The 144179-nt window shown below is 36.3% G+C and overlaps 1 protein-coding gene and 2 non-coding genes across 6 annotated transcripts; 2 read left to right on the top strand and 1 right to left on the bottom strand.

The window, feature by feature from the left end:
- Positions 1-31157: 31157 nt before the first annotated feature.
- On the top strand, positions 31158-116927 carry PTBP2 (polypyrimidine tract binding protein 2). Of its 4 annotated transcripts, none has more exons than XM_061411123.1 (14): positions 31158-31345; positions 33015-33045; positions 58149-58224; positions 74492-74664; positions 75610-75753; positions 81502-81666; positions 81758-81868; positions 90417-90612; positions 107723-107862; positions 109322-109355; positions 109774-109866; positions 114608-114824; positions 114931-115008; positions 115174-116927. In XM_061411123.1, the coding sequence occupies exons 1-14, from the start codon at positions 31338-31340 to the stop codon at positions 115301-115303; spliced, it is 1596 nt and encodes a 531-aa protein (XP_061267107.1). In that variant the 5' UTR covers positions 31158-31337; the 3' UTR covers positions 115304-116927. The 4 variants fall into 4 exon arrangements, with proteins under 4 accessions (XP_061267107.1, XP_061267105.1, XP_061267103.1 ...); XM_061411121.1 differs by having other exon boundaries at positions 31205-31345; positions 107708-107862; XM_061411119.1 differs by having other exon boundaries at positions 31205-31345; positions 107708-107862; positions 115171-116927.
- On the bottom strand, positions 80312-80414 carry LOC133245432 (U6 spliceosomal RNA). Its single transcript, XR_009735692.1, has one exon. It is a non-coding gene; the product is annotated as a U6 spliceosomal RNA (small nuclear RNA).
- Positions 85864-86078, top strand: LOC133245496 (small nucleolar RNA U3). The gene has a single exon (XR_009735743.1). It is a non-coding gene; the product is annotated as a small nucleolar RNA U3 (small nucleolar RNA).
- Positions 116928-144179: the final 27252 nt, after the last annotated feature.

The following is a 144179-nucleotide window of genomic DNA, read 5'->3' as shown; positions in this document are numbered from 1 at the left end:
CCACCCTTATGGCAGAAAGTGAAGAGGACCTAAAGAGCCTCTTGATGAAAGTGAGAGAGGAGAGTGAAAAAGCTGGTTTAACACTAAACATTCAAAAAATGAAGATCATGGCATCTGGTCCCATTACTTCATGGCAAATAGAAGGGGAAACATTGGAAACAGTGATAGACTTGATTTTCTTGGGCTCCAAAATCACTGCAGACAGTGACTGAAGCCATGAAATTAAAAGATGCTTGCTCTTTGGAAGAAAAGCTATGACCAACTTAAACAGCATATTAAAAAGCAGAGACATTATTTTACCCACAAAGGTCCTTATAGTCAAAGCCATGGTGTTTCCAGTAGTCATGTATAGATGTGACAGTTGGACCATAAGGAAAGCTGAGCATTAAATAATTGATGCTTTTGAACTGTAGTGTTGGAGAAGACTCTTGCAAGTCTTGGACTGCAAGGAGATCCAACCAGTCCATCCTAAAGGAAATCAGTCCTGAATATTCATTGGAAGGACTGATATCGAACCTGAAGTTCCAATACCTAATGTGAAGAACTGACTCATTTGAAAAGACCCTGATGCTGGGAAAGATTGAAGGCAGGAGGAGAAGGGGATGACAGAGTGTGAATTGATATCAGAGGATGAGTTCACAGTATGGATGACATCACCGACTTCATGGACATGAGTTTAAGGAAGCTCTGGGAGTTGGTGATGGACAGGGAAGCCTGGTGCTCTGCAGTCCATGGGGTCACAAAGAGTTGGACATGACTGTTTGACTGAACTGAACTGAATTTTCCTATGCTTAGCATGTAGAACTACAGGATTCCCAATGAAATTTGAATTTCATATAAAGAATGATATTTTTGGTATAAATATGCTCCATTTCAGAAAACAAATACTTTTCTTACTATAAGTAAGTCCCAAATATTCAAGTTACACATTTACACTAAAAAAAATTTGTTTTTCTGACATTCAAATTTCAGTCTCATATTTTTATTGGCTGACTCTAATATTCATTAATATTAAATTAAAAAATGAATGCTTATATTTTTTTTTTTTTTTACCGTGGCAAAATAGACATAATATAAAACGTATCATTTTAACCACTTTAAGCGCACAATTCAGGGGCATTTAGTACATTCATGTTGTTGTGCTACCATCACCATGATCAGCCTCCAGATTTTTCACCATCCCAGACTGAAACTCTGTACCCATGCACACACTATTCTACCTTTTGTCTCTATGAATTTGTCTATTTAAAGTCTCTCACATAACAGGAGTGGGCTTCCCGGGTGGCTCAGTGTATAGAATCCGCCTACAATATAGGAGACACGGATTCAATCCCTGGGTCAGGAAGATCCCCTAGAGAACGAAATGGCAACCCACAGCATTATTCTTGCCTGGGAAATTCCCTGGACAGAGGAGCCTAGAGGGCTACAGTCCATGGGGTCGCAAAGGAGTTCAACATTACTTAGTGACTTAACAACAGCAACAGCATAACTGGAACCCTGAACCCCTGACACATTGTCTGACCATGGATCCCTAACAAAGCCTTCTTCCCAACTGCTACTCTGTACTGGCACAATAACCTGTAACAATATGTTCAGTTAGCAACCATAACAAATATTTGTTAGTGTAAGTTGTATTCTTTGTTATTATTTTGAAAAATTTGCAATCACTAATACATCACTGGCCATTTTGAAATGATGTGTGGTGACTATAAATTTAATTTTTAAAAATCTTTGAGATATGTTTATATACTAATATTTTGATATAGCTGAGATTTGTTTAATTTTCAGCTCTATTAAAGCAGTTTTGTACCGTTCTCCATATATATGAGATGGTTGCTAAGGAGCTATTCAATGTAAATATCAAATAATTCATGTTTGAGCTTTAAAGGGCAAAGGGCTAAATTTTAGAGATCATTGGAAGATAATAGTGGTTTTCTTTTTTTTTTTTTGTCCCCACCTTGAAAATGCAGAGAGATATTCTGAAGTCTCCTTTTGTTTCTGTGCTAGGTGGATCAACCACGACGCCGGTGCTTGTCTATCATGACCCTCATCCCGTCTTAAGGTGATTAACACCCTCCTTTGAACTAAGAATTATGCTGTGTGGAAACTGTCTTGGGTACCCTCCTCAGTTCCCTGGGTCTAATAAATTGCATTTATTTTTGCTTTAAGAAATCAATTATGTAAAATGAAAAAAAAAAAAACTTCAAATATACCACATATTCACCTTTTCCAGCATTTTCATTCCTTCATTAGGATTCAATTCCCTCTCTAGTATAATTTTCCTTTTATCTGAGGAAACTATAGTACCAATATGCTGATAATTTTCTCAACTTTGTCTGTCTAGAATAGGATTTCATTTTCCTTAACTTCAGAAAGATATTTCCTCTGAACATAGAATTCTAGTTTGAAAGGAAAATTTTTCAACACTTTAAAGATGTCATTGCACATCATCTGTATTGCAATTTTTTCTGGAAAGAGATCTGCAATCATATTTTATTTCTTCTGTCTGGTTTTAAGACTTTCTCTTCGTCACTGATTTTCAACAATTTGATTATGATGTGGCATATTTAGGAGTTTTTTGTGTGCTTATCATGCTTGGTTTTTCTTGAATTCTTGAATCTGTGAGTTAATAGTTTTATCAAATTTGGAAATTTTTCATTCATTAATTTGTCAAGTATTTCCAGTCTTCCCTTCCCTATCCAGAACTTCAATTATCCATGTTTTAGGCTATTTACTATTGTACCATGGGACATTGAAATTCTGTTCATTTTTTTCAGTCTTTTCTTCCTTCTTATATATCAGTTTGGATATATATAGATATTGATTTTTGTGTCTTCAAGTTCATTGATCTTTTCTTCAGCAGTGTTTAAGAGCTCCATTAAACCTATTCACAAAATATTTTATTTCAACTGTTATCTTTTTCAGCTGTAGAAGTTCCATGTGATTTTTTAATTTCTTAGTTATATATGTTATATAAAAATGATTTTATATAAAATAATCTTTTTATATCTTTTATTTCTGTCATATTTATATTTGTCATTATATTTATAAGCATATGTATAATCACTTTTAAAACTCCTGCTAAAACCCATCATCCCTATAATTTCAAGGTATATTTCTATTAATTGACATTTATCTTGCATGAGTCTCTTTTTCTGCTGGCACCCCACTCCAGTACTCCTGCCTGGGAAATCCCATGGACGGAGGAGCCTGGAAGGCTGCAGTCCATGGAGTCGCTAAGAGTTGGACACGACTGAGCAACTTCACTTTCACTTATATGTCTTTTAAACTTGTATTGAGTTCTGGACATAGCAAAGTTTACTTTGTTCTGTGTCGTGTTTCGCTGTCTTTTAAAGAGAGTTGAATTATTTTGGTAGACATTTAAGTTAGTTTTGGGCTTCCCTGACAACTCGGATGGTGATAGAGAATCTGACCGCAATGCAGGAGACCCTGGTTCGAGCCCTGGATCAGGAAAATCCCCTGGACAAAGAAATGACAACCCACTTCAGTTCTTGCCTGGAGAATTCCATGGACAGAGGAGCCCAGTGGGGTACAATCCATGGGGTTGCAAAGAGCTGGACAAGACTGAGTGACTAATACTGACTTTCAGATCAATTTAGCTACTTTCAGATCAATTTAACTCAATTTTTTTTGAGGGGGAGGTGCTTGGTCAGGGAAGGTGGAGAGTAATCTTAACACTGCTAAGGGTTGTTTAGCTCCACTATTAAAGGATGACATTTCTGGGGTCGCCATTGAATACACGGACATTCAGTGAAGACTCTCTACCATGGTTTGTGTGTGTGTTTAGTCGCTCAGTTGTGTCTGATTCTGTGTGACTCCATGGATGGTAGCTCTCCAGGCTACTCTGTCCATGGGATTCTCCAGGCAAAAATACCAGAATGGGGTGCCATTTCCTTCGCTGGGGAATTTTCCCAACCCAGGGATCGAACCTGGTTCTCTTGCATTGCAGGCAGATTCTTTACCATCTGAGCCACCAAGGCTATACCCAGACAAAGATACTGGAGCTCAAGTATCTCCCGGCCCTGTGAGAACAATGATCATTACTCAGCTTACAGATCATCAGTCATTCTTTGACCAGCTTTACAGAGGGTTTATTCTATGCATGTGTAGCTCAGTATTCGCCAATAGACTCTAGGGTAACTCTTACAGATTTCTGGAGCAATTCCTCTGCTTTCCTTCTGTTTCAGTTTCTCATCAGTTCAGATTTCAAGTGATTTAGCCTCTTCTAAATCTGATATCTGTCACCTCAACTTAGTGAGACTGTCATATTGTGCTTTGTTTAATTCTCTCCTCACCGTATTTCAGAAAGTGCCTTCAGGGACAAGTTGGAGAGATCATAGGGCTCACTTCATTTTTTTCCTTTTCTCAGTTTTGCACTGTTTGTTGTCCAGTGTATGAAAACATTTGTTTACATTTTTCAAGTTTTATAGTGTTTCTTATCATTTTAATGGTAGGAGGGCATGTCAGGTCCCAATTACTTTTTATGGCCAAGGATACTAATGAGCCTAGCCCAGATTCTTATCTGTGATTGACTTGTCTTGGCTATTTACAAGCGAAGTTTCCATTTTTCCCTGCTGTAATAGCCAAGAACTCTGATCTCACTATATAGAAATATGTTCAGGTTGATTACTCCTGAGAGCTAGAGATAGAACATAGCAATCTTAGAAGAAAAAGTATATAGAGTGGCCTACTCCCTGTGGACATAATTTCTGCTTTAGGGCAAGGACCTTTTCCACATAGCAGCTGGGCCAGATGCCCAGATTGGTGAACTTTATTACTACCAGGGATTCACTCAAGTCTTGGCCACTATTTCTTAACCCAGGTGGTATCAATTCCATTAGTATTCTTTGTTTATGAGCACTTGTGTCTGGTATGGATGAAATATTTCACAGTAAAAATTCAGAGTTTCACATTGCAATACAATAAAGGATTTGGTAGATCAAGGTTGAAAAATAATCTAGTTTCTACCCTCAAGAACCTATAAGGTATGTGTGGCTCAGACTTAAAGAGGGAATTAGAAAACAACAGATAAAAATAGGTGATGGAGAGCCACGGGATATTATCAGAGCAAAAAAAGAAAAAGTTTTAGTGTGACATATTAAATGACTTCAGTAAAGTAAGCAGAAATTAATTAGGCAGAGGAAATGTGTTATTCAGTGTAGCGTACTGTGCGAAAGTTGGCAAGGTCATAAACAGGTGTAAACAAGGGCATTGAGACAAAAATGACATGCTAGGTGCAGGAACTATTGGTGTCCTATTTGTCTGGGGCATAAAGTGGGAGACTGGGAGTGTCCAAAAGTGAGATTCAACACCATGAAGAGTTTGCATACCATGTAAATAAGCTTGGACTTTATCTACAGTGAAAGGGAGTCATTAAACATTTTTGAGAAGGATGATTCCATATTCAGATCTGGTTTTACAGAGATCCTGTGGAGTGTAGAGTTAATATGAATAAGAATAGTGGTTAGAAGAGTCAGAAGTTATTATAGTAATTGAGTTAAGAGAAGATGCTTGTCCCGAACAAAATTAAGTGATGGTGGGAGTCATTGAAAGATTAAAGACCTGGATGGTATAATATCCAGGAACTACAAGAGGTACCCTTCATCCTCAAAATTAGAGAAAAAGAGCAAGTGTGAATGGTTTATCTAAATTACCTCCTAGATGAGAGATGGACGTCCAGTTAAGAGAAATTATATATCATGGCCTCAGTTTTCTTAGTGGAAGTGGCCTGAAACTGAATGGAGAGTTTGATAAGATTTGTGCCGATTTGGATTCATAGTTGAGGGAGAGGAGGCTGAGTACAACTCAAGGGATTAATAGGAGAAGCTGAGGATCCAATTGAGTTTTGAAAATGTGATTTTATGGAGGCAACATCTGTAAGATTGGGAGATGTTTCACAAGTGGCACTTAACTGTTCAGGTGGAGGAAAGAGAAGGTGATAAATTAGAGGCTTGATTGGAATGCTATTAGGAGGAGTTGGGAGTATAGCACTTGGGAGTTTTGTTTTTGTTTTTTGAGCAGTAGTTAAAAGCTTTCTCTAAATAATCAAATCTAAATTTTAAATCCTTTTAAAATTTCTAAATTTTAAATCCTTTTAAGATTTCTCTCTCATACTCCTATAATGGAGGGGAGAGAAATGTAGTCATCAGAATTCCTCTAGGGAAGAACAGTATTACAAGGAAGAATTATTTCCTGATGTTTTGAATGAGACTCTCAAAGACAAGTTGAAGCAATAGATGATGGTCACTAAAACTGTACCCATGAGAGAGGAAGGACATTTTGTTTTGCTTCAACGGAGAGGAGAGAACAAAATCAGGAAGAGAGAAGAAAAAGAAAGTTGTTGTAGAAGTCTAACCTCAGCACAATATAACTTTCATTTTCACCTCCAAATATTCAGGATGAATCTCATGGACACTTGGTGGAAGCTGATTTATTATGTAAACTAAACAAGGGATTGAATTTCACATATATGTTAGTGCAAGGTGTAAGGATGCTGGAGCTGGAGGCAAAGTAGATCATGAGAATCAAAGCTCCCAGGAGTGGACAATGGTGATTCACACCAACTTTATCTTTAGTGGCAGGAAAGCCTCCACAATAGCTTCTCAGGGGGCTGAATTCAAACCAGTCCCTCCATATCTCCTGACTGCCTGGCATATGCCTTACATATGGGGAGCATTCAATTGATAAACTCCATTCTGAGTCATCTGTCTCAAGGATGCATGCTACCTTTAATAAGAGGAACAGGAAAGGAAAGAGTGACTGGATCTGTAACCTTTCACTGCCTTCAAATAAACAACTCAAAGCACAGTTCAGCACTGTCATTTTCATATAACAAGGGCACAACATGTTCAAACACTGAAGTACTAGGAAAGCACAGGTAAGTTTTCTAAGAGAGACTGGATTAACAGAAACACGCTTGCATTCAGTATCTACTGTAAATTTATGTGGCTGGGCTGTAGGTAAAGCCACCCTTATAGCAATCTATACCCAAAGCCATAGGTATCTGTTTCTAAAGTTTAAATGCTGGCTCTCTCTTCTCCTCTGGCTGGTTCAGGACATTATCTGCCAAAAACTTATCATGTTGGCCACTAAAGTGCCTAATACCAGTTTAACCGATAATCAAGCTAAATTCATGCTTAGGCTTCTAGCAAGATAGGAGCACCACGTGTTTTGTTTTGTTTTGTTTTCAGTGAAAAGCTTCCAAATAGTCACTAGAGGAAAATGTATTGGGCAAGGTTTAGGGATTTTTCTCTGCCCTAAATTTTGGATTAAATTGTGAGCTGGAGAGATTTGGGGGAAGGGGGAGTGTTCTTAGGCCTCTTTAGAGTCCCTGGATGGGTCTGATAGTCATATGGACAAAGATTAACAAGAGAAAAGCATACAAATTTTATTGAATTTTTACATGTACGGGGAGCCTTCACAAGAGAACAAAGACCTGAAGAAGTGACTAGAACAGGAAGCTGTTATTTTACTCCTCTTAGAAAAAGAAGTAGTAAGTTTGTGAAGAATTGACCAAAGCAGTTTGAGGTATGGGTGGTGAAGAAATAACTAGGAAGGTAAGGGTGTGTTTAACAAGGTTTGTTTGTGCAGATTTCCCCAGCTCTGGTAATAAGAATGTTGTCTTTCGTTCTGGTACAGGGAGTGAATCTTTTACATATTTTTCTTCTTCTTCAGAGAAGAAGGGTGTGGGGGGTGATGGGAGGTCAGAGTGACCTTCCTGCTTCTGCCCTTTTCGAAAAATAAGATATTAACTGTACTAAGGTTACCTATTTTAGTGAGTCCAGACCCCATATGATGGAAACTTTAATTTTGTACCTAATTATGTCTTCAAAAAACCACTCTGGCTGATAAAATATCTGGTGGATATTTTCAGCAGACATATCCAACTTGGTGGCTCAGATGGTAAAGAATCCACCTGGAATACAGGAGACCCAGTTTTGATTCCTAAGTCAGGAAGATCCCCTGTAGAAGGGAGTGGATACCCACTCCAGTATTCTTGCCTGGAGAATTCTGTGAACAGAGGAGCCTGGAGGGCTACAGTCCTTGGGGTTGCAAGAGTCAGTCACGACTGAGTGACAAACACTTTCACATTTCAACAGACATAAAGGCGTTGGGTCCTAAGCAAAAAAGTACCAAACAAGATGAGATAGTCACTGAGGAAAGGGGAAATAAATGTCCAAGTTCACTTGACAAAGATGAAAGGCAGCAACTATTTCACCATTTCATCTTATTCATTTGCTGTCAAGTCTGAAGTAACAAAAACTCTTCCAGCTAACAATGTGCTGACTAATAAAAATCCTAGGGGACTGATTGAACAAATAGATAAGAATTATTCATAAATTAACCAAAGTTATCATATCAATTGTATGTAAATTAATTAGTTCTGAAGTACTTGAGGGTGTTGAAGGTGCTTAGAAATAGTTTATAGTTAATGTTATTTTAACATTCATTCTGCTTACATTCAGACAATTAAGTCGTGTTGTTTGTAAGTAAGGAATTCTTTTGGGGAAGATGAACTTTATATAAATCTGATTCAATCTTTGAAGTTATAAAAGCCACAAAAATCTGAATATTGTGGAGTTTTCTTTTAAAGGTTTTATTGTAGCGTCTAAATCTTCTCTTTTTTCTTTTTTTTAAAGAGATTTTGGGAAGGAGATCCAGAAGATATGCCTACACTTGACAAGTACTAAAAAAGGTCCAAAGATATATTTCATAAATTATTAAAACCTTGGCTTAAAATATACCCTAATTGGTCACTTTGCATTCCAAAGCACATATAACATCAGAGTAGCCAGGCTGCCATCTTCTATTCTACTATATTCATGTGTCCGATGGAATGTAGGGAGGGAATAATCTCTTCCTCTGCTTATTTTATGTTCTCCAACTTGGGCCTGTAAATTAGACTGACAAAAGACAGATTAACAAGAGAAAAGCAAACAGAAGTTTATTAACATGTATATCCAATGTATGAAAGGAGAGACTCAGGGATTAGTAACTCAAAGGGATGGCTAGACCTTCTGTTCATACAGTATTTAAACAAAGGAATAAAAAATTTTTAAAGAAGTAGCAAGACAAAGGAAGAGGAGCCTCTAGGTCTCAAATTGTTAGAAGATAAATATCTGCATATCCAATGGTTAGTAAAGGCTAGTTAGTAAACTTTATTATGCTGATTCCTCTGGTGCTGTCTCCAAGCTGATAAGGATCTAAATTTCTAAATTTGTCTCCAATGGGGGACATCTTTGTAAATGTTTGTCCTCCTTTTAAACAAATTAGGAGGAGAACAGAGGACTTTTCTTTCATCTGCTTCTTCTCAATTGCCTTCAGCTCGAAATCATTCTTATGCCACAGCGGCATATTTGGGGTGGCAAATTCTACTCTCAGGGACAAGATTTGTTTGCTGCTGTTAAAACTCAGAAAACCCCTATATTGGTAGACAATATGAAAAAGGGATAGCTTTTGATGAGATATAAATAAGCTACGCTGCATGTTAATAACAAAAGAAAATATTTGTCCGCTGCATTCAGTTCAGTTTAGTTCAGTCGCTCAGTCATGTCCCAGTCTTTGCGACCCCATGAATTGTAGCATGCAAGGACTCCATGTCCATCACCAACTCCCAGAGGTCACTCAAACTTATGTCCATCGAGTCGGTGATGCCATCCAGCCATCTCATCTTCTGTTGTCCCCTTCTCCTTCTGCCCCCAATCCCTCCCAGCAACAGGATCTTTTCTAAGGACTCAATTCTTCGCATGAGGTGGCCAAAGTATTTGAGTTTCAGCTTTAGCATCAGGCCTTCCAATGAACACCCAGGACTGATCTCCTTTAGGATGGACTGGTTAGATCTCCTTGCAGTCCAAAGGACTCTCAAGAGTCATCTCCAACACATCAAAAGCATCAATTCTTCAGCGCTCAGCTTTTTTAACAGTCCAACTCTCACATCCATTCACAACCACCGGAAAAACAACAGCCTTGACTAGACGGACCTTTATTTGCAAAGTAATGTCTCTGCTTTTGAATATGCTATCTAGGTTGGTCATAACTTTCCTTCCAAGGAGTAAGTGTTTTTTAATTTCATGGCTGCAGTCACCATCTGCAGTGATTTTGGAGTCCCCCAAAAATATGTCTGACACTCTTTCCACTGTTTCCCCATCTATTTCCCAAGAAGTGATGGGACCAGATGCCATGATCTTCGTTTTCTGAATGTTGAGCTTTAAGCCAACTTTTTTCACTCTCCTCTTTCACTTTCAAGAGGCTTTTAGTTCCTCTTCATTTTCTGCCATAAGGGTGGTGTCCTCTGCATATCTGAGGTGATTGATATTTCTCCTGCCAATCTTGATTCCAGCTTGTGCTTCCTCCAGCCCAGCATTTTTCATGATGTGCTCTGCATATAAATTAAATAAACAGGGTGACAATATACAGCCTTGAAGTACTCCTTTTCCTATTTGGAACCAGTCTGTTGTTCCAAGTCCAGTTCTAACTGTTGCTTCCTGACCTGCATACAGATTTCTCAAGAGGCAGGTCAGGTGGTCTGGTATTCCCATCTCTTTCAGAATTTTCCACAGTTTATTGTGATCCACACAGTCATATGCTTTGGCATAGTCAATTAAGCAGAAATAGATGTTTTTCTGGAACTCTCTTGCTTTTTCGATGATCCAGCAGATGTTGGCAATTTGGCCTCTGGTTCCTCTGCCTTTTCTAAAACCAGCTTGAACATCTGGAAGTTCACGGTTCATGTATTGCTGAAGCCTGGCTTGGAGAATTTTGAGCATTACTTTACTAGCATGTGAGATGAGTGCAATTGTGCTGTAGTTTGAGCATTCTTTGGCATTGCCTTTCTTTGGGACTGAAATGAAAACTGATCTTTTCCAGTCCTGTGGCCACTGCTGAGCTTTCCAAATTTGCTGGCATATTCAGTGCAGCACTTTCACAGCATCATCTTCCAGGATTTGAAATAGCTCAACTGGAATTCCATTACCTCCACTAGCTTTGTTCATAGTGATGCTTTCTAAGGCCCACTTGACTTCGCATTCCAGGATGTCTGGCTCTAGGTGAATGATCACACCATTGTGATTATCTGGATCATGAAGCTCTTTTTTGTACAGTTCGTCTGTGTATTCTTGCCACCTCTTCTTAATATCTTCTGCTTCTAATAGGTCAATCCCATTTCTGTCCTTTATTGTGCCCATCTTTGCATGAAATGATCCCTTGGTATACCTAATTTTCTTGAAGAGATCTCTAGTCTTTCCCATTCTGTTATTTTCCTCTATTTCTTTGCATTGATCACTGAGGAAGGCTTTCTTATCTCTCCTCGCTATTCTTTGCAACTCTGCATTCAAATGAGTGTATCTTTCCTTTTCTCCTTTGCTTTTCACTTCTCTTCTTTTCACAACTATTTGTAAGGCCTCCTCAGACAGCCATTTTGCTTTTTGCATTTCTTTTCCATGGGGATGGTCTTGATCCCTGTCTCTTGTACAATGTCACGAACCTCCATCCATAGTTCATCAGGCACTCTATCTATCAGATCTAGTCCCTTAAATCTATTTGTCACTTCCACTGGATAATCATAAGGGATTTGATTTAGGTCATACCTGAATGGTCTAGTGGTTTTCCCTACTTTCTTCAATTTATGTCTGAATTTGGCAATAAGGAGTTCATTATCTAAGCCACAGTCAGCTCCCGGTCTTGTTTTTGCTGACTGTGTAGAGCTTCTCCATCTTTGGCTGCAAAGAATATAATCAGTTTTCAGTGTTGACCATCTGGTGATGTCCATGAGTAGAGTCTTCTCTTGTATTGTTGGAAGAGGGTGTTTGGTATGACCAGTGCGTTCTCTTGGCAAAACTCTATTAGCCTTTGCCCTGCTTCATTCCATACTCCAAGGCCAAATTTGGCTGTTACTCCAGGTGTTTCTTGACTTCCTACTTTTGCATTCCAGTCCCCTATAATGAAAAGGACATCTTTTTTGGGTGTTAGTTCTAAAAGGTCTTGTAGGTCTTCATAGAACCGTTCAACTTCAGCTTCTTCAGCATTATTGGCTGGGGCATAGGCTTGGCTTACCATGATATTGAATGGTTTGCCTTGGAAATGAACAGAGATCTTTCTGTCGTTTTTGAGATTGCATCCAAGTACTGCATTTTGGACTCTTTTTTTTGACTATGATGGCTACTCCATTTCTTCTAAGGGATTCCTGCCCACAGTAGTAGATATAATGGTCATCTGAGTTAAATTCACCCATTCCAGTCCATTTTAGTTCGCTGATTCCTAGAATGTCGACATTCAGTCTTGTCATCTCCTGTTTGACCACTTCCAATTTTCCTTGATTCATGGACCTAACATTCCAGGTTCCTATGCAATATTGCTCTTTACAGCATTGGACCTTGCTTCTATCACCAGTCACATCCACAACTGGGTATTGTTTTTGCTTTGGTTCCATCCCTTCATTCTTTCTGGAGTTATTTCTCCACTGATCTCCAGGAGCATTTTGGGCACCTACTAACCTGGGGAGTTCCTCTTTCAGTATCCTATAATTTTGCCTTTTCATACCGTTCATGGGGTTCTTAAGGCAAGAATATTAAAGTGGTTTGCCATTCCCTTCTCCAGTGGACCACATTCTGTCAGACCTCTCCATCATGACCCATTCTTCTTAGGTGGCCCCAGAGGTCATGGCTTAGTTTCATTGAGTTAGACAAGGCTGTGGTCCATGTGATCAGATTGGCTAGTTTTCTGTGATTATGGTTTCAGTGTGCCTGCCCTCTGATGCCCTCTCGCAACACCTACCGTCTTACTTGGGTTTCTCTTACCTTGGACATGAGGTATCTCTTCATGGCTGCTCCAGCAAAGTGCAGCCGCTGTTCCTTACCTTGGACGAGGGGTATCTCCTCATGGCCGCCCCTCCTGACCTTAATCAAGGTAAAATCTAAATAATATCATCAGATTACTAGCATTAACATTGTTACTGATCTCAAGTTCAGCTTTCAGTACTCAAAAGCCAATAATTTGAGACACAAGTGTCAGTAGAAAGGAAAGGTGCTTTATTCAGAAAGGCAGGCAATCTGGGGAGATGGTGGATGTGTGCCCAGAGACCAACTCCAAAGATTCTGCTGAGTCATGACAGTTTTTAAAGTTTTAAAAGGGGGAAGAATATCAGTAAGTCATCAGGTCAGGAGGATGGGTTCTAGTCACTCTCCATTGAGTGCTGACTGGCTGACTCTCTCTTCAGATGTTATTTCCAGAGTGATCTGCCTGGAGGAATCCTCTGGGAACTGTTAGGAGTAGAGAGCAAATTATTCTTTACTTAATTCTTCATTCTTCTTTATAGATAGGAAAAAAATCAACAAGTTAGACAAGGCTGGTGTGCATTCAGGAGGGCATAAGTCAGGTGTTAGTTTTGACAGCTTAGTGATCTCTTTCCTATAATTAGATTCTTTTAAGGTTAGAGGAGAATAGAAATTGGCAAACAGGAAAGGGGCAAAAAAGCTGCTTTCAATATCAGTGGGGAAATATCCAATTCTCCTTTTATAGAAGCTTCAAATCAAAGACAATCTCCAGGCTATACTAAGTGTCATGAAAAAGTTAGTGACATAAATATCTTGGTGCTTTATGTATTTCAGTATTATAGAGAAACTATGAACTCTTTATCTGGCCTTTCCCCCTCTTCTGAGATATCAAGAGTCTCCAATGGGTAACAGTTTTACGAAACAGTCTTGTAACTTCCAAAATTTTTAAAGTGGAAATATCTACCCTGAGTTCCTACCAAAACATCTTATAGGAACCTCACATATTCTGCTGCTTAAAATCTTCCAACAGCTTCTTGTTGCATTGCCTTTAGGATAATGTTCAAATCCTTACTTTTTGTTGTTCAGTTGCTAAGTTATGTCTGACTCTTTGTGACTCCATGAACTGCAGCATGCCAGGATTCCCTGTTCTTCACTATTTCCCAGAGTTAGCTCAAACTTATGTCCATTGAGTCGGTGATGCCATCCAACCATATCATCCTCTGTCGCTCCACTTCTCCTCCAGCCCTCAATTGTTCCCAGCATCAGGGTCTTTTCCAAAGAGTCGGCTATTTGCATCAGGTGACCAAAGTATTGAAGGTTCAGCTTCAGCATCAGTCCTTCCAGTGAAAATTCAGGGTAGATTTCCCTTAGGATTGACTGGTTTGATCTCCTTGCTGCACAAGGGACTCAAGAGTCAAACTCCATAGGTAGGCATATACAGACATTTCATTACCAGGTTCTCTCTTCTCACTCCATTCCTTGCAACAAAATCTTCAACACCATTATTACCTCTCTGTACATCTTCCATGGAAAAGGAAATGGCAACCCACTCCAGTATTCTTGCCAGGAGAATCCCATGGACAGAGGAGCCTGGCAGGCTACAGTCCATGTGATCTCAAGAGTCAGACATGACTTAGTGACTAAACCACCACCAACACAGGTTCTAAGCACTTCATTCTTTCTCCTGATGCCCTTTTTTGCACGTGCTGTTTCCTCTTATCTGAAATGCTCTTGCCTGTCTCATTTATTGGCAACCTGAGACCTGAAGCTTCAACCATCCAGAAAACTCTCTCCAATTCACATATTCCCCAATACAGCGGGCCCTTCTTTATGCTTCTGGTTTTACTAGAGCTGTATTGAATTTTTTTTTTTAACTGAATTTTAATAATTGATTTTCCTAGCTCCTTCTTAACAGTGCAGTTCAGGTCAGTCACTCAGTCATGTCCGACTCTTTGTGATCCCATGGACTACAGCATGCCAAGCCTCCCTTTCCATCACCAACTCCAGGAGTTTACTCAAACTCATGTCCATTGAGTTGGTGATGCCATCCACCATCTCATCCTCTGTTGTCCCCTTCTCCTCCCACCTTTAATTGTTCCCAGCATCAGGGTCTTTTCCAAAGAAGCAGCTCTTTGCATCAGGGGCCCAAAGTACTGGAGTTTCAGCTTCAGCATTAGTCCTTCCAATGAATACTCAGGACTGATTTCTTTTAGGATGTACTGGTTGGATCTCCTTGCATCTCTCAAGAGTCTTCTCCAACACCACAGTTTAAAAGCATTAATTCTTCAGCACTCACCTTTCTTTATAGTCCAACTCTCACATCCATACATGACTACTGGAAAACCATAGCTTTGACTAGAAGGACCTTTGTTGGCAAAGTAATGTCTCTCTGCTTTTCAATATGCTGTTTAGGTTTGTCATAACATTTCTTCAAAGGAGCAAGCATCTTTTGATTTCATGGTTGTAGTAACCATCTGCAGTGATTTTGGAGCCCCCCAAAAATAAAGTCTGACACTGTTTCCATTGTTTCCCCATCTGTTTACCATGAAGTGATGGGACCAGATGCCATGATCTTAGTTCTCTAAATGTTGAATTTTACACCAACTTTTTCACTCTCCTCTTTCATTTTCATCAAGAGGCTTTTTAGTTGTTCTTCACTTTCTGCCATAAGGGTGATTTCATCTGTGCATCTGAGATTACTGATATTTCTCCTGGCAAACTTAATTCCACCTTGTGCTTCATCCAGCCCAATGAAATACATTTCGCCTAATGTACTCTGCATATAAGTTAAATAAGCAGGGTGACAATACACAGCTTTGATGTACTCCTTTCCCATTTGGAACCAGTCTGTTGTTCCATGTCCAGTTCTAATTGTTGCTTCCTGACCTGCATACAGATTTCTCAGGAGGCAGATCAGGTAGTCTGGTATTACCATCTCTTCAAGAATTTTCCAGTTTATTGTGATCCACTCACTCAAAGGCTTTGGCATAGTCAATAAAGCAGATGTAGATGTTTTTCTGGAACTCTCTTGCTTTTTTGATGATCCAATGGATATTGGCAGTTGAATCTCTGGTTCCTCTGCCTTTTCTAAATCTGGCTTGAACATTTGGAAATTCTTGGTTTACATACTGTTGAAGCCTGGCTTGGAGAATTTTGAGCATTACTTTGCTAGCATGTGAGATGAGTGCAATTGTGCGGTAGTTTGAGCATTCTTTGGCATTGCCTTTCTTTGGGATTGGAATGAAAACTGACCTTTTCCAGTCCTGTGGCCACTGCTGAGTTTTCCAAGTTTGCTGACATATTGAGTGCAACAGCACTTTCATAGCATCATCTTTTAGGATTTAAAATAGCTCTACTGGAATTCCATCACCTCCACTAGCTTTGTTCATAGTGATGCTTCCTAAGGCCCACTTGACTTCACATTCCAGGATGTCTGGCTCTAGGTGAGTGATCACACCATCATGATTATCTGGGTCATGAAGATCTTTTTTGTATAGTTCTGTGTATTCTTGCCACCTCTTCTTACTATCTTCTGCTTCTGTTAGGTCCATCCCATTTCTGTCCTTTACTGTGCCCATCTTTGTGTTAAATGATCCATTGGTATCTTTAATTTTCTTGAAGAGATTCCTAGTCTTTCCCATTCTATTGTTTTCCTCCATTTCTTTGCACTGATCACTGAGGAAGTCTTTCTTATCTCTCCTTGTTATTCTTTGGAACTCTGCATTCAAATGAGTATATCTTTCCTTTTCTCCTTTATGTTTCATTTTTCTTCTTTTCACAGCTATTTGTAAGGCTTCCTCAGACAAACATTTTGCCTTTTTGCATTTCTTTTTCTTGGGGATGGTCTTGATCCCTGCCTCCTGTACAACATCACAAACTCTGTCCATAGTTCTTCAGGCTCTCTGTCTATCAGATCTAATCACTCGAATCTATTTGTCACTTCCACTGTATAATCATAAGGGATTTCATTTTCCCTACTTTCTTAAATTTAAGTCTGAATTTGGTAATAAAGTGTTCATGATCTGAGCCACAGTCAGCTCCCGGTCTTGTTTTTGCTGACTGTATAGAGCTTCTCCATCTTTGGCTACAAAGAATATAATCAATCTGATTTCAGTGTTGACTATCTCATGATGTCCATGTGTAGAGTCTTCTCTTGTGTTGTTGGAAGAGGGTGTTTGCTATGACCAGTGAGTTCTCTTGGCAAAACTCTATTAGCCTTTTCCCTACTTCATTCTGTACTCCAAGGCCAAATTTGCCTGTTACTCCAGGTATCTGTTGACTTCCTACTTTTGCCTTATAGTCCCCTATAATGTAAAGGACATCTTTTTTTTTTGGTGTTAGTTCTAGAAGCTCTTGTAGGTCTTCATAGAACCATTTAACTTCAGCTTCTTCAGCATTTTTGATTGGGGCATAGATTGGATTACCATGATATTGAATGCTTTGCCTTGGAAACAAACAGAGATCATTCTGTCATTTTTGAGAATGCATCAGAGTACTGCATTTTGGACTCTTTTGTTGATTATGATGGCTACTCCATTTCTTCTAAGGGATTCCTGCCCACAGTAGTAGATATAATGGTCATCTGAGTTAATTCACCCATCACCATCCATTTTAGTCCACTGATTCCTAAAATTTTGATGTTCACTCTTGCCATCTCCTGTTTGACCACTTCCAATTTGCCTTAATTCATAAACATACCATTCCAAGTTCCTATGCAGTATTGCTTTTTATAGCATTGCACTTTACTTCTATTACCCATCACATCCACAGCTGGTTGTTGTTTTTTCTTTTGGCTCCATCTCTTCATTCTTTCTGGAGTAATTTCTCTACTGATCTCCAGGAGCATATTGCGCATCTACTGAGCTGGGGAGTTCATCTTTCAGTGTCCTATCTTTTTTCCTTTTCATACTGTTCATAGGGTTCTCCAGGCAAGATTACTGAAGTGGTTTGCCATTCCCTTCTCCAGTAGACCATGTTTGTGCCTCTTGGAGGGCACAGACAGAACCTTTTGTGCACCAGGACCCAGGAGAAAGGGGCAGTGTCCCCACAAGAGACTGATGCAGAATTGCCCGTGAATGTCCAGGAGTCTCCAGCGGAGGCGTGTGTTGATGATGGCCTGCTGCAGGGTTGGAGGCACTGTGTGTAGCGGTGCATGGGACCTTTTGAAGGAGGTCACCATTATCTTTATAACCTCCACCATAGTTTGGCCCCAGGTAAATAACAGGGAGGGTACACAGCCCCACCCATCAACAGAAAATTGGATTAAAGTTTTACTGAGCAAAGTCCTGCCCATCAGAACAAAACCCAGTTTCCCCCTCAGTCAGTCTCTCCTGTCAAGAAGCTTCCATAAGCCTTTTATCTTTTTCCATCAGAGGGCAGATAGACTGAAAACCACAATCACAAAAAAACTAATCCTGTCACATGGACCACAGCCTTGTCTAACTCAATGAACCTATGAGCCATGCTGTGTAGGGCCACCCAAGACGGATGGGTCATGGTGGAGAGTTTTGACAAAATGTGGTCCACTGGAGAAGGGAATGGCTCCTCCTTCTAGCAGAAGTCAAATTACATGAGGCTGAGGACTGTTGGACTGTTTTGTTTCTTTGCTTGTTTTCATCCTTATGGCTTCAGTACCTTACACAGAGATTTAAAATATGGTACATTTCCAATAAATTATGTCTTAAATAACTTAATTTTCAAAAATTTTGAACAGCCACAATCAACATATTTCCATACTTACACAGAGAGTGTTAAAGTGCAGTCTCATACTGTTTTACCTTCTTTTAGGTTTCTGCTTAAATATTACTTTATCAGAATTGGTTTCCCTAATCTCCCTAGTAAAACACATCACTCAGTTCTCATTTATTGCCTTTTTCTACCCTGCCTTGCTATTTTTCTATCTAGCAGTTATCATCTCCTGACATATATATGGACATATATGTGTGTACGCATACATGAATATATATATATATATATACACACACATATAGTGTGATCATATTCCTAGTCCCTAAAATAGAGTCTGAAACATAGAAAGTGTAAATTCTTTCATTTAACAAATATTTATTGTTAATAAGATTAGTATTTTATAGATCCAGGCACCATTCTAAAGGCTTGGGGTACATTGATGAGCAAAGAGCTTTCCCTTGTGAGTGTCCATGGTGAAAGATTGTTGAAGGAAAGAAAGGAAACAAAAATTAAATTTAATACAAAAGGAAATTGTTTACTATATTGGAAGATGTTATGAAGAAGTGAAAGTAGGGTGAAGAGGATCAGATTTGCTACAGGGACAATTTATACTATTAAATAGGACAGTCAAATAAATATTTATGAATAAATAAACATTTATTGATTATACAAATATATGTATTGTGTGAATATATACTTGTCCAATGAATGAATGAATATCTCTTATTGCATGTGGTCAACTATTTTATACATATTTAAACTTGCATTAGTTAAATAACTTTGGCTCACCAACAACAACATGAATGGTAACTTCTAGAACGGAAACTTATTTTTGTTTGAACTGGATATTTCACCTCACATAAAAAGGAATTGAAAAATGTATATTCTCAAGTAAAATAACCTGATCATAGACTCTTTGAGTTGGAAAGAAACCTCTAATCATGCCATTTCACAATATTTCTTTTACCAAAAAAATCATTTAGTTCCACCCAGTTTAGGCAATTGACACAAGAGCCAGCTCTCCTGAACTACTTATCCTTTGCTCTTTCCATTTCTAATTCAGACAGTCTTTTCTGAATCAAATTACTAGCCTTATATAAATGCAATACACTTTACATCAACAGGTAAAGTCATTTGTTTTTCTGTATTTCAATCTTCCAAACTATAAAACAGGATAAGGAGGAAAAGATATGCCATCTATTGTCCAGGCAGATCACTAGAAATAATTTCTAAGTAAACTTTCTTCTAACTTTCCACTTTAGCTCATTTGTCTTATATATCTAATCACTTATTCATATATTCAAACATTTTTATTGAGTGTCAATTCTGGTCCAGGCATTGTGCTAAGCACGTACAATAGAGAGATGATTACCACTTGATTTAGCAAAGTCTATTCATTAATTCATTTCATAATGATTTATTGACTATTTGCTTTGTGCCAGGCATTGTTCTAAGTGTTTGAAGAGCAACAGAGGACAAAAAATGCAAATTTATTACTCTCCTGTAGTTTGCATTTTGGGCGATGAGACAAATAATAATCAATTAAACATTTAGACATACAGTATACTCTTAGGCTGTTAATTCTTAAGGAGAAAAAAAGAAGTAAGGCAGAGAATAATGGAAGAGTTGTTATTTTAAGCAGAACTGTTTGGGAAGGCCTCTCTGAGGTGGGGTCACTTCTGAACAAGACTAGAAGGAAGGCAGAAAAACATGCAAAGGGAGAAAAGCATTCAAGACAGAAGAGCCCAGCCTGAGGCTGACGTCCTTGAAAGTAGATTCTGGATTCAGTAAGGTGGCCTGTTTCAGTGGTATGCTGGAACTGGCTTGTACACGGGCTTGAGAACCAACTAGGCTCACATCTTCCCAAATTCATGTTTGTGGCTTGAAATCAACCAAGGAGGAAGTATTTGAAAGTGAAAGTGAAAGAAAGTGAAGTTGCTCAGTTGTGTCCGACTCTTTGCGACCCCATGGACTGTAGCCCACCAAGCTCCTCCGTCCATGGAATTTTCCAGGCATGAAGGCTGGAGTGGGTTGGCATTTCCCTTTCCAGGAGATCTTCTTGACCCAGGGATTGAACCCGGGTCTCCCGCATTGTAGGCAGATGCTTTACCATCTGAACCGCATGCAAATCAGCAAACATGACCAAACAGAGCTTTTCTCCCAGTTGTGAAACATTTTCCGGTGTTCTGCCTCTGTTCCCGTGCACTGAGGGAGAGGATAGTAGCGGTGGTGAGATTATCTCAGGGGGCAGATCTGACTTCCATGAGATAGGTTCACATGGTGGAGATCTGGCCAAGAGCTTATGCTTGTTTTCTTATGTATCCCTACAATTTCCCCACACTACATTTACTTTTTTCAATTGGCAGAGCAATGGCACCCCACTCTAGTACTCTTGCCTGGAAAATCCCATGGACGGAGGAGCCTGTTAGGCTGCAGTCCATGGGGTCACTGAGGGTTGGACACTACTTGAGCGACTTCACTTTCACTTTTCACTTTCATGCATTGGAGAAGGAAATGGCAACCCACTCCAGTGTTCTTGCCTGGAGAATCCCAGGGGTGGGGGAGCCTGGTGGGCTGCCGTCTATGGGGTCACACAGAGTCGGACACGACTGAAGTGACTTAGCAGCAGCATCCCAATTAATGTGTAGAGAGAATATTACCTTTACCCTTTATATATAAATGATAGATTTCATTTATTAATCCAGAACCTAAAAATGCAGATAACCAGGGGTTAAAAGTGAAATAAAATATTTATTAAATGCAAGTAATACAAAGAAATTGACTAGCTTACTAGCTTAAGGGGACAAATAGAGCGAGAACGAAAATGAGAAACAGAGAGACTCAAGAACAGGAAAACCATTGGGCCTTAGGAAGGACTGAAATAGGAACTGGAAAGCCTGACAGTCAAACAGCATAAACATTCATTCAGTTTTATTTCTTTGCATCAGCTACATTCTTTTAATCCTTCTACAGACCACTTATCTTCACTCATTAGCTCATATGGTAGAATTCATATGCTAGAATACGATTGTTTATTACTTCTGGATTCAGATGTTACCTTTCTAATCATAAAGAAAACGAATTGAAAGATTTTTCTCCTATCTCTAAATTTCTAAGTGGAAGAATCTGACTGATTCAGTTTCCTAAGATGCCCATCCCTAGTCTAATTACCTATGTCCAAAGGAGCTGGGCTCTCACAATACAAATCTGACTGCTGCAAGCCCATCCAAGTAAAAAGAGTCAAGGAATGAAGAAGGGGGTAGATGTTTTTATGGGTAAAGCAAATATCTTATAAGTGCTCACATCAAAATACTTCAGATCTGATTCTAGAGTAGCAAATGACTCTAAAAATCAGAGTTCAATCTACTGCCAAATGCAGTGACCTCTGCTATCCTCTCTCTGACCCATGGATGTATTCAGTATCTGCTTGGATAGCAGAAAGCTGGCTAAAGCCTGAGGCAGCTCATTCCAGAGTGAGGCAGTTTCATTGTTAGAAGGTCCATTTGTACACAGAGCTGAGATCTCTATAACTTCAATCCATTCTGCTTTGTGGGACAATATATGCCTAAATTCTTCCTGGCAGCCCTTTATTTAAACTAACACGTTCTTCACTGATGTTCCCCAGGGTAAAAACATCTCCAAGTCCTTCATGTTTTTCTCTGGTATGAATCTCCTATCCTTCAGTACTTTAATAATTAGTTTGCTTTCAGTTGCCTAAAAAAGATATTTTTGTTTCAAGTGTATAAAGCCCTGAAGGACTCACCTTGGCTCACATCATTGGCAAGTCCAGAGTCAGTTTTCTGCAAGTGGGTGATCCAGTAGCTAGGTTGCTCATTCATCCTTTAACAAAGGATTGAGGAGCACCTACTGTGTGCCAGGCATTTGTACTAGGCGCTCGAGGTATGTCAGGCCCCAAATAAACCACCATTCTAGAGCTTATATTCTAGTGGAGAAAGACTGTTATAAGAATATAAACAAATTGAATAGTAAGTTAGAATGTGGCAGGTGCTTTTAGTAAAATGAAAAGTAGAACAAGGAAAGGGGGCTGAGATTGTTGAGAGTGGGGTACAAAGGCTATATCAGGGTAATTTTCTTTGAGATTTGAATGAAGACTTAAAGATGAAGACTTTATTGGGGGTGTACATAGGAGGTGGGCAGGGGATATTTGAAGGAAGAGCAGAGAAACAGATTTAGAGAAGATATTAAGGTGAGACAGTGCCTGGAATATTCTAACAGCAAAGGCCAGTACATCCGTAAGGAATGAGTATAAAAAAGGAGAGTCACTACAGATGAGGACAGAGAGAGGACGGGGGACCAGATCATGTCAGATTTATAAACCTTTGTAAGGACCTTGCCTTTTACTCAAAGTGAAATCAAGCTCCATTTCCAGCTTCTGGGCAGAGTAGTGACAAGATTTTGCTTACAAAAGAAACTCCCTGGCTCCTATTGAAAATAGATTATTGGAAGGCAAGAGTTTCTTTCTGTCTTTCTGTAAGGTTTATGTTTAGGCAGTCTCCCGTTGTGATTCTAGTGTGGTTACCAGCACTGATCAGAACTACATGCTTCCATGTTGGTGTCTATGAGATTTCTTGTTGACTGACCCATCCTTGACCCAACCTCTGTTTTCAATAGAATGCCATGCTCTGATTAGCCTTAGGTCTGGATGACCTGAAATTATCACTATGGAAGGAGGGGGATGATTACTTTGATTGGTTTCAGTTCAGTTCAGTTCAGTCCCTCTGTCGTGTTCGACTCTTTGAGACCCCATGAATTGCAGCGCGCCAGGCCTCCCTGTCCATCACCAACTCCCAGAGTTCACTCAGACTCACGTCCATTGAGTTGGTGATGCCATCCAGCCATCTCATCCTCTGTCGTCCCCTTCTCCTCCTGCCACCAATCCCTCCCAGCATCAGAGTCTTTTCCAATGAGTCAACTCTTCACATGAGGTGGCCAAAGTACTGGAGTTTAAGTTTAGCATCATTCCTTCCAAAGAAATCCCAGGGCTGATCTCCTTTAGAATGGACTGGTTGGATCTCCTTGCAGTCCAAGGGACTCTCAAGAGTCTTCTCCAACACCACAGTTCAAAAGCATCAATTCTTCGGCACTCAGCCTTCTTCACAGTCCAACTCTCACATCCATACATGACCACAGGAAAAACCATAGCCTTGACTAGACGGACCTTTGTTGGCAAAGTAATGTCTCTGCTTTTCAATTGGCTTACCCCTCACCAAATTGCACGGCTATCCATAAAGAGAATAGGGCTGCCAACAATATTGTTCTCTACAATTATCCTGGTACAACTATTATTTTTTTTTAAACACATTCCAACTAAACAAAGTTCATGGGAAAAATTTGAGTCAAATATAATGGAACTATTACCTTCTTAATTGAATATTTTTATTTTATTAAGAATCCTAATTGTTTTGGGTCAATGCTTCATATTTTCTGTATAGAATGTATCATCAAACCACATACCCCTTAATATGCAGAACCTTTTACAGTTGATTTTTTAAAACCTAAATAGGAGAATTTACATTTATATTCCTATTGAATTCCTTCCAATATCATTTTGAATACTGATTCTATCTTCCTAATATAAAGTACCTGTCACTTGCAAATTTGGAAAAAATACTTCACCATAAATATTAAATATATTAAATAAGGACAAAATCATATTCGTTTCTTCTTCCCTTAAAACATACCTTATTTTCTCTAATAGAAAATGGGTGTAGAGGGTAAGAGATCAGACTTGAAGTAACAATGCTCCAACAGAAATATCTGTTGCAAGATAATTAAGAGATTTAACCAAATCTGAACAATTTTCAGCTCTCATTTCTCAGCTTTTCATCGCCGGTGTTAAGGAGCAAATGTATTTAAATTACTTTGAACACTCTAGACTATTAAAATAGATTTTGAAAAGGCCGAAGGTTTCCATTTGTTATTTGGTTCCTTTCTGTGTGAAGTTAACAAAGAAAGTTAGTTTGGAAGAGTTACTCATTCCAGGAATGAGCTTCAAAGCTGTAGTTTTATTTGCAGACCACTTGTCACTCATCATTTGTGTGGTTATTGCATAAAAGAAAGTAAATTATAATGTGGATTTTATAATAAATTTATACTATTTCATAGTTATAATATTATAAAGCAAAAATGATGTTGTTTCTTTTGTATTTAGCATATTTTTCATCTTTTACTTTTCTGCGCATTTTTCTTTATTTTTCACATTCGCTCCCCTAGTTTAGTTCTTTATGCATGAACATTCTAAAAACTGCTGATCCGCTTAAACTATTGTGTTCTCTTCCAAGAATAATCTTTATTATATGCACAATATAGGAAGGACAGCCAGCTATGCTGAGCTTTTTTCAGTGAACATGTAGATAAGCAGTCACTTTTGCAGAATACAAAAGAGGTAATGGTTGTGCTAAGACAGTCCTTTGCTCGCTGCCATCTAATCCTTTCTTTTTTTAATGTAAAATTTATTTTTACCAAAGTAACACATGCACAAAACATAAAAAGTAAATAGTTTTGGAAGAGTTATCATGAAATAAACAAAATCCAAACTATACTCTTTTGTCTCACCCTTTTCTTATCCCCAAGTATTATACCCCAGAAACAACTGCATTCAACTCTTCTTCCTGATTTTCCTGGTATTTACCTCTATGCTTCTGAACAGTATGTTCATCTGCCATTTTCTCACCTATCAAGGCTAGACATTATCTATTGGCTTCCTACTTTGGAATATGAGAATTTGCATTCCCATCACATATACATATGCATACATCTATGCTTCTCTTCCATCCTCCCATGAAATTGCTTCACACTCTTAATTTTATTAATATTCAATGCTTACATTTTTATGGAGATGTAACTATTTTTATAACTGATTCACAGTGTATGTGATCATATCTCCTTACAACTTTTTGTTTATCCTGAAGCTAACTTTTAAAAAATTTCCAGGTATCTTTTATTAATTTTACCCCTAAGCTTGCCAACAGTGCTAGAAAACTCTGCTCAATATATTCAGACATTTTCAGTCTATAAGTTCCATGTTTTTCCTTGGAGACATGTTTTCTGGAGCTCTCTGGTCTCATACTGTATTGGAATCTTACGACTGCTATATGACTGTATAGCTATTGGCCTAGGCCTTCTTTCATTGATACCTAATTTTCTTCTCTTACTTGTTGGCTCTCTGGTTTCCTGGGTACCAAGTCTTCTTTACTGATACATTGCTTTTTTGCGAAATATATCTTCCAGAAAACTGCCAAATAAAAAATGTGTAGGGAATAGACATTTTGACATTTAGTATATCCAGAGGTGGGTTTCCCTGGTGGCTCAGCTGGTAAAGAATCCACCTGCAATTTTGGAGACCTGGGTTTGACCCCTGGGTTGGGAAGATCCCCTGGAGAAGGGAAAGGCTGAAGGTCAAGAAGAAAGAGTTAGAACCGGACATGGAACACCAGACTGGTTCCAAATTGGGAAAGGAGTACGTCAAGGCTGTATATTGTCACGCTGCCTTTTAACCTACATGCAGAGTACATCATGAGAAATGCCAGGCTGGATGAAGCATAAGCTGGAATAAAGATTGCCAGAAAAAATATCAATAACCTCAGATACAAAGATGATACCACCCTTATGGCAGAAAATGAAGAAGAACTAAAAAGGCTCTTGATGAAAGTGAAAGAGGAGAGTGAAAAGCTGGCTTAAAACTCAACATTCAAAAAATGAAGATCATGGTATCCAGTCTCATCATTTCATGGCAAACAGAAGGGGAAACAATGGAAACAGTGTCAGACTTTACTTTCTTGAGCTCCAAAATCACTGCAGATGGTGACTGTAGCCATGAAATTAAAAGATGCTTGCTCCTTGAAAAAGAAGCTATGACCAACCTAGAAAGCATATTAAAAAGCAAAGACATTACTTTGCCAACAGAGGTGCATCTAGTCAAAGCTATGGTTTTTCCAGTAGTCATGTATGGATATGCGAGTTGGACTATAAAGAAAGCTGAGCCTTTAAGAATTGATGCTTTTGAACTGTGGTGTTGGAGAAGACTCTTGAGAGTCCCTTGGACTGAAAGGAGATCCAACCAATCAATCCTAAAGGAAATCAGTCCTGAGCATTTATTGGAAGGACTGATGCTGAAGCTGAAACTCCAATACTTTGGCCACCTGATGCAAAGAAATGACTCATTGGAAAGACCCTGATGCTGGGAAAGATTGAAGGCAGGAAGAAAAGGGGACAACAGAGGATGAGATGGTTGGATGGCATCAGTGACTTGACGGACATGAGTTTGAGCAAGCTCTGGGAGTTGGTGATGAACAGGGAAGCCTGACATGCTGTAGTCCATGGGTTTCAGAGTTGGACTGAGCGACTGAACTGAACTGATATCTAGATGTATCTTTATTCTACTTTCACAATTGATACTTTGGAAAGGAATCCTTTCAGTACTGAGCTTTGTGTGATATTTGCCTGAGGTGGAGGAGGGAGGTGGGCATTGACAGGTGAAATTAGTACATTAATACAGTTTTACTTTGGATGTTTCTTATTATAAGTGAGGCTAAGGATTTATAATTTTTGCTTTTACTTTCCTATGATGTTTGTTAATATTTCATTCATATGCTTTCCCATTTTTAAAATTTGGTTGTTGGACTTTGATTTTTTTATTTTTAGGAACTCCTTATATATTAGAGATATCAGCCCTTTTTAATGATGAGAATTGGTAATATTTTCCTGCAAGGACTCAAGCACCTGAAAGGTAATTTGATAGCATCTTTTAAAATAAAAAGTGAATTCTATGCAGAAATTTGTAATATCTATCCAGAAGATATATTCATACATGTGAAAAATGACCTAGAAATAGGAATATTCATCACAAAATTGTTTGTAAATAGCAAGATTGGAGGCAACATAAATATTATCTATGAGTTCTAGTTAAATAAATCATGATTCTTATTTGATGGAATATTATGCAGCTATATATAAAGAATGGGGGCTTTCCTGGTGGCTCAGTGGTAAAGAAAAACTGCCTGCCAAGGCAGGAGACATGTGTTTGATCCCTGGGTTGGGAAGGTTCCCTGGAGAAGGAAATGGCAACCTACCCCAGTATTCTTGCCTGGGAAATCCCATGGCCAGAGGAACCTGGTGGGCTATAGTCCATAGGGTTGCAAAGAATCAGACACCACTGAGTGACAGCCTGCACATTGACATATATAAAGAATAAGATAGTTCTTAATGTGGTTACTGATAGGGACAGATCTCTAAGATATATTTTTAAATTAAAAAATAAGTTACAGGACAATGTGTACTGTGGTTACTACTTTGTAATAAAACCTATGTAACTCTGTATGTAATCAATTTATACATTATATATGTGGAGAATATACCAGTAAACTGGTAGGATGGGTTTCCTCAGTAGCTAAAGATATGTGCTTTTTCTGGTTGACAGATTTATTGATATACAATTTACATATTATGAAAATCATCAGTATTAAGTGTATAATTCAATGAATTTTTTTATATTTAGTATATTGTATTGGAGAAGGCAATGGCACCCCACTCCAGTACTCTTGTCTGGAAAATCCCATGGATGGAGGAGCCTGGTAGGCTGTAGTTCATGGGGTCGCTAAGAGTCGGACACGACTGAGTGACTTCACTTTCACTTTTCACTTTCTTGTATTGGAGAAGGAAATGGCAACCCACTCCAGTGTTCTTGCCTGGAGAATCCTAGGGGCTGGGGAGCCTGGTGGGCTGCCGTCTATGGGGTCTCACAGAGTCGGACACGACTGAAGTGACTTAGCAGTAGCAGTAGCAGTATATTGTATAACTATCACCACAATTTACTTTTAGAATATTTCCATTAGTATAAACATACATACTCCCCTGGAATTATCTAATTGATCCTATGATTATTTCCTCTTTTCATAAGAAGAAAAGCAGCATAAAAAAGTTAAAGGAAGTCTTTAGTAATATAGGCAGGAAAGATGTAAAGCTAGGAATAAAATCAGAATATTATGAAAAGATCCTATCTCCTATTTTTATTGCATCAATATTAGACGTCATTTTGACTTACTATACACTGAAATTTAGATTTAATCATTGTTCACATAAGTGTAAATCTCTGTAAAAGGTCAAAACATTTACCACTCAGAGGAGAAAGAACAAATCATTATACTGAAAAAAGATATTGAAATGAAAATAATACTGTACAGGCACTTTAATTTTTATTGCCTTATTTTGTTAGGAAGTCATAAACACTAATATAGTCTTGTCATATATTACAAAGGTTGATCATCTGCTAATGTTGAGATTAATAATCTCCACCATGGTTAACTCATAAAATCACACAAATCTTGATTTGGATGAGGTTTTAGAAATTTATCTATGACATTTCCCCAGATTTATTCCACTAGATATCAGCCAATCTAATTATGTTAGTGATGTGTTTAACCTTTGTGAAAGTCTCTATATAGGTTTATTTATATGAATATTATTGGTGCTAAAAAAATCCAAGGGCCAAAAAATTGCAATCTGTTCCTTCTCAAGTGACTAATAATACTTAGGAACAACAACAACAAAAAAATAGGATGATGATAGCACCCTTTATTCCTTTATTGAGCATTTACTGTATCCCATCAGTGACTTAGAGTTCTGCTTTACATACATTAGGACTTTTAAGGTCAGTCATCTGGGATGAAGGTCTTATTTTTAATCCCATTTTTACTTACAGTAGAGGAAATCGCATTAACATCAGTTAATGAAACTTTTTCCTGGAGAGGTTAATGAACATGTCTAGTGTCACACATCTACTAAATGAAAAGAGCTCTGATTTGAATCCAATCTTTAATCACCATGCTTTTGTGATATAGTTGTTGCATTAGTCTCACTTCTGGTTCTACGTTGTATCACCCTTTTATTTCTCTATTTCACTTTATATATTTTACCTACTACTTTTTGTGTCTTGACTTATAAAGAAACTTAAATTTTTTCTAGAAAGTGATGGGTCTAAATAAGCAAGCACACTGACTATTGTCTGTCCGTAGTCTTGTATTTTATTAGGAGAAAAAAAAAAAGAAAAACACGTTTTTGTGAATATTATAGTTTGGTCTTGGTTAACAGGATAAATTTTGTTTGTTTGTTTTGACACCTAAGGACAGGTTTCCTTTGGTGGAGCAGTTTGTCTTTGCCAAGATAAAACAAGAGCTAATGAATCAACATTGATTGAGTCACTGTGGGGGAATACAGAGAATTATGATAGAGTTCCTGGCCTTTGGAGCTTACATATTTAATTGTTGAGTGAAAATACCTGTTCAAAACCACAAACGTTTGAAGAGTGATTATTAATGGCACTGATAATGGGCCCTCTATGTATCACAAGTTAATGTTAACGGCAAAGGGAAGACAATGTAGGAAGTAATGTGTGTTTTTTTGTTTTTGTTTTTGTTTGTTTTTTAAGAAATTCTAATCCCTGAAGCAAATCAAGAATTCTTAACACTTGAGTGCTCTGAAGAGTTCTATTTGGACCAGAAGTTCTATAAGTTTTGTTCAAGTTAAAAACAATGTAATTTTATGAATCATAAAGTATATTTAGTACAGTGAAATTCCAAATAGTAAATGGATAAGAGATTTGTATGAAGGAGATATCAGAAAACCCAGAGTGGTCATTGAGAGTAATTGGAGAAACAAAGAGAATATTTTTCATTTCCAGGATTAGAGGTGTGCGTATGTGTGTGTTGTGGCTGCGGGGGAAGGATGGAGGATAGAGAAAAGTCGCCCACTGAGCAAATTTTTCAAAAACGGATGCCTTTTCAAACGTTGAGCCTCTGATAAAAACACTTTAAAGGAATTGTCCAATATGCTTTTAAAATTTAAAAGGAAACCAGTGAGAGATATAGAAAAGGGAGTCGATTTGAGTAGCCCATCGTAGTGTTTCCTCCATCTTTAACCAACGGTAAAGATGGAGCTAGTACTTCCATCCCCACTTGCTCTTTCAAGCCTCCAAATGGTAGATCTTACTGTTGGTAGCAGATTTCTTACCAACTTTTTAATACATCTCTCAACCTGTGTTCTTTTCCATCCAGGTATTGTGAGTATTTCCTACAGGTGCAGACTAATCAGCTGAGTGAGGTGAGAATCGTTATCTTCCTCCACTTGGAACTTCAAGCGTCGGGAAGCAAAAGCCGTATGTTTCAATCTCATGTCTACTTGCTTCAGAAGCACAGTTTTCACTAAGCAGTGGTCTTGGTTAATGGGATAAAGTTTCTTTTGGTTTTTGGTTTTGAGAGGATGGAGGGGTCTGTTAATAAACGATGGCATAGTAAAAAAAGAAAAAAGCTATGAAATAGTTTTTTTCTTGGCCCATCTAAGTCGACGGTAGCCAAGTTGGGACCTGCTTTGGAGGGAAAAGTGGAGGAGGTCTTTGGGCAGTCCTGCGGTCCAGGGGACACCCTCCCGAGGTCCAGGGCAGTGGGTGTGGAGGGCTGGGTGCTAGTCCACCCACACGCCCTGAGAGGGCAACAGGGACTTCGAGGAGGAACGTACAATAGAAACCAAGCAAGCCACTCTGCTCAGCAACAGGCCGAGGCCCAGAGCGCAAAGGGCGGAGGGCCCCAGGCGCGCGGCGCCGCGTAGGAGGCCACTGCGGCGGGCGCCCCCTCCCCGCCGTCCCCGCGCCCAGCCGCTCGCCGCCCGCAGCCGGGCGCCGGCGCGCTCGGCTCTTTCCGCCGCCGCCGCTGCCACGCGCTGCCCCGTGCGCTCCGGCACCTTCGGCAATTTCCGTCGGGCTCTAGCCGCCATTTTCTCTCCGCTTGTGTGTCTCGCCGGCTGCGTGGCTCGGTTCTTGTGAGCGAAGCTTTGTTCGGTTCGGCAATGGACGGGTAGGTAACGGGTTTGGCGAGGTGGTGTGTGAGAGGGGAGTGGGGCCCGCCTGTGGCCCCGTCCGGGGTCGGGCAGAAACCCTCTGGCGGCCCCTCCCAGGGCTGGGCTGCCGTTACCCAACCCCCGCCCCATCGCACACACCCCTCCCTGGGCTTCCCCCGGCGGGCTCTGGTCGAGAAAACGGGAAGAAAGCGGACTCGTAGGCTTGGCCGGCATTGGGGCGACGACCCCGGAGAAGCAGCGGGTCTTGGAGGGGCGGCGAGGGATGCGGTGGGGGCCCCAGAATGTCTCGCCCGGCCCTTCCCCCCTCTAGGAGCCATTTCGATCCGTAACCGGGGACCCGGACCCCGGACGAGCGGTTCCGGTGGGAGCGAGTGTAGCGGCCGGAGAGCGAGGCCTACGTTGGGGGGAGGGGGGCGGCTCCCCGCTGAGAGAACAGAGGCCCCCCCCCCTCCCCGGACCCCCTCCCTAGAAGTCCCAGGCCTTCTTGGCCCCGCCTGGCCCGCCCTGGCTGGGGGAGATGCCGGTGGCGGGAGCTCCGGGGAAAGCTAAGTGGGAGCCGCGGGGGAAGGGGGGCGGGGAGGCGTGCGGCGGCGGGAGGAAGGGGGAGGGCAGATGTCACACTCCTTTGTTTTCACTGGAGTCTGCTAGTGGGGGCGGGAGGCTGAAAAATGCCTTTCTGTGCGGCCTAAGAACGTTGAAGGCTTGGCAGAAGGGCCCAGAAATTAAATCATCTCAAAAAACGAAGTGTTTGTGGTGGACATCAGTCACATGGGCAAAGGCTAAGAGCTGTGGCAGAAAGAAGAGCAGATAGTCAACACAGGGCCATCTTTTCAGCTACTTTGACCAGTTTCTGGAAAAACAAAAACAACTCTTAAAAAGCCAGAACCATCTGCACCTTTGAGGCTGGCGATAGAATGCTAAGTGAGGTGAGGCAAAGGCTTCGGGAAATGATACGGGACCAGGGTTTCCCTACACTTAACACTCCACACCTGAAAAGACTCTAATAATTTAACTCATTGTTAAAGGAGGCACCCTTTAGGGCGAAATATAGCCGTATTCAGCCCGTTTGGGAGCATAGGAAAACAGTATCTTTTATTGGAATCAGTGACTGTATTTGAAGGGTCAGAAGTAAAATACGAGGTTTTTTTAAGCATCTGGATTTCGATGTTTTTTAAGGATATCAAGTGCAGATCTAGTAAAAGTTAACAGACTAACGAAATTTGACTCATCCTAGGTGTTCTCTAAAGATTATTTTCTAGATGAAACAAATCCAGATTTCACTGTTTTCCCCAGATCAGCATGGAAATAGATGGCAAAATTTGTATTGAATTTCATGTTTCCTCATCCTATTAAGATTACTAAAGAGTTGAATTAAGTCTTAAATTATTAACCTAAGTGTAGCGGGACATTATGTAGGCTTTGGGGTTTTGTTCTTTTTGCTATTTGAAATTAAAAAAAAAAACACCGAAACTGTGAGTTTCCTCACATGTTTGAAAGTCATTTCTAGAAAGCCAAGTTGATAATGCTCCACCGAACATCTTTGTGTGTGTTTTCCATCTGCATTTTGAGTGGAAGATTTATGATTGATGAACTACCCTAAAAAGTTTCTAACAGTGACCATTTGAATAACTAGAGGTTGAAGCTTTTTGTTTGTTTGTTTTACAGAATTGTCACTGATGTTGCAGTTGGCGTAAAGGTAGGAAAACAGTGTTTAAAACTAAGGAAAGCTGGGTTCCTCGATCTACTGAGTGTATTATCATTAAAGGAAACTTTCTGTTGACTTCTGAAAACTATAATATAGCTTACAAAAATTCCAGTGGAAAGTACTTGTTGAATTTTTAACATTGGTTTATATAAATAGTTTTAACCTAAATAGACAACCATAAATTTTTCTAGAAAAGCAGTCTCTGAGAATAATATTTTAAAGTATGAATGGTGTTCAAGGAATTGAAAAAGCTTATATTCTTGTAAATATAAAACGATAACCCAATTTTCTGAGGGGAACTTATGGTTCTAAATGGACAGATAAAGTGATTTGACCTAAATGATATAATTATAGTAATATAAGATTTTTTTCACTCTGCTTTTCTGTTATGAAGTCTGAGATATTTTCACTAGTAATAAGCTTCATTAGAAATCAGTTTACCCTGATTTTTAAAGAGAATAAAGAAACTTGTTCAGGCAGGCAGCTTCAAATTTGAGTCAGAAGTTATAGAGTTGGTTTGTGCGTCTACTAAAGAAAGTCAGTCCTTACATAGAGATTGTTTAGAATCTTTCGTCACTCACTTTGGCCAGAAAAACTATTCATACTTTAAACCTTAGATCTAGTGTAGAGATGGTTTAGAATCTTTCCTCACTCTCTTTGGCCAGAAAAACTATTCATACTTTAAACCTTAGATCTAGTGCTTAGGCCTTTCATTTCCTTGAATCCTTGTACATTTTAACATTGGGATGTATTACAAATTTCTGTTTGTAAACCTTTCTGCCCTGTTAGGGCACGATTCTTAAATCTTTAGTTTTCCAAGCCTGGCAAAATGTCTTTCAAGCCTAGATCTCAAATACTTGTTGGAGGCAAGACATTTACCTCCTTCAAGTATGAGTGGTCACGAGAGGCAGTTTGCTCTTGAGAGTCCAGTTATTCCTGACCATTCTAAATAATTTTTGGAATTCTTAAAATTTCATCAATAACAATGTGATATTCTTTAGAACACTTGGAGATATTTTGTGTTTTCTTGCTTATTTTCTGTCCTCTCTTTCTAGTAAATTAAGCACTTGTCCACACTGTACTATTTTGCCTTACCTGTTAAGTTCATATTATGTAGATTGAGGGAGAAGTAATGAGCTTTTTGTGGGAAGGTGTATTTATTTTTATTCAGCAATGGTATTTTCTAAGAGGGTCAGATGTAGTTAACCATCCAAGCATATCTTCTGGAAGTGAATTTTTAAAAAGAATATAAATGATGCAAGTCTGAGTTGTCAATTACTGGATAAGGATAAAAGGAATTCACAAAACCTAGAACAAGCAGAAAGAAATGAAGATGCTTGGAAGAGGGTGTTCAGATGTGGTTTATTGGCAGTTTTCTACATTAGTAGTTTGAAGAGGGAATGTTGTTAGAAAATTATGTTAAAGTGGTTGCTAGCCTTTTTTTTTGTCTGTTGTTTAATATAAAAGTTTTGATAACTGAAGTTGTATTTTTATAATCTGCTGCTGCTGCTAAGTCGCTTCAGTCGTGTCCGACTCTGTGCAACCCTGTAAACGGCAGTCCACCAGGCTCCCCCGTCCCTGGGATTCTCCAGGCAAGAACACTGGAGTGGGCTGCCATTTCCTTCTCCAATGCATGAAAGTAAAAAGTGAAAGTGAAGTCACTCAGTCGTGTCCAACTCTTCTTGACCCCCATGGACTACAGCTTACCAGGCTCCTCTGTCCATGGGATTTTCCAGGCAAGAGTACTGGAGTGGGGTGCCTATAATTTGCTAGGATAATGGTTAAGAATTTTTCCTTTGGCGTCGGATTTATGTGCCAAGTAATTAAGCTTTCATGAAATTTAAAAAAGTAATACATGTGTGTAGTTAAAAAAAATTCAAGTGAAAAATATTTCTCCCTGATTTCCAGTCCTTTTTCTTAGGTGTAGGTGATTATGTTAAAATTTTTTTTGTGCATTTTTTTTCCTGAAATTACTAGTTTACATATTACCACACATATAAACATCCTTGTTTAGTTACACAAATGTATTCATGCCATGTGTACTGGCCCATATTGTGCCTTAAAAAGAAGCTTTATTGAGATATAATTTGAGATAAACCACCTATATTTAAGGTATACAGTGTTTTTACATATATACACCTATGAACCACTACTATCAGGGTAATGAACCCCAGGAGTATCATTTTGCTCCTTTGTAATTACTCCCTTCTGCCTTTCTTTCCCCAACCAACCACTGATCTGTTTTGTGTCACTGTAGATTAGTTTGCAGTTTTTAGAATTTTAAGCAAAGAGTCATACAGTATGTATCCTCTTTTTCCCTGGATCATTCCACTCAGCATTATTGGAATTTCAGCCATGTTGTATATCAGTAGTTCATTCCTTTTTATTGCTTAGTAGTACTACATTGTACAGACATACAGCAGTTTGTTTATCCACACAGCTCTTGATGGACATTTGGATTGTTTCCAATTTGGGTCTATTATAAATAAAGTTTCTGTGCAGGTCTTTTTGTAAACAAATGCTTTCATTTCCAGTTTACTGCCCGTGGCATCCCCCATCTACATCCTCTCTAGTGCTTGTTACTGTTTTTTCTTAATTGTAGACAGTCTCATGGATGTGAACTGGTAATCTCTTTGTGGTTTTATTTTTCATTTTTCTAGTGTCTTTGGTGTTGAACATCTTTTCATGGACTTTTTTGCAAGCTATATGTCATTGGTTAAGTCTATTTGAATGTCTGCTTTTCAAATTGATTTATTTCTTTAAGTTTTGAGAAGTCTACATTCTGGTTACAGGTTCTTTATCAGATATATGGTTTGCAGTATTTTCTGCCTTTTTTGTTTTGATTCTCTCAATGGTGTTTTGAAAAATAGCATTTTTTAATTCTGATGAATTTAAGTTTACCAGGTGTTTGCTAGTGTGGCTCATGCTTTTGGTCATATCTAAGTCATCTTTAGGATCTTCCCTGGTGGCTCAGACGGTAAAGCGTCTGCCTACAGTACCTACCATGTGGGAGACCCGGGTTCAATCCCTCGGTCGGGAAGATCTCCTGGAGAAGGAAATGGCAACCCACTCCAGTATTCTTGCCTGGAAAATCCCATGGATGGTGGCACCTGGTAGGCTACAGTCCATGAGGTCGCAAAGAGTCGGACACGACTGAGCGACTTCACTCACTCACTCATTGTCTTTACGGCTTCCCTGGTGGCTCAGTGAGGGCTTCTCAGTGGATCAGGGGTAAAGAAACCACCTGCAATGCAGAAGATACAGGTTTGATCCCTGGGTTAGGAAGATTCCCTGGAGAAGGAAATGGCAACCCACTCTAGTATTTTTCCTTGGTAAATACCATGGACAGAGGAGCCTGGTGGGTTGCAGTCCATGGAGTCACAAAAGAGTCTGAAGTGACTTAATGACTAAGTAATAAAAACAGGTCATTGTGAAACCCAGGGTCACAAAGATTTCTCCTTTGTTTTCTGATAGATTTTATAGTTTTTAGTTTTACATTTAAGTTCTTTTTAACTTTTTTTAATATGATGCAGTTATGAATCAAGATTTTTTGGATTTGAATATGGAAATTCACTTTTTTTAGCATGATTTGTTGAAAAGACTTTTTTTTTCTAATTGAATTGGCTGTGCATCTTGGTCAGAAACAATTATTATCTACATATGATTCTTTGTACTGTATTCTTTTTCATTGACCTGTTTTTGTCTATTTAGTAGCCAAAAATGTACTATCCTACTTAGTTTTATATCAAATCTTGAAATAAAGTAGAACTGTGTTTGTTTTCAAAGTTGTTTTGGCTCTTCTGGGTCCTTTACATTTTCCTATGAGTCAGTTTCTACAGAAAGGCCTGCTGGAATTTAATTGAAATTAACTTGAATCAATAGAGCAATTTGGGGAAAATTAACATCTTAATGTTGAGTTTTTCCACCCATGAACACAAATTATCTTAACATTTAATTCAATCTTTTACTTTTTGGAGCAGTTATATTTTCACTATACAGATTTTTTGTCTTTTTACTCAGATTTATCCTTATTTTGGGTTTTTTTTTTTGGTGCTATTCTAAGTAATATTTAAAACAAATGTCCATTTGTTATTAATATATAGAAATAAAGATTATTTTTGCCCATTGCTTTTGTATTTAGCACATTTGCCAGACATTTTTATTACAGTATACAGCTTTTTGGTAGATGCCATCAGATTTTCTGTGTACACTGTTTATTATATTTTCTATCTGAATGTCTTTTCTTTTTCTTACCTATGGCATTTAGTTGTTCAGTCACTAAGTATGAAAAAGCATCTAGTGCAGTGTTTAAATAGGGAGAGCAAGCATTCTTTGTTCCTGAATTAAATACCTTAAATGACATTATTTTTTTCCTAAATGTTTGGTACAGTTCACCAGTGAAGCTGTATGGGTTTGCTGTTTTTGTGGGAAGGTTTTAAACTACACATTCAATTTATTGAATAGATATAGGATTATTCAGATTATCCTTTTGAGTGAGCTTTGGCAATTTTTTTTTCATAGAATTAGTCTGTTTCATCAAAGTTGCTAAACTTTTCATCAAAGTTGCTAAGCTTTTTCATCACAGTTGCTAAACTTATTTGTAGGGTTGTTTGTTGTATTGGATTTTTATATTTTTAATAACTAGAATCTATAGTGATGTCATCTCTCTCATTTCTGATATTGATAATTAGTGTCTTTTCCCTTATCAGTCTGTCTAGAAATACATTGATTTTATTAATTTAAATAATCAGCTTTTGGCTTCATTGAATTTTCTATGTTTTCCATTTCCCATCTTATTGATTTCTGCTGTTTGAATGTTCTGCTTTGTATTTAGTTTGCTTTTTTCCTATTTAATATTAAAGTTGATGTAGTTGACATGGTATCTTTTCTAATACAGAGGATTAATGTTATGTATTTTCATACAAATATTGCTTTCATGGCATCCCTCAAGTTTTGACATGTAAGCTGCTTTTCATTCAGTTCAGAGTACATCTACCATGTTTATTTCTTTGACCCATGGATTATTGAGAGGTATGTTATTTAATTTCCAGGTATTTGGAATTTTCCATATACTTTTTGTTTGTTTCTAATTTAATTCATTGTGCCTGGAGAACATATTTTGGAAGACTTGAATCTTTGTAATTTTTTCTTATTTTATGGTTTAGATATTATATATCCTGTTAGTTTTAAGTGCTTTATAGAGAGGTGTATTCTGTTGTTGGGCGATGTGTTCTGTATATGTTAATTAGGTCGTGCTTATTGGTAATGTTGTTCAAGTGATGTCTTTCTATTGCTGTCACTTACTGAAAAAATGACATTGAAATCTATATTGTGCGTTCGTTTGTTTTGCCTTGTGTTTCTATCATTTTCACTTTATATTTTTGAAATTACAATTAGTACATAAATGTTTAAGATTACTATGTCCTCTTGATATATTCACCTCTTTATACAGTGACCATTTTTATTCATGGTAATCTTCTTTGCTTTAAGGTATACTTTTTCTAATTATACTCATCTTGGCTTTGTTTTGAGTAGAGTTCACATGGTATATCTTTTTCCATTGTGTTACTTTCAGACTATTTGTATCCTTCAGTTTAAAGTGTAGTTCTTATAGACTACAGGTGGTCAGAGTATTGGAGCTTCAGCTTCAGCATCAGTCCTTCCAATGAATATTCAGGGTTCATTTTCTTTAGGATTGACTGGTTTGATCTCCTTGCTGTTCAGGGAACTCTGAACAGTTTTCTCCAGCACCACAGTTCAAAAATACCATTTTTTGAGTGCTCAGCCTTCTTCACAGTCCAACTCTCACATCTGTCCATGATTACTGGAAAAACCATAGCTTTGACTATATGAACCTTTGTTGACCAAGTGATGTCTCTGCTTTTTAATGTGCTGTCTAGTTTTGTCATAGCTTTTCTTCCAAGGAGCTAGTGTCTTTTAATTTCATGGCTGCAGTCTTTGTCTGCAGTTATTTTGGAGCCCAGGAAAATAAAATCTGTCACTTGTTTGCACTTTTTCCCCTTCTATTTGCCATTAAGTGATGGGACTGGATGATATGATCTTAGTTTTTTTGATTTTGAGTTTCAAGCCAACTTTTTCACTCTCCATTTTTCACCCTCATCAGGAGAAGGCAATGGCACTCCACTCCACTAGTCTTGCCTGGAAAATCCCATGGACGGAGGAGCCTGGTAGGCTGCAGCCCATGGGGTCTCTAGAGTCGGACACAACTGAGCGACTTCACTTTCACTTTTCACTTTCATGCATTGGAGAAGGAAATGGCAACCCACTCCAGTGTTTTTGCCTGGAGAATCCCAGGGTCGGCGGAGTCTGGTGGGCTGCCGTCTGTGGGGTCGCACAGAGTCAGACACGACTGAAGTGACTTAGCAGTAGCAGTAGCAGTGGCTCTTTGCCATTAAAGTATTAGAATACTTCTCCCCTTTTGGCCTGTGTACTATTGTTATTATAACATTGTACTTCTACATGTTATAAATTCTATAGCGCATTCTTTAAGTAGCCATTTATCTTTTTAAAAGACTTAAACAACAAGAGAAATAACCTTCTACTTTACATAGTTATGCACGTGCATTGAATACTCAGGGAGGATTCTCTGCTGACCTTCCAGAGTTCTCTTTGTGCAGCTCTCTGTTGAACTCTGCCAAACAAACTTGAGCTGCTTTGATCTTGGATTTTTGACTTTTAACTGTCAGGGAATTTCTGAAGTTCAACCCAGTTTCCTTATTGGAGCTGGGCCTTGACCTGGACTTTCTCAAGCCAGTAAGCTGGGACAGTCATGGCTTATCCCATGGTGCATCGTTGTCAAGTGTCCAGTGGTCTTGAAAAACAGTGTTGTATATATTATGTATGACTTTTTTGTTTTCCTAAGTAGGTCCATTGTTACACCTTCTTGGCCAGAAGTAGAAGTTCACTTAAAAATTTTACTTAATATGGTCTCTGCAATTATAGTTTTGTCTTGTTACATTGGTGCCTCACACTGTAGTTGCTTTACACATCACAGTTGAGTTCCACATCGACTAATATTTTGATTTAATTATTTTTGCAGTTAACAAGTGAGAATATTAAAAATAAAAGTAAAAATACGGTGTCAAATTACAGCTAAAGAGTTGATTAAAACCACAATGCCAAGAGGATTCTTCCTCATTTGTTTTCCACAATTGTGTATGGGAGTGCTTGTTTTTCTGTACCCTTACCAATTCTGAGTTTTAATGAAAATTTAGAATATTAGCTAATTTTAGGGTCAAAAAAGCTTTGTAATTTATATTTTGAAATAGGTGAGATTTTAAAACTTTGGCTTTCTGTTTCTGTGAACTGCCTCTTTGAATATGGGATCTATTTTAATGATTATCATGTTTGTCCAACTCTATATAAAAAGATAATTGATTCATATGCATTATAGGTACTTTTTCCTACAGTTTTATTACTTTTTTGATACAGTTTTGGGCATTTAGATGTTGTTGCCCACCAGGCTCGCTGGTCCATGGGGTTCTCCAGGCAAGAATAATGGAGTGGGTAGTCATTCTCTTCTCTGGGGGATTCTCCCAACCCAGGAATCGAACCTGTGTCTCCTGCATTGCAGGAAGATTCTTTACCATCTGAGCCACCAGGGAAGCCCATTTGAATTATTAAGTAGTATAATTCAGCTTTTTTTCCTGTTTGATACTTAAACATTTTAAAACATTTTAAACTTAAGTTTCTTTAGAATTGAGATGACAAACTTTGAATATTAAGTGTGATTGTACATAAAAAGTGTTTTCCATGAACTAAGTCCTTTATTAATGTTAACCAATTTATACTACATATAGAATATCCAGTTTTTGTAGCTCTGGGCTATGTTGAAATCTCATTTTTCATTATCCATATGAATGTTATCATTAATTTTAGTTCAGTTAGTTCAGTACCTCAGTTGTGTTCAACTCTTTGTGACCCCCCACGGACTGCAGCACATCAGGCCTCCCTGTCCATCACCAACTCCTGGAGTTTACTCAAACTCATGTCCATTGAGTCGGTGATGCCATCCAACCATCTCATCTTCTGCTGAGCCCTTCTCCTCCCACCTTCAATCTTTCCCAGCATCAGGGTCTTTTCAAATGAGTCAGCTCTTCTCATCAGGTGGCCAAAGTATTGGGAGTTTCAGCATCAGTCCTTCCAATGAGTATTCAGGCCTGATTTCCTTTAGGATGGACTGGTTGAATCTCCTTGCAGTCCAAGGGACTCTCAAGAGTCTTCTCCAACACCACAGTTCAAAAGTATAAATTCTTCGGCACTTAGCTTTCTTTATAGACCCCTTTTTATTTGGTTAGGTCAGTGAGACTGTGAAACAGAAAGGAAATTGGTAGATTTTAATACAAAGTTTGTTGCATTTCTTAAAAAAAATTTTTTTTTAATTCTTTGTAATTTGTTTCAGAGGTTTATTTCTATACTCTTAACCATTTTGCCTCTGAAATTCTTGCAGAATAATGGGCCCAAATAGTTAGCTTTTTTTTGGGTTAAATTTCACTAGAATTTTGAAAGCACCAGTTGTAAACTGTTGAATGCAAAGACAGTTTAAGTTGTAATATGGGTACTTTATTCAGCATCATTGGCTTTCCTAGGTAATTGCAATAAAATAGTACTAAACATAACCTTTTTAATAGTAGTTGAATATAACTGATTGATGACCAGTATTTTAGCCAAAAACTGTGTTATTCGGGTTTTTAGGTTTTGAGTTTTCTTAAAATGTTACATAATTCTTGCTAGGGTATTTATGTTAGAATTTCAAATTAAAGACATTTGTACTCTTGCCTGGAGAATCCCATGGACAGGGGAGCCTGGTAGGCTGCAGTCCATGGGGTCACTAAGAATTGGACACGACTGAGGGACTTCACTTTTCACTTTTTACTTTTATGCATTGGCGAAGGAAATGGCAACCCACTCCAGTGTTCTTGCTTGGAGAATCTGAGGGATGGGGGAGCCTGGTGGGCTGCCTTCTATTGGGGTCACACGGAGTCGGACACGACTGAAGTGACTTAGCAGCAGCAGCACAGTGTGTCTACTAAATGACAGCACTATGTTAAAAACTGGTGATTCAAAGACACTAAGAATATATGTGTCTTGAGAGCAGAGACCTTACTTATTTTGTTGATTTTCCATCATTGGTAGTACATATTACATAGTACGTAGTATACTTAATGACTCTTGGAAGGTCTCTGGCTTCAATATGCTCATAATCTCATGAGCTACTTATCAGTAAAAAGGTCAATGCCAATTTTATTGCTTAACCTTCTTCCTTTTCCCTGGAGATCCAAAAGAGCTATATCTTCTAGGACCTCATCTAGGTAAAGACATAAATATACTAATTCAAGGTTTACAAAAATGCCCTAAGGCTACAGTAGGGAACATTAATTGGTAGAATCAGAGTAGATTTCATGAAATTAGTGGATTGTGACCAGTACATGTAAATGTTTGGGTGCAGAACTGAGCAATATATGTTGAGGGAAAGACATGTCTAAAGTTGTGTCAGTAGCCTGGCACAGATTCATAACCATTGAACAATCAGCTGAATCGTTTGAATTTTACTGCAGAGTTTGTATGTGGGAGGGAGAGAAAATATAGGATGTCAGATAGGTAGGCATAAAGATTGTACTTCATGTGGTAGGCAGTATTCCATATACCTGTTCAGTTCAGTTCGGTTGCTCAGTTGTGTCTGGCTCTTTGCAACCCCATGGACTGCAGCACGCCAGGCTTCCCTGTCCATCGCCAACTCCTAGAGTTTACTCAAACTCATGTCCGTTGAGTCGGTGATGCTGTCCAACCATCTCATCCTCTGTTGTCCCCTTCTCCTCCTACCTTCAATCTTTCCCAGCATCAGGGTCTTTTCAAATGAGTCAGCTCTTCTCATCAGGTGGCCAAAGTATTGGAGTTACAGCTTCAGCATCAGTCCTTCCAATGAACATTCTGGACTGATTTCCTTTAGGATGGACTGGTTGAATCTCCTTGCAGTCCAAGGGACTCTCAAGAGTCTTCTCCAACACCACAGTTCAAAAGCATCAATTCTTCTGTGCTCATCTTTGTTTGTAGTCCAACTCTTCACATCCATACATGACCACTGGAAAACCATATACCTGTAAGCTTCCATATATGAAAGTAGCTCATTATTCTATTTTTAGAATGTCTCAACTGAGCTGCAAAGTCCTTAGCTTTGGTATTATATGGAGCACTATGATTTAGAATCATGAGCCTCTGTAGTTAACTGTTTAGATATCTTATTTGGTTCATTTGTGGTGCTAAATTGAAAGTTAAATAAGTTTCCTAATTTAGTTTTAGCTATTCATGAAGGACTAAGGTGGTTAGGTAAATTTTTTTACTTGAAAAGTAATAAAATATAATCAAAAAGTTATGGAAGAAATGTGTTTTTGAGAAATGATTCTTGTTATAGCTATTGTGAATTTTGAACCTAGAAAAAAGACATAGTATTATAAACTGTTATTTGTCACTCAGCCCAAACAATCATCAACAAACAACCCATTGCTAAAATTTAGGCTATCCACACTCTACTTTTCTCCTCCTCTGTTATTTTGAGAAAAATTCCGGGTATTTGTATTCATTCGAAAGTACTTTATTGTGTCTCTTTTAAAGATAGAGTCAGTTCTCTCTGTCTACCCTCCTCCCTCTCTGATTTAAAGAAATACAACCACAGTGCACTCCCTCCAAGAGAAAAAAGCAGCAATTGCTTAATGTTCTCAAGTGCCAAATTTGTGTTAAGATTTCTGTTTGTCTTGTAAAAGTTGTAGTACGTTTACTGTCTTTATTTTTAGTGGTATGGAAGGTTCAGGATCAAAGATCAACACATTCAGTAAATAAATTTCTTTTGATCTGCAAATTATCCTTTTATCCTTGTGAGGCTTTTATAATTACATTTTATTTTTGAAGAAAACTGGTTGTTGGTGGTACAGAGTTATCCGTAGTCTGCATCTACTGATTGTATTCTGATGTTACAATTATTATGTTCTCCATATGTGTCAGTTGGTGGATGGATCTAAGGCCATCACGTTCTCTTGATTTTTAGTAATATTTTGTAAGTGGTGGAATGTTTTTCTGTTAAAAGATACATGATAGCTGATTTTTTTTTTGCATACGTCTGTGTTTTTTCAAGAACATTCGTTTAAATAACTTTGTTAAACCTGTTTATGCTCAGCATAGTCTTCTCGATAAGTATCTGTTCATCAGTATTCTTAAAGGATATATGCAAAGATGGAAAGTCCAAATAAAATTTTTATAATAAAGCAGAGTCGGACACGACTGAAGCGACTTAGCAGAAGCAGCAGCAGCAGTATTAAAATATAATCTAGATTGGAGTTATTGATGATGAAAAAGAAATGTTTTGTCAGTGTAGGTCTTGTCAAATTAAAAACACATGATTTAGAATTAACAGACGAGTTAACATTGAACAAGGTAGCCTCTGAGTTTCAGTTTTACAACTTTTAAAATGGGTTTAACGGGACCTATTTAAAAAGTTGTCTTGATTGAACAATATGTAAAAGAATTAGCACAACATGGTACATAACTACTCAAATGATGGTGATGCTTTTTATTATAGTTCTTTAATCTGTAAGTGAGTGAGTAAGTGAAGTCGCTCAGTCGTGTCCGACTCTTTGTGATCCCATGGACTGTAGCGTACCAGGCTCCTCCTTCCATGGAATTTTCCAGGCAAGAATACTGGAGTGGTTGCCATTTCTTTCTCCAAAAGATCTTCCCGACCCAGGGATCGAACCGAGGTCTCCTGCATTGTAGGCAGACACTTTACCGTCTGAACCACCAGGGAAGTCCTGTAAATCTGTAAATCCTAAGAAGGAGCACTTTATTAGAAGTCAGCTTCAAAGTTTTCATTTATTTTCTTGGAGTTTTTATATATTGATTTATGGAACTTTTCCTTTTATTGATTCTTAGGAGTTTTTATGAATTGTGGGTACTAAAGCTTTGTTGTACAAGGTACAGATAAACTTCCTGTCTGTGGCTTTTTTTTTTTTAATTGATGGTTAGATTTGGAAATACTAACATTAAATTTGTTTTAGCTTTAGGAAATTTGTATTAAATTGATCTTTTATATAGTCTTCCAGATTTTATTTTGAACATTTTAAAATTTTGATTTCCACATTTAGGGCCTCAGTCTACTTGAAATTTAATTTTAGTGTGTTATAAAGGTTACATGGTTTTTTTCCCCTTATGGCTAACAAATTTGCTACAAACTTGATTGATTTCATGTTTTTCCTACTGATCTGCAGTATTAGTTGTCGTGTTGCCATATATGTGAGAAACTTCCCTGGGCTATCTCTTCTGTTTCATTGTTTGTGACTATCCTATTGCTATCAATACATGTCTTAATTTAATGTAGCATCATGATAAATCCTGGAATTTTGGTGAGTAAATTTCACAACTTTTCTTAAAAACTGTCCTTGGCATTTTTTTTCATTTATTTATATATACAAATATATATGTGTGTGTGTGTATATACAAGATAAGGTGGCTGGGTTCCATGAAGACTTTTGATTTTTGATTGTAGTTGTACTACATTTATAAATTAATTGGAGAGCATATTTCTTCTCCATGATATTTTCTTTATTTGTAAAAGGCATGCTCAATGCAGAAACTTGATGCTTTAGGCAAAAAGGAAAATAAGTCACTGGCAGTTTTACCAAAGCTAATGCATTGTACTTCCATCATTTGTCCTACATGTTGCAAGGATTTTAAACAGCTTGTGTGTAAGGCATGAGGAAAGAGAGAGCCTTTTTTTTGACAAATAGTTTGATTTCTTCCAAAGTTATTTTTCAGATTTATTTCTTTTTAATTGGAGGATAATTGCCTCTCAATATAGTATTGGCTTCTGCAATACAACAACATGAATCAGCCATAGGTATACATGTCCCCTCCCTCTTGATCCATGCTCCCACCTCTCATCAAAGTTTACTGATTTATTCGGTTATTCAGTACTTTGCTATTTTCAGAATTTTATAGCATTTTTTAATTCTCCCCTTTTTTATTTTTGCTAAAAGCACATATTCATATTTTATCCTTTATTTTTCTTGTCAGAGGCCTTATTTTACTGGTTTTTTCAAAGTACCACCTTCTGTAATTTTTTTCATATTTCACTAATTTCTGTTTTTATCTCTTTCTACCCAGCTAGGTTTATTATTTTTTGTCACTTTACATGCTGAACATGTTTATTTTCTTATTTAAAAATGCATTTAAGATTAAGAAAAATCAGTTGATACGTTTGGCAGTAAGCTTTGATTTGTAGAGTTCTCTTTTTCCTTTTTTTTTGAGATTGTGATATAATTGACATATAACATTGTATTATTTTCAGGTATACAGCATGATTTGATGTACGTATAAAAATTGTGAAACAATTACCAGAATAAGTATAGTAAACATCCATTGCCACACATAGTTAAATTTTTTTCCTTGTGCTGAGAACTTTTAAGATTTACTTTAGGAAACTTTTGGAGAAGGCAATGGCACCCCTCTCCAGTACTCTTCTTGCCTGGAAAATCCCATGGATGGATTTTCCCTGGTAGGCTACAGTCCATGGGGTCGCTGAGAGTCGGACACGACTGAGCGACTTCACTTTCACTTTTCACTTTCATGCATTGGAGAAGGAAATGGCAACCCACTCCAGCGTTCTTGCCTGGAGAATCCCAGGGACGGGGAGCCTGGTAGGCTACCGTCTATGGGGTCACACACAGTCGGACACGACTGAAGCGACTTAGCGTAGCGTAGTGTAGCATAGCGTAGCGTTAGGCAACTTTCAAATATTGTTAACTATATTAGCATGTGTTACATGGTCAGGGCTAATTTATGGGCTTCCTTGGTAGCTCAGCTGGTAAACAATCCGCCTGCAGTGTGGGATATCTGAGTTTGTTCCCTCGGTTGGCAAGATCCCCCAGATGAGGGAACGGCTACCCACTCCAGTATTCTGGCCTGGAAAATGGACAGAGGGGTCTGGCAGGCTACAGTCCATGGGGTCGCAAAGAGTTGGACACGACTGAGAGACTTCCACTTTCACTTTTTCACTTTATGTCAGAATTCCAAGTTTGTACCTTTTGGCCACCATCTTTATTTACTGCCCCAGACTGTGCTTCCGGAATTCAGTGTTTTGCGTTTTTTAAGAGTTTACAGGTAAATGAGATCATACAGTGTTTGTCTCTCTCTCTCTCTCTGACTTATTTCACTTAGCCCTATGACCTCATTTGCATGTTGTTGCAAATGGTAAATTCTTCTGTTTATAGCTGTTATGAATGTGTAGATTAACCACATTTTCTTCATCCATTGATGGAGACCTAAGTTGTTTCCCTGGTGCTACAGTGAACATGGGGGTGCAAATGTCTAGATAGTGATTTTATTTCCTTTAGATAAATATCCAGAAATGGCATTACTGGATCATGCAGTTTTACTTTGTAAAATTTTTTGAGAAACTTGCATAGTGTTTTCCTTAGTGGGTACATCAGTTTACATTTCCATCGTCATTGCGCAAGTGTTCCCATTTCTTCAAATCCCTGCCAATGCTTGTTATTTCTTTTTGATAGCATCCATCCACCTAACAGGTGTGAGGTGATACTTCATTGTGATTTTGATTGGCATTTCACTGATTCATGATTGAGTACCTTTTCGTGTACCTATTGGTCATTTGTATGTCAATTTATTTCCTCTGCCCATTCTTTAATCTTTAATGTTTATTTTTAATCTTTAATGTTTATTTTTTCTGAATTCTATGAGTTTCTTGTATATTTTTGATATTGACATTTCACGTATGATGTGCAGATGTTTCCTTCCATCCATCTTGTTGATGGTTTCCCTCACCCTACAGAAGCTAAAGTTTGACATAGTCCTAATTACTTTTGCTTTTGTTGCCTTTGCTTTTGGTGTCAAATCCAAAAAGTCACTGCTAAGATTGATTTCAAGGAGCTTACTACTTACGTTTTTTCTGGGAGTTTTATAGTTTCAGCCCTTATGTTCAAATTTTTAATATATTTTGAGTTAATTTTTATGTGTGATGAAAGATGGTGGTCCAGTTTCTTTCTTCTGCATGAGACTGTCCAGGTTTCTCAGCATCATTTTGAAGAGACTGTTTTTTCTCCACTGTGTATGTTGGCTCCTTCTGTGTAAACTGATTGACCATGGATTATTTCTGAACTCAGTACAATTAATCTATAATAGTCTGCTTTTATGCCCATATTGTACTGTTTTGAGTTATTCTTTATATTACAGTTTAAGACCAAGAGGTGTGCTGCCTCCACTTTTGTTCTTTCTCAAGATTGCTTTGGTTCTTAAGAATTTTTTGTTGTTTCGTATAGACTTTAGGATTTTTTTTTCTATTTTATGAAAAATGTGATTGGAATTTTGATGATTGCATTGAATCTGTAGATTGCTCTGAGTTGTATGGGCATTTTAACAGTATACTTCCAATCCATGAGCATCCATGAGCATAAATAGAAAGAATATCTTTCCATTTGCATCTTCTTCAATTTCTTCCATCAGTGTCTTTTACCTTTTTCACTTTTTTAAGCTTTGTGAAAGCTTCAAAATGTACAAAAGTGGGGTGAATGGTATAATAGTACACTTCTTTGCCTTCCTTTGGAAGAATATTAAAGCAAATCTTAGCGATGATTTTATATCATTCCTAAATATTTCAATGTGTATCTCTAACAGATACAGTCTCTTCAAGATATTTTTATACATAATAAAATTTTAAAGAATTTTTTGTTGTTGTTTAAGTGTAGTTGACATACTGTATTATGATTTAGGAGTACAACATAATGATTCAACATTTATACATATTACAAATTGGTCACTGTAAATCTAGTAGTCATTTGTGACCATATAAAATTATTACAATATTATTATTACATTCCCCATGCTGTGCATTACATTCCAGTAACTTACGTATAACTGGAAGTTTGTATCACTTAATTACTTTCACTTACTTTGCCCATCCCACCCCACCACTAAAATAATTTTTTCAAGTTACTTTCTGGTTACTCTGGGTTTTCGTTGCTGTCTTAGGCTTTCTCTAGTTGCGGTGTGCGGGCTTCTCATTGTGGTGGCCTCTCTTGTTGTGGAGCAGGGACTCTATAATGGGCTCAGTTGTTCTGGCGCATACACTCAGTTCCTCTTCTGCATGTGGAATCTTCCCGGACCAGGGATCAAACCCATGTGCCCTACATTAGCAGGTGGGGTCTTATCCACTGTTAGAACTATGGAAGTCCCTAAAATAATTTCCCAATGTCATGTAATCTCCAACAGTAGTAATCAATTTCCTGATCACTTTAAAGAAATCTTGTGTATTTTCTTTTTAAATCAGGGATCAAGGAAAGTCAGCTTACTGATTTGGTACTTTAAGGTCTGTATCACTGCTGGAGGGGCATGACAACCCACTCCAGTATTCTTGCTTGGAGAATCCTCATGGACAGAGGAGCCTGGCGGGCTACAGTTCATAGGGTGGAAAAGAGTCAGACACAACTGAAGCGACATAGCATGCATACAAGCAAGTCTATTAATAGGACAGTTTTTTTTTTTTTTTTTTCTCTCTCCCCCTTTATTGATTTTCTGTTAGAGAAACTGGGTCATCTATTCTGTACAATTTTTTGAAAATTATGCTTTTGCTGATTTTACCTCTATGTTGTCCTTTTTTTCTATTCCTCATATCCTTTATCTCTTGTGTACTTGTAGTTAGGTAATAATACTTGATCAGATTCAAGTTTAATTTTCAGCAAGAATACTTTGTAAATGTACGGTGTAATTTCTAATGTATCACCCTAGAAGGAACATGCCTAGTTATCTTTTTATGATGTTGACATTTATTAGTAGGTTCAGGTGTTCTCTGCTTGATGCATCCAGTATAGAGTGCTCCATCATCTGTCTGTACTAGTGGGTTTTAGTAGCTAATAATTGCATAATTCCACTGGGTATTGCAAAAGTGGTGATACTCTTCTCCTGCATATGTTACTTAGTATTTTTCTATTTAGAAGAACTTTTCCTCTCAAATATTTGGTTTTACCAAAACACCCTTATTAAAAGAAAAACAGGAGAGATTTTTGCTAAAAATTTTCCTTATGAGCTGCTAACTCTAGCCTAAACTCCAGTACAACGTGAATTCTTTATTGTTGATGAAAGTGTTATTTTGAAGGCAAAGATTTTTACATTTAGTCTTATTGCAGTGATCATTTCTTTAAAAATGTTTGAATTTTCTCATCTTGCGCCATCAGCAGCTCATAATATCACTAGTTTTGCTATTTACCTAAAGTATTATTTTTTTCTCCAAAATTTTAGTTAGCTGGAAATCATGGGTCCTTTAGTGGGACCTGGTCTTTAGAGACAATAATAATGTGGGTGCAAAGGTGCCAATGTCTTTTAGGTTTGTTATTGTTTCCAAATTTTTTCACTTGAGAAAGCTAATAAAATAAGACATATATATCTGTGTTCATTTCCAATTCGTACATAATTTTACTGTGTTTCCTTTTCCAATTTTTTTGTTGGTATCTCTTGTAGGTTGAAAATTCTTGCTAATGTTAACATAATTGCATATATATTTCTTTAAAAAGCAACATCAGTGCTAACATTGTAGTATATTTTTTGTAATATAATATAATTTTAAGATTTGTTTTGCAATTATTTTTGTCCTCAAAGTGTATTTCATGAAAAATGTATAGTATTGGGTTTGCCAACAGGTTCATTTGTTTTTTTCCATAAGATGACTCTAGTATTGCTTAGTTATCTTTGTATTAACTTCAGTTGAAACAATTTTGGTAGTTGTTTTTTTTTAACTTTGTTCACTTGAAACAATTTTGTTAGATTGTATTGTGACAGCTGTCATATCAGCATGCATTTAAAAAAAAACTTATTAAAATTGGTGAATTTTTGTGCAGCCATTTTACAGTTGAGGATGGAAGGGAAAGCAACATTTTCGGCATATTATGCTTTATTATTTCAAGGAAGGTAAAATGCAACTGAAACACAAAAAAGGACTTGTGTAGTATATGGAGAAGGTGCTGTGCCTGGTCAAATGTGTCAAAAGTGGTTAATCGAAGTTTTCATGCTGGGGATTTTTTGCTGGATGAGTAGGTTGGGTAGACCAGTTGAAGTCCATAGTGATCAAATTGAGACATTCATTGAGAACAGTTGATATTACACCATGTGGGAGATAGCTGACATACTCAAAATAGTCAGATCAAGCCTTGAAAATGGGTGGCACCAGCTTGGTTATGTTAATTGTTTTGATGTCTGGGTTCTACATAAATGAAAAAAACCTTCTTGATGCTGTTCTCTACTTGGACATAGCGAAACGTTCTGTTTTTAAAACAAACTGTGACAAGCAGTGAAAAGTGGATACTGTACAATGAGGTGGAATGGAAGAGATTGTGGGACAAGAGAGTTGAAGTACCACCAGCCAAACACCAGTCTTCATCCAAAGAAAGTGATGTTGTATATATGGTGGGATTGGAAAGCAGTTATCTAATAAGAGCTCCCTCTGGGGAACCAAATGATTAATTTCAATAAATATTGCTACCAATTAGACCAACTGAAAGGAGCACCCAATAAAAAGTGTGTGGATTTATTCAACAGAAAATGCATAATCTTCTATCAGGATAATGCAATACCGCATGTTTATTTGATGACCAGGCCCCCCCCCCCCCCAAAAAAAAACTTTTACAACTTATCTGGAAAGTTCTGATTCATCAGCTGTATTCACCAGATATTGCACCTTTGGATTTCCATTTATTTTGGTCTTTACAAAATTCACCTAATGGAAAAGATTTCAATTCCCTAGAAGACTGTAAAAAGCACCTGGAACAGTTCTATACTCAAAACAAGTTTTTAGTTATAGAATTATGAAGTTATGCCTGAAAAATGGCAGAAAATAGTGGAACAAAACAGTGAATGTGTTCAGTAAAGTTCTTGGTAAAAATGAAAAATGTGTCTTTTATTTTTACTTAAAAACGAATTTTTTGGTTAGACCAATACAATTACAGGGTTTTTTAAAGTTTATTGAAATAATTTTGTGTGTGGTTCTGCCATCACCCTAATAGTTAGATTTGTTTGTTACATTTTGATTTTCATTTTTAGGGAATAGTTTTTCACTTTGAATAAATTTTCCAGAGTTGCAAAACAAGCTACATTCATAGATGTCTTCTACTCCTGTTCATTCTACTTTGCTTATTGTATTCCCTTACAAAGGGTTTCTACTTTCATTAATTTTTGGTTTATTCTTTTATTTAATAGAAGCAAATGTGAGTTTTTTCTGCATGCTCCCTCCTAGCATCTTAGAGAAAAGATAGCACAGAATACACAGGGTTTAATATCTTGACTTTTTAACATAATGTTAAACATATCCTAGAAGGTAAATATACCCTGGAAATCACTTCATTGCTATATATGGAAAATCTTCTCATTTCTTTATACTGCTGGTTAGAATGCAGATTCCTCAGTTCCCCATAGCCTGCCCAGCATATTGAAATGCTTGGAATTTTGCTAGTCTGAGAAGTGAGATGGCATATATGTCTAGTATTAATTTTTTTTCTTTTCTTTTTTTTTTTAAACTGTGATCAAGATTAAGGGTAATTTTCATTTCATGTACTGAAAACTAATCTCTTGCTGCTTATTTTATAAGTAACTTGTCTTTTAAAGTTTGTTATTACTCTGTGAGGTGTAGAGTCATTTTTTGGCTCAAATTTTTAAAAACTGTTCCAAAATCTTATCTGAATAAATAACAATTAGATTTTGTTCTGTTTTTCTCTTCTCTTACTTTCATTAAAATATCATGTTTGATCAAATATTACGATCTGTACAATTTCTTATTTTTGAAACTTAATGAGGTATTCATTACATAGTATGTGATCCACTTTTGTGACTTACACTCATAGATAAAAAGATATTTTCTGCTGAAAAATTTTAAAGCCTTATCTATTCTGTTTGTCTCTAATTCATCAAAAAATATTTTAGTTACTACACTGTATTAGGTGGGGATCCAATTTTATTTCTTTTTGCTTATATAGAGCTAGTCAGTTGAAATATGCAGTGTCTTTTTTTTCTATTTCCCATATTACAGGGGTATGTATCAGTTCAGTTCAGTTTAGTCGCTCAGTCGTGTCCGAATCTTTGTGACCCCATGAATTGCAGCACTCCAGGCCTCCCTGTCCATTACCAACTCCCGGAGTTCACTCAGACTCAAGTCTATCGAGTCCGTGATGCCATCCAGCCATCTCATCCTCTGTCGTCCCCTTCTCCTCCTGCCACCAATCCCTCCCAGCATCAGAGTCTTTTCAGTGAGTCAGCTCTTCGCATGAGGTGGCCAAAGTACTGGAGTTCCAGCTTTAGCATCATTCCTTCCAAAGAACACCCAGGGCTGATCTCCTTCAGAATGGACTGGTTGGATCTCCTTGCAGTCCATGGGACTCTCAAGAGTCTTCTCCAACATCACAGTTCAAAAGCATCAGTTCTTCGGCACTCAGCTTTCTTCACAGTCCAACTCTCACATCCATACACGACCACAGGAAAAACCATAGCCTTGACTAGATGGACCTTTGTTGGCAAAGTAATGTCTCTGCTTTTGAATATGCTATCTAGGTTGGTCATAACTTTTCTTCCAAGGAGTAAGCGTTTTTTAATTTCAGGGCTGCAGTCACCATCTGCAGTGATTTTGGAGCCCCCCAAAATAAAGTCTGACACTGTTTCCACTGTTTCCCCATCTATTTCCCATGAAGTGATGGGACCAGATCTTCATTTTTTGAAAGTTGAGTTTTAAGCCAACTTTTTCACTCTCCTCTTTAACCTTCATCAAGAGGCTTTTTAGTTCTTCTTCACTTTCTGCCATAAGGGTGGTGTCATCTGCATATCTGAGGTTATTGATATTTCTCCCTGCAATCTTGATTCCAGCTTGTGCTTCTTCTAGCCCAGCGTTTCTCATGATGTACTCTGCATAGAAGTTAAAGAAGCAGGGTGACAGTATACAGCCTTGATGTACTCCTTTTCCTATTTGGAACCAGTCTGTTGTTCCATGTCCAGTTCTAACTGTTGCTTCCTGACCTGCATATAGGTTTCTCAAGAGGCAGGTCAGGTGGTCTGGTATTCCCATCCCTTTCAGAACTTTCCACAGTTTCTTGTGATCCACACAGTCAAAGGTTTTGGCATAGTCAATAAAGCAGAAATAGGTGTTTTTCTGGAACTCTCTTGCTTTTTCCATGATCCAGCAGATGTTGGCAATTTGGTCTCTTGTTCCTCTGCCTTTTCTAAAACCAGCTTGAACATCTGGAAGTTCATGGTTCACGTATTGCTGAAGCCTGGCTTAGAGAATTTTGAGCATTACTTTACTGGCGTGTGAGATGAGTGCAATTGTGCGGTAGGGATATGTATATGTTAGTATAAAGTCTAAGCCACTGTAACAAAACGCAAATGAAGAACATAGTGGCATAAATAGCCTAGAAGTTTATTTTTCATAAAAGTCCTGCAACTGTAAGAAAATGGTATCATTATGCTCCATGAGATTATTCACTGAGCTAAGTTTTTTTCATCTGGTTGCTTTCAGTTTTTTCCCTGAGCTTTTATTCTTATGTGCGTGGATTAATGAGGTATAAGTAGCTATCTTTTTTTGTTTTGTCTCTTTTGTTGTCTTTTTGAAAAATCAAAAGCTTGATTTTATTGATCCTCTTTTGTGTGTCATTGTTAAATTTATTTTGTATTTTTATTGATTGTGTGAGTTTGTGCTCTCATGGTGTTCAGCAGGTAGATTCCTCTCTTCGTGGAATCTTCCAAGTGAGAAATACTGGAGTGGGTTGCCATTTCCTTCTCCAGGGGATCTTCCCAATCCAGGGATTGAACCTGCATCTCTTACATCTCCTGTATTGGCAGGTGGATTCTTTACCACTTGCATCACCTGGGAAGTCCATATTCATGTATAGAAATACTCAATATTGTCAGGTGTCGCTTCTTCCCAAAATGATCTATAGAGTCAGTGCAATCCCAGTCAAAATTCCAGCAAGTTATTATATGGGTATCAACATACTGATTATGAAGTTTATATGGAGAAGCAAAAACTCCAGAATAGCCAACACAGTATTGAAGGAGAATAACAAAGTTGGAGGACTGATACTACTCAACTTCAAGATTTTATATGAAGCTACAGTAATCAAGGCAGCCTGGTTTTCGTGAAACAGAATAGAGAGCCCAGCATAGAGCCCCCTATAAATATAGTCAAACCTATTTTTGACAAAGAGGCAAAGGCAAAACAGTGGAGCAAAGATAGTCTTTCTGACAGGTGCTAGTGGAACAACTGAAATCCATGTGCAAAAGAATGAATCGAGACAGACGTTAAACTTTTCACAAAAATTAACTCAAGGTGGATCATAGACCTAAATATAAAATGCTAAACTATAAAACTTTTAGAAAATAATGTGGGAGAAAAATCTCGATAATTAGGTACAAAGGTATCTTTTCAGGTACAACACCAAAGACATAACCCAAGAAAGAAATAATTGATTAGCTGGACTTGATTAAAATCAGTAATTTTTTTGTCTGTGAAATATATCTAGAAGACAGGCCACAGACTTGGAGAAAATACTTGCAAATAATACACGGGGCAAAGGGCTATTATCTAAAATACCCAGAACTTTCAAACTCAGCAGTAAGAAAGCAACCTGATTAGAAAGTGGACCAAAAAATTTGACACCTCACCAAAGAAGATATACAGATGGCAGATGCACACATGAAAAGATGCTCCACATCATATGTCATAAAGTAAATGCAAATGGAAACAACAGTGAAATACTGCTACACTATCAGAATAGCCAAAATACTGTTTCAGAATAGTTAAAACACTGGCACCCGTAAAGGCCGGGGAGGATATTGAGTGTCAGGAAATCTCATAGATTCCTGGTGGGAATGCAGAATTATATAGCCACTTTGGAAAACAAATTAGCTGTTTTTACAAAGCTGAACATACTTGTACTATATGATCCCATAACTTCTTGGTATTTATTCAAAGGTGTTGAAAACTTACGTATACACAGAAACCTGCACATGGATCTTAACAGCAGCTTTATTCATAATTGCCAAAACATGAAATCAATCAAGATGTCCTACTTCAGTAGGTGAATGGATTAGTAAACTGTGGTACATAACAATGTGGTATTTATCAGCAGTAAAACAAAATGAATTTTCAAGCGATGAAAAGGCATGGGGGTACCTGGTAGCATAAATGCAGATTACTAAATGGAAGAAGACAATTGAGAATGCTGCATACTGTAAGATTCCACCTGTGTTCTGAAAAAGGCAAAACTATGGAGACAACAAAATTCAGGAGGTTGGAAGGAGTTTGGATGAAAGTAGCCAGAGCACAGAGGATTTTGGGGGTAGTAAAAATAATGTTAAAAAAAAAATGTTAAAAGATGGATATATGTTACTACACATTTGTCCAGACCCACTGAATGTACAGTATTAAACCTTAATTAAAGTATTAAACTGGACTTTGGGTGATTATGATACATTAATAATCTTTGGTAATAAATGTACCAGTCTGGTGGAGGATGCTGATAATGGAGGAGGCTGTGCATGTGTGGTGGCAGGGAGTATATGAGAAATCTGTTCCTTCTCAATTTTATTTTAAATTTAACAAGTGTTCTAAAAAAATTAAAAAGAAAACAAACTAGGAAACATTTTTGTTGTTGATAGTTAACCAGTAATGTTTATTAGCAGTTCTTAAACTTTAGCATTCATTAGAAGCACCTGGAGGGCTTGTTAAGGAACTTAGGTTGTTGGATCCTGTCTCCATTGTTTTCTTCAGTAGGTCTAGGATGGATCTAAGAACATATTTCGCTAAGGAAATTTCCAGGTTTTTTATATTGCTCTAGGGACCACAATTTAAGGATCTCTTAAGTATCTAATTCTGTATGTCATGTCCTTATAAAACAGTGCCATGCTGTATCTTCCATATCTTGATTAAAAAATTTAAGATGATGTAAATGTGACTTGATACTGTGTTTTTATTTTTCTTCTTGTATTTCTCTGAGCTTGATGTTAATAAATAGTTCGATTTTAAAACAATGAGGACAATGACATATGAATATTTATCATTTTTATATTGTAATACAGCTTATTAAAGAATGAGTTTAACACTGATTAGCATGAAGTTTATGGTTAATTAGAATTGTTTTGGACTTTCTGAAATGCTCTGATAAATTATCTCCTTTGTATATTTTTTTTCCATTTTGGTAGTTGCATTCAACTTCGTACTGTTTGTCTAAATCAGCTAGTATTGATTTAGTTATTTTAAATATTGCTTACCAATGTATGTAAGTATACACATACTTCAAATAGGCAAAACAGTTGATTTAGCTGTTTTAAATATTAGTGTGCTCATATGTACTTCTGTAAGTACGCACATTACGTACGTACACTTAAAAACAGCTGAAACAACATTGCTTGGTTTGAACAAATTGTGTAGTTCTAAGAACATATGAACATACGATTCATGTGATTTTTCTTTTAAAGGATTTGAAAACATGATCGTCTCTTCTTATATTGGCAGAAAGAAATTTCTCATTCCATAGATTTTGCCTTTGCTTACAGTGTTCTAGCCATTGAAACATACACCTGTTTAATTTCAATGATTATGAAGATGAGTTGTCCAGATCATTAGTGTGAAGTTCTCATTTTCTGAAGACCTGAGTTATCTGGATGAGTAAAGGATATGAGGTTGAAGGATTCGGAGTGTCTGTGAGAAAGTTCAACTGCTTTGGTATTTGCTTATTAAAAAATTGATGTAGTTTTCCAAAGTTTTTAATTATGAAACCTGGTCATTTTTCCTATTTATTGCCTTTTGGACTTGGGTTAATGGAAGGAAGGACCTACTGTTGGCTTTGTGAGAAAGGAAGTTACGGATAGGAGAGTGGAGTTAACTTATTGTTTCAGGAATTAAATTTTTTTTTATTCCCAGTAGTGTAACACCTGACATTTTTCAGTGACACTATTTGAAAAGTTACAGAGAAGTGACTTTCAGATTAACATTTTTAAATTTAAAGGGGTCTTACACTAATTTGTTCTTGTTTTTATAGAGAGGATCTGACGAACTACTCTCAGGCAGTGTTCTCAGTAGTCCAAACTCTAACATGACCAGCATGGTGGTTACAGGTAAGTGTTACTCTCCTAACAGTCTCATTATTTGCCATTTTGCAGGGCAGAATGTTACAAGTTTGGTGTGCTTTACCAGAGTAGCCTTTGTTTTTAAATGCTTTGTGTTGAAACATTTTAGAGGAAATTTTGCTACAGTAGATATGTATCAAGTGGAAAAAAAAACTGAAGTGGGTGTCTTGTGGTCAAGTAATTAAATCTTATAGCTTTTTTTTTTTTAATGACAAATGTAACCTTTTTTTTCTTTCATTTACAAGTTTCCTCACTCTCACTTTTGTACTTTCGTGTTTAGCTTTCATGTTTCTTTGTCATATTTTTACTGTAAGTGTTTCTTCTCAGTCCCACAAATCCTACAGCCCCAAGGACAAGATTCAGTTGCATAGTTGTCTTTTTTATGTGGTTTCAATATGTTTCTTTGCTGTAACAGTATTTTAATTCTTTGAATTGACTTCCTTTATTTACTTGAAAATGTAAGATTTGTTTAATCTTCACGGGGTATTTAAACTTTATATGTTTGAAATAATTGGTTGATTGTATTGTCTGTCTGTAAATATGTGGACCAATATTTAGATCTTAGATTTTTGGCCACTGGACCAAATTTGAATCTGATGATGAATGAATTAGTTTGCTTTATAACTGTACATTTTATGTTATTTACCTTAACCAAGGTTTCTTTTTACTAAACCCTTTCCTAAATTACTTGTTTGAGGAATCAAATTGGGCAATGTAAAGATTGTAAAGGAATGAAAGCATTTTGATTTTCTTTAGATAACCACACCCATGTATATGTATACCTCAGTGCACACACACAGACCCTGCAAGTTAAATACAAATTACAATGAAGTAGTCTCCAAATATAGTTATAATAATGATACGATGAATTTTTCTTCACATTGTCATTACTGAGTTTTCCATGTCACAATTACAAAACAAAATTACTAGGCCATGATTTTGAAAGTCAGGGTACCATGTGCAAATAATTGAACAAACAAGCTCAGATGTCTGTATCTCTGCCAGTTTCATTTTTTTGAAACTACATTTAATGATGGATAATGGAAATGTTTTAAAAACTGATTCGTAGGGCTGTGACAGACTACTGGTAGCAGCCTTTCCTTCTTTCCATCTTCCCTCAAAATGGAAAACTATAAAATAGAGTAAAATATGTAGGACAGCTGTTGTCTGGAATTGATGAGTAAATAGTATAGGATGGTGATCCTTGAGATAAAGGAAACATGTGAAATGAACCTCATAGTTTGGCTTTTCTCCTTTGAGGTACCCTACTGTTGTAGCACATGGAGGTAGAACCCAAGCAGAGCATGAAGGTTTCACTGTGCTGAAGAGAATAAGATTGGTATTCAGAGCTTCTGAGCTATTTGGAATTTATGGAGGAGGATCCTGAAAAAGGAATTCGTCCAAGGGTTTGGGCATAGGTCAGAGGGCAGAATTCAGTGTAGGGATTCAAAATCAGAATTTTGAATAATGACTGGACTGCATATGTGCAGGTTAACACACTCATGGTCTGTCAGGAATGACCTACTGTGGGGCTGAGAGTTAGAATGGTGATTCCATAGATTGTACAGTGCTCTGAGACATTGGAGTTCTGGGAAGTTAGAATGTATACACCTTGTGGATTACCTCAAACATTCTGTTTAGGCTGCAGAATGCTCAGGCTTTCAGAGAAAGGATCATACACTAATACTAATAGTAAGTGACAATCATAAGACTAAGGGACTGTGATAGTCCAGTCTGACAAGACGTGAAGAATTCACCAGTAATTTAATTGCCTGCCTAAATAAAACAGTATCCCCTAAGGGAGACAACATGATTCAGTCTTCCCACAATTATCCACAATATCCTACCTACATCAAATGTTAAAATCATGTAAAGAACCATTCAATAAGAATAGACCTCAAAATGACCTAAATACTGGAATTTGCAGACAGAGACTATAAGTATTTTTAAAGCTGTAAAAGAAAATATTGAAAGAATAAACATGGAAGAATGTGTTGAGAAAGCTATAAAGAAAGTATATAGAAATGCTGTAACTGAAAAATACAATATTCACACCATATTTGGAATGGAAAATTCACTGATTGAGACTAACAGAAGTTTGGAGACAACTGAAGAAAGGTTAGTGAACTTGAGTACAGATTGACAGAAAGTATTCAGTTTCCAGAGAGAATAAAAGTATGTCTTTGGATGATCAGGCAGTCTAACGTATGTGTCCTTGGAGTTTTCAGAGAGGGAATGAAGAGAATGTTGCCAAATATGTCTATAATTGAAGCATTAATAACTGAAAATGTCTAAAATCTGAAGAAAAATGCCAGGTAGGATAAGAAAAAAGAAACATTTTGTTGTTCAGTCACTAAGTCATGTCAGCCTCTTTGCGACCCCGTGGACTGCATTACTCCAGGCATCCCTGTCCTTCACCAGCTCCCAGAGTTTGCTCAAACTCATGTCCATTGAGTCGGTGATGCCATCCAACTGTCTCATCCTCTTGTCGCTCCCTTCTTCTGCCCTCAGTCCTTGCCAGCATCAGAATCTTTTCTAATCAGTAGGTTCTAGACATCAGGTGACCAGCGTATTGAAGCTTCAACAAAGATGCATAGTTAAAAGCTAGTACAAATTTGGAGGACTGACTCCTGTTTTGAAGTTATTGTAAACCCTAAAGTAATCAAAACAATATTATATTAACGTAAAGGTACATAGATGAGTAGAACAGAATAGAGAGTCCAAGAAAAAAGCCACACAATTATGGACAACCGGTTTTTGACAAAGGTACAAAGGCAGTTCAGTAGAGGGGAAAAAATAGATTTTTCAGCAGAGTTGTATAACAGTAGGATATCCATATGCTGCCAACAGCAACAGCAGCAGCAAACTTGTTGGATCTATGTTTTGTTTAGTTGTTAATTTGACCCCAAAAGCATGGTCTATGAGAGAACAAATGGGATTTGATCAGTTTTAAAAACTTAACATTATTCAAAATACAGTTAAGAGAATGAAAAGACAAGCCATAGAGTGGCAGACATCTTTACAAAGCATGCAGTTGATAAAGGATTTTTATCCAGAATAAAAATTAAAGTGAGACAACATTGCCTATCTCTACAACAGCTAATATTTTAAAGAATGACCATACTAAGTGTTGAAAAAGATGTGAGGGTACTGTAACACTCATATACTGTTGATGGGAATGTAAAATTTAGAACTATTTTGGAAAACAGATTGGCAGTTTCTTAAAAACGTTAAACATTTACAGTATGATCCAACTTTGTTTCCTAGGTACTTAACCCAAGAAAAATGATAGCATATACTCATCACACATGTAAATGTTTATAGTAGTTTTATTTGTAATATCTAAAGCCTAGAACAACCCAAGGGTCCATCAGTGATGAATGGATAAATGAATGACTCTTTTGGCATTGAATTTCATGAATACAGTGAAATGCTGCTCAGCCATATAGAGTGACCTATTGTTCTATGAGCTTCCCTAGTGGCTCAGTGGTAAAGAACCCGCCTGCCAATACAGGAGGTGTGGGTTCCATTCCTGGGTTGAGAAGATCCCCTGGAGAATGAAGTGGCAACCTACTCCAGTATTCTTGCTTGGGAAATCCCATGGACAGAGGAGTCTGATGGGCTACGGTCTGTGGTGTTGCAACAGAGTCAGACCCAACTTAGCAACTAAACAACAACAAAGCAAAGGGCATGGGGCGGGGGGGCGGGGAAGGGGAGGAGGGGATTGTAAAGGACATAAGGAATTTGGAGATGATGGATATGTATATTCTTTTATGCTGAAGGTTTCATAGATGTAAGCATATGTCAAAACTTGTCAGACGATTGTAGCTTTATATGAAGCTTATTTTACGTGAATCATACCTCAGAGACACTGTTTAAAATGAAAAACCCGTAGAGGAATTAAAATGGAATACTGTCAAATATTGCAAGAGCAGAACAACAAAACACTGGACAGTTAGAAAATTAATGGGTAGATGTTAAACCCAGTCATAAATCTCTAAATGTAAATTGGCTAAACTAACATAGTCTCATAGTAACCATTGGTTATATAAGGCTGTAGAGCATGCAAAATGTGACTACTCTTAATTGATAAGTGAATGGGTGTGTGCTTCAAAGACATAGTACTGAAAAAATAAGGATGTAAAACATCTCAAAAAATTTTAAAACTACTGATTATATGTTGATGTGGTGGCTCAGATTGTAAAGAATCTGCCTGCAATGCAAGAGACCCAGGTTCGATCCCTGGGTCGGCAAGATCCCCTGGAGAAGGAAATGGTGAATCAATCCAGTGTTCTTGCCTGGAGAATTCCATGGACAGAGGAGAGAAGCCTGGTGGGCTATAGTCCATGGGGTTGCAAAGAGTCAAACATGACTGAGTGACTAACACTTCACTTTCACAGGAATATTTCAGATATATTGAGTTAAAATATATATCAAAGTTAATTTCACTTTCTTTAACTTCTCTATACGGTTACTAGAAACTTAAAAGTATGTGACTTATATATATTTTTTGGATACTAGTGGTCTAAGAAGTTCAATTAAAAGACAAAGTCATAGTGGATTAAAAAGTACTACCTAACTACACTGTCTACTGCTGAAGTCATGTTAAAAGTACAGAGATACAGATTGGAAAATATTTCATGCAGATAGTAAGCACAGGAAAGTTTGTGTAATTGTATTGACATCAGATGAATTGGAATTCAAGACAAGGAGTTTCAGTTGTATTGATATAAAAAGACGTATTTCTTAGTGTCAAAAGGGTCAATATATTGGAAAACATAACGTTCCTTAATCTGTATATTAGTAATAACAGTTCAAGAACATTTTAAAAATGACAAAAAGAGAAATCTACAATTTTAAATTTAAAACTGGGCATTTTAATATTGTTCATAGTAATCAAGAAGACAAATCAATCTTAAAATATACATAGAAGATTTGAACAGTGCTGTTGGCTCGGCTTAACTTACATTTATAAAACATGCAGTAACTGAAGAATAACTTTTTAAGCCAATATAGGATATTCAACATGATTTTAAAATAACTTACAGTAAATTTCAAATGATAGAAAGCTGTGTCTCATTATCCTGGGATTTAACTAGAAATAAAAAACAGTAAGAAATCTAGTAAATTACCAAATATTTAGAAATTTCCATAATTCTGTACAGCACATGATTCATAGGATATTTCTGACTGAGTGAAAATGAAAACATAACAAAATTGTATTTCCTTGGAATATAGAAGAAAATATAGAAATATTCCCCACATCACCTCCAAGAAGTGCGTGGGGGGAAATAGTTTTGTACCTATATTAGATACTTATCTCTTATCTACCTTTGTTGGCTCTATGAGCTTAAAAATATTAAAAAAAAATAATGGTTTGAAATTCCTTTCGAGAAAGAAAAGTGAGAGTGAAGTCACTCAGTCATGTCCGACCCTTAGCGACCCCATGGACTGCAGCCTACCAGGCTCCTGTGTCCATGGGATTCTCCAGGCAAGAGTAATGGAGTGGGGTGCCATTTCCTTCTCCAATGCATGAAAGTGAAAAGTGAAAGTGAAGTCGCTCAGTCGTGTCTGACCCTTAGTGACACCATGGACTGCAGCCTACCAGCCTCCTACGTCCGTGGGATTCTCCAGGCAAGAGTACTGGAGTGGGGTGCCATTTAAGAAAAAGAAAACATAAATTACTGGTAGCAGTAGTGGAAGTGGCGGTATTACTATAGATCCTATACCGTGATCTATAGATCCTTGTTATAGGAAAATAAGACAGTATTACAGGCATCAGTAATGCCAATAAATTCAACAAATGAAATAGAGAGTTTCCTTTATAAATCTAGTTTAAAAAACCGATATTTTAGATTACCTCTCTATATGTCAATAGATAGTATTGTAGGCATCAGTAATGCCAATAAATTCAACAAGTGAACTAGACAAATTCCCTTACAAATCTAGTTTAAAAAACTGATAATAGTAGATTACCTCTTATATGTTATTATAGATATAGGTTATCTTTATATCTATTATCAAAATTGAATTTTTAATTAAAGTGTTAGTCTCTCAGTTGTCTCTGAGTCTTTGCTTTGTGACCCTGTGGACTATAGCCTGCCAGGCCCCGCTGTCCTTGGAATTCTACAGGCAAGAATACTGGAGTGGGTAGCTGTTCCCTTCTCCGTGGGATCTTCCCAGCCCAGGGATCAAACCTGGGTTTCCTGCATTGAAGGCAGATTCTTTACTGTCTGAGCCACCAGGAAAGCCCTAAGTTATTTTTCCACAAAGATTACTCAGGCATAGGTGATTTCACTGGTCAGTGGTTTTCTCTTGAAGGTGGTTTTACTCGGGTATAGGTGGTTTCACTGTTGAATTGTATGAAATGTCAAAGAAAGAAATAATAGCCATCTTTTAACCTTTTAGACAAAGAGAAGAATGCTCTTTAATTCACTTTATGAAGCTACTGAAATAAAAATCTAACAAAGATAATATAAGAAATACAGATTTCACACTAATACTTTTCATTTACAAAAATGTGGACATTCTTCACAAGATATTAGCAAATCACATTCAGCAGTATGTAAAAGATAATTCATGATGACTAATTGAGATTTACCCCTTGTTGTAGGGTTTATCAGTGGCAAATGAACTCTACATAATCACAGTAATAGAATAACAGAGGGGAAAAAATCATCCAGTTAATAGAAGCAGAAAAAGCATTTGACAAAAAATACAGCATCTACTCATGATAAAAAGTTCTCAGAAAGCTAACAAGAAAAGGGACCTTCTGCAGGATACACAGAGGGATCTACTAAGAGCCTACAACAAATTTCATTCGTGATAATGGAACACTGAATATTTTCTTCTTAAAATTAGGAATGAAGTAAGGATGTGTCTTCCCTGAATATTTCTAGCTTTTACTTTCTTTAAGGCAAGTAAAATAAATAAAAAGCATAAAGTTTAGAAAGGAAGAAGTAAAACTGTCTTATTCACAGTCAACATGATTTTTAAAATAGAAAACTCAAAGGAATCCAGGTGATTTTTTAGAACAGATACAGGATACAGTTCAACATACAAAGATAGTTTTTTCTGATAGTCTTAGCAAATTTTTGGACAATGAACTTTTAAAAAATCCATTTATGGAAACTTTAGAAAGAAAAAATATCAAGAAATTTAACAAAAAGTTGCATGTGTTATACTAAGGAGACTGAACTTTTTTAGAAAAGATTTACACTTTAGAAAGGATTTTTGTTCTGTTTGGTGTTTTTTTTTTTTTTTTTTTAGAAGGCAGAGGCAAATTGGAGATATCAGGGTCCTTAATTTTAGAGTCTGAGAAGTAGAACATGGAGAAAATGATGTATCAAGAAATTAGAAGAATTTCTGAGTTGGGAAGTAGACTTTGATAGAAGTATTAAGAGTTTTAGCCTGGAATCACTGGGTAATGGATAGTACAGTAGTTCCATTAACAAAAGGAACAAAGTAGAGAAAGTGATTTGATTTTGTTGAAAAGAAAGAACAATCTGTTAATTGTCTTCCTTTTTTTAAAGTATGTTTAGAATAACAATACTTTATGACTAAAGAATGAATCAAGTCTTTTTGTCATGATGGAATAAAGTTTCTTAAAGCCTGTTTTTAACATAAGAAATTTATATGCATGCAGTTTATTTTACCTTTTCTGAACAGAGGAAACGTTGAGTTTTAAAATTTCTGTGTTTTTTCTAACATAGATGAGGGTAGGGTCTGTGTATATGCAGACAGATGCCAATTTGAATCATTAAGACCTTTGAAAACCAGTAGCTGTACTTAGCTAGAAAAATATACAGTTGTCATCCAAATGTCTCAAAAACAGACTTTACAGACAAATATTACTAGGACATTTTTATGATTGTCAGATGCAAAATAGTATTTCATTTTTATGTTCCAGCTTTTTCCATGTCTGTTGTAATTGACTTTACTATATAGAATTCTTATTTCCAATAGCATGTCTCAGCAGCCTTTCCCTGTCTAGACTGTCTTCCTCTACAGCTGTATTTCTGTCAAAGAAAAAAAGAATTTTGTAAGTGGGGGAAGTTAATGTTATTAGAAACTTAGTCTTGGGGAAATAATCTTACTCAAAACTATTTTGTATTAAACTAGTTTCTTTAGAAGTTAAACATTTCAAAGACACAGCTCTAATGGATTGGAATTGGATTTTATTGGAAGGAATGTGTAATTATTTGAAAGTGGGGAGGAGGCTTGACAGTGGTAAGATAGGGTCTTTCTTGAGTCCATTTTATATAGGTACAGAAATGAGATACCTCTTTAAGTTAGGTATATTTCTGCCAGTGCTGCTGTTAATCTGTAGCATCAGGATTTATTATTGCTGAAAGTATGACTTTTTATTTCATTATGTGAATCATTTTACAGATTCTGTTACATGTTACTCAGAACTGTTTGAGGTATGTCTGTTTTAACTTTTATATACAGACATTTTTGATATGATGTCATTTTATTTTATTGTAACGTTTTGAAAATATTCCAGCACGTTGTTTCAGTTTGAATCTCTATAAGGGTCCTAACAACATGTCCTCCTGCATAGAGGTGATGAGAGCCTTCCTCTAATATAGTCTGCATGCTTAGTCGGTCAGTCGTCAGTTATGTCTGACTATTTGTGACCCTATGGAATGTAGCCTGCCAGGCTCTTCTGTCCTTGGAATTCTACAGGCAAGAATACTGGAGTGGGTTGCTATTTGCTCCTCCAGGGTATCTTCCCGACCCAGGGTTGAACCCACATTTTCTCCTGTATTGGCAGGTGGATTCTTTACAACTGAGCCACTTGGGAATCCCCTTTGTTGGCCAGTCACTCAGTCACGTCCAACTCTTTGCAGCACGCCAGGTTTCCCTGTCCTTCACTGACTTGCAGAGTTTGCTCAAACTCATGCCCGTTGAGTTGGTGATATCATCCAAGCATCTCATCCTCTCTCATCCCTTTCTCCTCTTTTCCCAGCATTAGGGTCTTTTCTAATAAGTTGGCTCCTTGCATCAGGAATATTCATTGGAAGGACTGATTCTGAAGCCACAGTACTGGAGCTTCCAAATCAGTCCTTCCAGTGAATATTCAGAATTGATTTCCTTTAGCATTGACTGGTTTTATCTCCTTGCAGTCCAAGGGACTCTCAGGAGCCTTTTCCAACATCACAATTCAAAAGCATGAATTCTTTGGTGCTCAGCCTTCTTTATGGTCCAACTCTCATATCCGTACATGACTCTTGGAAAAACATGCACAGCCTTAACGATACCAACCTTTGTCAGCAAAGTAATGTCTCTACTTTTTAATACACTAAGCTTGTCATTGCTTTTCTTCGAAGGAGCAAGCATCTTTTAATTTCATTGCTCCAGGCACCATCTGCATTGATGTTGGAGCCCAAAAAGATAGTCTGTCACTGTTTTCATTGTTTCCCCATTTATTTGCCATGAAGTGATAGGACCGGATGCCATGATCTTTGATTTTGAATGTTGAGTTTTAAGCCAGCTTTTTCACTCTCCATCAAGAGGCTCTTTTGTTCCTCCTCATTTTCTACCATATGGTTGGTGTCATCTGCATATCTGAGGTTATTGGTATTTCTTCCTGCAGTCTTGATTCCAGCTTGTGCTCCATCCAGTCCAGCATTTCTCATGATGTATTCTGCATATAAGTTAAATAAACAGGGTGACAGTATACAGCATTGACATACTCCTTGGCTCAATTTTGAACCATTCCGTTGTTCCATGTCTGGTTCTAACTGTTGCTTCTTGACCTGCATACAGGGTTTGCAGAGGCAGGTAAGGTAGTCTGGTATTCCATTCTCTTTAAGAATTTTCCACAGTTTGTTGTGATCCACATAGCCAAAGCCTTTAGTGTAGTCAGTGAAGCAGATGTTCTTCTAGAATTCTCTTGCTTTTTCCGTGATCCAAAGAATGTTGGCGGTTTGATCCCTGGTTCCTCTTGTGTTTTCTAAATCCAACTTGAACATTCAACGTACTGTTGAAGCCTAGCTCGGAGAATTTTGAGCATTACTTAGCTTGCATGTGAAATGAGTGCAATTGTGCAGTAGTTTGAACATTGTTTGGCATTACCTTTCTTTGGGATTGGAATGAAAACTGACCTTTTCTAGTCTTGTGGCCACTGCTGAGTTTTCTAAATTTGTTGGCACATTGAGTGCAGCACTTGAACAGCATCATCTTTTAGGATGTGAAATAGCTCAGCTGGAATTCCATCACCTCCACTAGCTTTGTTCGTAGTAATGCTTCCTAAGGCCCACTTGACTTCGCACTCCAGGATGTCTGGCTCTAGGTGAGTGATCCCACCATCGTGGTTATCTGGGTCATGAAAATCTTTTTTGTATAGTTCTTCTGTGTATTCTTGCCATCTCCTCTTAATGTCTTCTGCCTTTGTTAGGTCCTTTATTGTGCCCGTCTTTCCATGAAATGTTCCCTTGGTATCTCTAATTTTCTTGCAGAGATCTCTAGTCTTTCTCCTTCTGTTTTCCTCTATTTCTTTGCATTGTTCACTTAAAAAGGCTTTCTTATTTCTCCTTGCTATTCTTTGGTACTTTGCATTTACATAGGTAAATCTTCCCTTTTCTCTTTTGCCTTTCACTTCTCTTCTTTTCTCAGCTATTTGTAAGGCCTCCTCAGATAAACATTTTGCCTTTTTGCATTTCTTTTTTTGGGGGAAGCCCCTAGCCTTCTATTATTTTCCAAGTCATGCATAAGTTACATTTGGCAACTAGGCTGTGCAGCTACTCAGAAATAGAGTTACAGGCAGGTTTTACAGTAAACCTAGTAAGATTTTTTTTTGTTTGACATCTGTTGGAATTAACTAACAGCTAAAAAGTATTCTCTATCAGTATATACCTACATTTCTGGTTAACTGTTCTTTGAAATTTATTTTCCCATGTAGGGATGGAAAGATAAGAAAGAGAAGTATGATCATTCATTTTCCTTAGCTCAGATTCTTTGTTTTTTTTTTTTTAAAGCTAGCAGCTTGTGTAACACTATGCTTTGCCTTGAAGTCTAACTAAAACTTTTAGTCATACAACTCAATACCAGAGAAACAAACAACTCAATGAAAGTGGGAAAAAGACCTAAACAGACATTTCTCCAAAGAAGACATACAGATAGCTAACAAACACTTGAAAAGATGCTCAACATCGCTCATTATTAGAGAAATGCAGATCAAAACTACAGTGAGATATCACCTCACACCAGTAAGAATGGCCATAATCAAAAAATCTACAAAAAAATAAATGCTGGAGAGGGTGTGGAGAAAAGGGAATGCTCCTGCACTGTTTGTGGGAATGTAAATTGATACAGCCACTATGGAATATGGTATGGAGATTCCTTAGAACACTAGGAATAAAAGCACCATATGACCCAGCAATCCCACTCCTAGGCATATATCATGAGGAAACCAAAATTGAAAGAGACACATGTATCCCATTGTTGATTGCAGCACTATTTACAATAGCTAGAACATGGAAGCAACCTAGATGTTCATCAACAGAGGGATGGATAAAGAAGTTATGGTACGTGTATACGATGGAATATTACTCGGCCATGAAAAGGAACACATTTGAGTCAGTTCTAATGAGGTGGGATGAACCTAGAAACTATTATACAGCACAAAGTAAGTCAGAGAGAGATAAATATCTTATTCTAACGCATATATACAGAATCTAGAAAAGTGATATTGAAGAATTTATGTACAGGGCAAAAGTGGAGAAGTAGACATAGAGAATAAACCTACAGACATGGGGAGAGGGGAGTGGAGGGTGAGATGTATGGAAAGAGTTAACATGGAAACTTACACTACCAATTGTAAAATAGATAGCCAATGGGAATTTGCTGTATGGCTTAGGAAACTCAAATGGGCTCTGCACCAACCTTGAAGGGTGGGATGCAGAGGGAGATGGAAGGAGGTTACAAAGGGAGGGGATATATATGTATACACCTATAGCTGATTCATGTTGAGATTTGACAGGAAACAGCAAGATTCTGTAAAGCAATTATCCTTCAATAAAAATTAAATTAATTTAAAAAATAAAACTATTTGGGAAAATAAATTTCAAACATTTTTAGGATTAAAACTGCATTGCCTTTCAGTTACCATATTTGATAAATGAAGTTACTAGTGCTTTTTTATAAGTGCTTGTATCTGAAAGACTTGGAAAACGAAAATAAGGAGAGTATACTTAAGTTTTGTTAAATAATTTTCACTGAATAGATGGAAGTAGTTTTTGAGATTTTGCACTTCAAGTTGGTATATACAGTTGGAAGTATACAATTAGAATATTGGTCAATGAGTGAGATTAAAATAATGGGCATATAAAAAACCTTTTTCTGGAGTGTTTATATGAGCAAATAAGGATAGGAAGGACATGGAGACCAGAACAACTTGGGGTACTCTAACCATTTTGAGAGGTAAATGAGTTAGCAGGTGGAGGTATGTGGGGGTGTGTGTGTGGGCGGGTGTCACTGTAACCATTTTGAGACGTAAATGAGTTAGCAGAGGGGTCAGTGTGTGTGTGTATGCCTGCTTGTTGTGTGCACTCAGTCATGTCCAACTTTTGTGACCCCATGGGCTGTAGCCCGCCAAGCTCCTCTATCCACAGAATTTTCCAGGCAAGAATACTGGAATGCGTTGCCATTTCCTACTCGAGGGGATCATCCTGACCCTGGGATCAAACCCGGTCTCTTGCACCTCCTGTATTGGCAGGCAAATTCTTTACCACTGCACCACCTGGGAAGTAGCAGAGGGGTGCAAACAGGTATCAAATGAATTAGGAATTAAAGAAACTGGAAATGAGTATTGGGGTGCTGTAAGAAAAGAGATTTGGTAAGATGAGAGGGCCCATGGCTCTTTGACCCATATGGATTTAACAAATAACCCAGAATCTTGGTGAGACTTTTTTGTGTTAAAACTACAATATAAGCCACTAGAAAATAAACTGTGGAAAATTCTGAGAGAGTTGGGAATACCAGACCACCTGACCTGCCTCTTGAGAAATCTGTATGCAGGTCAAGAAGCAACAGTTAGAACTGGACATGGAACAACAGACTGGTTCCAAATAGGAAAAGGAGTACGTCAAGGCTGTATATTGTCATCCTGCTTATTTAATTTATATGCAGAGTACATCATGAGAAATGCTGGGCTGGATGAAGCACAAGCTGGAATAAAGATTGCTGGGAGAAATATCAATAACCTCAGATATGCAAATGACACCACGCTTATGGCAGAAAGCAAAAAAGAACTAAAGAGCCTCTTGATGAAAGTGAAAGAGGAGAGTGAAAATGTTAAATCTCAACATTCAGAAAACTAAGATCATGTCATCCAGTCCCATCACTTCATGGGAAATAGATGGGCAAACAGTGGCTGACTTTATTTTTCTGAGCTCCAAAATCACTGCAGATGGTGACTGCAGCCATGAAATTAAAAGATGATGGCCCCTTGGAAGACAAGTTATGACCAACCTAGACAACATATTAAAAAGCAGAGACATTGCTTTGCCAGCAAAGGTCTGTCTAGTCAAAGATTTGGTTTTTCCATTAGTCACGTATGGATGTGAGAGTTGGACCATAAAGAAAGCTGAGCACAGAAGAATTGAATCTTTTGAACTGTGGTGTTGGAGAAGACTCTTTAAGAGTCCCTTGGACTGCAAGGAGATCCATCCTGAAGGAAATCAGTCCTGAATATTCATTGGAAGGACTGATGTTAAGGCTGAAACTCTAATACTTTGGCCACATGATGGGAAGAACTGACTCATTGGAAAAGACCCTGATGCTGGCAAAGAGTGAAGGCAGGACGAGAAGGGGATGACAGAGGATGAGATGGTTGGATGGCATCACCAAGTCAATGGACATGAGTTTGAGTGAATTTTATTGACTATGCCAAGGCCTTTGACTGTGTGGATCACAATAAACTGGAAAATTCTGAAAGAGATGGGAATACCAGACCATCTGACCTGCCTCTTGAGAAACCTATATGAAGGTCAGGAAGCAACAGTTAGAACTGGACATGGAACAACAGACTGATTCCAAATAGGAAAAGGAATACATCAAGGCTGTATATTGTCACCCTGCTTATATAACTTATATGCAGAGTACATCATGAGAAACACTGGGCTGTAGGAAGCACAAGCTGGAATCAAGATTGCCGGGAGAAATATCAATAACCTCAGATATGCAGATGACACCACCCCTATGGCAGAAAGTGAAGAGGAACTATAAAAAGCCTCTTGATGAAAGTGAGAGAGGAGAGTGAAAAAGTTCTCAACATTAAGAAAACGAAGATCATGGCATCTGGTCCCATCACTTCATGGGAAGTAGATGGGGAAACAGTGGAAATAGTGTCAGACTTTATTTTCTTGGGCTCCAAAAACACTGCAGATGGTGATTGCAGCCATGAAATTAAAAGACGCTTACTCCTTGGAAGAAGGGTTATGACTAACCTAGATAGCATGTTCAAAAGCAGAGACATTACTTTGCCAACAAAGGTCTGTCTAGTCAAGGCTATGGTTTTTCCAGTAGTCACGTATGTATGTTAGAGTTGGACTGTGAAGAAAGCTGAATGCTGAAGAATTGATGCTTTTGAACTGTGGTGTTGGAGAAGACTCTTGAGAGTCCCTTGGACTGCAAGGAGATCCAACCAGTCCATTCTAAAGGAGATCAGTCCTGGGTGTTCTTTGGAAGGAATGATGCTAAAGCTGAAACTCCAGTACTTTGGCCACCTCGTGTGAAGAGTTGACTCATTGGAAAAGACCCTGATGCTGGGAGGGATTGGGGGCAGGAGGAGAAGGGAACGACAGAGGATGAGATGGCTGGATGGCATCACTGACTCAATGGACATGAATTTGAGTGAACTCCGGGAGTTGTTGATGGACAGGGAGGCCTGGCGTGCTGCGATTCATGGGGTTGCAAAGAGTCGGACACGACTGAGCGACTGAACTGACTGAAGTAGAACTTACTAGTTTTATGTTGAAAGTCAACCTGCGCAATTTTTAAATGCGTTGTCTGTATAAACTTGAATGCAACTCTTAAACTGTGACTTAATTGACACTTCAAGTTGTATGATTTATCAGATGAGATCACATATCTCTGATCATCCAGTAAAATCACTACAATATCACCCTCTTCCAGTCCTCTGTTATGTTACTTTTAATCTCATTACTGTGCTTTACTTTCTCCATAGCACTACTACTTCTAGAAGTTATCTTGTTCATGTACTAGGTAGGCCATCTGTCTCAGTAGACAACGAGAGAACATCAGGGCTCTTATTGCTTGCTGTCATTGATGTACTCCAGAATCTAAAAGGCCAGACATTTTCTTGATACTCAAGAAAGTAACTGCTTAAAGAGTTGATGTTTGAATAAATTTTAAGGACACTTTTAGAAGATCAAGATGGTCTTAGTTTTATTGTATTGAGTGTTTGGGGGTATGTACTGTGAAGTACCAAAATTTGTATACAAAAATGGAGTATACATGTATATTTCTCTGTGTGTAAGAGTTTTTCATTTTAATAGATTCTTAGAACTATCCTTGAGTCTTAGATGATATTCTGTTTATTGCATCTTTCATAAGTTTTGTTTTTGTTTTTTGTGTTTTGGTATAGTTGTGGATAAAGGTAGGCAATTAATTTGTTGTTCAGAATATATCACTCTAAAGCGCAGAGTAACAGAAAAGATAATCAAGTCCATGAGTGATAATATAATAGGTAGATGTTGATAGTGATAAAATATTTAGGTAGAGGAATATAAGCCATACTGTGGATTGACTGCATAATAATTTTTAAAGCATTATCTGATTCCATTTTTTTAGTACATTTTCCAATTTGAGCAATTTAGAATTTTTCAGGTAAAATATAGTGTCCCTAATTTTTGCTAAGTCAAAATTTTCACTGTTTTTGTATATTCCTTAGTCTGTTCAGATGATTGAATTGTAAGATAATTGTTTTGTATAGCCACTGACCATTTCTTTATGAAATTTCATTTTAATGTTTTTGATTGTCAGTTGTTACTCTACATATGCTATCCAGAGATGTCTCTACCCAATAATAATCTTAATTGATGAGATCATTTAGTAGTAATTGGTGGATAAGAGTTTTTTCCATTACTCTGAAAACCGTGTTTGTAAATTTTTAGTATCTCAGGTATGCTTAGCTATGTTTTTAAGTTCTCTGTTGAAGTTTGTTTTGTGATTTTTTTTTTTTTTACGCACATAAGATAAACACAACTGTTTCTTTACTTTCTTTCAGCCAATGGTAATGATAGTAAAAAATTCAAAGGAGAAGATAAAATGGATGGTGCTCCTTCTCGTGTACTTCATATTCGAAAATTGCCTGGTGAAGTGACAGAAACTGAAGTTATTGCTTTAGGCTTACCTTTTGGTAAGGTGACCAACATCCTTATGCTGAAAGGAAAAAATCAGGTATACTTATTTCTGGACTTTTACCATGTTAAGCTCCAAACTGTCCAGCAAGTGGATTTAGCTGTGGCCTGATGAAATGATAGTTTATATAATTATACATAAGGTTACTTTTCTTAAGGAACATGACAGAAGTTTTACTCTGACTTTTCCTGGTAGCTGTGTATAAGAAATTAATGCTAGGGAATTAAAATGAGTAAGTCACCATAGTTTTCAAATTTTGCTTCGTAAATTCACTTTAGGACTGTAGTTGAACTATTGTTCAAGGAGATTGTGGGAAATACAGATGAAATATTTTTTTTTGTTGTGGCTTTGCTCTTTGTAATATCAGAAATCAGTAGGGACGTTAGTATCATCTTACCTTTTAAGCTTATCCCAGGGAAATATTTATCTGATAGCATTAGAAAAAGTTAGTGTTAGTCCCAGATATTCTATACTGAATAGATATATCTGTAGCAGTAGGGTCCAGGTGTATTAAAAATCAAATTTTGTTTTAAAGTTCCTAATAGCATTTAGAAGAATTTAGAGAAATTTAATGCTCTCTTAAATATAGTTAATATCACTAATAAGATGGCATTTAATTTTTTTTTCTAGTAGATTATAAATGCTTTAAAAATGACTTGGAGATCTCATGTTTTCTAGGTTAGGCATGGTAAAATTCTGTTTCTAGAAAATGTTTGGATTTTATTTTCTCTAGCCTTTTTTTGAGGAGTTACATTTGTAATGTATGGAAATCAGAGATGGAAGGCAGAAATACTGTGTACGCTAAGAGCTTTCTACTAAGGTTAGCTTTAATTGTATTTCTAAGCTTCAATAAGGATTTCTGATTCTACCTATTAGGGCAGTTCTCGATAGTGATTTTTTAATGAGCCAAATAGATTACACAGATATGGAAGTTTATTTGAATTTAATTCATAGTATTATAATTTTTGCTATTTAAATTTTCAGGCATTTTTGGAACTAGCAACAGAGGAAGCAGCTATTACCATGGTTAATTACTATTCTGCTGTGACACCTCACCTTCGTAACCAACCGATTTATATCCAGTACTCCAATCACAAGGAACTAAAAACAGATAATACATTAAACCAAGTGAGTATGTGTAGGTTCATAAACAAAATGTCCTAGAGCGTATTAAGACTCATATTAGGAGAAAATTTTTAACCATTGAGAAGATTTTTGTATGATCTTTTTAATTTTTTGTTGTTGTTGCTATATTTTCTTACAGTATGTCCCTAAGTATTAAATAGTATATTACTTTACAGAACATATGTGCAGTCTTTTATTTTCATATTTTAAATTAGTACTGGATAAATTAAATAGTATCTTTTCAGTTTTTTTAAGGTTCTGGTCAAAGTTCTTTTTCTTTGTGCAAATTAAAACTTGTACAGAAACTGTCTGAGGTAGGACTTAACTATAAACTGTTATACAACTTTGATTAGATTTACTGTGTGAAATTCAGTACCTTTGGTTATTTGACTTTTTATAGGTTTTAATTTCTTATGGATAAATTCCTATTAAAGATGAATTAATGATTTTCTTGGAGGGAAATAAAAGAATTGAGAATATATGAATGTGTTATCTTTTAAAAATGCAAGGTAGAAGTTTCTAGTTATTTAAAATTAATGTTTCTTTAGAAAAGTATCATAGAAGAGTGGTTTTAGATATAAACACTTAGGATTGCAGTAAACAGTGATATAGAAACTTTAGCTCTTTTAATGTAGCTTTTAGCTAATTTTATCTGTTTTAGTAAAATATAAAGCTGTGTCTGGCTTCTGCCTTAGCAAATGGAAAATAATCCTCACAAAATTTAACCTTTGTAAAAAATAACTTAAGATCATTTTGATAGTATATGAACAATAAGCTTGTAAAACTTTTTGCCTAAAAGATAAGGCTAACATTTCAGTTTTTTGTTTTTTTTTTAAGTTTGGTAATTTTCGTTACTTTTGAACCAGAAGTTGTACTTCTTAAAATTTTATCAAAGGAAAATGCCTATTCTCTATTCTTTTTACTTAAAGTGGCATTTAATATCCCAGTTGGGTTTAACATATTAATATTTTCAGTAAAGTAATTAGTGAATACATTCTCATTTTAAAAGATTGAAATTAAAAGGATGTTGAAAGGACAAAGATAAAACATCTGTAGATAGATGTCTGTGGTGGGGTGTGGAGGGGGCCTTGTAATTTCAAATAGGATAACCAGTGGAAGCCTGATTGACAAGTGACATTTGAGTAACAAATCTCAGAAATTAAAGAGTAAAACACTTATTACAGTTTTGGTTATTTTTGACATAGGGAATAATCAGTGCAACGTTCCTTCTGTTGAAAAAAAGGTTACAGCCATATTTTTGACTTAAAAAAGTTCTTCTTTGATAGCCTTTTTATATTACACCTGGTCATTGTTTATGGATACTAATTAATGGTATTTTTAAACACTCCGCTATCTTTTACTTTCCTTAGTATTAGCTGTTTTTCTTGCTCTCCTCCTTCATCCCACCCGCTCTCATTGCTTGTTTTATATTTCAGAATGGGCAGTTAGGTTTTATTGGACTTTACATGCTTTCCTCTAGAGTAAAGTAATGAGTTGGATACTAAGCTGGGATCCCCCCAAATGCCAAAGAGGTCTTTACTTAGGCCTTTAAAACCCTCTTTAGAGTTTCTGTTCTTCTAAGGGGGTGTTTAGTTGTTGATTTTGTTTTTATTAAGTTGGTTGATGGTGAGGAGGAAGAAGAGTTTAGCTGTTTGTTAGCTAGGCTTTCTGTTAATCCTTTTATTTTCACATTCCATTTCACCTCCTTCTGTGTACTTGACAGTTTCTAATTTGATTCCTATGGCTGCTACCAATGTAAACGCTGTTTGCTATGTGTTCACTGTGTCTTCAGTCCATGCAATTTCTGATAAAATTATTCTTGGCCAGTGATGACCTCTCTTCAGTGTCTGCATTTATTCCATTTTTTATTTATTTATAGGCATTTTAATAGTGTTTTATAACAAAAGAGAGACGAATATGTACATCAACCATGAATTCTTCCACAACCTTTTATCAAGTCACAAGTCGTATGAATTCACTCTTCTCAATATCTGCCCAGTTTTCATTTCTTTTTTTCTACTTCAGTTGCTCAGACATAGCCATTTCTTAGCTATATAATAATCTTACCTAATAACTCTCTTGAAGTGAAGCTGCTCAATCGTGTCTGACTCTTTGGCAACCCATGGATTTTAACCTACCAGGCTCCTCCGTCCATGGGATTTTCCAAGCAAGATTACTGGAGTGGTTGCCATTTCCTTCTCCAGGGGATCTTCCCAACCCAGGGATCAAACCCAGGTCTCCTGCATTGTAGGCAGATGCTTTACCGTCTGAGCCACTAGGAAAGTTAGTAACTCTCTTACTGATCTTTAATTTTTGTCTTGAATACTTTCTCCCTAGTACAAATGTGTGTGTATCTCTTTCTAAAATGCACAGATCTAACTTGCTCCCCTGCAGCAGTTTGTTTTCATGCTCAGGATAAAGGTCCTTTCTGAGATGACTACTGTTTCTGTCTGTGGCTGCTCCCCCCTCCATTTTCCTGTGCTTCTATCTCAGTAGTAATGATAGATCCTATAACTTGGCATACCTTCTCTTATTTTGTCTTTGGAGGCCACTGTTTCTGTGATGTAACTTTTGCCTGAAATATTGTGACCTGCCTATGTTTGTGCCAAGTTTCTATCCCATACTTCATATGACCAGTTGTTAGACATCTTCAAGTTTCCACAAGCCAGTTTCCTTGAAAGCCATCCTCTGATCTACAAAGTGGATTAGGTTTGGATTAAGAACCTTTAATGCAATTTAAAATCACTGTGAGATACTGCCATGTGCTACCATATTGGATACAATGAGGTAATTCCAAGTGTTGGAACAATGTAGAAAAGCTTGAACTCTTACAAATAAGTGATGGGAATGTAAGTTGGTAGAATAGTTTTTTAAATCTTCATTTATCAGCTAAAGCTGAGCAAATTCCTGTTCTTTGACATAGTAATTTTACTAGTCATATATCTGAGAAATTTTATATATATGTGCATCAAAAGATATGTATGGGAAAGTTCATCGCACACTATATGTAATTACCCAAGGCTGGAAATGATCTAAATGTTGAGCAGCAGTAGAATGTGTTGTGGTATATTTATTTGTTGGAATACTCCTGGCAAAAAGAATGAACAAGCTACTGGTGCATCCAAAACTTGAATGGACATCATAAAAATTATGTTTATTGGAAGAAGCCAGACCAGAGTAGTACATTCCATTTACATAACTGGGAGAAAACATGTGTGTGGCTTTTGGAGTGTTGGTAATGTTCTGTTTTTTATCTCGATAGTACTTTCATGATATGGTTTATTTGATATTTTATTGAGCTGTGTATACTCATGATTTGTGTCCTTTTATGTGTATGATTGTTTCAATACAAAGTTTAATTAAAATCTAGATTGGCAGGTCACCTCTGCTCCATGAATATTTTTAAAACATGTATGAAACATGAATGAAGTTCTTTGTTAATAGAGAACATAATTGTTAAGGTAAAAAAAGGAAGATGTAGAGAGTGAGTATAGTATTGGAAAGAAAGATATGCAGTAGATAAGTGCTTATATGCTTGTATGGAGTATATATGTACATACATGCTTGAATATGTAGGTGATGTCTCTGGAAGAATACCCAAGATTATTGTAAGGGTTCGTAGGAGAAAGCATACAGGTGAGTGAGTTGCAGAGGAAAGTGAACTTTTTATACTGTTTGGATAGTATGCCATGATCATGTGATTCCTGTTTAGAAAGGTATTTGATTATTTGATTCAGTTATTTGAAATAGTAGCAGAAGGGTTGTTCTAAGTTGTGATATTTCCATGCTTATTATAATAAATGTATGTAGTTATGTTCATTAATGAAGAAAGTGATATTGCAGTGAGCTACTTAAAATACTTTATTTAAATTTGTATTGGACTAAATATGTTCAAATATTTAACAAACATTGTTCTAGAAATACTTTCATCCTTCTTTTATAATATCTATAAGTCGTGTAAATGTGTCCATTGTATTAAATATTTATCATATATTTCAAAATGTTGGATTTTAGTCACTTTAGCTAACATAAATTTATAGGTCATGTTTTATTTAATTATCATGTAGATGACGAAGTTTGACTAGATGAGTGTGTGGTCTCTTTGAGATTATGCTCTGTGATTTCCTAGTTATCAGATCTGATCAGATCAGTCGCTCAGTCGTGTCCGACTCTTTGCGACCCCCCAGACTCACGTCCATCGAGTTAGTGATGCCATCCAGCCATCTCATCCTCTGTCGTCCCCTTCTCCTCCTGCCTCCAATCCCTCCCAGCATCAGGGTCTTTTCCAATGAATCAACTCTTTGCATGAGGTGGCCAAAGTACTGGAGTTTCAGCTTTCGCATCATTCCTTCCAAAGAAATCCCAAGGCTGATCTCAGTGAAATGAGCATCCCCTCACCTTTGTTGAGATAATAGACATATACATTGTGTAAATTTTAAGATATACAACTTATTTATTTGATTTATTTATGTTTTGCAAAATGATTTATTTATGTTTTGCAAAATGATTTATTTATGTTTTGCAAAATGATTACCAACACCACTTTAGCTAACAGGTCCAGAAAAAAATGTGACACTTCATGAATTTGGGGGTCATATTTGCATAGGACCATGTTAAACTCTGTATTGTTTCAATATTGGTATGTGTGCTGCTAAAGGGAGCACGGATCCTTCCTTATACATAAGTGTTCTTATTCTTTTGTGTTTGTCTTCCTTTTCATTTATCGCTGTGCTTTGTTTATATATATGCCTGTTCGTCTGCCAGTACAACTTCTTCAAACTGTAAAGCAGCATAGAGGTGTTAGTTACTATTATATTTAACAGTTATTTGCCTTTATATAGGTTTTTTGACCCCCAAATAAGGTAGAAAACAATTATTTCCTTATCAGTGAATCTGTCAGAGAAATAATAGAAAAGACATAATGGTAATAAAGGCAGTGTTTTTGGAGCATTTAACATAGATTTAGTTGACATATTTCCTAAAAATACTGTATTTTCTCAATTCTGTATATATTTTTTTCACTTTTTAAAATCTCAGAAATCAAGATATGTCTTATAAGTTGATCTGTCATGGTTCAAATAGCAATATCTTATTAGTCCTACATAAAAGGATAGTGCATTTTACCATTAATGATATATTAGAAACAATAACATGGATGGGAAAGATTCTTTATATTTTATCTTGAAGTTTTCCTGAAAATTTTATGGCTGTGTACTGTGGTATACATCAGTTTCTGTTGTAAAAATTTTGGTTTCAAAAGTTACACTAGTATCAAAAAAAAATTTGTATCTGAATGTTTCTCTTTTAGGATTTATTAGAAATAATAAGCTTTATAGGTGTTCTTTTGGATAATCTAGTAATTTCTTCTTAAGGTTTGCCATTTGCCTTTTTTATGGAATGAATAATGTTAAAGTTTCATTGTTCTCTAAAAGTTTCTGTTTAAAACATTTTCTGAATCTGTCAGACTACATCATGCTGTTTTGAGAATAAATTACATGACTTATCTATCTTGTTCAGCATTGGTCCCAAACCCTCAATAACTGTTTTGAGGTAAATACTAGTATGATACTTGAATTGTAAACAGGCAATATGTGGCTTATGGCAGGTGCTTAAAAGTGTATTTACTGAGTGAGTGTTAAATTTTATTTAATCCGTATGTGTTCTAGAAAAGAATTTAATACTGTAGCATGTAGCAAAGTATAAGTGAATATACCAGGAATGTTTCTAAAGTGCTTATGTTTTGATTTTTAGCGTGCTCAAGCAGTTCTTCAAGCTGTGACTGCTGTCCAGACAGCAAATACTCCTCTTAGTGGCACCACCGTTAGTGAGAGTGCAGTGACTCCAGCCCAGAGTCCAGTGCTTAGAATAATTATTGACAATATGTATTATCCTGTAACACTTGATGTTCTTCACCAAGTAAGTTTAATTTCATTTGCATTTTATCTATAAAATGAAGAAATAATAATACAGTAGATATAATTTGTTTTGATTTTTAATATTTTAACAGATATTTTCTAAGTTTGGTGCTGTATTGAAGATAATCACATTTACAAAAAATAACCAGTTTCAAGCTCTTCTCCAGTATGGCGATCCAGTAAACGCTCAGCAAGCAAAACTAGTAAGTCTAGGTTTTTTTGAGAGCAATAATTTTTAGTGGCAGATATATATACACACACATATATATGTAACTAATATCGTTAATATTATTATTTTACATATTAATATTAATATTATGTCAGTAACTAATATTGACATAACTTAGCAGTACCATATAGCATTTTAGATGACACAGATTAATGTCATAGAGATAGTATTAGAAAGCTTAGTATTTGTGATAAAAAGAAATGTTTATTTTTAACAATTGTCATATTTGTAGTTATCTATAATATAGGCTTATATTCTGCATTTTTGTTTTATCTAGGTCCAAATATTTTGTGCTCTTGAGGATATAGCAGGATTATATTATGCATGCATACCTGTTTAAGATTTTACATTTTCCAGTGGGAGTTTCAAAGTACTTAATTAGCTGTAAGGTACTTTGGCTGAAATATATCAGTACTCATGTGGCTCAAATGCTGTAATAAGCTCTCAGTTGATTTCCGATATTCTTTTTAAGTATTTTTTAAAAATAGGTTTTTTCGATATGTTCTTGGTCTCCTTTTTATTCCAATCACTTACCTTTTTGTTGTTGTTGTTGTATATGGAGGGTAAGAAACTATTCAAAGCAGCAAAATTTGCTCATGTTACAGCTAGCATTGAAAACTGCATACCAGTCTTTGTCTTATTTAAATCTTCCTTTGTCTCTTTAACTTCTTGTGCTGTAGTATAATATTGTTATTTTTATTCCACTATTAAAAAATTAAATATTTATTAAGTGTGTGTAAAGTGTTAGTCACTTAGTCGTGTCTGACTGTTTGCAACCCCGTGGACTATAATAGCCTGCCCCAGGCTTCTCTGTCCATGGAATTCTCCCGGCAAGAATATTGGAGTGGTTAAACCATTAAATCAGCCATCTTCCACTTAAAATGGTCTTACCTCTTTTTTCTCTCTATCACTCTTTTACTTTCAGACTGATTATGGTATATTACTTCAGTGCTACCTCCAGATTAAAATAACTTGTTTGAAACCAGGCCATTTTTAACTACTGTTTCATTTCCATTCTTAGAATCTCATTTGGGGAGCAGAAGTAGCTTCAGGTAGCAGAAAGACTTTACTAATAATAATAGCATAATTGAAATGATTTACCAAGTGCTATTATCTCATTCTTTTTCTGACTACTCTGTATTGTAAACTGAACAGGAATTTTTCCTGTTAGCAGATACTAAGATTCAAAGAGGTAAATGATTTATAATGTACACATCTGTAAAGTAGACATTTTTTCAGTCTACTCTTCTCCAGTATGTTTCTACTCAGTGGTTCCCAATTGCATGATCTAATCATACTTCCCTTTTCAGGAATAAATTAGCAATTATAAAGTTGTTTTTTCAAAAATAATCAACTTTCCTAACATGTTTCAGCCCTCCAACTTTGGAGATAAAAATAGATACCAAAATAATTGTGGTATGAGGTTTGATCAATAGCAGACAATCTAGAAGCCATGTTCTTGATGGCATTTTTCACAACTTCAAACAAATTTAAATATAGTGCACATTTTTCTTAATGTGGAATATTTTCTTTTTGTCATTCCCTTCTGATCCAGAGGAACACAGTTTAGTAAAGGACCAGTGAAATGGAATTTGTTTCAGAATTGTACCTCATTTGGGCTATGTGATTCAATGGGGAAAGTAGTTTATATATATTTTTCAGTATTTAATAGGTTTTCATTTAACCGATCTTCTGCACAGAAAATAAGCATTAAACTACTGGTGTTTGTGAATGTTTACATACACTCAGGTCTTCTCTACAAAAACCTACAGAGATAATTACTTTATTAAGCTTTTATTCTGGTATCTGAGCTTACTGTATTGCACTTACTGGTGAAGGAAAAAAGGAATCTATTTTCTAATCTTGCTTGTCCCATTATCTTGTAATCCAGACTCCTTTTAAAACCTATACTTTTGATGACTCCAGTATTTTTTCTTCATACCTTATCTGGACTATTGAGTGTAGCCAGAGAATATCACATAATCTAACCAGTTGATAGCAGTTTAAACTCATCAGCATTAACTACAAATAGGCCCTCTACTCTGCCTGCAAAATCTTACCACGTTTCTTCAGTCAGCATGTTCTCCCATTTTCCACAATTGTCTGTATCAGATGGAAATTTGTCTTTCTACCAAGTCGCTTTTCACTCTTATGACCTTGCCTACTGCTTCTCAGAAAAAAAAAGAAACTATCAGATGGAAACTCTTATCAGCCTTTCTCACAAAATATACTTATACCCACACATTTCTTTCTTCTAGATATAAGGCATAGATATTTCTAAGACCAGTAAACACCAGACACCACCCTCTTCTGCCTCTTAGGAGTCTTTGTACTTTTATCTCCCCTTTCTCTTGTATTTTTCTCCATGTTAGTTACTTCTCACCAGTTTTTCAAGTGTGCCTAAATGTCTCTCTCTCTTTTTTTTTTAATGAATTTATTACCCTTAACTCCATAATTCGTATATTTATCCATCTAACACCTCATCTCCCTTTCTTTTCATTTATAACCACACTTCTTAAATAAGTTGTCTTTGCTTATTATACTTAATTCCCTTCTTATTTCTCTACTTATTGTAATTTGGTTTCAGCACCCATTTACTCAACAAGGGATCACTGGAGTAGCTAAATCTCATCAGAATTGTTCAGTCCTTATCTTACCTAACCTCTAGGTAACCTTTGACACTGAATCTGTCTTTCCCTTTCTTAAAATCCTTTTTTCTCCTGGGCTTTAACACTTCTCACCTAGATACATCCCACCTCTCTGTTCATTATTTGTTGTATCCCTCCCCTTCTTCTAGGGGGACCTCACCTGTTATACACAGCTTAGTTACACTTTGTGATTCTGACAGTACTCATATAACTTTATTTCTAGGTCACACATCTTCTGAGAGACCCAGGCTAGGACGGTGGAGCACCTTCAGACTTAGTGTGTTCAATTAAACTCCTGTCACCCCCCGCCCCACCACCACCAAAAATACTAAAATCTGTATTTCATATACCATTCTCTAGGTATTGATCAGGAAAAAGTACCATCAATCTAAGAAACAAGACAGAAAACATTGAATCTTTCTTCTTCCTCCTTTCAGCCTATCACCAAATCTTACTGATTTTAGATCCTAAATTTTTGTTCAGTCTATCCTTTTGCCTCCAACTCTTAATTGTCGTCACCGTAGCCTAAGCTAGTGTTTTTCAAAGTGCTAGTCTCCAATGCTATAAGAAGCTTGTGCCAACATTCAAATTAGCTTACTTTAAGCTATAGTTTGTTTAGTGTCAATATTGATCATAAATTCTGATACAAACTTCTTTTCATGCAAGGTGAACTGGGCTGCTAGTCCATGAACCACAGTTTGAGTAGCACTAATCTAAACCATCAAGCCATCTCTTAAATCTGTGCCTCATTGGCCTTCTAGTCTAAATCCACCACTGTGAGTTTTAAGAATGATCTCAACTTAAAGTCATATTTCTTCCTTCTCTGTACCCTTCAATGACTGATTTGTGTCCTTGGTATAAAAATGCTCTTTCTTTAACATACTTACATAAAACTCTTAAATCTTGCCTCTCCAGTCTCATCTTACACCTCTGTAACCATATTGGGCTTTTTTTTTTTTTTTTTATGATTTTTATTGTGGTAAAAGTCACGTAAAAAATACTATTTTAACCGTATTTTTGTTGTGCAACTTTCACCATCATCCATGTCTGAATTTTCCACCTTCCTAAACTGAAACTCTGTCTCTATTAAACACTAACTCCCCAGTTCCCCTCCCCAACTTCACTCCCAGTCCCCTGGCATCTACCAGTGTACTTTCTGACTATGAATTGGAGTATTCTAGGTATCTCATAAATGGAATCAAACAGTATTTGTCTGCATCTAATGTGTATTGAACTTCTTTAAATTCTTGTATATGCTGTGTATTCTCTGATCTCATGGGCTTACAACTTGCTATATTCTATGTGCTAAAATACTTTTCTCAAGACTATACTTTCAGGGATCATTTCTATAGTTCATTACTGGAGAAGTTTCTCTGAACGTGTAGAGCACCCGAAACCACGAGGAGGAGATAAAGCGTTCTCTTCTGAGTGTGAAGTCCGCTTTTGGTGTTGCTTCTGCAGCTGCCGTTAGCCATTGATGATCGTTCTTCTTTTCCTTTTAGGAGATGAAGAGGGAAAGAACGTAATCTGAGTGGAAAAAATAAATAAATAAATAAAATAAAATACTTTTCTCTTCATCTCTTTATGACCAACTCATTTCTGTCTTTCAAGTTTCAGTTTAGAAATCTCTTCTCCAGAGAGGTCTTCTATAACCTTTCAACTAGATTTGATCCCTTCTTTTCTTAGTTCTCACCACCACGGATCAAATTTATGATTACTTATTAAGTGTCTGAATTCTGGAGGAAGAAGTGGCAGCCCACTCCAGTATTCTTGCCTGGGAAATCCCATGGACAGAAGACCTGCTGGGCTGTAGTCCATAGGGTTGCAAAAGAGTTGGGCATGACTGAGCAACTAAACAAAAAAGTGTCTGTGTTGTCTGTTGGACTATAAGCTGTATAAGAGTGGTTGTCATGTCTGCTTTGTTCTCTGCTGTGTTCTTAGAACCTAACACATTATAGATATGAGGGCATTTTTTTCAACATGACACAACTTAGCCGACAGCTGGTGTGCTGTAGATCTCTTCCTACCTTTCAACCATCCATGTACATCTCAGTGTGTAATAAAATGAGTTAGATCTAAACTTTGTAATTCAGGTGCTACATTTTTATGCTTGTTAAAACAGTAGAAATCATGTAAAATTTACAGGTAAGGAATAGTTTGGGAAGAGAATTTCAAGCCTGCTTCTCTACTTCTATAGTGATAGTTGTTCAGATGATTGAGAGAATGAAAAAATATCACCTATGCCTTGGGAATTCATTTAGCAGGCATAGTGTATCTTTAGGTTTGGAGGGGAAGAGAACTTAGAGTGTTCTTTTAAAGTATGGTTCAGAACCTTCTTTTCATATAGATTGCTTATAAAAAATGGGACTCTTAGGCTCCTCTGAGCTAACAGTTATAATCTTTGGGATTGGGAGCCCACTGCTCTGTTTAGTTTTTCAAGCCCTGGGAATCACTGCCATGTAAAGGCAGCTTGAGTGACATTGCCAACCAGACTCTTGCCATGTATTAGTTACGATCTTTGGCAATTACTTTCAGTTAATTGGAATTATTTCCCCCTAGCATTTTATTTTATAAGAGAATAGTAACTCAGGAAAAAAAATCTTAAAAATGGAGTTGTATTAGTGAGGGTTGGAGGGGAAAAATTTAACCATCTCCTGAATTTGTTCTGAGGTTTGTGTATATTGCAGTCCAGTCTCTCTTAAAACCTCTGAAGTCAGGGGACACATGTACACCCATGGCTAATTCATGTCTATGTATGGCAAAAAACATTACAATATTGTAAAGTCATGATCTTTTAATTAGTTAATTAAAAATAAAAACCCTCTTAAGTCAACCAACAAGGTAATGTTACGTATATTGAGGTTGGCATTTAGGGTGGTAGTCACCACCAGTAATCACCAATCATTGTAAAAATAATGATTATCAAATAAAAAGTAAATTATTTTAAATGATCCTCACATTTATTAATGAAAAGGCCCTAATGCCTTTTTCAGAAATCTTTTTCAGTGTATTGGCAAACAAAAATATCATTCACTTACTGTGGCTTTCTAGTTTAGTTTCTGTATTTTCAAGGTATAGAAAGTGGAAGTCGCTTAGTCATGTCCGACTCTTTGTGACCCCGTGGACTGTAGCCTACCAGGCTCCTCCGTCCATGGGATTCTCCAGGCAAGAATACTGGAGTGAGTTGCCATTTCCTCCTCCAGGGGATCTTCCCGACCCAGGGATCGAACCCAGGTCTACCGCATTTCAGGCAGATGCTTTAACTTCTGAATCACCAGGGAAGCCCTCAAGGTATAGAAGTAGACTCCTTTTCACCAGGATCTTTTAAAATTATTTAATTTATACAACCCTGAAATTGTAACACACTTAGTAGAAAATTGTAACACAGCTTTTAGGGGTATTATCCACTTTTATTAGGAATATGTGCAGTTGACACTGCACAGTGACAGTGTGTCTTTTGGAAATCCTATCATTAATGATTTCCTTCCAGGAGAATATATTTCATTAAGTTTCATTAGTGGCTTTTCCTATTTTTTATCCATATGCAGTGTTTCATTGTGGTGTTAATTATTCATTCTATATTTAACATCTTTACTGAGTTTATCATGTTTTTGACATAAATCTTATATTTACTATGAAGATATTTTTTCCTGATGGTTTTCATGTACTCTCCAAACTTTCCCTTTGCATAGATACATTTGAGAGGCTTTTTTGCAAATTAACTTGGGCTTTTACTGTCAGAAATCTTTACTCCAGCAAGATCACTACAATCTTGATTGCTGAACACTGACTGACTTGTGTGCTACTGTTATTTCCTGGAAGTTGGCAAATAACAATGAACTTAAAGTGAGCTTGCATATATAGTTTACTTTAATTTTTCTTCTTACTTCACTTGTCATTTTACCTCAGCCAGCTATTGAAAATGCCTGGATTTCTGTTATCATGTATCCTTAGCTCTTTTCCCTCTCCCCTGTCGCTTATATACATATTGTTTCCTGATTTCTCTAGCTCTTGTATCTAAGGTACAGTTTTGTGTGTGCCTTGTGTGTATACCTTGTGTGTATCTTAGGTATACCTGTGTATAATACCTACATAAAGGTTGTTTTTTTTTTTTTTTTGGTTAAAGGTTTCTAGACAGCTTTCAAGCAGTTAGCATAATCATTAAGATATTTGGCAGTCAACCTCTTTGATAGAACCTGGCCCCAAAGAAACTGCTTGTTTTGAAGTTAGTCATTTTGTATCAGTACGTTACTTCTTGCATTAATCGAGGTACTATGATCCAAAGTCAGGTCTTTTCTTATATCAGATTTTTTATATATTATTGAAATAGTCGCCTAAGAGTGAATTTTGACATTCATGTGTAAGGTAGAGACATAGATTCTATTACATGACTCGCCATTTCCCCTATAGGAATGAGTAAATGAAGACCTATTTTCGGTGCTTTGTTTGCTTTTACAGCAGAGTATTGAATTAATTACTTATTAGGTATTGAATAAGAATTAATTACTTATGAAGTATTGAATTAATATTTATATTACTCTGCCTGAGAGAGTTGATACTTCCCATTCTCATGTGATGATAGGTGCTTTCCCTAATTCAAATAGAATTCAAATCCTGATGTGCATGTAGTCCCTTTATGTGAATATAGAAATGGGGAAACTTGTGTTGAATTGTGTTTTTAAGTTAGCTTTTAGCTTGGTAAATATATTCACTTAAATCTTAATTTTGTATGTTAAAGGAAAGGGTTTTCCTCTTTTCACAGAGTGGGAGTATTTTAAATATAATATTTTAACTATAAACTTTATATACAAAGCAGCTATTGAGGTTTCCTTTTTCCATAACAGAACACTCTTGACTATTTTTAAGTCTGTTTCAGTTACGTTCCTTCTCCAATAATACAGCCATTAAAATAGTCATACTGAAGTAATATAAAAATTCTCTTTCAAACATCAAGTGTGAAAAATATGTTTGTCTACTATTAATATAGTTCTATATTTACACACCTAGTAGATCTTGGTCTACATAGATATCAGGCTTGATCTATTTATGTATTGTTACCAGAAGAATTGTTGTTTTATTTTTGAAGTGAATTAGAGCTAAACATGTTCTTCATTTCTGAACTGTTACTTTATAAAGAAAATGTTTGTTCTTCTAATAAAAAATCAACAATATATTCTCCTGTTGTCTAGTTTGTTCCAAGCTTCTGTCTAGCTGGAGTATAAATGGCGATTATATAGGAAGAGAAAAAAACATAACAGCAGCATATTTTTTTATATGCTTTATATGCCTTTTTCTGTGCTTTATAATTCATGATACTTGCACACATGTGGTCTTTTATCTAATCCTTACAATAATCCTGCAAGGAAGCATGGCAGCCATTGTCATCTGTCTTCCAGATTCTGAGATTAGAAAATATTAAATAACTTGTTCAAGGTGACCTAATTGAGTGGTCTTTCAACTCTAGAGCATAAGTATTACCATCCAGCAAAAAATATATGTGTAATAAAATTAACTTTTAACTATTGTGCAGACTGTTGATATTACAGTACTATTTTGGCAGGATGAACTATATTTGTGACTTTTGTTTTTTTTAATTAAAATATTTGCAGGTTTTTGAAATTGAAAGTATATTAGCACATATATTTAACTGGTTATATTTTATATTTAAGTAGCACTTTCTATTTAAAGACAGTAGTATTTGTGGAAAACAATATACACACAGCTAGTGTAGCAAAGAAAAGAGTATGGAATTTGATCCCTTTCCTGGCAACTTTTATTATGTACAGCTTTTCATTGTTGAGTTTTCTGTCAGAGTCATACTTTTTCTAATTTTTATCTCTTAAAATTGCTGATATACTTTATTCACTTTTACAGGCCCTAGATGGTCAGAATATTTATAATGCTTGCTGTACCCTAAGGATTGATTTTTCCAAGCTTGTGAATTTGAATGTAAAATACAACAATGATAAAAGTAGGGATTATACTCGACCTGATCTTCCATCTGGGGATGGACAACCTGCATTGGACCCAGCTATAGCTGCAGCATTTGCCAAGGAAACATCTCTCTTAGGTATGATTTTTATTGTCTGTACCACTTCTGCCAAATGGGCAAGTGCCTGTTAAACTCCAGTAAGTATAATGAATCTCCCATTTTGAATTTTAAGAAATTATGTTAGATCCCCCCCCCCTCAGGTAAGAATGTATATGAATACTGTTGGAAGAAAAACCTAAATTCATAAGTATAATTAAAGTTGTGTCACATTCCTTTTACCTATCTCATCTTCTCTCCCAAAATAGAAGAGGAAAAGCTCTAATGAAAAAATACTGTTGAGTTCTTAATAAAACATTTACACTTTAAAGTCATGCTATCTAGAAGCCATTGTGCATATTCATATTCAGTCTTAATTGTTTCAGTTAGATTGGAAAACCAATCTGATTGTTTCAGTTTAGCCCTGCACAAAAAAAACCCAGAAAGTTAACAGAGGCAGCATATGATGGGAGTAGGTATATGGATTTTTCAAAACATATCGTAGTCTTAAAACACAGGTTTAACTAGGAAGAATTTTATATAAAATTTATTTTGGTGTTTATTTGCATTTTGTCTTAGTTATTATATTTCACCTCATTCAGCAATGGGTTTGACCCACCTAATAAAAAAAACACAAATATTTGCAACTAATAGTTGACAGAGTCAAGATGAAGAAAAAATAACAGAAAATGTTATTTTGTAAGTAAAATAAGTGATTTATAACTTCAGATGACATTTTAGTTTCCTTTTGATGAATTCAGGGAATTCTTGGTTTCTGAAGTTTGTAAGATTATCATTAAATGAATGTTTCTGGACGTATGGAACCCAAGATTGATGAATCGCAAACTTGTTCTTAGAGTTTAGCTTATTGCTATTATTCAGTTGCTAAGTATTATCCAACTCTTTGTGTCCCCATGGACTGTAGCATGCCAGGCTCCTCTGTCCTCCACTGTCTCCTGGAGTTTGATGAACATAAGTTGAGCTTACATTCATCAATTTAAAAAGAAAAAGCATCACTTATTTAGTGTGGATATGTAACATGTGTTATCCATTTATAAATATGTTATATAAGTGATAAATCATCTATGAACAGAGAGACACTAATGCACAAGAGAAGCATTTGATATTTGAAATTAATTCTGATAATTTTAGACAAAACTTAACCTTATTCTGATTGTCTAATAACAACTTGCAGAAATTATAGCAGTTTGTCATAATAAATTTATCATGATAAATTTATCATAATGAATTCTTTAGGTTGATAACATTCTTTCCTGAGAGAATCTCCATCACTCTGTGGGCTTAGTTTAAAGCTTTATTTCCTCAACTTGGCTTGTAAGTAAATAATATTAACAGTTTTATGGTGTACCATTTTTTTAAAGTCAAGAATGAGACAGTAATGAATGAATCATGGCCTTTGCTTGTAATTGTTACTATGAATTCTTAATTTTTTACTGATAGAACTTATAGAAAAGACAAAAATCAACATTTATTGAATAGCTTCTAGATCCTAGGGGTTCTGCAAGGTACTTGGCAGATACATTATTTAATTCTTAAAGTAACCAAAGTAGAAGATGATACGAAGATTTTATAGTCATTTCTAAGGAGTTTAAAATTTTACTTTGAACTCATTAAATAAACAATGGTAAAAGACCGAGAAATTTCAGCTAGTTTCAAACATAGTACTTCCTTAGACCCGTAATCACTTCCTGGGACCCTAAGAGCTATGTGTATTTGCCTATTGGGGGGGTAGTTGATGAATTTGTGTATGTTTTTTGGATTCTGGTTGGAGTCATGGATTTGTCTATGGAGTTTATCATTTTTCTTGTAATGGTCTTGGTGGAATTCTTTTTTAGAGTAATAATAAATAAGAAATCTTTCTCATAAAAGATTATACAATCCTGGCATAACTTAACTTTTGTCTTATTCAGTGCTTTTATCATTTCTCAAGTGTTCTACATTTTGCATTAAAAGAATGTGAGTAAAGTTGCTCAGTTTTTAGTAAATTAATTTGGTGTCACTGCTCTGTCTTGAAGATTTCAGTATAATATTCTGGCATACCTTGTTTCAATGTGCTTCACAGATAACTGTGTTCTTTTACAGATTGAAGGTTTGTGGCAGCCCAGCATTGTCATGATAGTTAGCATTTTTTAGCAATAAAGTATTGTGTAATAACGGTATATACTTATTTAAAACATAATACTATTTGCACACTTAAACTACCATATAGTGTCAACATAGAAAAATATTTTGGGGTGAAAATATGTGAATTCATCTTCCTTTACTAAATGACTTCATTGTTTACATGTTTTAACGGGGATTTTTAAATTTTTAAATATCCTCAAATAGTTTTTTAAAGGTGAGTTATAAATTTTAAAAATCAAATAAAGGAATATATTTATAATTCATAAGATAACTACCTATATTTTGATATATTTTTTCTTATTTTCTATGTAAATACATATTTGTAAAAAATTAAAATCACACTGTTTGCAGTTTTGTGTTTGTCATTTTATTGAGGGTTTTTTTTTGTTTTTTTTTTTTCAAAAAATGGTAATTGTAATAGCAAGATAGACTGCTAATGGATATATAATACTTTTGTATTTATGTTGAACGTTTAGTTTCCCTTCATACTTTTCATTAATATAAATGGCATTGTGACCACCAGTACCTGTATGTAATGTTTTTGTCCTTTATTTACTTAGACTATAGAACTAGAATCATTGTGTCAGAGAAATGTTAAAGCCTTGTGATTCTTCTTTGAAATTTCTTTCCAGAATGGTGATAATTAATTTAACATACATGGTATGTGAGGCTGGCTATTCTACTTTTTCCTGTTCAGCATTGAGTATTAGTATTTTTATTTGCTAGGGTATTAATAAGGATGTCAGATTATTTTAATTTTTATCATTTTATGAACTAGTTTATAATTTCTAAATGCTCATCAGATATTTACAAATCTGAATTGGTTGTGTGGATTCTTTCTTTTGGAGTGTACAAGACATGTTAAATGTATATTAAGGATATTTTGCTCCTATTTTACGAGCTGAGCATTCAGCTTTATACTGTTACTGTAGATTGGCCAGTTATGGAAAAAAATGTTTTAAAATAATTCATCATAATCCAAACATTTCCATTTATAGGACATTAAGGTAACTTTGCACCCTCGCCCCCTTCACTCGCCTTTGGTGGATAGTATAATCTTTATGAAGAATCACTTACTATTTTACTTTTTAAAGTAGTGATCAGACGCTGTTTGTAGTGACTAGTGACATGCAGTATTGTTTTAGTAAGGTCATACCTTCTGGAATGGTGACTAAATTTTTTTCTCTGTTTATTTGCTTCCATTGATATCTAATCAGGTGACTTCAGATTACAACAAACTAATATTGATAAGATCCATTTTCAGCTTGAGTCTTTCTTAAGCTGTACTTGTTCAAAGTGAAATAATTTATAGGTATCCCTGTGTTTCAAAAATTCTGTAAGAACACAGATAGAAAAGAAAGTAAGTGAAGTCGCTCAGTAGTATCCAACTCTTTGCGACCCCATGGACTGTAGCCCACCAGGCTCCTCTATCCGTTGGATTTTCCAGGCTAGAGTACTGTAGTGGGTTGCCATTTCCTTTTCCAGGGGAATCTTCCCGACCCAGGGATCGAACCTGGGTCTCCCACATTGTAGGCAGCCACTTCACCATCTGAGCCACCAGGGAAACAGATAACTAGGTGATAATTCTTTTCTGCCAAATATTTAAGGGGATTCACTTTATTTTGTATCATTTTTGTATCTAAGCAGTTGACTGAGTTTAGTCATTTTGGAATCAATATTATAAATTTTAATTGGTTTATTTTACACAGTAAGTTTTTATGTGGCTTCTCTGCTTCTTTCTTGCAGAGTTAGGAATCACTGTGTCTTCAAAAATGCAGTTTATTTAAGAATGGAGATGAGTGCTTTGTAATTAGTTAGAAATCTGATGTTTAAATACATAATCACAAACCTGGCAGACTATTAGTTATTCATATTCTACATCAAAGAACAAGGTGATCAAAAATCCTTGAGATTATAAATTGAGATGTCGTTATAATGATCATTTTATCATGTTTAAGAAGTGTAGTTAATTTATTAAGGGGTGGATCACTTTTAGAAAATTGCTAAAAGTAATTTTTCATGATCACGCTATCTACATTTTTTAAATTAATGCAGTTAATACATTCCAAGAATAGAGCCTTCTGTGTGGCAGCCTTTCTCATCATATAGTTTTAAAAGAAAAGCAAACTTTGTATAAGATATTTTGATGTTAAAATAATTGATGATTGAGACTAGATGTAACAACCATCTAGATAAATCTGTAATCCTTATATATCTGTGCTTCTCAGTTTTCCTGCACATCAAAGTCACCAGGCCCTACCCTAGACTGAAAATCACTACAAGTGGGGTTCCGTGCATTTGTAATTGTTTAAGTTTCCAAGATGGTTTTACTATGTAGTGGGAGTTGAGCATTACTGCTATAGAGAAAGTATGTAATATTTTAGATGCTTTATTTTAGCTTTTTAGCACAGTTATTAGTGTTCTCATAAAAATATTCTTCATACCTGTTGACCCAGTATTTTAATACTTTTCTTTTATTCATGCCTTGTAACTCTGCCTTGATACAGTTCCACTGATAGATGTTCAGTTTAACTGTTATATTGACTTTACTTTGGTTTTCTTTTTATGTGTTTATGATGTATAAAATTAACAAGCAAACTTGTTTTTTAAATATTTTTAAAAACTTAATATTTTAAAACTTTAAATGACTTGTGAACTCTTTTTTTTTTGAATGGGTTGTTTACATGGTGATTTTTTTAAAAGCTTTTATTAAAGTTTTTTTTTTTTATCATATACTGATGTAATAAACCCTATATATTCATCATCTCCATTCACTAGTTTCCACACTTGTTATATCTGTTCATTTTTTCTGTTATATTTTAAAGCAAATCCTCAACATTATGTCATCTCAAACATTTTCATAATTTCTCTAAAATAATGACATTTTCTTACCAACCATACCTGATGGAAGTTGATTAAAACCTGATCATAAAACTTACCAAAATTGAGAATGGTCTCTTAATGTTGAATACCCAGTTCATCTTGAATTTCCCCAATTGTCTCAAAAAATGTTTTTTAAGGGTTGATTTGTTCAGAATAGGATCTTTTCAAGAGCCACATACTGCATTTGGTAACTGTGTCTCCTGAGTGTCTATTATTCTGAAGATTAGTGATACAGAGGTTATTTTTATATAGAGATTATTAAAGTCATCTTCTTCCACCCAACCCTCAGTTTCATTGACTTATTTATTATAGAAACCTAGTTATATCCTTTTAGAAAATGCCACAGTCTGGATTGGTCTGGCTATAGTAGCATTAACTTGTTCTTCAATCCACTGCATCTTTTATATAAATAAGAAATTAGCTCCAAAAGCTAGATTAGATTCAGATTCTGTTATTTACATTTTTAAAGCAAGAATATGGAATATGATGTTCCTTGTGATCTCAGTTGGAAGCGTAAAATATATGGTTGGGTCACTTTTAGTGATTTTAGTGATACTTTAAGATTGTGGTTTCAGGTGGTGACATTCTGATCCTTCCATTTTATTTTTCTATTAATGGTTTTAGTATCAACTAATGGCTGCTGCCTTTATTTCATTTGGAGGTTGCAAATTTTGGATTTTTCTTCTGATTTAAACATTTCTTCTACAATAATTGGTTGAAAGTGTTCAGTGTTCCTTTGTCAACTAGGGCTATTTACAGTTTGTGCAGGACAGTTAAGTTCTTGAATTTATTTGCTAATTTTTAGTGGAAGAAGTTATGTCCAGATTTTGCTTTTAGTTTATTATGTGTGAGTGGATACAGACTAGATTCTTCCCTACTTCTGCTTTAAACTTGAAACTCTTAGTTATTTCCAGGTTTTGCTAGCCCTAGAGTGGTTTGAGATGGTGACCTTACCCTAGAAGTGAGTGTTTTTTAATTTATTTATGTTGTTATTATTATTTGATCTTCAGTTCAGTTCAGTCGCTCAGTCGTGTCCAACTCTTGGCCACCCCATGAATCACAGCACGCCAGGCCTCCCTGTCCATCACCACCTCCCGGAGTTCACTCAAACTCATGTCCATTGAGTCAGTGATGCCATCCAGCCATCTCATCCTCTGTCGTCCCCTTCTCCTCCTGCCCCCAATCCCTCCCAGCATCAGAGTCGTTTCCAATGAGTCAGCTCTTTGCATGAGGTGGCCAAAGTACTGGAGTTTCAGTTTTAGCATCATTCCTTCCAAAGAACACCCAGTCTTAATGATCCCAAAAAGGAAGAGGGGAGTGGTTAAAGGACTAAAGAGAGCTAATCAAATTTAGGTATATTTATCTCAAACAAGAATTCATCCCATGAAATAACCAGGAAGCATAAAAACTTTTTTCGTAAAACCTAGTGGACTAAAATCACTTCTCTATTAAAACTAACTGTGGCGGGGGTGGGGGGCCCCCTCCACCAGTGTGTTATTAATTCAGTCAAAAAGTTAGCATCTTTTTCCTTGTATCCATATGTATGTTTGTTCTGTGTCTTTTTATTTTTTAAATATTCCGTAGGTGTGCAGTAAAAAACATCTTCTGTGAAACATGTCTCATGTATCCCATTACAGTAGAGCAATGGGGGCAGGGAACTACAAAGTTGAAAATTAGTATTGAGCTAATAGAGCAGTAATCGAATGTTGTCTTAACAAATATATTTAAGTGCTGCCTGTGATTTTCCTTTTGTATATGTTTTAGAAAATAAAATATATTTAGTGTTGTTTGTAGATACTTTGTAATAAATTTAAGCTATTCATGGTTTCTGTATCCTCCAAAGATGAATGTTATTTGGAAATTCTTGTTTCAGTGTTTTTGCTGAACCATTCAGTAGCACCAGAGCTTAGAAAGAATAAAATGGCCACTTGGTATATTGTAAGGCCACTTAAAGTTCATCTTTATGATATAGGTAAATAAATACTTTGGAGAAGGAAATGGCATTCCACTCCAGTATTCTTGCCTGGAGAATTCCATGGACAGAGAAGCCTGGCGGGCTACAGTCCACAGGGTTGCAAAGAGTCTGACACAACTGAAGGACTCACGCTTTCTAGAAAGAAATGGTGGTGAAAAAGGAGTCTTAAAAATACACATAGACCAGTTTCTAAGGAGTGAGATTTTTTGGATAATTGGTATTGATAGAAGGGGGTTAGCTTTTTTTCTACCACTGTTTTCTCTCCCTATAAAAGTTTGGCTCCACTATCAAAGTGCCTTAGGGAGATCCTTTTTGGGATAGTTCCTACCACAGGAATATCTTTTCAGAAAAGTAGTTTAAAAGTAATTATTTAGATTCCACCTTTGTTGCTTATAGTTCTTCATTTCATACATTTTGAGGCAAAAACATTTAAAATATTGTGCTTTAGAATGGAATTGTCCCAATCCCAGAAACCAAAAGGTAGATGCATATGGGTATTGATAATAGTCTATCATTTATTGAGTATATGCCAATGCATCATTCTTAACCCTCTTGTGAGTTAATCCTCACCATTCTTAAATGAATTTATCCTTATTGCCCCCATTTTACAGATTTAAAGCCTGGAACACAAATTGATTAGCAGTTTGCTCAAATTCCCATCATTAGTGAGGGCCTGAGCCAGCCAGGCAGTGTGGCTCCAACAATCTGTCCTTCTAATAAACATTAAAATGAAATGTGCTACAGATTAGCTAGGCCTTTTAGCCTACCTTTTTTCCCCCTATGGAGTTCATGTAGAATAATGTCATGCATATAGTAAATTGGTAAGCCTGTAGTTTTAATTTCCTTCTTTTTTTATATAGTGAGATGTTTTCTGTTGCTATGACAGATTTTTTTGTTGCCAAGTCCATCCAGTGTTTAACCTGGTTATTTCATGATTACAAAACCAAATATGAGTATACCTACTCTATAATTGGATCCAGAATAGGAGCTGTGTGCCTGTGTATTTATATATATATGATCATTCATATATATATGATATATGTAAACCAATTATATATGGTCATTCATATACATGTGTATATTATATGATAGTAAACTGAATTTATATTTTTATTTTTTCACAAAATATACATTAAAACTTACATACCAAAGTCTTAAACTAGCAAAATCCTAATCTATAATATTCTAAGACTAATTATAGCAAAGACAGTTATGGCCAGAAAATCACACCAAATAATTCATCTGTTACAGTCACATTTGAAAGCTCCAAGAGACCAAAATAATTACTCACAAATATGAAAACATCCTAGAAATATTTCCTGGAAGTACTGAACCACACCCATTTTAAAGTATATCACTGAGTCTCAAAACTAACAAAAGTTTTTAAAAACTACATAATTTAAAAGCCAGTATTTTATCATTTTCAACATAAATCAGAATTTTTTTCATCCAAAGTTCATGAAAATACCTGTCCAATAAATTTGATTTTCTCATTTTGTTTCTGTTTTAACATCTAAGAGTTTAGAAACTGTAGTTGAGCTTGCCTACTTTTCCATGTGTGCATTTTTAGAAAACGTTGAGTTCTTTGGATTATTAAACTATCCTCTATTTTTCTATGGCTGAATTTTAAAAATACTGTGTTTTTCCAGTTTTTAAAATATCTCTTCTAAAAAGGAAGTTGCAAGAGCTGAAGTTGAATTGTTCATTTTTAAATTTGGATAAAATTTTCACTTGTGAATCACAAATTAACTTGAAGCAGTGACCTTTTAAAGAGTTTATTTAATTCTGTTAGTATATTTTAAATAATATTTGAATTAACATTTTAAACCTGGAAAATTTTTTTTGTCTTCTGAGCAAATGAAATGGTAATAGCATACTTTGAAGATACAATGGGCGAAAACATTGGGAGAAAAACATTAATGCATCAGTTTGCATTTACTCATGCACCAGCATTCTCAAATGGAATAAACTTGTAACTGTAGTACTAAAATGTAAATTCATAGGCCGCTTTTTAACTATCTTGGATGCAATTTTTCATTCCCAAGTTCCTAATGGGTGATAATATAGTCTTTGCTTAACTGATTTTGTTATGGTCATTGATTATATTGTTCTCAGCTGTAGCTTTAAGGAATTTCTTTTACTAATCCCGTATTTACCTTCTCCTTTTCCATGATAGCCTGTCACATATTTGAAAACATTTTTCCTATTTATTCTGGCTTTGTATTTTTAAAGCTAAACAGCCTGAGTTCAGTGGTAATCAACTTCCGCCTTTGGATATAGAAGATAATTCTAAATCAAATCAGATGGTAAATTTAATCTTAAAAAAATTTTGCTTTTAAGAGTTGACACTTATGTATATGTGGTGCAACTAAAACAAAGAAAAGCCTTCAAAAGTATGTTACTACTGTCTCTGCAATTAGTAGAATAAAAAGTATGTATTTGTGACCAAATATGAAATGCTCCTCTTATCTGAAGGAGGTAAATATTATACAGAAGGTTTTGAGTCTCTAAAGATGTACCAAGAAAGCAATAGATACATATAGGAAATTTCATATAGATTTTTTTTGTGTGAGTTCTTCCTAGCTTCATATTTCTCTCTTCATTTGTCAATATTTCTTTTTCCTGTTAATCTTAATTTTAAAATGGTATTTTATCTCTGAGTCTTCCTTTCCTTTTTTGCACCCTTGTGAATTTTTCTTACCCTTAAGTAATTGCACTGAGCTTTTCACATTCCTTGAAGGATTCTGCCTCAACTCAGTGGCGTCCTGCTTTATTCATTCATTGCATTTTTTGATGGTTTTAGCACTGTGCTGGGTACTGTAGGGTCTCAGAGAAATTACACAATTTCTGTGCTTATAATCTGGCAGCAAGCATCTGAATATATATCTATTATGAGGCAAACTGAAATATGTAATAGTTATTATAGTATTAGAGCATAATTAAACAGGCATTTTATCATCCAAAAGAGAAAGTTGAAGGGCATTGTAGGCCAAAAGCCATTTGATTGGGATAAAAAGACAGGATTTATTTATTTTTACTTACTTTTTGTTTTGTTTTTAGCTATGTCGAGTCTTCATTGCTGTGTGAGGGCTTTCTCCAGTTTGCAGTGAGCGAGGGCTACTCTTCATCGGAGTGTGCGACTTCTCCTTGTGGTGGCTTCTCTTGTTGTGGAGCATGGGCTCTAGAGTTCAGGCTCAATAGTTGGGGTTCACGGACTTAGTTGCTCTGCAGCGTGTGGGATCTTCCTGGACCAGAGATTGAACCCATGTCCCCTGTATTGACAGGCAGATTTGTAACCACTGGACCACCAGGGAAGTCCAGAAGAAAGGATTTTGAAAACATTGCATGAGCAGATGTGAAGGAAAATGTATCTTGCATATTTAGGAAGTTGACAAGTATTCAGTTGTGAATGAGGCATAGGGGCATAGGAAAACATGAAAGGCAGTGAGGAGAAAAAGAATTAAGTTTGGGTCAGGATCTTAGAATGGATGCTATCCTAAGGAGTATACTGGAGACTATTAGTCTAAGTAAGATAAAATTGTGAATCTACACTAGGGATAGAAATGAGAGTGGAAAGAAAGAAACATGAGGAAAATTAAACATAAAAGTAGTAAGACTTGGAATTGATGATATGATGACTCATGAGGAATTAAACTTGAGAAGTCGACCTAGACAGTAGGATATTCATTCCTAGGACTTAGGAAAGAGTTCTTTGGGGTTGAGAATTTGAAAGACCAGAGGATTGATACCTAAAACTTTGGTTTAAAGAGATCAGATCAGACAGAGGGCTTGTGGATGGGGAGAAATGGGATAAAGGTGGACAAAAAAATACAAATGTCCAGTTATAGAATAAATAGTACTAGGGTTATAAAGTATTATGTGATAAATATGATTTATACTGCTGTATGTTATATATGAAAGAGTAAATTCTAAGAGTTCTCATTACAGGAGAAAAATTTTTTTCCTGTTTCTTCTTGTTATCTGTGAGGTGATGGATGTTCACTATACTTAACTGTGGTGATCATCTCATGGTGTATGAGTCAAATCATTATGCTGTCTGTACACCTTAAATTTATACAGTGCTGTATGTACATTATCTCTCAATAAAACTGAAAGAAAAAAAACTTTAAGATTCCCAACTGTAAAAGAGCAGGAGGGCTAAAGTCTTGAAACTTTAGGCAGTGTACATTTATGTTGTGGGAAAAGAAGCAAGAGATCAAGGGATAAAATAAGATTAAAATTAGAAGTGCTTTTTCAGTTTAGTAGTGACCATAAAGTTTATTCTTATTCATAAGAATGGGTATAAATCAAATTATAAAGAATTAGGAATATAAATATGATAAAATATTTACTCCTCTTTGAAGTAATGCACTCTTGGAAGGAAGGAAAAATGGGATGGTAGTTGAAAAGCAAGGAAGTATGCATAATCATTTTGAGTGTAGGCTCAAAATCCAGACATCCTCAATTCAAAATCTGGCTCAGCTTTGCTGTCTTAGATTTCACATTTGTCATGGATATGATAGTAATCCCCATGTTCTAAAGCTAGTGTTGTGAGGATTGAATATGTTAATGCATACAGAGAACTTTTCACAATGCCTGACATATAATGAGTGGAAATTTCATATTAGCTAGTATTTGTTTTGAAGGCTAGCTTAAATCCTAGAATTGATTGTAGTGAATTGGATTGAAAATAATGGAAGTGTTGAGGCAAAATATATAGAAAATTTTTAGGACCATTGTGAGAACTAAAAGGAACTTCTGTCAAGCTCACATAGAAATTTAGGAGCAGAGTTGGAGCCAGAACTGAAGTTGTCAGTTTTTTACAGTCTGTATTCTTTCTTCTCACCATTTGTATCTTCATAAAGAAAGGGGAACAGATGAAAGAAGGGAGAACTTTTGAAGTTGGTTGAACATTTTAAGGGAATTCTCATCTCAGTCTTCCAAGATATTTGCTGAACATAAGAATGAGGGTCGGGTATAGGAATCTAGTAGATTTTTAGGGAATTCTTGAAAACAGACTAGTAAATCAGCTAATGTTGAATAACAAAATGTGGACTCATATGCTTTTTGAGTGTGTGTGTGTGTTTTCACTTTAATATTTTACAAACCCAGATGAAGACATGTCCACAATATAAGATTTAATTTATCCAAGCCTGGCACAGTAGAGCATTAACAGATGAGTAGCGAGCAAGCCAAAATGCTCCAGCTACATAGTAAAGTCTAATCAAGGGAGAATAGAAAGGGAAGTGGATTTGTCATATAGTCTAAAAATGGCTTAAGTGGTTGGTATTGAAGTAGAATCAAGAAGATGGAAGAATGGAGTCAGGAAAGAGGATTTAAATATTAGCAATGAATGGTGAAAGAAGAAAGTCAAAGATGTAGCAGAAGAAGTTGATAAAATAGATTGATATAGTAAAATCAAGGTAGAAGTTAAGGAATCATGAGACCAGCATGTCGGACAGATTGCAGGATGACAAGAGCTGAGCAAGGAAAAGGAAATAAGGTGTGAAAGTCTTTATGTCGTGAGAGACAATGTCCCAGTGACTGACTGTTTTGATGAGAGATGTTTACATGATATTAACCTCAAAGGCATTCTAACTGGTGATAGAAGAACAGCAGTTGGAAAGTAACATTGGATGGTGGGATAGTAGGATGAATAATGCATCCCTTATTTCCCTTTGGGGAAGAGTTTAGGGAGATAAAAATGAGGGTTATAAGAGAAGTTTCATTAGGATCAAGCAAGCTTTTAGTTAAACGTTTTCTCTAAGGAACACATTGAATAAAAGTGAAATTGTTAATGACAAAAGAAAAATGGGTTCTAGAGGCTGAAATAGAAATTGAAGGGAAAGTTGGTGGGAGAGGAGGAATGGGTTGTTTCAGGAAAGAATAGCAGTTGTCATTCTTGTCAAAAGTAAAATTTTTATTTTCAAATCGGAAATATATTGTAAAAACTGCCCTCCCGACCCAGGACCCTATACTACATGAATTAGGATAAACCTCAAAAGTCCCACCACCAAATCCTCTGTTGAGTCATATGTGAGAATAACAATCAATAGATAGATGTCTTGAACAGGGAAAAGAAGTATAAGATGAAAAGATAATGGTATAATTGACATTGGATGGAAGTTTTAGAATAGGAAATGAAAGGATAAAACAAGTTATGCACCTTTAAAAAGCATAGACAAAACTGCCATAGTCAAGAGGAGCCTTAAGGAGACATGACTAAATTTAATAATAGCATCCTGAAATAAAAAACATGAATGCATTCTGTGCTCAGTCATGTCCGACTCTTTGCAACCCCATGGACTGTAGCCCACCAGGCTCCTCTCTCCATGGAATTTTCCAGGCAAGAATACTGGAGAGGGTTTGCCATTTCCTTCTCCAGGGGATCTTCCCAACCCAGAGATCGAACCCGTGTCTCCTGCTTTGGCAGGCAGATTCTTTACCACTGCGCTACCTGGGAAGCCAAGAAAAGAGGACATTAGATGCAAATTAAGGAAGTCTGAATACTTTATGGACTTTAATAATAACATATTAATACTGGCTGATGAATTTTAGCAAGTATATCATACTACTGCAAGATGTTAATAATGGGGGGACAGGGGTGCCCAGGTTATGGGAACTTTGGAGAATGTTTAATTTTTCTACAAATCTAAAACTGTTCTAAAATAAGCTTATTAAAAATTACAGATAAAATTGGCAAGTGGTTTAAGAGAAGTTATCAAAAACAGTTTAATTCTTTGTTCTGTTGTGATGGACAAGGAATGTCTGTGTGCCTCAGCAGAATGTGACCTGAGGGGATAGAGGGATAGATGTATAACTTAAAATCACTTTATCCCCATGGACTTTGAGTCTCTATCAGATAAATACGTGGCAGTGTTGCCATCAGTTTCAGTGGGGGAGTGGCTAGTAATGTGTCAGAACTATTACAGGAAATTTATAAAATGGCTGAATCACTCAAAATGCTGGGTGGCCCAGCTAATGAAGATCATTTCACATAGAAAGGATCCCTGTCACATCTTCCTTTTCTTTAGCATCTGGTAGTATATGAAGCTCTTTGATGTTACTTGATTCTTACAACAATAGCGGTTCTAGAAGTAAAACAGGTGTTTTTATCCCCCATCATCAGTATGCATAGATAGTGTTTTTTACAGCATATTTGCTACCTTAAAGATGTTAATCATTCAAATTGTTTTCACAGCTAAAAGTAGTTCATTAGAGGCAATGTGTATACCATGTTCTATATGTTTTTTTACAAAGAGAAGATAGTGAATGTATTGTTTTCTCTCATGGCTAAAAGTTAACATTGCTATGAAAAATACAATACAGAATTTCTTTCCAGAGTTTATTATTACAGTATAAATAGTGCATCATGAAATACTTTGTAGGTTTTTGTTTTTATGTAGCAGACGTTGAGATTTACCTGGTTGACAGAATTTTTAGAGAAGAATATACTGAAAGAAATTGTGGGATCTATCTTCAGAGGCTTTTAAAGGTCCAGTAAAAACTGCAAGACTATTCTAGTGACTTAGAACTGCAAAAGATGACTGAAATAGTTTTTCTAAGTTACCAGCTTGGGAGAAGGAATAGTGAAGGAGAAGTACACGCTAGTGGCACTAAGGACAGTGACTCCATCTCTGACAGTATTTTTCACCATGCTCTGGACTGCCTAAAATGAAGGAAGATCATTTGGCAAGATGATAGATCATCTGTCTTAGTACCAAGTGATCCAGCATGGTAAGAATAAATGGAGAAATATGGAGACCGTGAAGTAGCATTTGGGCAGTAGCAACTACATTGGGGACGTCACAGCTTACATTCCACTTTTTGCTAAGCTTTCCATTGCTGCTTTACTAGGAGGAGGTAAATTGTATTTGCTTTGAGTCACAAAATTTCATGAGAAAATTATTAGTCTCGTTTTTACTAAAGTGTAATGTTTATTAAAATCTGGCCTTAAGTCAGGTTTTTTCACACTTAAAAGGGGGCTTTAGCCTAGACTTTAATTCTTAATTACTATTTTAAATTAATTTTACTTATTCTTTTAATTCTCTGATTATTTTTCCATGATAAGGCTTGATGATTTAAGTAATATTGTACTACCAAGGTATCTCCATTATAAATCCTAGACTTAAAGTTTCTTTGAACAAAATTTCCATCATCTTTGAATATTTTGGTGAAGTTTTATGATTGTTTAATTGTGTATTGGCATGGTAGAGATGTATTTTAGAAGAAACCATTTTCTATAGAAATGAAGCGTTTGTTTACCTAGGCTGTTGTGTGTAGACTGATATAGCAAATGTATTGATGTTTTATACGTGTTTCATGAATTACTAGTTTTTCTTGAATTAGCAACAAAGAAAAATGATAAACTACTTAGAACTATAATTTGGGAACCTACATATCTCAGAATATGCAGGAACAAAATGACTGTGAGTACATACCTAGGAATTAGGAATGTATCTTTACATTGGCAGCATTTTAAGATAGCCATTGAATGTTAAATGGAAACAACCTATGAAGTATAACGGGATCTATGGTATTTAACATGGGGAAGTTAGTAATACCATAGAATAAAGTGGTAGATCCTAAAAGGTGCTAAAGATTACTTAGTATGTATAATAATGATTAGACATGAGGAGTTTCTGTGTTAAAATTAGATCCTTATTTCTGCATTTACTTTAAAAATGAAATTGATGAATAGATGAAACAAGATTGGCCTTGAGTTAGTAATTGTTAAACAGTTATGATGGATACATGGGGCTCATTATTCTAGTCTCTGTACTTGTGTCTATGTTGGAAATTTTCCAAAACAAAGAGTGAAAAATCTAAAAAATAAAATTGAAGAAATAATAAAAAGGGGGACTCCCAAAATATTGTATTGGGGGAGAAAAACCTGTAAACTCACCCAGAGCTTGAACATACATGAGAAACACCATTCCACTGATGAAAGGTACTCAGTAAAGATCAAAGGAAATCTGAGGGAAAATTTTTACAAGTCGAAAACTAAAGAGGTTAAGAATTGTCAATCCTGAAGAAGCTTCAGCCTGCCAATAAAAGGTCATAGTAGTTTCTGTAAAGTAAAAACATAAATGTGGCTAAAAGAGTAAGATCTGACACCAGAGTTAACAGTACATCCTTATGACATGTACAAGAAAGCTGAAAAGAAGAAATAAAACATGAATTTATGGGACAACAGTACTAAGGGCCAGTTCTACCCAGGTATGTCATGAATTAATTTTATGTAGGTTGAATGTTTATCTCCTTTATCATGGAAAGAAAAAAAAAAACATGTAATTTGTTTTTTTTTAGTGAACTAATATTTATTAAGAAATAAGTTAGTATGTAAGAATATAAGGAATGAAAGGAATCAAAGTTTATTGTTGAAAAGTAGATTAAAGATGCTGAGACAAAGGGAATTCTGTGGAATAAATGAAGAATCCTGAAGATGACAGAGCAATAGTAAGACTGGAAAGTAGAACAGTAGAAATAAGAAGGAAATGTTCAAACTGGTAGGTAAAGGATAGGAAAATACTGGTGTGCTATATTGACTTTCTCTTATTCTTTCTGTGGGGCAAATGTTGTGTTTGAAAGACTTATATTACACCTACCTGAGTATGGAATTAAGGAAAACAAATTTTGGTAAGATTTTCTTTAGGTCAGTTGAATACATTATATAATGTATGTTCAAGGTGATTTGTTTCTAAGAATGAAGAATTTGCTATATATGTTTTGTGAGCTATAATTGTCTGATTTCAAGTAAGTTTATGAAGAAGATAGCACTTGTTATTTTTTTTAGATTTGACTCCTCACTATGTGAACCATGGAAGTGAATTTTATAAGTCTCTGACTTGGAAGTACATTCTTTTTGCTTTGTTTGCTTTTCCATAGGAAATGGAATGTTATATATTTAATTTGTGACATAATACAGGTATGTACCTTGGTTCTAATACTTAATGATTTCATTGAAACCAGTGAATTTTCTCTGCTACTTAAACAATTTTTCTAAATGTTACAAAAATTAACTTTCAGGAACCATTTGGAACGGTCAGCCCCAAGCCATCAGCCATCGTGCTTAAATTGGTTTTGTAAACGACTTGTGTGTGTTTCGTAAAATATGCTTTATTTTAAAATTAGGGCTTCCTGTTGCAGCTGTTCCAGGAGCTCTGAGTCCTTTGGCTATTCCAAACGCTGCTGCAGCAGCTGCTGCAGCTGCTGCTGGCCGAGTGGGTATGCCTGGAGTCTCAGCTGGTGGCAATACAGTCCTGTTGGTTAGCAATTTAAATGAAGAGGTTAGTAAAATAATTTTCTAATGTCTATTTTTTAACTCCATTTCATTTGTGAAAGTTTTTCATGTTTATTTCATTTTGCACTTGCCTTTCTTTTTATGTACATTCATTAGTCAAAGTATTTTCTGTGTGTTTCTACTTCCAAATAAAATCTATGTACTTGTTTAGGTAATACTTTATTTCTGTAGCTAGTCATATCTCTTTTAATATATATATATATATATTTTTAACCTAACTACCTATTTTTCCTAAGAAAAATATGGTGAAGTACTATAGTTTGGCTTTTTATCTTTTTGTTGTTCTCAAAGGCAAATATCTAATTTGCAGATGTAACTGTAAAACAATTTTGCTCTTTGCCTTTTCTAATTATTTGCTTGTTCATTTCATGCTTATGTGTCATTGCATTTTTTTAAATCTTATTTTATGTGAACTACTCTAATACATTTTTCTTTGAAGGTTCTTCCAAAGATCTTGACGAGGCACTCTTCCAGTCTTTCTTAGTAATTTTTTCTTTGCAGTTATTAGTCATTGTCTTCTAAAAATATTTTTCAACTTTACCTCTCCCCAAACCCCTCCCACCCTGTTAAATAAAATTTATTGCTGAGTTATTTTCTTTAGTTGTACATTTTATGTCTGGTATATTTTATTTTGATTGCTATGGAAGCTGGTATGAAATGTGGGAAGCTCAATGTATCAGTTTATGATGTCTAATTTGAATATTTCATTTTTAATTGGCCTCTGTTAATACGAACATTAAGCTATTTTATCATTTAATACTATAGTCATTCACAGTTGTGCATGCTAAAATGTTTGAATCAGAGTGCCTTTGTTTTTCTTTTAAGAATTTTGCCTGCATTTCATAACCAGCCATGCTTATGCAGTTAAAAGTTCAAAGTTTAAAATGCCTATGCATGCTTTCCTTCCCTATGTTGAGATGAAATGCTGTAATTTACTCTTTGATATAGATGTACTTTACCCATATTTGTCTTGGATGACTACATTTTACTCAGTTTTTCTTGTACAGTACATAAACCAACCATTTTCTGACCAAATCCTGCATTTCCTATGTACTGACCTATATTTTATTTTTTTTTTGTTCCCCGATTCCTTATTTTTTTCTTCTGCATTGCTGTTTCCCTTCCCCATTTCATCCTTTTCCCTGTGTGTTCACCTTCCCTTTCCTTGTCTTTTCCCAAATGCCCATTCCCTTCCCTGTCTTATCCTTTATTTTCCTTGTCCTTGTCTTCATTCCCTGTCTCCATTCCCTATGTTCATGCTTCTGTGCTTGAACAAATGTTCCTCGGACCAACTTGCCCCAATTAACCGCCTTGAACCATGATCCATGACCACCTCACCATTCTGCGGGAACCACCCTTCGTTATGGATGATCTGTTCATCTCCGCTCTTCCTCGACTCTTCTCTCTTCTTGTCTTACGCTGCTTGCTCTTCTCTCCTTCTAAAGATGGTTACGCCCCAAAGTCTGTTTACCCTCTTCGGTATGTTATTGTTAGCACTATACTTTTATTATTGATTTGATTTTTGTTTCACCTTAATTCTTATTTGTAGCTAGCACTTTGGCTTAAAGTTGAATAGTAAATCTTTTGCTATTTTTCTTTGCTATTTAAAACTTTCCATAGACACAAAATTTGTTTTAATGCATGCTGATTTATTTTGCATGGTCTTTAATTTAATATCATTCACATAGCTTTGAGGGTTTATCAGAAATTATTCTTTTCAAAATTCACTGTTCAAAATCTTGATCTTCTTTATTCATTTGTGAGAATGATGAGTTTGAATGAGTGATCATGTTGATGTCTGAATGTTTCATTAATATGTCAGAAAGATAATCTTTAGCTGACTTGCACATAAAAATTAATTCCATTTTTGGATTACCTCTCTGTGGCTCCAAAAAAGGTGTTTATGGAGATGTGCAGCGTGTGAAGATTTTGTACAATAAGAAAGACAGTGCTCTAATACAGATGGCTGATGGAAACCAATCACAACTGGGTAAGAATAAACTATGTGTCATCTATACGGCTTCAATCTGATTTCAAATGTATAATGTAAACCTGTGAATAAAAACAAACTCCTTTATATCAGTAAGAAGCTGTTTATTAATAGCCAGGGTTCACAGTGTCTTGTTAATTTTCATATTTTAATATGTATAGTTGTACATGATGAACATATTTGTATTTTTGTGCTATTCTCTTACCATTTCTTGCTCGGAGTTTAATGGAAAAAGGTTTTGGCTTCAAGATTGAAATAACAGTTTCACCTAAGAATTATGATATATATATTAAAAGATTCTTAGCATTTTTCATTTCTGGTTACTCCCTATAATTGAAGTTAACTGTTCATATAGTCCATGGGATCCTGATTAACGCCATGTTAATTTAATTCTTCTAAAGTCATTTGAAAGTATTTGAACTTAGTAAAGAGTTACATGAATGTATTTTAGAGATAGCAGGTTACTATAAAATGAAAAACTTAAACTAAATGCCCCACTTTAATCCTTTTTGGAACCTTAAAATGTACTTCAACAAGTTGCACTTACATTATTAGATAAATAATTGATCACTTAATTAGCATCTCATTCAACTTCATGCATAAAGTCAAATCACATAAATCCAGAAGGTAGTTGCATATTCACAGTGTGATTGACTGTAAATGTCAGTATGATGTTAGCTTATAATTCTGTTCATTAAGATTTGGGGATGATGGTACCTCAGACTGTGTGTACTCACATCATTAATTTTGAAATTTGCCATTTTTGGTGTAAAAACTAGTGTATTTGTGCTATTATATCCAGTGAGATTCACAGACTAACAATATGATAAACCAGACCTTTTAGCCTTTGGCATCAGATAGAAGTTTGAAATTCAGTTTCTTACCAGCTATTAGGGTAGCCCAGGCAATGAATTGTCGGCAACCCACACCAGTACTCTTGCCTGGGAAATCCCATGGAAGGAGGAACCTGGTAGGCTCTGGTCCATGGTGTTGCTAAGAGTCAGACACGACTGAGCGACTTCCCTTTCACTTTTCACTTTTCATGCATTGTAGAAGGAAATGGCAACCTACTCCAGTGTTCTTGCCTGGAGAAACCCAGGGACGGAGGAGCCTGGTGGGCTGCCGTCTGTGGGGTCGCACAGAGTCAGACACAACTGAAGGGACTTAGCAGCATCAGGCAATGTATAAAATTTTATATATCTGGCTTTCCATTTTAAAAAATGGAGATGTCTATCTTTAGTGGAAGTTCTATAAAAGTGCTGATTGTGTCATTGTGTGTGTGTGTGTGTGTTAGTCATTCAGTCCTATATGACTCTTTGCAACTCCATGGACTATAGCCTACCAGGCTCCTCTGTCCCTGAAATGTTCCAGGCAAGAATACTAGAGTGGGTTGCCGTTCCCTTCTCCAGGGATATTTCTGACCCGGGGATCAAAGGCAGGTCTCCTCCTGCATTGCAGGCAGATTTTTTACCATCTGAGCCACCAGGGAAGCTCCTTGATTATGTCATAGATGCTCATTATTCTTTTCTTCTTTTTCTGCTTATGTACACTTCTGTACTCTGGTTAGGGATAGTCATTGTCATTATTTTTATGTACTATATAAGAAGCCTTTTACAGTGTTTCATAGTTGACAAAGCATTCTCAAATGTTTGATTTCTTTTTTCTCATTGTGTGAACTGTGGGTGGTGTCTGTTGTTCAGTCGCTAAGTCGTGTTCAATTCTCTGCATGCCAGGCTCCTCTGTCTTCCACTATCTACCAGAGTTTGCTCAAATTCACGTCCTTTAAATCAGTGATGCTAATGATCTCATCCTCTGTCACCCCCTTCTCCTTTTGCTTTCAGTCTCTCCACATTACCCTTATAAATAAGGGATACACAGTCATTATGGTTGAAAGTACCTGTTCAATCAAATTCTTCTGGATGCTCTTTGGTTTCTTATATATGGACTGTTTAAATAAATGATGCTTTAATTTTTACTATACTTGTTTTAGTCTGCTTGGGCTGCCATAGCAAAATACAACAAACTGAGTGACTAAAACAACAGAAATTTATTTTCTTAAGTTCTGGAGACTAGTAATTAGGTGACAACAGATTTGGTTTCTAGAGAGGACTTTCTTCCTAGCTTGCAGACCAGCTCCCTTCTCCATATGTCCTCACACTGCCTTTCCTGGGAGCCTTCCTCAGCCTCTAAGGTGCTGATATCTTTTCGTGTACTTACAAGGACATCAGTCTTACTGGATTAGGGCCTCACCCTTATGACCTCTTTTAACCTATATTCCGTCCGTAAAGGCCCTGCCTCCAAATAGTCACATTGAGGGGTTAAAGCTTCAGTATATGAAGTTTGGGATAATGCAATTCACTGCCTAACAGTATTTATTTACATTTTAAAATGTTTTATCCCTAATTTTTATAAATTAAAAAGATAAAATTTTTATCTTTTCACTAAAGCTTTGCTTACGTACCATGACGTAGTTTTTGGACTATATGTAGTGGCAAATTTCTCATTGCTGATAGGTTAGATTTTGCTTTCTTGAAATATATTTCCATAAAAATGTGGACTCACACCATTAATGCCTTTAAAACACACACAAATCCTATGCAAAACTAGGATGTGCTATTGAAAAAAATAAGTGAAACTTTTTTTAATATACTTTGTTTATGGACTCTGTTCTTTTTGGTTTTCATGGGACTCTATTTGGGAAATACTCAGTTGTTTTATAAGCAAATATTTTTATGTTCAGAAAGTAGTATGGGAGAAATAAATGGCAAGGTATAGTCAGTAGTAGTCAAGTGTGAATGGAATTATTGCAAATCTTAGAGGCCATGTTAAATCATTTTAGACCAGAATTTTTAAATTTGCAGACATTAAAGATGTTTCCATTTCTACTATAGCCTATTTAATTAATATACTAGAATTTTCTTAAATTAGGCAGTTTAGGAATAACAGAATTTGTAAATTATGTTTGAAATAGTGTACTGATCTTCAGCGATTAAATGAATTCTCAGGAAGTACCAAAAAGTAGTTCTTTGTTAAAGTAATTATCTTATTTCTCCAATTCGTATTTTCAAGAACTACTTACAAAAGAGCCTCAACTGTTTTTAGTTCATATGTAGCTGCCATCTTAAAAGTATAGTTTTTCATAATAGATCTTTACCTACTCTCTAGCAAAATGTGCTGTAGAGGGAGTATTTATAAAATGCAGCAGTGTTAAATATATTTGTCATGTTGTACATTACATCCTTAGTACCTCTTTATCTTATAACTGAAAGAGTAAATTTGATTTTACAAATTAGGGAAGCTATAAATGAAAAAGATTTTTCAGAATGGTACCTTATACTTTTATAGCATTTTCCTTTTCAGACCTGTTTTATATTTAACTGGTTTGTTCTATACAAGTAAGTATGACAAGATGCATGGATTTAACAAGTTCTGGGTATCTCCTGTGTCAGACTGTGTACTGTAGTGTACTAATCAAATTAAAAACATTTGAGAGTAGGGATTTTGTTCTCAGTTCCCTGCTCTTCCATATTGTCTTTACCTCTCTGTTGTTAATACTCTAATACTTTGATTTGAGTAGTCAAATAGACGTTCAGTTTAGCTAAACTATATGACTTATGACATGGTTTTCTTCAGTTGTGACTACTTGAATAAAACATAAAACGTATAACTGTTCTCTAATCTCAGACCAGTTCATTTAGTTCAAAAGTAACCCAACTGCTGCCTCAAGAAGTAGGCATGTGATGTTCTGTGTTTAGGCACTGTGCTGTGTGCTGGGGTAGAGACACTGGTTCCTGCTTTCATGTATTTTACAGTCTGAAGGAGGATGATAATTAAAATGTGATGAATTTATAAAAAGAAATAGAACTGTATGGGGACTATCTACTAAGGTTCTGAACCTTTTCTGAAGAGTGCAGAAAGGGTCCTCTTTAGGAAATAACACTGACAAATAGCTTAGGAAAGATTGTGAAGGAGATAGGAAATTATTATAAATAGAAAAGCATGCACCAGGCTAAAGGTGAAATACTAGCATTTGTTTAAAAAAAAAATGTTTTGTACACCTGAAAACTTAAGTACAAGGAGGATAGTGCTGAGATACTGTAAGTTCCATGAGGGTCAGGATGGTTTTTATATTACCATTTGATTCTCAACACTAACAAAGTTACTAGTATTATAAATCATCAATAAAATATTTATTCAGGGAGGCTTGAGAAAGATGTTAGGGTCAGACTGAGAAATGTAGAAGACATGTTGAATAAGTTGAGGCTTCATCCTTAAGGATTTTAAGCAGGTAGTGACATAGATTTGTATAGAATGGAGGAACATAGAGAAAAATCTAGCAAGATGAATTGGGAAACTGATTTGAGTTATACAGATAAAAAGTAATGGCAGTGAAAAGTGTAGAAATAGATGAATTTGAGGGATAATTAGAAAGGGTTACATAGGACTTGGTAATTAGGATATGGAGCAGAAGGGAGAAAAAGTTAAAGTTTCTTGGGCATTATCAGCAGGACTGTCAAGAAACTCATTCTGGGTTTTCATTCTATGAAAGAAGCTGGCTTCTTTGCCTCAGTGCCTTGTTGAGTGCAAATGAATTTGTTTTGTCACCAGTGGCTATTGTAAATTCGTGATTTATTTTAAAACCATAGCAAAATTAGGTATTTCAACTATTCTAAGAATTATTGTAATATTTTTGCTTTGGATGTTGATATTGTTTATTAATAGGCATTCTTCCTCTTTATAGCCATGAATCATCTTAATGGACAGAAGATGTATGGAAAAATTATTCGTGTTACTCTGTCTAAACATCAGACTGTACAACTACCTCGAGAGGGACTTGATGATCAAGGGCTAACAAAAGATTTTGGTAATTCCCCATTGCATCGTTTTAAGAAACCTGGATCCAAAAATTTTCAGAATATTTTCCCTCCTTCTGCAACCCTTCACCTATCCAATATCCCGTAAGTATTAAAGATGGAGTAGTTTATTAAGGATATACATTTTAGGAATAAAATAAAAAAATTTTTAATAATGTTTTTACTCTTTTTTTTCCATCTAATTTCCCAGTCCTTCAGTAGCAGAAGAAGATCTCCGAACACTGTTTGCTAACACTGGGGGCACTGTGAAAGCATTTAAGTTTTTTCAGTAAGCAAGCTTTCTTGTCTTTAAATTAGTGACTTGATAGAAGTAAAAGTTTTCTCCAAATAGTTGTTTTCGTTTCTAGATATCTTTTGATCCTGAAATGAGCAAAAGTATTTAAGCCATTCTGATTTTTATGAAGTATCTAATTTCATAATTTTGTTTCAGAAGAGATCACAAAATGGCCCTTCTTCAGATGGCGACAGTGGAAGAAGCTATTCAGGCCTTGATTGATCTTCATAATTATAACCTTGGTGAAAACCATCATCTGAGAGTGTCTTTCTCCAAGTCAACAATTTAAAAAAGGGGGGAGATGAAGATTGAGGGTGAATCACATTGTTTGGTGTCATCACCTATTGACTGTTCAGAAAAGTGGGGACCAGAGTTTGATTTTTTGTTTTTGTTTTTTTTTTTTTCCATGCTGTTATCATTCCTTGGTTATAAAATGAAATGGCGTATGTAAAGGCAGAGTTATTAACTGCTCTCTTTCATCTGTTCTGTAGGAAAGCCATTTTTGTCTGTTTGAAATTTTAGTTGAATTTTACTTTCCTTTTTCAACTTAGTTGACATACGTGCCTTAAAAAGGAAACTAGTGTTGCTATTGTGCATTTACTAGAAAAAAGGAATTGGTTGTCTAGGGCACATTGTTAAATGGGAATTAACAATATGTTTAGGCAGGGGTGTGTAAAAAGGTTAAGTTTTTTTTTCCTCCTGCTTGGAACTTATTTTGAATTATCGGCTTGTCATATTTTTTTATTTAATCAAATAAGATACATGATACAGAAAGAATAAAGCAGCTTTTTTTTTTTTTTTCAGTTTTTACTACCTTAGGCTTTATTGCTTTAAAAAAAACATTGGCCTTTTGTATCTCACAATTCTGGTCTAGATTCAGTTATGAATGTAGGCATTAGTTAAAATTAACAAGATGCAGAGTATTACTTTCTTAAGACAACAAAGTGATTTCTGTAAGTTTGAGCCCTATGTGGAAAAGCATTGTGGAATCTTAACCTTTTTGTACACACTCTTGTGGGACGTATCATATAAATGTCAGCACTAAGTAATGTCTTGTTTGTGGCTGAATATTTTTCGTAGATGTTTTGAAGTTGACATGACTTATGTGCATTTAAATATATATTGCCATCCTTAGTTTGTAATTAAGATTTGGAATATGGTTGTGGATTTCTGAGCATGTGCAGACCGGTCTAGCTAGTTCAGGAACTGGTGCATGTATTTTTCAAAGATAAAAGAAAGTGTACTGCGAAAATTTGCAGGAAGATTAATTTTGTGGCAGTTTTCTAAAACTGACAACCAGGTGGGACCAAAGTTTATGTGCCTTTAGTCTTAATTTACCTTGCATTGTAATATTCAGTTTTAATAAATCTTCAAAATATTTTGTATTTAGGAATAGATCTGACTTTAATAAAAACATGGCTCAGAATCTACAGGTCAAATTAATTTGAACAGTTCTTGTCAATCTGAATTGTTGATTCTGTTTAAATGACCAATACTTTTTTGAAATTGATGTACTTAGTTTCAAGATTCATAGATTCTGTTATCTATGTAGACAGAATGGTCATGTATATTTTCTATTAGTTGAGTTTTTACATCTTTAGAAATGTAAAATTCAGTATAGTTTGAAAGCGGCACAATTAAAAATTAATTTTCTAACAAAGTTGGGAGGTTTGATGGTTGTTTAATTTCCTTTTGTGTGTACTCTGCTTACCTCTGTAGCATGCTCAATAAACACTTCTGTAGCTCTGTATTCACCTTTTCTGTCTTTCTCTGCTGCCTTTTCTCTCTCTCCTTTGTTTTCACTCCACTGTGCTTCTGAATTCATGTTTATTCTCTGCCAGGGTGGGAAAGGAATAATAATAATACAATTCTATGACTTTATACCATAAATAAATCTAGATGCTGTGAAAATACACCAGCTGTTTTTTTTTGTTTTGTTTTTTTTAATTTGAAAGATGGTAACTGCTTTTCAGGAGGACACATATTAAACATTTCCCACCCTGTTACAATCTACTGCTTTAAAGACATAACTTTTATTGTATCTTGTTAATTCTTTCTATCTCTTTTGTTGTTGTTGTTTTTTTTCCAGTAGACTTCTGCACTAATAGATCTTTTGGATTTGCCATGCTCTCTTGCTGCAGTTTCATCTTTCATCTTTTGTGTCTGCTAAAGATTTCCTACTTTGTGAGTTTTAACAAAGGGTACTTGATGTTACTGGGAAGAAACAGAATCACACCATCTGCTTTTGCTTTGGGTGGGAGGGCAGATGCACATTAGGCTATTTAAAAACTTACGGGTGATTACAGTTTTCACTTTTTAAATGGTTTCAGTTCGAGTACTGTTTGTATTAAAACATTTTTTTGGAGGGGGTTCACTTTTGTCAGCAGTTAGGCGTATTGGTGTCAGATAACTTTGCAGTTACTCATGTTCCTGAAGTTCTGTTATAACTGACAAGTCTGCAGAACTCACACATTAGGGAAATTAAAAACAAACGAAGGAGTATGCAGTACCTTTCAGTGTGCTGTATTAATGCAATAATTAGTAATCTCCAGAAAAGAAAGAGTCTAGTAAATAAAAATAATTCTGTACGTTTGAGTTAACATGAGGGTGATTTTAAAGGTAAGTAATCTCAATTTTTTTTTCAAGTATCACTGTAGTACAGAAGAACTCCAGCAACAGCAGATGTGCCTAATATCTGTTAAAAAAAAAAAAAAAAACTGTACCATGAATGACTAGTAATTAAGCAGTTTCTTCAAGTGAAGTTTTTCTCAGGATGATTGGGGGGTAGTTGAAATATCTGAAGTGAAGGGAAAGTCGATCTGTTGTGTCCGACTCTTTGCAACCCCCTGGACTGTACCCCTCCAGACTCCTCTGTCCATGGAATTTTCCAGGCAAAAATACTGGAGTGGGCTGCCATTCCCTTCTCTAGGGAATCCTCCCAACCTAGGGATCGAACCCTGGTCTCTTGCATTGCAGACAGATTCTTTAGCATCTGAACCACCAGGAATCAAGTAGGTGCTATCCCTCTTCAGATAGTCCCTTACAGCGGGGATTGGCTTGTAAGAAGAAAACAGAGGTCCTGAAATATGTGTGGGAACTGAGGTTGCTTCGTTACTGAGCTGGGAAGAGTTCCCAGTGTCTCTGTTGGGGGAGTGACCAGAAACCCAAGTTTTACCTGCCTAGGAGTAACAGATTCTTCACTTTTCTACAGTGCACTCCAGTGCAACCTTCCTTCCAAAGTTCAAGCCCATGAAGTGGGAGTTTTGACATTCTAGAATATTTTCATACATTTACTTAGTCCTTCAGCATATAGTAAATTGTTTTAAGTGTTAATGTGAAAACAGCTTTGTCCTTGTCATTATTACCACTTAGATGCCTCTGTCTTATCTCTTAGATATCTCTAAGATAAGAGGAGTGAACTAGCCAACAGTGACGTGTTAAGACATAGTTGCTTGTTTGTAGAGGCCTTACCTTGAATATTAAGAGATAACTTGATTTTTTTTTCTTCAACAGAGAAAAACTGATTTTTTTGACATCAAGATTTTTTAAAGTACCTACCTAAGAAATGGATTCATGTATACTTAATGTTAGAAATCTAATTCAGTATTTGAAAGCAGCTAAGAACACCCTAGCTTAACAAGGGATAATAAGGAATCACTATATTCAGTTAACATTAGAGATATGTTAATACTTTAGAGGTATTTTAACTTCAAAATATAATTTTAATATTAACCTTACTTTATTAATTATGTGGTGGTTAATTGGTTCATTAGTTCTATTTTGGTTCACCATACAGTTTGAAGGGAAAGGACATGTTAACTTTTCTAAGCCTCAGTATCCCTTATGTATGTATACAAAATGTAAGCAATAAATTCTGCTCTTCCACCTCACAAGGTACTGTGAAGCTCAAATAGTACGAATGAAGAAATGCTATGCAATTGATAAATTGCTGTGTAGGAGGAAAAGTTGCAATGCCAGTTTCATGTCTGCCAGATCTTAGTTATCAGCAATAAATAACACCCTCATGTCTTTTTGCTACAGAGGAATATTTTCTTTTCATGTTTTTAAAAAGTGTTGCATCTGGTAAAGCAAAAAGATGTAGAAAGCAAGTCTATAATGCATCCCAAAGCCAAATGAAAGACTGGATTTAGCCTTAGATTTTCTGTTTGAATTATTTGATAGCCCAGTAATAAAACATAGATACATAATTATGAACTTCATTAAAAATTAATTTTATATGTACATACCTTTAAAGGTTGCTGTGCAACTTGGAGATAATTCTAACACTTAAAGTCCTGGAATGCTATGAAAAGAAAAGATTGTCTCATGAACAGCCTGGGACGTCAAGATTTCCTCACTGCCTTAATATTTTTAAATAGCATAAATCTGAAAACATGTTTTTCATTCAGGAGAAAAGGATATGGAACTGTTAGGGAAATTGAACATACATGGGTTTCTATTTTGGCTAAATATCTGTTTCAAGACATATTCAGGAGAAAAATTTCAATTTTAAGCCACAGGATTAGAGTATGTGTACCAGTTATCAAAACCTTTAATTTTAGAGTTATTCTTTATTTTCCTAAATACACTTATTCCCTTCATCTTTTTTTTTTATTTTACAAATGAAGTATAAATGTTAAAGACAAAAAGAGATTGCCCCACATTAAAGACAAAATGAAGTATTCAAATATGCAGAAAAATTTGAAGAGCATATAATAAACACCTGTACACATTTACTCTCACTGCCTAATACTTTCCATACTTTGTGTAATTTTAATGTATGACTTAAAACAGATTGAACTGACATTTTTGTACTCGCCCTGATCTGAACCCCTGTATACCCCTTCTACAGGTAATCATTGCCTTGAATTTAGTATGTTTTAAACTCAGTGGTTGTTTTTCAAAGGGAATTTGTGCTATAGTCTATGGCTTTAAAAAAATACTGCAAAATTTATGTTTAAATGGTAGAATATTTTGTTCAACACACTTTATAATTGTTTGAAGATTAGGGTGTCTGAACATTAATGGCTTCTTACTAAATCTCATGACATTTAACCAGTTTTAAGGTTTTTAAATCAATTCCTTTTCAGTGAATATTGTTTTTTGAGTCTCAAGTTTCTTCTAAGGCAAAGTTGTGAAAAATTTGTAAATGAGAAATTTTTATGTGTGAGATCCTCAAATACAGACATAACCCTTTCTAGCTTTAGATTATAGCCACCCTTGGTGCAACTTAATGCCTCCCTCTCATTTCAATGAACAGAAAGAATATTCCCCTTAATTGGTGTTAGTGCTTAGTTAGTGCTCCATCATTCAGCTTCGGTTACCAACTTGTTCTTCTGTCTACTTACTGCCCATATTAGCACAAATCCCAGACATATTACATCATCAGACTTTCTGGGATATTTTCCATGTCATGTTTTACTCCTGCTCATAGTTGCAATTGTATAAGAATATCAGGGCTAGCCAAGCTTGTCCGCATTACAATTTCTTCAAATCTTAGAACTTTGCTACTCAAAATGTCCCTGTACTGAGGGCAATTAGTATCACCTGGGAGCTTATTAGAACCTCAAATTCTCCAGCCTTGTCTGTGACTTGCTGAATCTTCATTTTTACAAGATTGGCAGGTGTGACCCATCTGGACATAAAGTTCTATGCTAGTAGAACATTCTTTTCAGTTCAGTGAAAACCAGCTTTTTTCCTTCTTGTGAAAAAATTACCAAGAAAATATAACAAGTTATTTGAAAGATCTGTACTGTTAATAACACTAAGGAATAACTAGAGCTGAAAAGGACCCTAGGTATATGGTTTTAACCTGTAGTTGAGGTAGGTCAAAGGAATAGTTTAGCAACACGTTTGTATTGACTTATCTGTAACTAGAATACAGGTCCCTGGGTTTCCAGTTCAGACCTATAATGTGTAAAGCAAATAGAGACCTGCTGTTATTCATAAATTAAAACTACTGGAATTCAGTGTGCAAGTTAATAGGTAAATAGCTAATAATAGTAATCAATTTTATTTAGTAATAAATACCAAGTTCATGAAAGATCTTCCACATGAATTGATTTTGTTGAATGATTTGAAATTAACACTCTTCAGCCCTGTCTGTATTACATCATGCTTGCATATGTGTGTGCTCCCTCAGTCGTGTCCGACTCTGTGTGACCCCGTGGACTGCAGCCTGCCAGGCTTCTCTATCCATGGGATTTCCCAGGCAAAAATACTGGAGTTGGTTGCCATTTCCTTCTCCAGGGGATCTTCCTGACCCAGGGATCGAAGCTGAGTCTTCTCTCTCTCCTGCATGGGCCAGTGGATTCTTTACCACTGAGCCACATTGAAAGCCCCTATTACATCATTCAGTTCAGTTCATTCAGTTCAGTTCAGTCACTCAGTCATATCCAACTTTTTGCGACCCCATGAATTGCAGCATGCCAGGCCTCCCTGTCCATCACCAACTGCTGGAGTCTAACTAAACCCATGTCCATTGAGTCAGTGATGCCATCCAACCATCTCATTCTCTGTTGTCCCCTTCTCCTCCTGCCTTCAATCTTTCCCAGCATCAGGGTCTTTTCAAATGAGTCAGTTCTTCGCAGCAGGTAACCAAAGTATTGGAGTTTCAACTTCAACATCAGTCCTTCCAATGAACACCCAGGACTGATCTCCTTTGGGGTGGACTGGTTGGATCTCATTGGAGTCCAAGGGACTCAAGAGTCTTCTCCAATACCACAAGTTCAAAAGCATCAATTCTTCAAAAGCATGTATCTCACATCCATACATGACCACTGGAAAAACCATAGCCTTGACTAGACGGACCTTTGTTGGCAAAGTAATGTCTCTGCTTTTGAATATGCTGTCTAGGTCATAAGTTTCCTTTGAACGAGTAAGCGTCTTTTAATTTCATGGCTGCAGTCTCCATCTGCAGTGATTTTGGAGCCCAGAAAAATAAAGTCAGCCATTGTTTCCCCATCTTTGATATGAAGTGATGGGACTGGATGCCATGATCTTAATTTTCTGAATGTTGAGCTTTAAGCCAACTTTTTTACTCACTCATCAAGAGACTCTTTAGTTCTTTACTTTCTGCCATAAGGGTGGTGTCATCTGCATATCTGAGGTCATTGATAATTCTCCCAGCTATCTTGATTCCATCTGTTACATCATATGGTATAATAAAATGACTCAAGTCATTTTGGTAAATTAACAGCTTGCCTATTCATTGGGCTTCCCTGGATTCATTGAGTACTGCTTCAGTTCCTTTCTCCACTCCAATGAATAGCACAGTTCTATAGTTGAAATACCTAAGCTTTATTGAGTGATGCTGCTGATAACTCTGAGTTAGAGCTGTGATATATAGATTCAGCTGTGCCATACTATGCCTTCAGGGGCTATTACCCACACCCTTAACATAATTTTTCATGTTCTTGTGACGAACAGTTTTCTCTATTGTCTTGCTGAGTATTTCCTGCTTAACCACTCCCATTGCTCTCTAAACCTTGCTACCACTTTAGCTGTCACTTATATTTATCTTTCTCTTCAACTTTCATCTGTTTCTTCCTTCCTTGCAGCTAATTTCTTGCTCCTGTGACTTATATTTTTATAACCATAACCAATTAAAGTCTTTTCAACTGGTTAATGAACTGATAAATGATAATGCATTGTATGTAATATTCAAATGTTCTGTTTTTGTCTAGTCCAGCTTAAAATCCTTTTTAAAAATTTTGTTTTTTAACTTGTGGTATTATAACAATTCCAGGTGGTAGAAACCACCAAAATATCTGGAAATCTCAAGTATTAATGTATTTATCACTAGTGTGTTCAGTTCTAGTGGAGGAGAATTTGTCAAAGAATTGGGGTTAAAGAGCTCCCTATAAGTACACTTGTAAAGTTCTAAATGGTGGTTCCAATTCATTCAGTCACAATTCATAGAAGTTAAAACTGCATATGTTCAAAGGAATAATTACTGTTGTTTCTCAAAGATATGAGTAAAACGGCCCCATGAAGAGCATAGTTACATTGCAGTAGTTGTCTCTTGCCTAAGTTTGGCGTTTTATAATTATAAATGCATTAAATTACAACTTTTTTTTTCTGGAAAAAGCGTAGGCGTTGACATTAGACTATTCAAAGACCTTTCTTTGCTACCCAGTAGTTATGAGACCTTTCGAAGCCTTGATTTTCTCATCTGTAAAATAGAGATAATATCTACCTCATTATAGAAAGATCCCCTGGAAAAGGAAATGGCAACCCACTCCAGTATTCTTATCTGGGAAATCCCAGGGGCAGTGGAGCCTTGGCAGACTACCGTCCATGGAGTTTCAAAGGAATCATGCTTAAAAAGATAATGCCCAATAGTTTATTTTATAGTTTTTGTTAATCTTACTCTTTTGAGCATTAGTTTCGAATTTTGGCATGGTATTTATCTTTCTTGAAATAATAGCAGCATTAATTTCAACCAGTCATGAATACTAAAAATATTACACTCTATGTAACAGTGGTGTATTTATTGCTAAATCAATATATAGATTAACAGCACCAGCAATAAAACATGGCCAATGTTAAAATATTTTCAAAATAAAAAGGATTATTTTTAGTTTTAAACAATTCATACAAGCACTTTTTAAAATATCAACTTCTGTAGAAACACAGCTTTGGAAATATCTAATAATATTTTTAAAAATCACCTTTTGAATCAATTTTAGGGTGAGATGGTTGTAATATTTTTCTGAACAAATGGAGGTTTTTTTTACCTCAAAGTCCATGGGTGTTTTCTCTGTCCACCACAGTGATATAGATTATTTATTGCTAGTTTTTTCCTTTTCTTTTTTTGTTAGATAGTAATTGAGTTTAATTATTTGTCCACATTTATAAAATTACAGGAGAGCACCTGAAGAAGTAGATTTCAGTTTTAAAAGATTGTCAGTATAAAACATCCAGTATTATGGATGAACCACTAACTTCTAAACCTGAATTTCTAACCAGAAACATAAAGCATACTGACCCGTTAACATCTGCTTGAACAAATACTATTAATATTACATGCTAACTAGATGCTGTGAATAAGCATGAAACACAGTTCCTTCTTATCAAGGGGCTTTCAATCTGGTGTGAAATAATAGCAGTTGTACAGTTGAATAAGTTTTATGGAGAAATGACTGGGTGCTATTGGCTTCCCAGGTGGCTCTGACAGCCACTGCAGGAGACCTGGGTTCGATCCCTGGGTAGGGAAGATCCCCTGAGAGATGGCAACCTACTCCAGTATTCTTGGCCTGGGACATCGTGGCCAGAGGAGCCTGGTGGGCTACAGTCTATGGGATTGCCAAGGAGTTGGATACAACAGTTAAACAACAGTAGGGTGCTATTAGAATATATGCAACTTTTATCTGTTAGGATTCCCGCAGGTACATTTGAAACTTGAACAACGTGGGAGTCAGGTGCTTATAAAGTTTTATAGTCCTTCCTCTGTACCCTTGGTTCTGCATGTGAGGATTCAACTGAGGATCCTGTAGTACTATGATATGAATTTTTTAAAAAACCCATGTTTAAGTGGACCCGTGTAGACCAAACCTGTGTTGTCCAAAGGTAAACTAGTTATAGTTGAAAGCTGGGTTAGAGGGAGGGGTGAGAAAGGGAAGTGTTGAAGACTGAATAGTTTGTTTAAAAAAAAAAAATAGTACTGAGTCAAGATTATGGCACCCTGGAGAAACTAAAAGTTCAGCATTGCTAGGTCATACAGAGATGACAAGGAAGTGGCAGAGAAATGTATTTTGGTATGAAAAGTTCAAATTATGGGCCCTGCTAAAGCATCTGGACTCAAGATCAGTGTTCTCAAACAATTACGAGTAAAATGACCCTTTAAGAGAAGGGTATGAGTTGGAGTGACAAAACGATCAACTTATCCTGCTTATTAAAATCTGTCTCTTAAATGTAAAGCTCTTTGTTCCTAGTTGTAAAATATCAAGTATTAAATTTATTTAAACCTGTTGTTACAAGAAACTCAAATAAAACTTGATTTTAAATTATTTTAACAAATATAAAATTAAGACTCTAAAAATACCCTGTTGGGTGCCATTAAAAGGAAGACCCTTACTCTAAGGCTGCATTATCCTTGGATGATTTAAATGCCATGGTCATCCTATTCTAATTATATGAAAAGGATTAGAGAAATTCATGAAACAAACATGATACATGATTTTGGATTGTCTTTTTATATAGTAATTTAAGAATATTTCCCACTAAAACATAGACATGGGAAGAATGGGAAACAAAGCGATTACAACAAACAATTTAAAATGAAATTTCAGACCCATTTTAGTCGCTGTACTTTTAGGACCATTTTGGACTGCCTCAGATTTCCCTAGGAATATTGGTTCACCCTCCTAAGCTGTTCATGGTACTCTTTTGGCTTGAGAATTCTACAATAGAATCACTGTTTTTACATAACACGGAAATTTTAAATCTGAAATAATTATTTTGTTGAGTCAAAAGGATTAATGTAAAAGAGGAAAGACCCCCTCCATAAAAATGTTTTAACCTTTAAAAATAGTTTCAAGTCCCACCATAAGTTTAAATATTACTTGCCAAATAAATATATCAACCATATTTTTAGTTTGATTCAAGCAGAATCACACATGCAATGTATTCTTGAGTTTACAATCACACTCATAACCAGCTTGACTGAAAATTCAACATAGTTTTCTTCACCATCTGAGATTCTAAATTTGCTCTTTACCTCAGCTTATCATTCTGTACACAAAAGCCAGATATATTTGAGTTTAATGAGAATTACTGACACTTGAAGTCAAATAAGATGGCTTTGGGAATATTGAGTTTTTATAATAAATAGAATTGCCAACAATATTTATGGGCATTTGCTTTCTGTCTGATCACTAAATCACTAGAACTCTAGAAATTCCTTACCAATATATTGTCTCCCTCTATATTTTCTGTGTCTCGTATTTGTTTTTAGGTCAAAACCCACTTTAAAAATTCTAAAGGCTGTCAATTTTTTGACAAGTTTTAATTAGTTTAATAGTGTTTGGCCTAAGGAGATCAAAGGATTCATTGGTCTATATTTAATATATTTATTTCATAAATTCCATACCATCTTGGTCTAACTCATAGTGTAATAAATGCAAAATACTTGGCAAAGTTAATCCAAATTTTGTTTTCATTTGCTGTCTATTTTTAATGAATTCTTAATCTGAACATGTATATACAAGTACTGGTATACCAGTAAAAAAGAGTTTTTTTCTGTTAGGGAAGGAGAGCTTAAGTATGTGGTTCTTTGTAGATTTGTTGAAGCAAGAGATAAGAGACAATTCAGATGATTTGAACAAGACACAGAAAGCAGCAGTCATACAATATTGTAACAGGATTTTTGAAAGAACGCGAGGTTAGACGCGTCCTTTTCTTCTTTGTATTTATACTACACCATTTTTGAATATAGAGGTCTGGAGTCACAGTGTACCCTTTCTTTCCCTGTCTGAGCGGGGGGAAAGTATTATGTGTTCTCTAAGAACCTAAATTTATAGTTTTATTTGCTATAATAAATGTTGAGGTCCTTTAATGGACCAGAACCTGGTGGTCCGGAGTGGACAATAAGAAAGTAAAGAAGAGAGAAAGAGGCTGATATTCCTTGGTTTACGCAGAAAACCAATAAACTCCTTGACACGGAGCTTGCTCTGTTCATGAAGGCCTCAGGTGCCCTCTCGATGGGGTGAAGGCATAGAGCACCTTCTCAAGAGGGTCTTAGAAGCCCAGGCAGGAAAGTGAACCCAGAGGGCCTCTGCACTCCAAAGAAATAGCCTGAGAGAGAGAGAAAGAAAGAGTGGGAGAGACAAGACACGGGGACCAAAGCTCTGATGGAGCAAAGGTGTTTTAATCAACATGCTATGGGCATATATACTGTCTTCAGGTCAGTTCAGTCGCTCAGTCATGTCCGACTCTGTGACCCCATGAATTGCAACACGCCAGGCCTCCCTGTCCATCACCAACTCCTGGAGTTCACTCAAATTCACATCCATCGAGTTGGGGATGCCATCCAGCCATCTCATCCTCTGTTGTCCCCTTCTCCTCCTGTCCCCAATCCCTCCCAGCATCAGAGTCTTTTCCAATGAGTCAACTCTTTGCATGAGGTGGCCAAAGTATTGGAGTTTCAGCTTTAGCATCAGTCCTTCTAAAGAACACCCAGGGCTGATTTCCTTTAGGATGGACTGGTTGGATGTCCTTGCAGTCCAAGGGACTCTCAAGAGTCTTTTCCAACACCACAGTTCAAAAGCATCAATTCTTCAAAAGCATGTATCTTACATCCATACATGACCACTGGAAAAACCACAGCCTTGACTAGATGGACCTTTGTTGGCAAAGTAATGTCTCTGCTTTTGAATATGCTATCTAGGTTGGTCATAACTTTGTTTCCAAGGAGTAAGTGTCTTTTAATTTCATGGCTGCAGTCACCATCTGCAGTGATTTTGGAGCCCCCCAAAATAAAGTCTGACACTGTTTCCACTGTTTCCCCATCTATTTCCCATGTTGACCATTACAAGGTAGTTATTCTCAGCAAAAATAAAGATTAAAATTCCAGGCTTAAAAAACATAGGTGAGCCATATTAAAGAGAGAGAGAGAGTTGTAAACAATCACTTTTACTGTATGGTTCACAAGAAGGAAGAGGGTACTTATGGTATTGAAAAACTAAGGAAGGAAATGCCTGGATTCCTCAGCCCTGGGAGAGGCTTGCCTCTCCTCTTAATTCCTGAATATTCAGGAATTAGTAAGGAACAGAGGATTCCTGACAGATCCAAAACAGCACACAGGAAGCCTCCTGTTAAATGCTTTTTGACAGATAAAGACATGATCAAAATCAATCATGGACCTAATCTAGCTTTGTTAGATTTGTAGTGCTTGAAGGAGACACTTTAATTTGTCTATGCAACCAGTACTAAAAGGAAACTATCCATGCCCTTCAGTTAAAGGAAGATGAATAAAATTCTTTTTTTTATTCTTGGTCCTGGTTGCTTCTCTATATACCTTTTATCCCTGAAAATTTTACATATGTAACATTTCTTCTGTCTTTTCGATGTAAATCTTGTACATTTTGATCATATCTTTTTAGTGCATTTCTGCACAGGAAAGCCAGAGCTTTCTGCTGTATTCCATCTTTCTCCTAAAGGAAGGATGATCACGAAAACATCTTGTCTCCTTTTTCATATAGTGGGGGTGGGGTGGGGGTGTGTGGGTTTAATAAAGCTTTAGGAAATGACACATGTTGGAGCAGTGACAACAGGAAACACAAATCTCATGTCCTATGGGTCTGGATTTACAGTTGTGGTCCTGTATTATGTATTATAATAGCTAGAACTTGAAGAGCATTTGATAGTAACACAATGCTGAATCTTGTATACAGTTACATACTTAATTCCTGTGGGAACAGAGTATGTGCAGACTCGGTCACTTCAGTTGTGTCCAACTGTTTGTGACCTTATGGACCACAGCCTGCCAGGCTCCTCTGTCCATGGAATTCTCCAGGCAAGAATACTGGAGTAGGTTGCCATGCTCTCCTCCAGGGGACCTTCCTGAACCAGGGATCAAACCGTGTCTTTTATGTCTCCTGAATTGGTAGGCGGGTTGTTCATCACTAGCACTGCCCGGGAAGCCTAGCAACAAAATGTGCTAGGCATTTTATTTGTGAGGCACACATTATTTCCATACTAGAGAACGAGGCTCAGGAGGTGTTACTACCAAAGTTGCATGGTACACAGCAAAGCCTGAGTCCATGCTTTAAAAACTAATCCCACTATCATTTCAGCCCACAGACCTTTAGAGATAACATTTTATCAGCTACCTCCATAAAAATGCATAGTTTTCTTTTGACTGGAATGTTCTTTATCTGTTCTTCCTGCCTACCCCAGCCTCTAGGCTTTAGAGCCAAGTGATGAGACAAACAAAACTAGCCTCACTTTCTGGTGGGGGTGTGTTATCAGACAGCAGGTGAGGGTATTCTTTGCTATTGAGTCTTTTAAGTTGGGCATTTCTGTTTTTATTGACATTAATGCACTGAGACCTCAATCTACTCTGACTTTCTCAGTACACTGGCCTCCATTTCCACCAGGGACCTACTCTTGCCCTGGCTTCAATATCCACAGATTAGACCTCCCAGGATATCATCCTATAATTGGTAACTGGCTCCATTCAACTTGGCAGCACTCCCCTGGACTTTCAGTTCAGTTCAGTCACCCAGTCATGTCCAACCCTTTGCGACCCCATGAACCACAGCACGCCAGGCCTCTCTGTCCATCACCAACTCCCAGAGTCCACCCAAACCCATGTCCATTGAGTTGGTGATGCCATCCAACCATCTCATCCTCTGTCATCCCTTCTCCTCCTGCCCTCAATCTTCCCCAGCATCAGGGTCTTTTCAAATGAGTCAGCTCCACATCAGGTGGCCAAAGTATTGGAGTTTCAGCTTCAGCATCCGAGAATATTCAGGACTGAGTTCCTTTAGGATGGACTGGTTTGATCTCCTTGCAGTCCAAGGGACTCTCAGCTTATAACTAAGAACTGGTACATGCAAGCTCTACTTGAAGTAATTTATATAAATTCCAAAGTCGTAGAGCCTCTAACTTAGGAGGCCTCTCTAGAATCTGGACTCAACCTGATGCACCTATACTTTTTTGTAACATTCGAGTCAGCCAACTCCATTTCTTGATTGCTGCCCAAAATGTAATTTCCTCAAATCATTTATCATCTACCATATATTCATCCTCATAATTTGATGTGCTTTTTCTTTTCTGAACCAACTTCCAACTGATAATTTTTCTGTTTGCCCTTTTTACCAGGATTGTGGAACACTCACTCCATGATAAACACAGTCCTTAATGTGTTCATATAACACCTTTCCCACTACCTTAACTAAAACCTAATGCTTCTCATTTTATGTATATACCACTGGGGTAGAAGGTAGGGCATGCTTTTTTTTTTTTTCCCTCTCAGCTACAGCTTCTCTCCACCTCCTTTTAAGTTAAACATTCCTACTCTAGTGAAACGTTTGCATCTGACCCCACCTTCCTTTGCCCACTTTCATCTCTACAACATAGCAACCTCCTATTTACTCCTTCACATTGATTGAAGACTTGCACCTGGCTTTTTGTCTTACCACCCAAGCGCTAACAAATGCCTTGACTAATTGCCTACCCATGTTTATGACTTGAGGAATACATTCTCCTTACAGTTTCACGTTATCCTAAACTCCCATACCTTCACAATACTTTAGTCACCCATACCCATGGCAACATATGCGCTTTCTTTTACCTCTGAAAATTTGAACTTCAACAAACATCATGGGGATTTTTTGTCTTTTTTTTTTTCTTTTTCTGCTGTATCCTGAGTGCTTAAGACAGTATTTGGCACATAGCAAGTGCTTAATGAAGAGAAGTTCCCAAAGAAGAGAAGTTAAAGGCAAAGGAGAAAAGGAAAGATATACCCATCTGAATGCAGAGCTCCAAAGAATAACAAGGAGAGATAAGAAAGGCTTCATTAGTGATCAATACAAAGAAATAGAGGAAAACAATAGAATAGAAAAGACTAGAGATCTCGTCAAGAAAATTAGAGATACCAAGGGAACATTTCATGCAAAGATGGGCACAATAAAGGACACAAATGGTATGGATCTAACAGAAGCAGAAGATATTAAGAGGTGCCAAGAATACACAGAAGAACCATACAAAAAAGATCTTCAAGTCCCAGATAACCACGATGGTGTGATCACTCACCTAGAGCCAGACATCCTGGAATGTGAAGTCAAGTGGGCCTTACGAAGCCTCACCACGAACAAAGCTAGTGGAGGTGATGGAATTTCAGTTGAGCTATTTCAAATCCTAAAAGATGATGCTGTTGAAGTGCTGCACTCAATAGCCAGCAAATATGGAAAACTTGGCAGTGGCCACAGGACTGGAAAAGGTCAGTTTTCATTCCAATCCCAAAGAGAGGCAATGCCAAAGAATGTTCAAACTACTGTACAACTGTACTCATTTCACATGCAAGCAAAGTAATGTTCAAAATTCTCCAGGCTAGGCTTCAACAGTACCTGAACCGTGAACTTCCAGATGTTCAAGCTGGATTTAGAAAAGGCAGAGGAACCAGAGATCAAATTGCCAACATCTGTTGGATCATACAAAAAGCAAGAGAATTCCAGAAGAACATCTACTTCTGCTTTATTGACTACCTTAAAGCCTTTGACTGTGTGGATCACAGCAAACTGTGGAAAATTCTTAGACATGGGAATACCAGACCATCTTACCTCCTCCTGAGAAATCTGTATGCAGGTCAAGAAGCAACAGTTAGAACTGGACATGGAAAAGCAGACTGGTTCCAAATTGGGAAAGGAGTATGTCAAGGCTGTATCTTGTCACCCTGCTTATCTAATTTATATGTAGAGTACATCATGCAAAATGCTGGGCTGGATGAAGCACAAGCTGGAATCAAGAATGCAGGGAGAAATATCAGTAACCTCAGATATGCAGATGACACCACCCTTATGGCAGAAAGCAAAGAGCAAAGAGCCTTTTGTGAAAGTGAAAGAAGAGAGTGAAAAAGCTGGCTTAAAACTCAACATTCAAAAATCTAAGATCGTGGCTTCTGGTCCCATCACTTCATGGCAAGTAGAGTGAAAACAGTGACAGACTTTATTTTTCTGGGCTCCAAAATCACTGCAAATGGTGATTGCAGCCATGAAATTAAAAGATGCTTGCTCCTTGGAAGAAAAGCTATGACCAACCTAGACAGCATATGAAAAAGCAGAGACATTACTTTGCTGACAAAGGTCCAACTAGTCAAAGCTATGGTTTTTCCAGTTGTCGTGTATGGATGTGAGACTTGGACCATAAAGAAAGCTGAACACGGAAGAACTGATGCTTTGAAAACTGTGGTGTTGGAGAAGACTCTTGAGAGTCCCTTGGACTGCAAGGAGATCAAATCAGTCCATTCTGAAGGAAATCATTCCTGAATATTCATTGGAAAGGCTGATGCTGAAGCTGAAGCTCCATAACTTTGGCCACCTGATGTGAAGAACTGATTCATTGGGGGAAAAACCCTGATGCTTGGAGGGATTGGGGGAAGGAGGAGAAGGGGACAACAGAGGATGAGATGGTTGGATAACATCACCAATTCAATGGACATGAGTTTAAGTAAGCTCTGAGAGTTGGTGATGGACAGGTGGGGAAGCCTGGAGTGCTGCAGTCCATGGGGCTGCAAAGAGTCGGATACAACTGAGTGAGTGAACAGAATTGAAGTGCTTAATGAAGATTAGTCATTCCACAAATTACTACTTTCAATTTTTCAATCTCAGTTTATGTGGTTTTCTGAAAACAGAGCCTATGATCCTTGATTCTTGCTAGTTCTTCTACATAGTCTGGAACTAAGAACTGTCATCTGAACCACTCTCACTCAGATTCACCTCCCTTTTACCTGTCTACTTATGCCATATCTGACCAGCAAATTCCAACTCAGATCAGTAATTTTTTTGCTATAATTACTAAGCACAGTTGAACAAAATCTTAATACATCCTCACAGATAGCTCAGCTCATCCAAGTACTTTGCAACATTTTAAAATAATTTTTTTTAAATCCCTTTTTGTATTTTTAAAGAAATCCTTTTTTGTATTTCCCTTAGCCTATATATACATATTTCCAACTTTACCACTAGCAAATAGTACTTAGGGATCAATGTACGTAACATTGCTTTTTGTGCATGTTTGTCCTTCTGCCTATAATGTTCTTACTTCTCTTTCCTGGCCTGCTGGTTTTTACTTATTCTTGAGACTGAACTGTGTTACTGGAATCCTTCCCTGATTTCTCAGCCTAGACTTGGTAAATTGTCTCCTAACAAACTGTTTATCTGAGTCACTGCATTTGCCAAATCTGTTCAACTCAAACAAAAATTGCAAATAGGACCCACAGTCTAGCAAAGAAAACATAGACCAACCATATTGCCATGGTTCTAATTGAGATGTATCTATAACTGTGCTGTGAGAGCATGTGGGAAGGATAAACTTAATGCTACAAAGGAAGTGACATTTGACTAGAGTACTAAAAGTAAGTAAGCATTTGCCAGAAGGAATAATGGGATAAGAAAGGCATCTTAATGCAATAAAAGATATGTGTGCAGAGGCACAGAGTAATGGAAAAGACTTTCCTTTATTTTCCACTCATATGAATAGTTCAATATTGATGGAATATAGTATGGGAGTGGGGAGAGGTAAGACTAGACAAGGTAAGTCTTGTCTGTTATGCTGAGGAGTTTAGTCTTCTTTATAGATAGAAATTGTGAGTATTTAAATAAGGGCTCTATATAATCAGATTTATATTAGATAACTAGTAGGAAAGATGAGGATGGATTGTGTGAAGAGACGCTGAAATAACTCTTGGAAACGGTGCAAGCCAAAAATAATGATATGAACTCAGGCAATAGAAAGAAAGAGAATTTAATGACTTTTTCAGAGACAGACTGGGGAATTAATTCAATGAGAGGATGTGAAGGAAAAGGAAGAATTAATGACCAGAAGGTTACACTATTATTTCAATTTTTTAATTGGTGGAAAATTGCTTTACAATGTTGTATTGGTTTCTGCCATACAACAATGTGAATCAGTCATAGTTATGTGTATGTACACTGCTGCTGCTGCTGCTAAGTCGCTTCAGTCGTGTCCGACTCTGTGTGACCCCATAGACGGTGGCCTACCAGGCTCCCCCGTCCCTGGGATTCTCCAGGCAAGAACACTGGAGTGGGTTGCCATTTCCTTCTCCAATGCGTGAAAGTGAAAAGTGAAAGTGAAGTCGCTCAGTAGTGCCCAACTCTTAGTGGCCCCATGGACTACAGCCTTCCAGGCTCCTCCATCCATGGGATTTTCCAGGCAAGAGTACTGGAGTGGGGTGCCATTGCCTTCTCCGATGTGTAAGTATACATATATATATATATATATATATATATATATATATATATCTCCTCCCTTGTGAGCTTCCCTCCCCTCCCTGCTGTTTCTTACTTATTCCCATCCCACTCCTCTAGGTCATCACAGAGCACCAGGCTGGGCTCCCTGTGTTATATAGCAACTTTCCACTAACTATTTTGTACAGGATTGAGTATTTATGTTAATGTTACTTCCTCAGTTCATCCCATCCTCACCTTCCCTCGCTGTGTCCACAAGTCCATTCATTCTCTACTAGGTTCATCAGTACTATTTTTCTAGATTCCATATATATGCATTAATATATAATACTTGTCTTTCTCTTTCTGATTTATTTTACTCTGTATCTAGGTGCATCCACCTCACTACAACTGACTCATTCGTTCCTTTTATGGCTGTGTAATATTCTACTGTATGTATGCACCACATCTTCTTTATCCAAAGTTCATCCACTGAAGGACATCTAGGTTGCTTCCATGTCCTGGCTATTGTAAATATTGCTGCAATAAACACTGGGGTATGTGTCTTTTAGAATTGTGTTTTTCTCAGTATATATGCCCAATAGTGGGCTTACTGGGTCATATGGTAGCTTTATTCCTAGTTTTTATTTTTATTTATTTTTTTATTCCTAGTTTTTAAAGGAATCTCCATACTGTTTTCCATAATGGCTCTATCAGTTTACATTCTCACCAACAGTTCAGGAGGGTTCCCTTTTCTCCACATCCTCTCCAGCGTTTATTGTTTTTTGATTTATTGTTTATTGTTTATTGATTTTTTGATGATGGCCATTCTGACTGATGTGAAGTAGTACCTCATTGTAGTTTTGATTTGCATTTCTCTGATAATTAGTGATGTTGAGCATCTTTTCATGTGTTTATTGGCCATCTGTATGTCTTTGGAGAAATGACTGTTTAGGTCTTCTGCCCATTTTTTGATTGGGCTGTTTGTTTTTCTGATATTGAGTTGTATGAACTTCTTAAGGTAGGAAAAAAAAAAGTAGTTCTTGCAATTTAGTTTTTAGAGCATCAGTTTAAAGGACTGTCAGAGCACTTGATCAGGTTGTAAGAGAGATGGGAGTGGAGATAATATCTAGGGAGTATTTTGGCCATAACATATAGATCATAGTTTAAGCAGTAGGAGTGGGTCAGATCATCTATAGAGAGTGGGTAGAGATATCTGTGATGCAGGAGACCAAGTTCTACCCATCGGCTGGGAAGATCCCCTGGAAAAGGAAATGGCAACCCATTCCAGTATTCTTGCCTGGGAAATCCCATGGACAGAGCAGCTTGGCAGGCTACAGACTTGGGGTCACAAGAGTCAGACTCGACTTAGTGACTAAACCACTACCGAAGATTATTTTTATCTATTTCGTATTCTATCAATCCACTTTGCCCAAATAAATTGTGTGCTCTTTGAGGGCTAGGATTGATTCAAATTTCAGATACTTCTAAGAACCCAGCACAAGAAAATGATACTTTCCAAGAGGAATGAGTATTTGCTAAAAGAACATTTTTCCCCCTCCTTGCTTTTTTATCTCTAAAACACTTAGCTTTGCTTATGCTCTCTGTATAATTCAGCACAGAGAGTAATTTGGAAAGTAATTTATGGCAAGGAAGATAAAATTATGAAATACCACTATAGGGAAAAATTTCAATGTTCTTATTCAATGGTAGAACTTACCATATATCTCTAGGCACACTTTCACTTTAGAGACTTTTCAAAAATATATAAAAGTTATTATTTTTTTGGAAAGTAATGCTAATGATGTATTATTACTTCTATTGTTCTCCTCTGAAGTTTAAATATATGCTAATCAGAAAGGATATAACATACAAATAGGCCTATGCACTATACCAGTCAGTCAGTCAGCTCAGTCACTCAGTCATGTCCCACTCTTTGTGACTCCATGGACTGCAGCACTCAAGGCTTCCCTGTCCATCATTAACTCCTGGAGCTTGCTCAAACTCATGTCCATCAAGTTGGTGATACCATCCAACCATCTCATCCTCTGTCTTCCCCTTCTCCTCCTGCCTTCAATCTTTCCAAGCATAGGGTCTTTTCCAATGAGTCAGCTCTTCACAGCAGGTAGCCAAAGTACTGGACTTTCAACTTCAGCATCAGTCCTTCCAATGAATGTTCAGGACTGATTTCCTTTAGGATTGACTGGTTTGATATCCTTGCAGACCAAGGGACTCTCAAGAGTCTTCTCCAACATCACTTTTTTCAAAGCATCAATTCTTCAGTGTTCAGCGTTCTTTCCCTGGTGGTTCAGACGGTAAAGCATCTGTCTACAATGCGGGAGACCCGGGTTCGATCCCTGGGTCAAGAAGATCCCCTGGAGAAGGGAAGTGGCAATCCACTCCATTACTATTGCCTGGAAAATCCCATGGACAGAGGAGCCTGGTAGGCTATATTCCATGGGGTTGCCAAGAGTCGGACACAACTGAGCCACTTCACTTCACTTCACTTCAGCTTTCTTTATGGTCCAACTCTCACATCCATACACGACAACTGGAAAAACCATAGCTTTGACTAGTTGGACCTTTGTCAGCAAAGTAATGTCTCTGCTTTTTCATATGCTGTCTAGGTTGGTCATAGCTTTTCTACCAAGGAGCAAGCATCTTTTAATTTCATGGCTGCAATCACCATCTGCAGTGATTTTGAAGCCCAGAAAAATAAAGTCTGTCACTGTTTTCATATCTACTTGCCATTAAGTGATAGGACCGGAAGCCATGATCTTAGATTTTTGAATGTTGAGTTTTAAGCCAGCTTTTTCACTCTCTTCTTTCACTTTCACAAGAGGCTCTTTGCTCTTTGCTTTCTGCCATAAGGGTGGTGTCATCTGCATATCTGAGGTTATTGATATTTCTCCCTGCATTCTTGATTCCAGCTTGTGCTTCATCCAGCCCAGCATTTTGCATGATGTACTCTACATATAAATTAAATAAGCAGGGTGACAAGATACAGCCTTGACATACTCCTTTCCCAATTTGGAACCAGTCTGTTTTTCCATGTCCAGTTCTAACTGTTGCTTCTTGACCTGCATACAGATTTCTCAGGAGGAGGTAAGATGGTCTGGTATTCCCATGTCTAAGAATTTTCCACAGTTTGCTGTGATCCACACAGTCAAAGGCTTTAAGGTAGTCAATAAAGCAGAAGTAGATGTTCTTCTGGAATTCTCTTGCTTTTTGTATGATCCAACAGATGTTGGCAATTTGATCTCTGGTTCCTTTTCTAAATCCAGCTTGAACATCTGGAAGTTCACAGTTCAGGTACTGTTGAAGCCTAGCCTGGAGAATTTTGAACATTACTTTGCTTGCATGTGAAATGAGTACAGTTGTACAGTAGTTTGAACATTCTTTGGCATTGCCTCTCTTTGGGATTGGAATGAAAACTGACCTTTTCCAGTCCTGTGGCCACTGCCAAGTTTTCCATATTTGCTGGCTATTGAGTGCAGCACTTCAACAGCATCATCTTTTAGGATTTGAAATAGCTCAACTGAAATTCCATCACCTCCACTAGCTTTGTTCGTGGTGAGGCTTCGTAAGGCCCACTTGACTTCACATTCCAGGATGTCTGGCTCTAGGTGAGTGATCACACCATCGTGGTTATCTGGGTCTTGAAGATCTTTTTTGTATGGTTCTTCTGTGTATTCTTGGCACCTCTTAATATCTTCTGCTTCTGTTAGATCCATACCATTTGTGTCCTTTATTGTGCCCATCTTTGCATGAAATGTTCCCTTGGTATCTTTAATTTTCTTGAAGAGATCTCTAGTCTTTCCCATTCTACTGTTTTCCTGTAATAAATGCAAAGAAATAGAGGAAAGCAATAGAATGGGAAAGACTAGAGATCTCTTCAAGAATATCAGAGATACCAAGGGAACATTTCATGAAAAGATGAGTACAATAAAGGGCAGAAAGCCTTCTTCAGTGATCAATGTACTGTATGATTTTTCACCAAGCATATGAAAAAGGGCTTAGAGTATCAATGACTATTCTGTAATAATACAAATTAGTTATAAATATACTATCATAGAAGAGTTACACAATTCTCCATTGACACATGCATTGTATGTAAATAGGCTGAATTATATTTGTTGATGTTTGTTAAAATTGTATTCCATAAATTTTCATCTATCTGGTTTAACGTTTTTGTGTTTTTTTTCCTGCCCTCTTCTCCTTTATTCCATCCCCTCTTCCCCCACCTTTCTTGTTGCAATAGGTTCTCAGAGTTAAATAAGCAATTTTCTAAGATGTCCTTGTCAGGTGACATTATGGAAATTATTTGAATATCATTGCTAAGCCAGGTGAGCCATTTAAAAATGTAAATAATTTGCAATACCATGAATCTGGCTGATGAAGAGCAACCTTAATGCTGATTGATTTATTAGAATCTTTTCCTGATTAGTAATTGCTTCAAAATCTCTTTTCTATGGTTCAGTTTATCATTTTTGTGCCAGTTCTTAATATAAATCTGTATAGCTATCAAGTCTGTAATAAGCACTTCACATCATTAGTTATTCTATACTTTTCAAGCAAGTACTAGGGGGCCAATAACTGTATATTTCTTACAGCTATTGATACAGTATAAGTTGATATTATTAATGATCTGATTTATAAAATATTTGAAAACTTTACATTGGTCCTACTCAATGCTATATTTTAAAATATACAATATGGCACCAAAACAAGACTGTCAGGTTTTTATCCATTCTTTAAAAGTATTTTAAAGGAAAAGATGTAGTCATGACCTTGAGGCATTTCAAACTTGAGCTTTGTTTGAAATTCACAATCATAATTATAATTTCAAGAAGCACTGTCTTAAAGTTGTCTTATTGCTGTAATGAAGCTGCTAGAAATTTCATTTATTCTCAAGTTAAATCTCAGGAAACCTATTTTATCATAGGAAATAAGCCAGTGCAAAAATACTGCCTTGACTCTAGGGTTCAAATTTATTCATGTAACTCTTGAGGAATGCCTATCAGTCAATCACATAAATTTTATTGCATATTATATTTATTTTTTAATATGAATTTCAATTTAGCATTCTCTGAGGATAAGTACTCTGTGTATTTCTACTTTCATCACATGTGTATCTTCATTTATTTAACTATAGATACATAAGGAAGCTTACCATACCCTACATATAACAGATTTTAGATGGATAGTGATAGGAAAAGAATTTGAATACAATACATATTAACTCAAAAATATGATTATGGCTGATTTTTTAGCCATCTGTTTAACAGAGTTACTATGTGGTATATGAGAATATTTTCCACTTTGAAGTTAACTTGACTGTGAAGTTATTTTGGCTGCTGTGATTTTCATAAAAACAGTGATTTACTGATGCAAGTCTAATAATTGATATATCCATGAAAAAGTTAGGACAAATCATTTACTAAAAAAAAGAAAAATATGTACCTTCTAAAACTGTTCACAGGTAGCTCAAATTCTTATACACTGTTTTGTTTAAAAAAATATCCTTTTGTGGAAACAAAGACTCCTCATTTCTTTCTACTTCTCAAACTGTAACTACATTTGTTTTTTTTTTTTTTTTTAAAGAAAAAGCATAACTATACAGTTTGTGCACTGGTATCTATTATGTTTGGGCTTCCCTGGTGGCTCAGATGGTAAAGAATCTGCCCGCAGTGCAGGAGACCTGGGTTCAATCCCTGGGTTGGGAAGATCCCCTGGAGAAGGGCATAGCAACCCACTCCAGTATTCTTGCCTTGAGAATCCCCATGAACAGAGGAGTCGAGAGCTACAATTCATGGAGTCACAAAGAATCAGACACGACTGAGCACCTAAGCGCAGCACATCTATTATGTTTAAAATATTTTATTCTTTAAAAAAAACTATTTATTTTTTAATTGAAGGATAATTGTTTACAGAATTTTCTTTTTCTGTGAAACCTTAATATGAATCAGCCTTAGGTATACATATATCCCCTCCCTCTTAAAATATCTTATTCTTAAATGGAGGCATCTAACATATTCAAAAGTCCAGAAGATATAACTAATATGTTGCAAATAAAATAAGATTTCTTTTTGCATATTCATCTAAATATTAAGTTGTATTTCTATTTGTACTGAGAGGCATGTCTAAGTTTTTTTGTTAAATTCTAAACCTTTCCTTATTTAGTACAGGTTAGTTCTATTCCATTTATATTTGATCTAGCAAGATTTTGTTAGGCCTGAAAAGTCTACTTGTTTAGCATAATAAAGTATTACAGTTTAAAATGAACCATTTCATTTCTAAATTCAGTGTGGAAGAAAATGCAAACTGGCAGGATCCTACCTAGAATAAAAATTTAGGGCATTTTTTTCACCAGAGATAATTGTATTAAACTAAGCCTTTCTTCAATTGATAAGATAAGATATAGTTCAAAAATGATTAATTGAGCTTATAAGTAAATAAATACTTCATAAATAAAAATAAGAATTTATTTATTTGTTTATACTGGTCTATTTATACAACCTGAATACTTTGTAATCTCCAATTTGCTATTGATTAGCCAAAAAGTTCATTCAGGTTTTCCCATAACATCTTACAGAAAAACCCAAGTGAACTTTTTTTGAGGGCCAACTCAATACATTTATTTAGTTTAATTGTATTTTTTAATCTAGAAAATGTTTATCATGAAAAATTCTTAGATTTCAAACTGAAGCTTAATATATAAGGGAAACCATGTGAAAGTCCAGGCGAATGTGCCAATAGTGCCACTGACTTAAATCTGACTTTGAACAAATCAATTAATCATTTAGGAAATGAAATTTTCTCATGAATAGAAGTACTATAACTAATTGATGCAATTCAGAGAAACTAAAATATTATTGCACCTTGGAAAAACAGGAAATGCTACACATTTTAAAAAACATGCTGACAACAAATAATGGTTTTAGTGATAATTAATTGCAGATTTGATCTCTAGGAAGAAAAAGCATTTTAAAAATTTAGTAAATAGAAGAAAAAGTTACAATATTGTAGGAAAAATACTTATCTGAATTAGAAGAACAGTGTTCCCAAGCAGGCTCTATCCTAACTAGCTTAAGTACACTGAGCACCAGTGCTTTTACCTTGAAAAGTATGATTGGTGTAAAACATCTCTACATGGCTTTTGAAATGTAACCTCTGTGATTTAGGAACAGCATAAGTTTCAGTTCAGTTCAGTCCCTCAGTCGTGTCCGATTCTTTGTGACCCCATGAATCGCAGCACGCCAGGCCTCCCTGTCCATCACCAACTCCTGGAGTTCACTCAGACTCATGTCCATTGAGTCAGTGATGCCATCCAGCCATCTCATCCTCTGTTGTCCCCTTCTCCTCCTGCCCCCAATCCCTCCCAGCATCAGTCTTTTCCAATGAGTCAACTCTTCGCATATGGCGGCCAAAGTACTGGAGTTTCAGCTTTAGCATCATTCCTTCCAAAGAAATCCCAGGGCTGATCTCCAAAGCCATGCCCGTGGGGCAATCCAAGACGGGCGGGTCATGGTGGAGAGGTCTGACAGAATGTGGTCCACTGGAGAAGGGAATGGCAAAGCACTTCAGTATTCTTGCCTTGAGAACCCCATGAACAGTATGAAAAGGCACAATGATAGGATACTGAAAGAGGAACTCCCCAGGTCAGTAGGTGCCCAATATGCTACTGGAGATCAGCATAGGTTTAGGGTATATTAAACATAAAATAATGATGGAGAGATCCTTGGGATATTACTACAGTTAGACAGGATCCAAATGGCAGTCTGTCCAAAATGTACTACCAGTATCAACTTTTCATAGTGTGTTTTGCCTATGCTGTTAATGAAGTTGTAAAATCAGATGTCTCCATTCACACACCTGGTTTAGGATCCCAAGAGGAAGATAGGTTCACAACTATCAGGTTGAGGCTATCACAAGTTTAGCCTTTCTAATCTCACTTACCATGGGGTCCAAAGAGTTGGATATCACTTAGCGAGTGAGCAACAAAAACAAATCTCCCTCAGTCTCCATTGCTCCCTATCAGTCATTTTAGTTGACCTTGATGAACTCCTGACTACTTTCTTCTCAGCATATGTTACTCATCCCCTACCTAACAAATATATGCACACACACACAGCCCTAAAACATACATGCATGTATTATTTTAGTCTGTAAATTATCATGTGATACCCCCTATGCCAATTTTATAATCAAAATAGAAATCATTGTGAAAACTCTCAACTCCTTGCCTGAATAACCATCACATATGCCCTTCTCTGCAGCCCAGAGAACAAGCCATCCTATTCAAGGATAATTCTTCTCAATTCCCCTCTTACTGCCCTTTTAGAAACTCCTCTATGAAGTACCTCCTTGTCCTCTATCTCTGATTGTCCCTTTAGATTTCAAACTCTTTCAAAAAAAAGATGGGAGAACACTTCCAAACTCATTTTACAAGACCAACATTACCCTAATATAAACACCAGACAAGGACACTACAAGAAAAGAAATCACAGGCCAATATCCATGATGAATACAGATGTAGAAATCCTTAACAAAATACTAACCAAATTCAACAATACATTAAAAGGATCATACACCATGGTCAAATGGAATTTATTCCAAGGATGAAAGGATGGTTCAAAATCTACAAATCAATGTGAGAAGTCACATTAAGAGAATGAAGAGTAAAAATCATGGATCATCTCAATAGATGCAGAAAAAGCACATGACAATATTCAATACCTAATAATGATAAAAAAAAAAAAAACTTGCAACAAATAGGGTATAGAAAAAACAAAACAACATAAAAAAAAACTACATATAATAAGCCCACAGCTAACATTATATTCAATAGTAAAAAACTGAAAGTTTTCCTGCAAGATCAGGAACAAGATAAAGATGCCCACCCACTACTTTCATTCAATACTGTATTGGAAATCCTTGCCAGTTAGGCAAGAAAAAGAAATGAAAGACATACAAATTAGAAGTAAAACTATTTGTAGATAACTAGACCATTCAGGTATGACCTAAATCAAATCTCTTATGATTATACAGTAGAATTGAGAAATAGATTTAAAGGACTAGATATGATAGATAGAGTGCCTGATGAACTATGGAATGAGGTTCGTGACATTATACAGGAGACAGGGGTCAAGACCATCCCCAAGAAAAAGAAATGCAAAAAAGCAAAATGGCTGTCTGGGGAGGCCTTACAGAGAGCTGTGAAAAGATGAGAAGCAAAAAGCAAAGGAGAAAAGGAAAGATATACCCATTTGAATGCAGAGTTCCAAAGAATAGCAAGGAGAGATAAGAAAGCCTTCCTCAGGGATCAGTGCAAAGAAATAGAGGAAAACAACAGAATGGGAAAGACTAGAGATGTCTTCAAGATAATTAGAGATACCAAGGGAACATTTCATACAAAGATGGTCCCAATAAAGGACACAAATGGTATGGATCTAATAGAAGCAGAAGATATTAAGAAGAGGTGGCAAGAATACACAGAAGAACTATACAAAAAAGTTCTTCATGACCCAGATAATCACAATGGTGTGATCACTGACCTAGAGCCAGACATCCTGGAATGTGAAGTCAAGTGGGCCTTAGAAAGCATCACTACAAACAAAGCTAGTGGAGGTGATGGAATTCCAGTTGAGCTATTCCAAATCCTGAAAGATGATGCTGTGAAAGTGCTTCACTCAGTATGTCAGCAAATTTGGAAAACTCAGCAGTGGCCACAGGACTGGAAAAGGTCAATTTTCCTTCCAGTTCCAAAGAAAGGCAATGCCAAAGCATGCTCAAACTACCACACAATTGCACTAATCTCACACGCTAGTAAAGTAATGCTCAAAAGTCTCCAAGCAAGCCTTCAGCAATACGTGAACCATGAACTTCCAGATATTCAAGCTGGATTTAGAAAAGACAGAGGAACCAGAGAGCAAATTGCCAACATCTGCTGGATCATCAAAAAAGCAAGAGAGTTCCTGAAAAAAAACATCTATTTCTGCTTTATTGACTATAAACCAACAGTTCAAACTGGACATGGAACAAAAGACTGGTTGGTTCCAAGTAGAAAAAGGAGTGCGTCAAGGTTGTATATTGTCCCCTGCTTATTTAACTTATATGCAGAGTACAACATGAGAAACGCTGGGCTAGAAGAAGCACAAGCTGGAATGAAGATTGCTAGGAGTAATATCAATAACCTCAGATATGTAGATGACACCACCCTTGTGGCAGAAAGTGAAGAAGAACTAAAGCCTC

This window comes from Bos javanicus, chromosome 3, assembly GCF_032452875.1.
Source record: "Bos javanicus breed banteng chromosome 3, ARS-OSU_banteng_1.0, whole genome shotgun sequence".
NCBI classification, from domain to species: Eukaryota; Metazoa; Chordata; class Mammalia; order Artiodactyla; family Bovidae; genus Bos; species Bos javanicus.
Note: the sequence above shows the minus strand (reverse complement) of the source record. Positions and strands in the feature narration are given on the sequence as shown.

Excerpts from the sequence above, each read along its gene's own strand:
- PTBP2 (XM_061411119.1), top strand. Across the intron at positions 75,754-81,501 it reads CAGATAATACATTAAACCAA|CGTGCTCAAGCAGTTCTTCA; the intron begins GTGAGTATGTGT and ends TTTGATTTTTAG. Across the intron at positions 107,863-109,321 it reads TTAGCAATTTAAATGAAGAG|ATGGTTACGCCCCAAAGTCT; the intron begins GTTAGTAAAATA and ends CTCCTTCTAAAG.